The 142,754-nt window shown below is 42.3% G+C and overlaps 3 protein-coding genes, 1 long non-coding RNA gene and 1 pseudogene across 20 annotated transcripts; 3 read left to right on the top strand and 2 right to left on the bottom strand.

Moving 5' to 3' along the window:
• Window positions 1–24,995: 24,995 nt before the first annotated feature.
• On the top strand, window positions 24,996–64,163 carry TPD52 (tumor protein D52). 5 transcript variants are annotated; one of them, XM_090137745.1, is made up of 6 exons: window positions 24,996–25,092; window positions 52,958–53,073; window positions 54,664–54,812; window positions 55,595–55,696; window positions 62,179–62,227; window positions 63,223–64,163. In XM_090137745.1, the coding sequence occupies exons 2-6, from the start codon at window positions 53,017–53,019 to the stop codon at window positions 63,337–63,339; spliced, it is 474 nt and encodes a 157-aa protein (XP_089993871.1). In that variant the 5' UTR covers window positions 24,996–25,092; window positions 52,958–53,016; the 3' UTR covers window positions 63,340–64,163. The 5 variants fall into 5 exon arrangements, with proteins under 5 accessions (XP_089993871.1, XP_089993870.1, XP_031446785.1 ...); XM_090137744.1 differs by lacking the exon at window positions 24,996–25,092 and adding an exon at window positions 25,177–25,224; XM_031590925.2 differs by lacking the exon at window positions 24,996–25,092 and adding an exon at window positions 29,948–30,098.
• Window positions 64,164–64,797: 634 nt separating this feature from the next.
• On the top strand, window positions 64,798–135,737 carry MRPS28 (mitochondrial ribosomal protein S28). Its single transcript, XM_031590895.2, has 3 exons — window positions 64,798–64,995; window positions 78,457–78,638; window positions 135,446–135,737. Exons 1-3 carry the CDS (start codon window positions 64,813–64,815, stop codon window positions 135,597–135,599), a joined length of 519 nt encoding a protein of 172 aa, XP_031446755.2. The 5' UTR covers window positions 64,798–64,812; the 3' UTR covers window positions 135,600–135,737.
• Window positions 78,472–85,742, bottom strand: LOC149918652 (uncharacterized; annotated as a pseudogene). Its single transcript, XR_016465166.1, has 3 exons — window positions 85,698–85,742; window positions 79,814–84,804; window positions 78,472–78,523 (listed from the first exon to the last, which is right to left on the bottom strand). The product of XR_016465166.1 is annotated as an uncharacterized LOC149918652 (transcript).
• LOC116227561 (uncharacterized) lies at window positions 94,476–106,022 on the bottom strand. 6 transcript variants are annotated; one of them, XM_090137746.1, is made up of 5 exons: window positions 105,949–105,968; window positions 99,872–99,912; window positions 99,101–99,180; window positions 97,537–97,643; window positions 94,476–94,557 (listed from the first exon to the last, which is right to left on the bottom strand). In XM_090137746.1, the coding sequence occupies exons 1-5, from the start codon at window positions 105,961–105,963 to the stop codon at window positions 94,492–94,494; spliced, it is 309 nt and encodes a 102-aa protein (XP_089993872.1). In that variant the 5' UTR covers window positions 105,964–105,968; the 3' UTR covers window positions 94,476–94,491. The 6 variants fall into 6 exon arrangements, 2 of the variants coding, with proteins under 2 accessions (XP_089993872.1, XP_089993873.1); XR_004166599.2 differs by lacking the exon at window positions 99,872–99,912 and adding an exon at window positions 98,056–98,116 and having other exon boundaries at window positions 94,529–96,969; window positions 105,949–106,021; XM_090137747.1 differs by having other exon boundaries at window positions 94,529–96,969.
• LOC116227560 (uncharacterized) lies at window positions 105,512–135,439 on the top strand. 7 transcript variants are annotated; one of them, XR_016465225.1, is made up of 4 exons: window positions 106,086–106,176; window positions 106,620–106,756; window positions 122,440–122,550; window positions 130,387–130,747. It is a non-coding gene; the product is annotated as an uncharacterized LOC116227560 (long non-coding RNA). The 7 variants fall into 7 exon arrangements; XR_016465226.1 differs by lacking the exon at window positions 122,440–122,550 and having other exon boundaries at window positions 105,512–106,176; window positions 106,620–106,773; window positions 130,387–135,439; XR_016465228.1 differs by lacking the exons at window positions 122,440–122,550; window positions 130,387–130,747 and adding an exon at window positions 109,890–110,124 and having other exon boundaries at window positions 105,512–106,176; window positions 106,620–106,773.
• Window positions 135,738–142,754: the final 7,017 nt, after the last annotated feature.

Below are 142,754 nucleotides of genomic sequence, written 5' to 3'. Positions count from 1 at the left end.
GAGGAGGGAGAGGAATGCCTCTGTACAGAGCAGTTCCGTGGGTGTGAGGTGTGTGCAGAATCCTTGTCCAGGACAGGTAAGAAGGACTTGGTTTCCCAGATGTAGGCCCTTCAGCATTAGGTAGGTGCTGAGCTCATCTCCAATGCTGAGGCTGAGTTACACCACAGCATGCTTGGAAGTAGCACTTCAGCTGTCTGTGGCTGGATAAAATGGGCAAGATAGTGAAAGCTACCCTTGACATTAGGAACTCCTTGGCTTACGTGGAACTATGGAAGTAGAACAGGTTGCAATTAACACCATTTTAGACAAATGAAGTTCAAAATTGGGTAAATTTCTTTGAACTCACTGTTAGAAACAACAGAGGAGGAAGTACAGAATAATTAGTGTGTGGTAATGGATACTTCTGCCTATTCTCTCCTGACTTCCTCCAGAGTTCTGTTGGAGCTGGCTTTTTGTTACCATCCATGCAAGTGAATATAAGTGAGTCCTACTGCTCTGATAGAGAACATTTCAAGCTGACATCAATTAGCCTTCTACAGACAGTTGGCACAGACCTGTCGAAAAGCAGTGGGCAATCTGTGTATGGTTTCTCCAGTTTGGATGGAAAGCCTCTAAAGCTGTGATAGGATAGCTAAAAATGGTGGGAACTTACATAACACATGGCATAAAGGACAATCGAGCACTAAAACACAGCCTGATGGAATGAGTTGCAAATGCCGAGGAAAGCAGGTTGGCTGCTAGAAGTACATTAGAGGCTGCAAGCCAGGAAAAATAAGAAAAAAAAGTAGCAGAGAGCATTCCCTTTAGACAGATCTCCTGGAGACAGAAAATTTGGGCAAGCAGAGCTGAGAGAAAAAGCAGCCTTGGAAAGAGTGATCAGTGCAACCTTTCACTGTTTGTGTCCCACTCATTTTGGCGACGTAGGCATATATGCATTTCCCTGCAAACAAACAGGACCAAACAGCCAAGGATCACATTTTGCATAGAATTATTTTCTCCTCCTGCTAGGAACAAACCTGCAGTGCCATTAAATACAGCCTTATGAAAACAGACCAAATAATAGGAGTAAATTGGAAAGTTGGCTCCTGCTGCATCAGCCACAAGCTGTATCTGACCCTTACGCAGAGGGACCCAGGTAAAACAGTTCCTGTAGCAGACACACTGGGAAGTCACCAACACGCCTCTTTAGCAGCACGGTAGGTCTGGAACTGGCTTCTGGTAGCACATCTCAATTTGTCTTTGGTGAGCAGGAAGCAGCCAAGCAGCGATGTTTAAGACAACTGTACACCAGTAGGGTCAACAACTGAACACTGCCCATTGCGGCTCTGGAGCCTGCTACCTTGCAAGCCAAGCATGTGTTTCTATGGAGTGTGTTTGGTCTAAGTGGAGATTTTAGTCTTAAAAGCATGGAGCAAAGCCAAGAGGGTAATTTTCTGTCGCTCTTTGGATATGTCATATTTCTCTGGGGAAATGGATGGTGGAGGTGTTATCCTTCTAAGTGTTATGATCAGCAAACTGTGGGAGACGCACAGTGTTTCCTGCTGAAGGCTGAGTTCATCTGAGTTTGTCTGTTAGAGTGCATGACATGTAACATATTTTACAACAGCCTTTTACAACAGAAGGGTGGGACAAGAAATGTAGCTAATTTAAGAGTAAGCTTGCTGAATTTGTGCAATGTTTTACATGATGTACCTGTTATCATGGCAGGACTCAGCCTTTTTATTGCCCCCTGTGATCCTCTCATTGCAGTGCCTTTGTAGCTAAGTCCTCTGACAGTCTACACAGTCTCAACTTTTAAGACCACCTGAAGGTCCCTATTTTCAGGTACACAGTGCACCTATTGCTCTGCATGGCAAAACAGGAAGCTGGGCTCACATCCATGGAATTAACTTCATTGCCTCATTGGCAGCAGTGTACACTAACATCAGGATTCCTGTGCTCGCACAGGCTTACTGCCATTTTGTCCTTCTCTGTCCATCCAAGGGGCTTGGGCCTGCCCAGCCATTCCTCTAGTCTCCCTTCCCATTCCCTACCCAGCATGGGACACAGGCTTTCCCCTTTGCTTTATATCTTTTCCTGGCACAACCACTAACCAACATTCCCACGTACATGGTTCATAGGCAAAGGAAACCTCAGCAAAAGAACCTTTTAATTGCCTTCATTTGGTATGACGAGTAATTGCTCTGCAGAATTAGCAAGATCTTGGCAGTTAGAAAACACGGAGAAAAATAAAGCTTTGTTTAAAAATACAGGGCAAAGCACTACATGCTATATAGTCACACTGCTTGGGTTGTTTCAGGGGTGATGGTGCAAACCACGTGTTGGGCAATAGCTCTTGACAACCTCCAGCAAAACATGTGGATATTCCAGTTTCTGATTCAACAAACTCTTTTTTTAGACATAATATAATGTGTTCTAAGGGAACATCACTGCCATTCACTTTCAGTGTAATACCAAATATAATCCTTGTCATTTAGCCAAGAGTGGGTTACCTTGGGAAACTCCCAGCTGTTTCAAAGAAAATTAAAAGTCATGACCACTTGATATAGTACCTTTTAGTGAGATAAATCAGGTCTAACCTGGAGCTTTACCTGGGACTATCTAGTCCTTCTCCAGACCAGATGTTCGTTTTCCCATGGATGTCTGAAGTCAGGTCTTTGCAAACTTTTCTCTCCTGCCAACTCTATTCAGTTCTCTTTTGGTCAGACCTTGGATGGTCACTTCATGCTTTGTGCTCTGCCCACCACGCCAGCATTAGCCCAACAGGGAAGAGCAGTGAGCAGCAAACTCACATCTACCAGGCTCTTAATGCTCATGGCACAGCAGAGTCCTGGTCTTTCACCTCCTGAGGGAGGATGAGTGAAATGGGATCTTGGAGAAGGACAGAGGACACTCCCCTGTCCACACACACATCCGAGGAAGATATCTCTCTTTCACTGAAAGGGCTTTGAGGAAACAGAGTGGTTTGAGCACCACTAATGGAGATTCTGTTCCCTACAGAGTCCCCTGTAGAGACCCACTGACTCTTCAGATTGTTTCTGCAAGGATGATGATTGTGGTGTTCACTGCTCCATAAAGGTCTCTGGTACATGCAGCAATAAATCATCTGTTTATAACATGAATGAAGTTCATTTTGTAATATGCTTCCTAATGGTACATTTACAGCAAAATGAATGACTGTGATGAAGGATATAAAATGTTGTATGCAGTGACAGACCTGCCTGTCATTTGAAGGTCTTTGAGCAATAAAGCTGTCACCTTCAGGCTCTCATCCCTCCAGCGAAAGGATGTTTTAACAGACTTGCAGAAGAGAGGTGACACATCAGGCTCTTGGCAGGTGGGCTTGGTCTCCTTTCATCTTTGGCTTAGGAACAAGGGGAAGAGAAGGGGCATTCATCCCTTCTGGCCAGAAGGTGGTGTGACCATGGCTGTGACATCATTTTTTTTTCAAAACCTGATAGAAACCAAAGCCTCTGAGACTATGGATGCAATGTCCCAACATAGCTAGAGACTGTTAAATCAGTTTATCAGAGTGTTATGGGCTTAACTCGAAGTTCAGAAAAGACAAAAATTATGATTGGTTGCACTGTAGGAAAAACCCTTGAATGCAGTAGCTTGCAACTTGTGTATCTCATGTAGTAAGGAAAGATAGAAAAAGGAACAGTATATTGCAAGTAATGCTGAAATTTTCATTATTAATAACAATAGACAAGGAAGCATAAAATACACATTCAGTACCAAAGAAAAATCTTAATTCTTAGCATCACTGTTGGCCAGTCTGAGTGACAATGGCATGAGTGACATGTTGAATTTAACTGGAACAGAACCAGCAGCAACATAAGAAATGACTTAGAGAAATGAGAAAAGGAAGTACAGAAGGTCAAGCAAAAAAGCTCAGTAAGCTCCTGGTGATGCATCCCATATAAAACACGGTTTCGCCACAAAAAATGTCAAGCATGTAAGACTTCTACTGGCTTGTCAGTGAAAGCAAAGATGTCCTTTAGGCTGAAAGAACCTCTGCTAAGACAAATGACAACAGAGTAAAGCTCTAAGTATCTTTCTGGGCAACTTTAATGGCCACACATCCCCAGCAGAGACCAAGAGTCTGTGTATAGCATAGGAAAAACTGCATTCATTAGGGAGTGAAACAAAGCATCAATTTGGTGAACCTAACTACTATTCTGAAGGCATGACAGAGAAGAAGCCTTCTCCTGCTGTAACTTCAGAGGTAACCCACTGACTAAATAACCCAGCTGGCAGACCATCTGCCACGCCATCAACAGGGATGGTGAATGATCCTCAGTGCTCAGGTCACCCATAGACAATGTCACACATGCTTTGGTATCGATGGAGCGTGTCACCATACAGCGCCATTTGGACCAAGCTGGTGGAAACTCTGCCTCTGTCTGTTCTGAATCTTTATGTAGCTCAGCTCCGGATATTTCAGCTTTATTTGAAGGTGAAGAGGAGGAACTGCATCAGTGGTACTTAGAACAGTTGCTGCCACCTGCACCTCAATGAAAGGCCCTCTGCTAAACTCAGGGCATAGCACTGATCCTTGATACCTTGTCACAGGCAGGCTGGTCCTCTTCTCTGTTCACTCGAAGATTTTTCATACACACCAATGATATTTGAGGAAGGATATCACAAGAATTTTGAGCAGAAACCCCAAGCCAAGGGGCAGATTTGGGGCTGCCCTGCTTGCTCCCAGGGGTGTGTGGAACTGTGCTCACTCTTCCCTTTCCCCACCTGCAGCAGGACATGAAGGCTCTCAATGTACTTCCCAATGTACCTCCCAGCTGTAACCCTAACATGGGAAACAGAATGAAGATGCTTAAGCTAAAACAGAGTAGAAGGAAATGGGGGTCAGCCAGTACTATCTTGATCTGCTGTTCACAAGCTGTTGAATCTGACAACCTTTGATATCCAAGAAGCACAGAAAGTACAAGTACTGAATAATAAATTAAAATAAAATATTTACCAAACAGTCTGATACACATCCAGTCAGTGTCAGCTGTACATTTGTATTTGTAGCCAGTCTTGGAAGTGAAGTAAAACTTAATCACTGTTACCCCAGAAAGGGGAGCTACATTTACATTTCCCCTTTGACTTACCACAAGGATTGAAAAATGCAAAGATAAGGGAAGAGTGCCCAGGAAACTGTCCAGACACAATATAGGTGAAATATGTTCTTCAGGCATAGGTTTTCAGCCACTGTCAAAAATAAGATGTATAGCTGGGCACTGAAAGCCAAAGATCAAGAACCTTGGAACAAATAATGTGATGATAAATATGGTAGAAATTGACACAAATCAGAATGGGTTAACTGCAAGAATAATGCCTGGGGCCTCTAATGGTTACCAAAATGTGTAAAGTCATTTTCTATGAAGCTACTTCCGCAGTACTTCTGATTATTGAATGTGGTGAACTATATTGATTCAATACACATCTAATGTGGTGGGAGCTAAAAGAAATGTTTCCATGCTTTGGGAATGTGGATTCTGTTAATGCGTTACTAGCAAATATCACTGTGGCATATGGGACAAAGAAGTAAAAAACTGAAAAATGCCAGGGTCAGTGTTACAACACTGCTATATTGTACAATGATGCTGAGGAATATGGGGATTTTTTTTTTTTTTTTCCTGTTTTTGCGTTCTCTTTAATCTTATGTCTTTAGTTGAATGATTTTCACATGTTCTCTTTCAGGTAGAAATTTTAGAAGGGAATCTCTGCACTCCTGCATCTGTGAAACATTAATATGCTAAAAAGATGAGTGCCTTCCTGTAAAAAGTTGCAGTAAGCAATTGTTTGTCAAAAGGAAAAAGACTAGAATGAATTCAAAGTATGAAAAATTTCACAAGTTATGCTATTTCATGACAGAATTCACTAGCAACTCTCTGCAAAGCAAAGTGCCAATCAGCCATCAGATCAGGCTGCCCAGGGCCCCATCCAGCCTGGCCTTGAATTCCTCCACAGATGGGGCAACCATCTTTTCTGGGCAGCCTGTGCCAGTGCCTCACCATCCTCTCAGTGAAAAAGTTTCCCCCTCACATCTAACCTAAATCCCTCCTCTTATCTATTCCCTCTCGTCTATCACTATCACTATTTGATTATGTTGGCCGAATGTTAGTACTTTTAATGGTGAAACTCATTTCACAAGGAAAATTAGTGACAGCTATGCTAATGAGATAACTCTTATTAATTCCTTGCTTACATGGAAAGGGACTCACCCAGTCTAGATAAAATAATAATTTTAACTCAGCAAACTTTTTACATGTGAAAGCCAAAAAGAAAACCTGACTAAAACTGGATTCATGAGAGATCTCTTTGGAGCTGGGCCCATGAGGAAAGACTGGGGACAATTTGTCTTGAATCTCTTAAAAATTAACCACAGTAGCTAAAGTCACCTAGCACTGGGTTTCCCCATTCCTCAGCCCTATCTCTCTGGCAAGCAAGGCACAGCAGTATCATGCCAGCCTGGGGTTCTGATGAAGAAGAACAAAGAATAAGCAGCTTAAAGCTCTTTGGTATTTCTGTGTCATTTATATCAGGTCAGTTAGGGAACACTGTAGATCACTGCGTATTCTCTGGTCCAGCTCCAGCTTTGCTGGATAAGGCTGGAGAACTTTATACAGATGATAGAGAGGAGCTGAAGGGCTCACTGTACAGGGCCCTGCAAGCAAAGAGGTTGGCTGCAAAGCCTAGGTGCTCTCCCTATATGAGGTAGGATCACTAGTGGACATATGTCCTGACACGTTCTGACACTGGAGTTATGCTATTAGAGGGGCATTACTGGGGTTTTACACAGTCATTCAAAGTCATTGTTTGAACCCAAGAAGAAAGTAGCGATCCGTCCTTTTGTTCTGACCCATATTATGGAAAACTCACTGGATGTATCTTTCAGTTGCTGGGACCAAATAACAGCAGATGTAAAGGTCAGAAGTAGAAAGCAAGCTGGTCAGGCTTTCTAATAAAAATTGTTGTGCCCATCTGTTGCACTTTGGGCACCTGGAAGCCAAAGCCATTAAAATATTGCACAAACACAAAGAAGACAAATCTCACACTGGGAAATAAAGATAAAGCATTGTGTGAAGCCTAAAGCCTCTGCAAATATCGACTTCTGAGAGGATTTATTCAGCTTCAAAATGCTGGAAGTGGTGGGGAGGTTCTCATGGACTCCACTGAGCTCTGGTTGCTCGGAAGCCCTGGGGCCTGGCAAGTCAACCTCTCAGCTACATCTCACATCAAACCCCATCTTTTTAAAGCCTGAGTGCACTGTGGCTTAGCAAGGTATAGACTATAACTGACTTCTGCTTTATCCGCCGCCTCTGATTTCTGCAGGGAATCCACTGCTCTGAAAAAGATGACTTCTAAAGGATTTGCCAGCTTTGAAATGGATCACAGGGAGATGGGGATGGAAAAGCAGAGAGAAACACGACAAAGATGTAATCAGCAGTACACATGGGAATGGAGACTAACAGAGCTGACAGCAATAGAGTGGTGGTGAAACTGCAGCTGTGCTGAGATATTACCTGTGAAGTCAAACCACGTACAGCCACATTTCCAGGAAAGCTGGGCAGTGGGCACTGATTAACACCATATCCCTCTTACTGCAGGTATATGTGTGGAGATCTTCAGAGCTTGGGCACTAAAGGGAACAGGAATAGTATCTTGACTGTAGGCTAGGTCTACAAACAGACAATAAATTTAAGTTAGTCCTGTGGTCTGCTATGTGAGACCTTTCCTTTAAGCAGTGCAAAAGCTGTGCTTCAGTGCACTAGTGGTGCAGACAGGAAGACGATTCACTCCCCACACCACAGGGAAGGCTGCAGAGCCAGACCCTGCTGCTACTGGGAAACAGGAGATTAAAGTCCTCAGGAATGCGATAGGATGGCAGGGCCAGGCTGAATATCAAATATGAAATACAGAGAAACTGAAGCCTTTGTTTGCAAAGATCTAATAGTGTGGTTTTAGAAATAAATGCCCAAGGAAAGGATGTTGTTAAGAAGAAAAATAATTGGAGCTGAGATGCTGCTGGTGAAGAGGAAAATGTCAGACAAGGGAGAGGAGATAGAAAGGAGCAGCTTTTCCCATGAGTTCTTTCCTGAGACAGCCAGTCTCCTTTTTAAGTTTTGTGCCCATTCTGAGAGCCCTGCTACAGTGCAGCACCTCTTAACCTCTGAGGTGTGCTGTGCTGTGCTGGCTCTGACAGAATACAGGGGCCACAGCATCCCAGGTGGAAACAGGATTTCACTATGGCTGGATGTGCTTATTGGGCATTTGGAGTACAGGGGTGAAAGCCTGCTTATTCCTAGGGCGAGCACCATCACTAGAAATCTTTAACCTGCATTTAAGAATCCTGTAAACAAAGAAAATGTAGGTAGAATGGTTACGCTGTATGATTTTAGCACTTTTAGTTTAATAAAATCTCATATTATTTCCTTCAAGCTGCAAAGAATATTAAACCCCCCTTTGACATGGCCTTTAGGATGACTAAGCATAGAATCATAGAATCATAGAATCATAGAATCATAGAATCATAGAATGGCTTGGGTTGGAAAGGACCTCAAGAATCATGATGCTCCAACTCCCCTGCCACAGTCAGGGCTGCCAACCTCCATATCTAATACTAGGCCAGGGCCCCATCCAACCTGATTATAGGATTCTTTTGGCTTTCTAAGGAGGCAAAGGGTAAAAACAAAAACAAAACAAAAACCTAGGGCTCCACTGCTGTAGATAGAGTGCAACTCAATTTCTGCAGACCGAAAGGCAACAGAAAAGCACAGCTGGGAGCTCAGGGGCACCGGTGCCTTTTTAGCACATCTGTGAGGTGACAGAGCTGGAGAGCCCAGCCTCACGGAATGCTCCGCATACTTTTTCTTCCAGTTATTGCAAATGCTATAATAAAAATTATCACTTATTTTTCAAAAATCATGTAGGGAAATTATTGTCAGGTGGCAGATTGGGGATGAAAGGAAGCGCAGAAAGGACACGAGAAGGACAAGAGCTGGTTCGCACTGCACACATTCCTCCTCCTCCTCCCAGCTCCCCTCCATCTGTGGGTGCGTTTGACCTCGCCGCCCCCTCCCTGCAGCCGGCAGTGCTGGAGGAGGGCTCTGCAGCCCGGCCTGGAGCTCTGGCACTGCGCTGCTTTCCATGGGAAGGGCGAGTTAATTTGTTCACTAAACGCTCTCTTATCTCTGGCAGGCAAAATTAGGGAGTCGCCTTTACTGGAAGCCTTTCAAAGGAACAGAATATCAGCTCTGTTCTCTTCCTAATTTTCCTTTCATCTGCAGGCCAGCGTTGTAAAGCCGTGACTGTCTCAAGCAGTGGAGCAGCTCGTGTTACCTGTCAGTATAGCTGCTGCTTGATGGTACCAATTCTGCCTCAGCATTTTGAATGTAACAAAATCAGTTCCTTCTTTTCTCCTCTGCTGCTGCATGTGCCATGAAGAGTGCACAGTCATTTGTTTTGTTTTGTTTTGTTCCTTTTAGCTATTTTACAAAACAAATGGTCTTACCCGTGCAACACAACCAAATTAATCGGAACAATTAAACCAAGGCAAAGCCTTAAGTGAAGCCCACTGCCATCATTTTAAGACCTTTTATTCCAGGTAACCACGTGAGGAAAAGGATGGTGATCGCAGCCAGTGCTGAGTGGCTGCTTTTTTCCAACATGGGCAGAATGCTGCTGAGCCTGCTGTGTGCAGGGCTGAGCCAAAGCTGCTACAGAGACTTTCCAGACAATGTCTGGTTACAAAACTTAGAATATGGTCTCCTATCATGAGTTATTACTGCTCCTGAATGTCGTTCAGCACTTAGGAATACAAATCATAGTCTCTTCAGCACACATTTAAATGGTCTGTGTGTTTTCCTTTATCACACCGTGAAACGTGCTTCTTATTTTTATTATTTTGATTAGGCTCCTCTGTTGGAAAAGTGGAAAATCAATTTTCAGACAGAATCAATTAAGCTTTAAGTTCAAATACACTACAGGTGAATAGCCAGACCTGTAGGTTTTCTTCCCAAAATCAGTAAAGGAGATAATGGGTCCTTATCTGACTATGGAATTTTTTTCATAGAATCACAGAATCATGGAATCATAGAATCTTTAGAGTTAAAAGTAACCTTTGAAGGTCATCTAGTCTAACTCACCTGCAGTGAAAAGGGGCGTGCAAAGCTAGATCAGGAAATGTGGTTGAGACTTCACATTTTCAGGCTTTTTCATATGTGAAGGAGAACTTTCTTTAAAATTTTAATGTATAGCAAAATTTGGGATTCTTCATAACCAAATAATTCCTGGAGGCTGAGCTGTAAAGAAAACACTGGGTGTTGGAACACATTCTACAGAATTCTAAAAATGCAAAACAATTATTGTTGGCTTCAAAGAATTACTCAGAGTAAAAAATGCCTTTATCTACATCTGATCTTTGGGAAAAAAACAAAACAAAACATATGAGCCTGGAAACATCCCAGCCTCTCAGACAGCGCCGATATTCTCCTAATGCAACTACCAATCCAGATGTACTTCATTCTGAGGGCTGTGTGGTGGCCTTTCAGCAGTCTTTTGAAGCTGCTCTCCTGCTGCATTTTGGTTATAGGCAGTGATTTATGAGCGTACTATTGCTAACCACAGAGTATTCACACATTTAAGCTTCATCACCAAATCAGGCCATAGGTGTTTAAAGACAGCCTTCTGAGGAGCAACGTGGGTTTTATCTGCTCACTTGTTTGCTTGGGGGGCAGCCTTCAGCTGGTGCTGCCAAACCCTTTTCTGTGGTAATTAAATGGTACATTTGGAGCAAAAGGAAAATATGCAGCTGTTTGTTTATTCAGAAGGAAATGCTTGATATAATCTAACAGATTACATTCTTGGAAAGGAATGGGAGCAAAAATAGATCCCTGTGCCAAATTCTGCCTTTCGCTTCATCTCAGCATTCAGGTGCCTCCAGAGCCTTCAAAGTGCGGGGGCTGCACTGAGCTGAGATACAGTGCTGCTGTACTGTGGGCTGGGAGGTAGGCAGCACCCTGCAGGCCCCTGCTGCAGCCAGCCATGGGCTGCATCTGACACTGAGCCTGCAGCTGAGAACACTGCTCTGAGAAAATGCACAGGGCATCCTCACCTGGGGCTGAGCATGGGAAGGTCAGGCATGCCTTTCTTCAGCACTGGCTGGGATGCTTAAAGCCTAACGGTGCTCTTGGAGATGCCAGTGAGCTATGGATTGAAGTAACAGGCAGCCTGTTTCTTGGTAGTGTAGACTGTTAAACTCTCACAATCTGGGTTTGGTAGGCAAGGCCCTTTCTGGCTTGGCTGTGGGGTAGCTCTGCAGTGCAGATGCGAATACCTGAGCTCGCCCTGCAGTGAGGAGCACGGCTCTGCAATGCTAAACAAGCAAGGACAAGCCTCAGAAAGGGCATAAGGTTCATAAAACATAATAAAATTTTAAAGACATGCAGTCTGGGTGATTCTTTTTAAAGAAACAGACAGAATGTCCTGCAAGTATTACAACATCCCATCCCTTGCTCATCTCGGTTCTCAGCTCTGTGGCTCAGTGAAGGGGTGGTGGCAAGGAAGTGCTCTAAACAACAAATTCAGACTTTAAATGACTGTGGGACAGAGCTGCCTATTTCAGAAGTAAGGAAATAAAAAGGGGAATGGAAATCATAGAATTCCTGACATTTGTCATCTACGATACATTGCCATGATTCAGCTTTTCCTGTTTTTGGGATGGATGAGTAGACAGCCTTTCATTCTATTGAGGCTGGGCAACCTGAAAAGGGGGAGCAGATGGCAGTGGCTCCAACAGGAACTTCAGCAGCTCTCTGCACGCTGCCAGCCAGCAGTGGCTGCTGCCAAGTGTGCTTGTGTCTGTGCTCTGCACTTCAGTCATTGCCAAGGTTTCATCTTTTGACCTTCATCTCCATCTCTTCTTTACAAAAAGCAGAAATATACATAAAATGTTACTTTCAAGGCTTCTACTCAAAGAATCTATTTCAGGAAAGTATCTTTAATACTTGCAGCTGTTTTCTCCTTGTCGACTCTTCCTTCTTTAGCATCAGTTGTGCCGTATTCCCTACCAAGCCGCAGCTGCCCCTGGTTTCAGAGGGCTGCAGCTGTATTTACTTTGTGCAGGAATGTGGAGGTGTAGGAATTGCTGCTGCTGTTGTGCAATGGTTCTGCTGCTCCACCTGCAGGCCCGGGGCTTATCTTCACACACACTTCGTACCGGGTCAGGGACTCTCATATTTAGAGGTGTGTTCCAACATGTGCGTGCCCTCCTGTCTGTAGGATCCGACACTCGATGAGAGATTTTGTTGCTACTCTGGGAATAACTTTGTAGTGGAGAAAGTGAAAACATTTTGTTCAGCACCCATGAACCACAGTATTTTGAGTTTGAGCCCTTTCCTTCTGTTAGTTGGCAGTAAGGGACTGTTCTGGCTTTATCTGCAGGTACCTGGAGTGACTCAGGACGTGGCTCACAGGGGTGCTGCAAAGCTCCACCAGCACTGGCTGACCAGAAACAGGGTTTGGTGCAGGACAGCGGTGTGGAACTGAGCTCTATTACACATATAGGTGGGAGGTCACGGGCAGAGAGCAGGATGGGGCCAGCTGGGAAGAGTGGAACAGACCAGCCCCAACACCCACACCTCATTCTGCTCAAATGGCCTTGAGATGTGTTTGCAGACAAAAGAGCTGTGAACTGTGCTACTTGATGGTGCTGGGAACTGCCTCAGAAATCAGCGTAGGAAGTCAAGGTTAGTTCTCTATCTTCACAAAGCTAAGGAAGATATTTTGCTTTCTCTTGAAAACATACTCTGCTGAAAACAGCCTTTAGTTGCACTGGGAGAGGTATAGATTGGGCATTAGGAGGGTGGTGAGGCACTGGGGCAGGTTGCCCAGGGAAGTGCTGGAGTATGTAAGAGGCAATAGACGTGTGGATGTGGTGCTGCGGGACGTGGTTTAAAAGCTGAACTTGTTGAGTGATGGTTAGATCTGATAATCTCAAGGGTCTTTTCCAACCTAAGTAATTGGAAAGCTCTAAAGAAAAGTTCTCTCTAAAGTGCTCTCAGGATATTTAACACCTGCTTGCAGGCATTCCTTAGCAGCTCTCACCCAGATGTGTTCCAGGCCCCCTTTGCTCATCCTGCTTAATTCATCATCCCATCCCATTGCCTCAGAACCACCAAAGCTGCAGCTGGGCAGAAACGTTTTGCCAAGCCACAGGCAGCTTGCATGCAGCCCTGTTAGCAGTAGATGCTTGTGGCAGTGCCCTCTGCTTTACCAGGAAACCCAAGAGGGACACCTGAGAAGGGCTTCCTGATTTTAGGGTCATGCAGGTAGATCTGTGCAGTTTCCAGAACAGGATGTGACGTGAGTCTTAGCATTGTCAGCTCCTTTTACTCCTCAGACCTGTATTGTTATGGGCACAAGGTCCCTAAACAGTGGCAAAGAGAAAAAGCTGCTTGCAGCAGTTCTGAGACCTCTCCCAAACACCCACTATTTTGATGTAAATCATTTCTGTCCACAAATTTAAGTCTCTCTTTCCGTAGCTGTATGTGTTACCAGTGTTACCAGTTCTTGCACACTTACTGCTGTCTGCTCTTTTGATGGGTGAACTTCAGTGATATAGAAGTAGCATTTTTGTAAGCTCAGAGATTTTCAACTTTTTTTTTTTTTTTTTTTAACAGTTTGGGTTTCATATGTTTACAGAACAGCCTGTTATGAGGCATGAACTTACCTTGGCCTTGCACCCCAATGCTTAGTATTTCTAATCCTGTACATGGCCAAATGGCACACATCATCTGCAGTCCATGTCATGTGTTCTGTGTGGTCAATCTTTTTACAAGAGACATCAAAACTTCTAAAAAGTCACCAAGCCTCCCTGTCCCCACCAAGGCAGAGAAGCCACCTGAAAAGAAGACCATTTACTGCCATGACAGCAACTCAGCATGAAGACCTGCCTTGCCTGTAGCTGTCTGCTAGTGAATCATGGAATCGTTTGAGTTGAAAGGGACCTTTAAAGACCATCTGGTCCAACTCCCCTGCAATGAACAGGAACATCTACTTCTAGATCAGGTTGCTCAGAGCCCTGTCCAGCCTGACCTTGAATGCCTCCATGGACGGGGCATCCACCAGCTCTTTGGGAAACCTGTTCCTGTGCCTTGTTAGTGGTATGAAAATGCCACAGCCCCTGGTTGGAAGGGGAGGCTGGGTAGAAGAAAGGCTTCAGCTTGTTCCAGAAGCAGGTGTGCCTGTGCCATTCATCCAATGAACTCTCAAGTGAGCCCATGACACACAGGATTCAGCATATCCAGTGCCCACTGCAACAGTGCACACAAGAGGGGAAAATTCCTAGTGCGGTCCCCAGGAAGCAGCAAGAAGTTCCTTCCTGAATGGCTGTTGTTCATGGAGATGCCCCATTTCATGCCAGTTAGTAGGAACCTGAAGGAAACAATTTCAAAAGCTAAAAGGAATCTGAATCCGATGACTTCACGGTACTTTTGGGAGAAGGTAAAGATGAGAGGACAGATGTCAAAGGGCAGTTCCTCTCTCCAGCACTTGGGCCAAGCTCTGTGAGAGCTGTAAGACTCCTGTCCTCAACATCCCATCAGTTAAAAGAGGAGGAGAGAAAAGGAAGCACGGCAGCCCTTGCTGTGGGCCCCACTCCAACTCTGCTAATGTTTGCACGGGAGCACAGAGACATTAATGGGCTTTGGAGAACCATTAACTGCCCCTGCCAGGCTGGGTAACCTCGTGGTCATGGAGCAGATGTGCAGGGCCACAGCCGGGCAGCACGAGGCTGGTGGTGCCAGGGGACCCAGCTCCCCTGAACTTCACTGCAGTTCCAGGGAAAAATCCAGCCTTAAGTGTCCAATTGTAACTACCAGCTGCTAGATATTGAATGACGCAGTTCAGTTACCTTGAGCTGTGCCTGGGCTCAACCTTTAGGTCTGCAAATCCAAATCTAGCATAACAGGTTATTCTACTCACACTTGACACGAGCAGAAAAAAGCACACTAGCCTTTAAGCAAGGCTGATGTGTTAATCTTACCACTCACAAGTTTAATCTTGTGAGTATGATCCTCAGTTTTCAAAGCTTTCTCTCACCAGCTTTGTTACTGCAAGGAGCACGCAGTCAGAAGATGCTGCCAGCGTGCAAAGCCATGTAATTAACAGTCTGACCACTGGATGCTACTGTTGCTCCAAACATCTGCAAATGGAGGCAGGGGAACGCTGGGCAGTGCCAACTCCTCACTTTTCAGCCCAGCTGAGTCAGCGACTGCTGGGTCATCCACTTACTGTTTGCCACCAAGCAGGAGGAAGAGCTGGAAGTTATTCTGACGCAAGGCAATGTCTGCATCCAGCAACACACAAGCAAATTATTACATTACTGGCACTGGAGATTTTAGTAATGATGAAATAAGGGATTTTTAAAATATTAGACTTAGGAATTCTAGCACGTTGCACAGGACAGTCAAATTGTTGTGTATGTAGTACACGGAACCCAGAAATAAACCACAATTTCAACTACTTTTGACCAATATGCTGCAGTATCTACTCACTAATACACTCCCCTCCCCCCCCAGCAAAGAATGATTAGCCTGCAAGCAGTCTTTATCATCATCATCATTACCTTCAGATACAAACATTTATCTTTTCTCTTTTAAAACCAACAATTAACATCACAGTCTGACACCAGACAAACCTTGAATTCTGACTCACAACCAGATGACTGCACCTACCAATGGACAAAAGTGAGCCCAGACTTGGGTTGTTTTATTTTTCTCTTTCCAGCAGCCTCCCATTTTTCTTCTGAGATCCATTTCAGGGGATACCTAACAAGCCCACTTCTCTGTGTTTTCATTTTTGCCTAATCTCTGTCCCTCTCAAATTTTGTCTCCCTTTCTGGGCAGTGCCTAGATCTGTGATCACTTTTGCTCTCCACTATACACATTTCTCCCCATTCTCTTTTCTGTATGGATCCCATGCAGCTTTCTCTAAAGCAAAATCTTCCTATCAGAGCAGCATGGTTGTTATGACTGGGATGTGCCCAAAGCAATTCATCATTTATTGATTGGCATCACTGTGGAATATTTCCTTTGTGCATACAGTACAACTTGACATTTCTTTTTGATCTTCTCCAAGTCAGGCAGAGAGCCTTGTGGATATGCAGGGTGATGTCCCTATGGGTAGACAAAAGCATTGCTACACTCAGCTGAAGCTGGCAAATTCAGTAAATGGCTGCTCACCATGAGTCCATCAGGATGATTTTGCAGGTTTGGGCATTTCCTTTGGGTTCCTCACTCATTGTACTACTCATTTTATCTTTTTAGTGTAAATGATTAATGCTTTAATTTGTTTTGTTTGGCTTTAGACATCACCCAGTTCAATGATTTGATCATAAGCAGGTCATGATAGCTTTGTTTTGTCAGTGAGAAGAGACAAGTCCAAGTGAGTAAGCCAGCTCATCTGTAGCAGAAGCATAACTCAGGAAGATGTGAAACTCCTGATGGAGATGCTGACTTCTGCCTGTTTGTGTGTGAAATGGCCAAGGGAAAGCTTCATCACTGTGCATACCAATACAGAATGGAGATATTCCAAGAAAAAGAGAATAAATTTTTCTCTTTTTGACTCAAAGTTGTTGCTTAAAAGTGGCTGTCCCACTTATTTAATTAATTAATTTTGAACTACTTCTTTCTATCTCATCCTGAGAAACTCTGGGAGCCTTGATACTGAAAAAAGTTTCTTTATCCATATTTCCCTTGATTTTGTATGCAGAAGCATCTGCCTTGTCGATGAAAGACTGCTGGTGGGTTGATGGGATATCTTAACATAGAAAATGTGGGAATATTTTAAGTTGACTTATAAAGGCTTTTTGAACCTTCTATTGTAAGTCTGTTTCCTTGCTAGGGCAGAGCAGTCTACACCTTTTGCTATGTTCTTGCCTGATTTACAAGCAGGATTAATGTGAGGGCTAATAAATTAACCAAGTGGAGCTCCACAGTGCATAACTCTCAGAGCTTTAAATGAAAAATGGTGTGCCGTGGGCAGGAGAGAGTTCTGTGCAGAACTTTGCCCTGCAGGCATATTTTTCACCATCCTCTCTGTGGCCCCAGATGCTATAGATGAAAATGCCAATTTTACTCATTTTTGACAGCTTTTTTTCTTTGTGTTTTTCTGTCTTCTTTTCTTTTTAATTTTTCTTGAGACCGTAGGAAACCACATACAAAATTAAGCATTCAAACCAGGGCACAGAAGTGGAATGCATGCTACAAGCCAGAGCAGCATGAAATATTCAAAGAATGAATATACATGTATTTAGGTCAAGTAAAATGAGGGATCCCCACAGTCACTTCCTTTCTGTGTCTTGAAAACATTGCTACACATTAGTAATGCTTGGCATCTCTTCTTCTTTTAGGTCTCTTCAGCTGAAGAGCTGGTAGCCTGGCATTTGGACCCTGGAATATTCTCCTTGTGATCTACCTCCATCCCACTTCAGTTCTCTTTCTGGCAGCATGAGGAAGAAATCTTAGCTTACTGTTGCCTGATATAAGGTATTCACAATGCCCAAAGTGGAAAATGTCAAATTCAGACTCTTGGCCAGATTAGCTCTGAAAATTTTGGAGAAGTGAGTCAAGCAGCAGCACCTACAACAGCGTTACTTATAATAGCTTTGCTTTCTGCTGTTCCTCTATCCTCTCTTCAGAACCATTATTTCTTGCCATGGGCTGGAATAGCATCTTCTCTGGGAGAAGACAGAAAACCAGGATGCTCTGAGTGACCAACGTATGACAGTTGAGATAAGAAAAGCTCAAACTGTACCTTTCCACAGGAATTTTACTCAGTCATGGAATGAAAATAGTTGATGGTCATATTTTTTTTCTTAACTTCTCTCCCAGAAATACAGGTCTAATTCTGTGAATGCCTGAAAGCTATACAGCCAGACACTTTCTCATTGATCATGTCATGTTTCTTCCTATCTCACGTAAAAATCCAGTATGGACTAAATATCTGCCTCAACTTAAACAGACATGAGATCGCTGGAGGATTTGAATGTTGAACAGCGGAGTTCAGCCTTGAGCTTTTACCAGCTCAGGAATGAGGGGAATGAGAGAAAGAAAGCCACCCTTGGTTTTCCTTATCTCCCATTCCAGTTTGAACCACGTCCACCACTGCATCTTGAAAAGAGCCCTGAGCATTCAATCCTTTCAGGTTCAAAGGCTCTGACAGTGGTTGCTGGAACCTCTCCCTTGCATGCTCCACACCCTGCCCCCTGTGGCCTGTTGTCCTTTGCAGAAATGCCAAAGGATCTCCAGCACAACGTGGCTGAGAATCTGCTTGCCAGTAACTTCAGGTCTCCACAGGTGTCTCTTCCCACCCTCAAGGCAAATAAAGGATCACAGATTCCTTTTGATCTCTGATTGGAGTGGTTGGCCTCCATGGGTTCCCATTTCGGTGGTGTTCATTGGAAGGAGGAGGAAGCTCCTCTGCAGTGAGGAGCCCTGCAAAATGTCAGTGGTAAATTCTGGTGCAGGATTTTCCTGGCTGGTTCTGCACATTCGTTATGTTCTCCATTCTACAGACCTAACCAAGGCTCCATCTCATTTACAACATATAGCCTCTCCCTTGCAAATTGCCAGTATTCAAATAATAAGATTAGCACTGAAAAAAATAGTATATTTAATACTCCAACTGGGCCATCTGTCTGCTTTCTGTCCATTCATGTGCCTGTTGCCTTCTTGATTACTGTTTCTCATCCCCACTAGAATCCAACCTGGAAAAACAGGATTTTGGGCCACAGAGCATCACATTTATGCCAGCACATACTGTAAAACTAATAAAATGAAAGCAGCTGCATCAGTCAGAGGTTTCTGGCAATTTGTGTAGATGAACAGGATAGCAGAGCCTGATCGTTATGCATTCCCATCACAGCATGTACAAGGGCTGCTGGATCTGGCCCCACCACTGTCATGTGCAGCTATTCCTTCACTCCTCCACACATTCCAGACAAGATGACGCTGAGCTTAGTATGGGGAGCAACAGTAGTAGTAACATTTATTTTCTGATTCTTCTACTGAGCGTAACCAGCTTCTCTAAATGGACTTCTTTAATATACGGAGACAACCCCCTGGGTTTTCATGTTCCCTGCAAAGAGGAGTGAGCAGTTTATTAAAAGGCTCTTCTGAGTGACTTATCTAAACCTGCCTTCTCCTAATCCCTGTTTTAGTCTGGAAATTAAAATACTCTTTCTTTCTCCTTTTATCCCAAAGTCACTCAGCAATTACCCTGCTGAAGATTCAGAAAAATTCTCATTCATACTAATGAGATACAGTTCTCTTTGGACTACTAGCTATCCAAGGACATCAGGAGAAGGTGGCAGCAATAACACTGCTTTGTGGGGATGGAAAAATCAGGCTTACTTGCCTTGGCATAGGGCACTTTGCCCTGCAGAGCATGGCTGGCTGAGCTGAGGCCCACTACTGGGGGAGAGGCACTGCCATGAACTTGTGGTACCACGGTGCAGGACTCACCTGGCCCAGCTCCATCCCTGCCTCACCCCAGTCTGCCCCAGCACCAGGGGCTGGTGAGGTGACCTCCCGGCTGAGCAGGGCCATAGCACTGGAACTTTCCTTCAGAACTGCTGCCAGCCTTTGATAGCTTCCTGACAAGGACAAAGCATGTTCTGAACAACAGTCAGCAGGCTGAAGACAGAGTTATGTTTTTGTTAAAAGTATTATTCAGCTGTCCCACAGTGTCACGTAATGAGCCTTTGGTGAAGCAGTGGCACACATGTACACATCTGCCTTCACGGGAGCTGAGACAGCAGCGAGGTCCTGCACATCACACCCAGTCCTCTGGTTTGGGGGGACACTAAGCAAGGCTCAGAGCTTACAGGAATGGTGTTACCTTCTAGATGGGCACAGCAAGTACTAAACAAATATTAAAACTCCAATTTGCATGTGAGAAATGCTCTCATATTGACCTGTTGTGTTAAACCCAGTTGAGATTCATTAAGTGAAGATCACGTGGATATCTCCAACTATAGTGTGTACCTCATGAAAAACAATGAAATCTCTTTCTGTGTGAGGATATATAGGACATCAGAATCATTGCTCAAACCCAGTCTCAGGCGTAACCACATTGGTTCAGGGACTGGTGATGTGCAGCAGTGGGAGCAGGAGTCAAACTAAGTCTTACTTTTTCCTCATTTTTGCTCACAAATGATACTCAACTCTTTTTTTTGTTGGTTATTTTTTTTTTCCTTTTCTTTATGGGGTAGAGTCAATTAATCAGTTTTGGCTTTACTGCGTACAATCTAGATGATGATAGCACAGTGCTGCTTAAATTAGTCAGGAGGCAGAGTTGGGTCTAAGGAGATGGTCAGAGCGTTCCCTCAAGCTTCCACATCTGAAAAGAAAGTGAAAAGAATCAGAATGCTACCAAACACCATTTTCCAGCCATTTTTGTGATGTTGATTTTCTCTTGTCTTCAATGGTAGCAATAAGAAAGAGGCTGTTTAGGGTAAGCATGTGAGCTTGGCCCCTCTGCACTGTCCACTTCTCCAGCATACACAGTTATACTGAGGCTAAAGTAAGGTACATTCTTCCCAATTCCTTCAGTATTTTTAGTCCTGAAGAAGAAAAGACAAGTAAAGAAATGTAATGTTCACTGATTCATTATTTCCTCCTGCTCTGCTCTGCAATTAAATCCATGTGGTCTGCAGGTAAGGCAGGCTGCAAGCCAGGAATATGGAGCAGTGAGATGGGAACCTGCTGCCAGTGACCCTGTTAAGCATCCATTGCCCAGTGCCTGGATGTGCTCCTGGGGGAAGCTGAGAACACCGCCTGGGAGGTGCCAACATGCTCCTGAGTGCTGATGAATGTATGTGCGGCCCTTTCAAGGGCTGCCCAGTTCCCCTGTGATGCTGCATAAGCAGGGTGTCTGAAAAGCCAAGCAATTAGGCAAGTAAAAGATGAGGGAACTGTGCGTAAGTGATCTTCATAAGCATGTATACCTTCTCCCGTTGCATTCCCCATTACAGGCAGAAGGAGCAGGTAAATAGGTGGACTATTTATCAGCTGAGATGTTCTTTTATATGATTGTTCTTTAGGGGGAGTGGAGAAGAGAAATATACATTCTATTTAAATATAAAATAAATGACTACTTAAAGACAGAAGATGCTTTGCTAAAAGGTCTATCTTACCGACACCTTATTTATTATTTAGGGCTTTAGCTGACATATTTAATACTGCAAGGCACTTGGAGACTGTAGTTTGAAAGAAATATCTGTATGCAATCAATCTTCTTCACAGGAGCAGGAAACTCACCCTCAAAAGTGAATCGCTCTTTCACAATTAAATAAACCTCTTTATTACTGCTCTGTTTGGTAAGGTGAAACAATGCACAGCATGTCTTCAAGTTCTTCAAGGCACATTTCAAATGGGCAGTCTGATTCCTCTCCCATTTTCTGTATTGATAGCAGAAAAGCTTCACACCAGTCAGCTGACTCTGACTTTATCGTGGCATAGACAACAAGAGTTATTTGTGTTATCTGTGATATTTTCTCTTAATGCTGAAATTAGCAAGAGAGACAGCAACGCATTCCTAATTTGTTTTATAAACCTCAGAGGATGAAATATATAAGAGCTGAAAAGAAACCACTGACTTTGCTCTAGACTGTTTCAACTTTAGTAGATAATATATGAAGTGGAAAGCGCACTAGAGACATTAGCATGTGCTGTCACAATAAGGGAAATACAAACATAGATTTCATTGTTCAGAGAGAACAGCTGCAAATATCAGTTCTTCACCATGGTAGGAAAGTAATGGCTACAGCCTGAGCAACAGTACTGTTTAGATGTTTTCCTCCTCCAGAGAAAACCAAAATATTCTTTGTAAACCTGCAGCAAAGACCTTGATTAAATAAACAGAGATCCTATAACCAAACATCACAATCAAAGCCACTAGGACTTTGCAGAACAAATAAACATTGGCCCTCAGTTCATTCCACTCTGAGCCCACATATACTTACCTGGTCTAACCCAGCAGTGCTTGGTCCTGCTATAGACGTGCAGAAGAGGGGGCAAACAAGTGTGCACACAGAGACTAGATGTGAATATGAATGGCTGGATTACATAGGAAAGCAAAAGTTGAACAAACCCAGCATGTAGCTCCATCCCCTGCTGCACTAAGCTCCGGGAGCTTTGCAAGGAGCTCTGCATTATTTATCTTCCAGCATTTCCAACCAGCATCCTGTAGTGAGGTTACACTAACATCATGCAGTGCCTCTCTCTCAGAACTGCATAAGAAAGCCACCTTGTTGGCAGCATGCTAGGAATGCTCAGTGACTTTTCAGTCACAAAGGGAACAGGATCATCAGTGACATCAAGTCTAACTGTAACTGGATTTATACCAGAAACGCAGATTGTTTATTTAGTAAAGTAATGGAAATGAAAAACGTGAATTGTTAGAAATACAGTTCCAGGTGAGTAGGGGGAGATTTGAGACACGGGTTTCTCAGACATTTTTCCAGTTGGTGCTTATTTGTGGATCCAGAGAGCTGCTGCTGTGGAGAGGACTGATTTTATAGGGCTATCAAAGTGTGAAGCAATCACATCCGGAACTGAAAGGAATAACTAAGAGATGCAAATTTGGAATGGAGGTGTTAAACATCCATAGGTGGCCCAGCTGGCATTGCAGGGGGCAGAGTGCCATTCTAAGTGGAATTAAGCGCTGCTTTGGGCTGCCAGGCAGGTAACTGTGGGTATGCAGCCAGCAGTGTTACCACGCACGAAGCCTCCACAGTCACAAGAGCAGATAAGAACACCCTAATGTTTGCATTTAGTACATGGGCTGATGTACCACTCAGGCACAAAATACGCAGGCTCTTGCAAACAAAACAACTGCTGAGATTTTCTCTGATGAGGAAAAAAATGAAAGCTATTCAGGCAGGGGATGCCAGGTGGTTCACTTTGCATAATCACAGCTGTGTCTCGTTTGCTTTTGAACAGGGAAGTGGGTGACCCATTTTCTGAGATCTTCTCATACATGTTTGGATTTGTCGAGATATCAGGTGATCTCTAGATTGCTTTTGAACAAATAGATAACTGGTAGGAAAGGAAGGGAGGAGGTTTGCTTGTTGTGTTTTGTTCTTCCTGAAATCAGAAGTCTGTTTGTGATGGGGAAGTTTTGAGACTGGATTTTGCAAGGAATTTTAAAATAAGTTTTGTGAGAGCAGGTAGAAGCTATAAGATACTATCAGGAGATGTAGCAGAGCTGCTTTCCCAGCAACCTGTAGGAAAAACTGGATGAGACAAACCATAGCTATTTGTGTATCTCATGTTGGAAACATATTTCTAAGAGACACTGTGATGGAAGTGTCTCCTGCCTGGTGCTGGTGGCAGGAAGCAGCAGTGCTGCTGGTAAAACATTTATGAGTTAAATGAATCTTTAATCGTAGTGTTTACGGCCTGATTTGTTGCTTGTATTTTCACGTAGTGTTGGCTAGCATGGTGAGGTGCCTTAATAATGACAACAGCAAAGTGCTGTCAAAGTGAAAACTGTCTCTCTTAAAAAGACTAGATGCTATTTATTTACAAAATAAGGAAGGAAAAAACATTTACTGAAGGAGCATAAAGGATGAATTTCTATGACTTGCATTATGCCAGTGAGCAGGCTCCTGCTATAGTCTTTTTCTCCTTATAACATTCATAAATATTTTGCAGTAGTTCTTGTTAATTGGGCCATTACTTTTTTTTTTTTCCTGTCCTTGTAAGCTTTTACTTGAATTCCAATGTATTATTTTCTGTTTCTTGTCTGCTTTTAACAAATTACAAATAAGCTTTTTAGTTTTGATTTACTAGTAGTAAAGTAGACCTGGCAAAACCTGGCTATCTCATAGGAATATGCTGGACATTAACTACAGTTGGAAAACAACCCTAGATCCTCTTGCTTTTAATTACCACACAGTAAGTGTACAGCACTGCAACTTTAGAAATAGTCTAATAATGTGCTACTGAAGACATGACCTCCTTTTATTCCTTGTATCAGTTTTTAGAAAGAGAAAATGTTGCAGTTAGCTCCGGTTCTGCAATGTCATACTTATGACTGCCAGCAGTTAGCTGACAGAGATGTAGTTTAACAGAAGCTTTAGCTACAATATATTTACTACAGAAATAAAGGTGCTTGTGCAGATGGTTATACATGTGCAAAGAAAGTAGTGTTTCTACTAGCAAGATATTCATCACATCTGGAAATAGCTCAGAGGCAAATATTATTAAAGGAAGCTGTGATACCAAAGCAGTGTGAAGTTAGAGGTGCTTTCTTCTCTTCTCGAAAGGAGGTAAAGGGTGGGGATGGAAAGGAGAAGTACAGATGTTCCTAGATACACGTGAGTTTTGGTAACTGGCAAAGCAGATAAATAGTGATATTAGCATCAAATTAATTGGATTATATTATTCTTTTATGTGATAAAGGTCGTAGCATTCTTGTAACTGTGTGTATATCTATGCCAATCCGTTTTGCATGTGAAATAAGCCCTGTTAGTGGTTTTGGGCTGTTAAATAAATTAGGTGTGCCCGTACCATTCCTTAACCGTGAGACCACAAATCATCTGGTGCGTGAATTCCTGCACCCACAGAGGCTCAGGCGCTCCCTCTAGTGACACTGCAGCTCGTTTAACGCAAGCTTGCTTTATTTTTAATAGCATTTACTTATCTTTGCTCTTCCTCCCTTCGCTCGTGTCTATTTATCGTATGCTTGCTGGCAGCTGCGTACAGTGGATGTCAAATGCTATCACGGAGGGGAGGTTTGAGTTCTCAGCTAATGGTGTTTTGCATGCACCCGGTTGGATCAGTTACAGGAAATGGGTTTCAAGCAGGTGGGTATCATGAAGCACGGTCTATTGATGGAAGGTTGGGCTCCTGTAAGGATTTGTTCCAGAACTGTGCTACATCAAAGTAACTATTGCATAATACTGGGAGTGTAGTGCAGTGCTCTGCTCTGATTGGCTTTCAGAGTTGCCTCCAAAACAACAGGGAGGTCTTCAGCCCTGCCCTGGCTGTGCTGATAGCCAACGATCAGGACCACAGGGTAACTTTCTTCTTGAGTATCTAAGCAATTCAGTTTAACTCCTGTTTGCAAAAGTGACCTTGGAAGACGTTTGTTCTTTTAAAGAAATGGAAAGGCATCTGCAGCTATTTTCAGCAAGTTACAGCGCTTCTGGTGAGATGGAGCCTATGGCATTTGTAGAATTCCACCAGGAATTTATCTACCCCAGTATGTATAGAGGACCCTGAAGTTGACCTGTAGATGCTAAGAGGTTTGAGAGGTTTATTTTCCACCAAAGGCTTTTGGCAGGATGTAAATAAGATTTTTTTTTTTTAAAAAAAAGTATAGACTTTAAAAAGGCACTCACATATGAAGTGTTTGTTCTTGACAATAAAGTCAACTGGGGAGATGGAACTCTAACACTGCCTGAGATGGGACGTACTGCATAGGATTTCTGACTTGATCTATGCTCCTCTATCTGTGATGACTTTGATCTAATAAGTGCTTTTGGGGTGTGATTGGTGAGATAGCTGGGCAAGAATGTAGTAGGAGAGAAAGTGCGTGCTTATCTGGTTTTCTTCCCCTAATACCCAAATCACTTAGGATATGGCAAATACAGGTTCACTGAGTATCTGTAGCTTTTATTTGCCCATAATACTTACAGTTCAGTATGCACTCATCTTCCCTTTTAAAATTATGTTAACAAAATCCTTCTGTTTGGGTAATTAAATCCCTTTAGGCACTGCCTTACAAAGGAGCCAAGCTGACTGTGCTCTTTTGCAGCGTTTTGAAATAAAAACTTGGATGTGTTCCTTAAGACAGATTTCTTCCAGAAGATGACTCAAGGCTCTGAATGAAAGGAGGGCTTGTTTGGTGCCAAGCGAAGTACTAGAGCCTCAGAAAGGGAAGGCAGTCAGGACAGATTTCTTTAGCATTCTGTATTGCTTAGGTGAGGGGGCTCTGTGGGTCTCGTTCACTTGTACCTGACTCTTGATCTGGCAACTGAAGGGACCATGTGAATTCTGCAAGCTGCAGCACACAATTCTGTGCTGCATTGCCAAAGTATGTCTATAGATGCAGGTCTGAAATATGCTAGGACTCAGCCCTCTTGGTAGCTGTGGCTAGCTCAGTGCTTGGTTGCACAACCATGCTCGCTCATGGCAGTGCATCAGCATAACAGCTACCTCAAAATAGTGCAGCTCGTTGTTGGACTCAGCTCTTTGTACACAGGATGGCTTATTTGGAGGTAATCACATCTGTGATGGCAGCTGAAGAAACAAAAAAATACAGCAGCATCTTTGAAAAATAATTGGTTGCCTTAAATCTGGATTGAGTGAACTTGGATGTATGAATTCTCTGAAACCTTGGCTTTTTGGCACTTCTGTTTTTCTTGTTATACTTGCCCTAGATCAGATGTTACTCTGAATATTAAAACCAGGATCTGACTCTACAGCAGGAGATGCAGCCTGACTGCAGGCCCATGGCTGTGCAATGAAGCCTGGTGTACAGCTGCTCCAGGAGCTACCTCTGGCTTTGCTGCTGCTCATATGCTCCTGCACAAGTGGCACCTGCGTGAGATATAACTGTCTGGAGGAAACAAGAAGTCAAGGCACAAAGCATAGTAGCTCGGTGCACTGCTGGTCCCATTGCCCTTCACACTTCTCCTTTCTAAGGACAATAAGGCCTTCAGGGAAGGCTCAGACTTTTGAGTTTGTTTATTATCTGGGGTCATAATTGAAGCCTTTAGGCAATAGTCGTACTATTTTAATAGGCACTGGTTACAGATGCTTGTTAAAACAATTCCATCTCTATGTACACAGGACTGTGTAAAAAGGAACTGTTATCATATTTGGAGATGGGTTTGAGTGTCTTCTTGCATCTAAAGCCTTTCTGGAAAAGACAGCTGGGGATGTGAACTGACTGAGATCTGCAGGTAGCTGTTTCTGCCCTTTGAATGGGCTGCAGGCACTAAGGAAACCCAACTGCTGGGTGAATTGGAGAATTTCTAAACTTGTAATTCAGCAAAAATTGGTGCACTTGTAGGTTGCACCTAGGCTGAAGAGGACACTCCTAAGCGGGGCAGCTGTGGGTGAGGCACTGCTGTTTGCTCAGTGCCAGCGTTCTGTCAGCTGTGCCCAGCTCTCAGGATAGCATGTACGTCCTCACTGCTAGCTCATGCTTTTTGGGATATGTTGGCTAAGTATTCCTAGCCCCTCAAGCAGTGAAGAGATGCTGACAGCTTCCCTGCTATGCAGGTTGGCTCCTGGCAGGCATTTGGTGCTGCTAGGGTGAAGCAGCTGCAAAGTGAAGGGATGCAAATTATAATGCTCTTGATGGCTTCCTCTGTGAAATAGATCCTGTAGGAAATAGCAGCTGCTCAGTGGGGAAGCCTGAAGCTTCAAGTGGCATACCATGGGGAAAAAAATAGTTTAAGGAAAGATTACTTGTACAGATATTTGAAAAAATGTATTTTTTTAACAGTCGTAGCTGAAATACGCAGGATGAGTTTTCTCTGGTGAGAACAATGCTTAAATTACTTGCTGTGCTATGAGATAAGAGTATATCCCTGTGTATTTATACTTTGTTTTATCTACTTGCTATTTTTATGTCACCACTGGCCTCCTGCTGCAACTGTATGTGTGCTAGGACATAAGCAAATGTCCTTTTATTCTAACAAAATCTTAAGTCCTTAACTACCTTGTGCACTAAAAAATACCTGGATTTGATGCGGTTTGTTATCTGAAGCAAGAACATCCTGAATTGGCACCTCCTGGCTCTCCATTGTGCTCTGCTTCACCATGTGACTGCATGCTACATGTCAGGGACAATCTGGCTATTCACAAAGAGCCATGCCAGGCATGCCTTGCTGCTGGTTCTGTGTGCGCATCGACCTTTCAAACAAACACTGATAGATATCAAGGCCCAGGGATTTGAAAAGGATGGAGCAAAAGATATGTCTGGTAGCTTAATGTTCCTGATAGTCTCTTGCTTTTCAAACTACACAATGAAAAATTCTCTGTGGTTGGTGTTATTTTTGCAGGAAGAACACAGGCTGTTAGGTAGGACAGGCACTTTTCATGGCCTGTTTTCAGCTATGTGATTCTCCATCATGTAGGCATGGGGCTCAGGTTTGGCTGTTGTGCTAGCAAGCCCCACAGGGGAATGAATCTCAGAAACTAAAATAAAATCCTGGTTTAGTTTCAACAACTTGGTGCGATTTGTGAGCATGCCTATGCTTTGGCAGCAAATGCATAATAACTAGAATGTGGAACCTCTGAAGGCAGCTTGCAGCACAACGTGAAGGTTTGCTGCAGATGCTATACCTGTGTAACTGCTCACACTGTTAAGCAGAAGGAGCGTTTTCTGTCTCCTTACTCAGCCTGTGTGGGTTTTTCCAATAACCAGACAACCCAGTGCTGCATTATGTGCATACCACTTGAGGTGTGCAAGCACTGTACAGACACACAACACTGGAGAGAAAAACACTATATAAGGACTTGAAAGAAGAAAAAGAACCACAGCTGGAGAAGTTTGGCCTTGGGTTGACAAGCCAATAAATCCAGCCTTGGGACTCCTAATGCTGGATTGCCAGTACTGTGACCAAGTGATACGCAGAACTACAAGTTAATAATGCCACCTTTAGTATCTTTTTGAGATGGGATGGCTAGGTTGTGCCTTGTGTGAGCAGAAGCAGGGATATAATTTGGGTGAGGGGACTGAATACACTCACTGAGTCTGCAGATGTCACCAAGTGGAGAAAGAAATGTTGATCTGCTTGAGGGTAGGAGGACCCTACAGAGGTGTTGATGGACTGAAGCTAATTGTATGAACTTTAACAACAGTAAATGCTGGGTCACAACACTTTGGTCACAGCAACCTTATGCAATGCTACAGGCTTTGGGGCAGAGTGGCTGGAAGACTCTGTAGAGGAAATGGAATGTATTGTTTGATGCTTGGCTGAATGTGAACCAGCGGTGTGCCCAGGTGGTTGAGAAGGCCAACAGCGTTCTGGTTTGTTTCTATCAGACACAGCGTAGTCAGAAGAAGCAGGGAACTGATTGTCCCTCTGTACTGAGCACTGGTGAGGCTGCACCTCAAGTACTGTGTTCAGTTTTGGACCCCTCACTACAAGGAAGACATCAAGGCCCTGGAGCATTTCCAGAGAAAGGCAATGAACTGTGAAGGGTCTGGAGCACAGGCCTTATCAAGGGCAGCTGAAGGAGGTGGGGCTGTTTATTGTAGAGGAGGCTCAGAGGAGACATTATTGCTCTCTGCAACTCTGTAAAAGGATGCTGTAACGAGGTGAGGGTCAGCCTCTTCTCCCAGGTAACAGGCATAGGATGAGGGGTGATGCCCTTAAGTTGGGCTGGGGATGTTCAGGTTGGATGTTAGGAAAAATTTGCTCTTGGAAACTGAGGTCAGGTGCTGGAATGGGCTGCCCAGGGAGGTGGTGGAGTCATCGTCCCTGGAGATGTACAAGAAACATGGAGATACAGCATCACTAGTGGGTAAGGAGGGGATATCCCGGGCTGATGGCTGGACTTACTGATCTTAGCCCAACCTTGATGATTCCATGAGGCAGGGGCTGTGCTTCAGCTGCCCTAGAGTGGCCCATCAGACACGGGCACCTCAGGGCCGTGGCTCTTGGGGCAGTCGGTCAGCGAGCGGTCCCAAGCCGGGTGGACAGGCAGACGTCGGGCCTCCTCCGGCGCGGCCGAAAGCAGTTGGTGTTCAAATCTTATTTTTCAGCGTTTAAGCTTTAGCCTTGACATCCTATCCCCTGGCGGCGCTCACACTCCCCTCACAACCCTCCCGCGGGCGGCTGAGCGCTCTGAACCACCGCCGGGCCGCCCTCACCTGGCGGGACCGGGCCGGGCAGGAGGGCCGCCTGAGTGACGCGATCCCGCCCCGCCTCGCCAGGGCGGGCGGCGCCTCCGCCGGCAGCAGCGGCAGCCGAGGGGGAAGGCGGCGGCGGCGGGAGAGCGGTGCCCCGCGGCGGGGAGACGGCAGAAGAGCCGGGGCCGTCATGGAGCCCCACGGGGAGCCTGGTAGGGCTGCGCTGTCCGGCGGGGCGACGGGCTGCCGGAGCCGCCCGGCACGGCCCTCCCGGCGGTGGCTGCGCGCACGCCGCGCTTCGCCCGGCGCTGAGCTGGGTTGGGCTGCGGAGGGACCGCGGCTCCTCGCGGCCGTCGGTTGGGTCGGCGTGGCTGGGAGGTCCCGGGGTGTCTCGGGAAGCGGCCTCCCGGTGTGGAGATGCGGAACCGGGGCGGGGGTGCCGGGCCGTGGCCGCGTCCCGCGGGCGGAGGTCCGGCAGTGCGGGGCTCCCGAAGGAGCGGGGCGGCCGGGCGGGAGCGGGGGAGCGGGACGGGAACTTGCGCGGCGTGAGCGGGTGGCTCGCGTCCAGCCGGTGCCGCGAGCGGCGGCGCGGCTCCGGGCATCGCTATATATGTATATATATATGTATATATACAATTTGCTTTTGGGCTTATTTTTAAAAAGCAAAGCGAACTTGGCAGAGCTGCCCGAAGGGCCGGCTGGAGTCACGCCGGTCTGGGTGCGGGTAGAGCAGGAGCTGTCGGTCTAAGAGCTGCCCCGGAGCTGCGCACGGAGCCGCAGGACGCCTGCGCGGTGCCGAACCACGCGGCCGCTTTCCCTGGACGGGGGAGGAGGCGGCCTCGGCTGAGCGGTGTGTGTGCGTGCGTGCGCCGGGGCAGCGGCTCTGCCCTTGGGATGGTTGCGAGGCGGCGGCTCGTAGCGCGGGTCCTGCGAGCATCCGCGGCGCGTCCTGCCGGGTGCGCTGCTCCTACGGCAGCCGCGGTCGGTCTGTGTCTGCCGTAATGCTCCGAGCCTGCCGTTCTTCCAAACTCTTCACAAGTCTTGTGTCTGTCACAGTGTATGCTTAAACCTCGGCGCCGTGGGGACTGGCAAATGGGACTGTTCAGCCAGAAAACAGCCCAGCTGTTGGCTCGTTCTGAATTTGATCCCAACTGCAGTATGTTAATGCATGCCTTAGTGTGCGTCCTGAAGTTCTCACAGGATTGGTTATAGTAGTTTTAGGGTCTTGGCCAGCCTCCAGTGGAAAAAGGGTTAAATACTGGGCTCTCAAGATAATTTATTGATAATGCTGCCTCTTCCCAGAGGCATTTTGGTACTGAACTCATTTTTGGTGTAAATACGGCTCTGAATAAAGAGAGTGCTGCACCCCAGGCTGTACATCAAAGCAGTATATCTGCTGTGAAATAAAATTGCTATGGAGCAAACATAGAATAACACCCTCCTCCGCTGCTTTCATTATGGGGGAGTGCGTTAAACACGTTATTTTCTCATTCTGGTGAGGTGAAGATCTGTAGGTACATGGAGGGTAATCTAGAAAAAGACAACGTGCTTGTGCTCATTCAGTTAATGGCTTGTGCTCGGCTGGCCAGCCCTCAAAGGCTGCTCCCTGGCAAACTGGAGCTCTTGTACTGGAAATCCTGCCTGATGATACGGTATTACTCACCAATGACATGCACTTTGCAGAAACCCAGGCTGCCTAGTCCTGTCCCCGGGGCTGCTGTGAGCACCTTGGGTTGCTTTTAGTAGCCAGAAATGAGTTTAAAACCTAGAGTCAGAGATCGCATGTGACTTCTCGTTATTATTTGCATAGTATTACTATAGGACTGAGAATCATGAAATCATTTAGGTTGATATGAAGACAGCTTTCTTAGCTAGCAAGAGTTTGGAGATGAAAGTCTCCACGTTGGGAGTGTGGCTAAGAAAGCCTTAGCAAGGTTAATCCTCTAGGTGTGCAATGTATTCAAGTCTTCCACTTCTGTTGAGTGTAGTCAAGGCAGCAATGCTTAAACAGCTACTAATGTGTATACTTCTGAGGTGATATTCTGGGAATGTAGGATTGCTGATACAGTGAGGTTTAGGGCCAGCAGCAGCCTATGTGAAATCAAGTTTGCTGCACAGTTACATGTAGTAGAGTTCCAAAATGAGCTGGTGGCTGAGCTGGACACAACAGTTGCAGAATGCTTCAGTGGTTTCCTTACTCCTCCCACTCCTTTATGTGTGAAGAAACAGTCTCTGCTTGACTTATGCACAGAGTCCTCATGTCAGGGTGAGTGGAAGGGAAAGTACTAGCCTATGATCTTTGGCTTGGAGAGGCTTCATTTTCAGCAAAAGGATGTTTGGGCTGGCTGTGTTCCTTTAAGTGTTGCTTAGTGCATGTTCCTTTGCCAGCCCCTCTGGGAAACTGGGGCTCCAAGCACTTAAAGTCTCTTGATTTGTGATTACAAGCACTGAAACACTGCTGCTAGTTCAGGCTGAAGGGTTGTAGTATTCTCCTGAGATGAGGAGACCTGTCTTGTATTGCTGTTAAGACGCCATGATCAGAAATCCCATCTTTCTCTGCGTGGGCTAGTAAACTGAAGTTGCGTGATTTCTTCTGTCTTTAAAGTGAACATGGTTTTGTTTGCTGAAGAGCATCTCTGTGTACTATTTGTGCTGGTTCCATGTGCCACTGGAAAATGAGGATAAAGCAGCACTGACAGTACTGACACAACGTGCTGCTGTGCTCTGACTGATTAGACTGTACTGCTGGAAGTCTAACAAACACAGAGCGAAACTGCTGCCTGGTAGTGCGGAATCTCAGTTGGTGATAAGGTGGTTCCTCTTATATTTCTGTACTTTTTCAGTAATGTAAACTGATGTCTTTCAAAATCTCTTGTTCTCAGAGTTCCTAAACAGCACATGTGATTCCATAAGACAGCATATAAGCCTTTCCTTTTGCAAAGCCTTGTTTTATATGTTTGGGGCTGATAAAGTGTACTTTAATGTTCTTTTTATGCAGAAGGAACTGACTGCTGGCAGTAGGACAAAACTTCCCTCATTGTACTAATGAACAAAGGAACACCTTTTTCTTCTGCTTTATTTGTTTTCTTTATCACTAAGTATTTGTAGCCCTGGAGGAAAGAATTATTTTTGCTGTGCTGTTATAAAACCAAACACTTGAAAAGTAAATAAAAGAGAACAGAGGACAGTCTGAACTGTAAAGGAGGAATTATTTCACTGAACTGGGCATCTGCAGCAGTGAGTTGAAGAATGGAAGGCCCATTATATCAGTAGGTCCACTGAACAGTCAGGTCTGCTTGAAATCTTTGAGAGGGGGAACGTTTTTGTTCTGATCCATATTGAGGGTCCTGGCTCAACAGTGCTGATACAGGAGTTCCTTGATGAGGTGGCTGACCTTCCCTCCTCAGCTGGTGTGTTGATGAATGCAGTGGCTGAGCTGCTGGGATCAGCATGCTGTATTGGAGGGGAACTCCAGCAGCTGCCACGTGTGCCTGTGCTTTGGCACAGCGTGGGTGGCTGGAACAGCATCAGTTGTTCTTGCTAGGTCAAAGGCTTGGGAGTTGGAGGGTGACTGCAAGCTGTCACACCCTTTTCACGAGGAGGGGGAGCAGGTGGGGTGTTGACAAGGCCAGAAGGAGGCTTTTGCTTGTGGTGTGCACAGATCTTTTTCCCTGTTGCAAGTGCTGTGGCTTGCATGTATCCTGTCAGGAAAATCTTCCACCCAGCTAGAGTAAAGCCTGCTCTCAGACCATTTGGGGTAGTGGAACTTAGCTTAAGGACTGGCTTTCTCTGAGCTCTACAAGGCTAAGCTGTAACTGAGCTTTTAAAATCCCAGCAGTGTTAAATTAATGCAAGCCTTGTCTTCTGCAGTTTCTCATGCTTCAAAGCTCTGCAAAATGGCCTTTGGGTTCCCCTTTTTCCCTCTACAAATGCACACCTCTACAAATGCCAAGAGACCCAGGCTAGCCTTGTCAGTTCAAAACAAAAGCCTGCACCAGAACTGTAGCGGTGTGAATGAGATCAGTGCCTTGCTCTGCTTGATCTGGGTAAAATAGGCACAGCTAACTCTTACACAGTCGGGTGCCTCTTAAACACTATGGGAGGGAGCAGAAAGCCTTAGTCATGGTTGTCTTATTTCCCCTCACTTCTGCCCCCCCTCTCCTCTCCATTAGGTATGCACTTGCCAGATGATCTTGCTTCAGACCTTCATCAGGTGCCTCTTGAGCAAGTACATTGTCAGTGAGTTGAACAGGACTTCCTTGCACCTTCCCATGACTCTTGTACTTCATGAGCCAGATTTCAGCTCTGTGAACCCTTCCTTTACTAGCATTTGTTCCTTCAGCAGGAAGAGGTACAGATGACTTTCACAGAGAAGGTGCTCCCCATCTCATACAGAGAAATTTAGCCTGAAGACGAAGGGCTAATCATGCCACATACCATCAGTGTGTTGTTTGTAGATTGCTGATTTGTGATGGTGGTGGACGCTACTCCAGGTAAAGGAGGCTATCAGCTATAGTTCTTCAAAAAGTGATGTTTCCATGGCAGCAGAAACAGTGCAGGGAGTCTTATTGAAAGCCAACGTTTTGTTGACCAGCTTTCAAAAGGAAGGGAAAGAAGCTCCATTCGTTTTACAGGGAAAAACCGGAGGTGGTGGTTGTTGAGCCCATCACAACAAACAAGCATACATTTGGCAGCTTTATGGTTATTTTTTTGTGTTTTTAAGGGAATGTCACCTCCAGATAGACTGGTGATGATCCCTGTTACCTCTGCTGGAGTCCTTGTGGTGTGGGCTATATAGAGAATCTTACATTGGAGGAGAGGATGTGTTTACCCTTGTCCTTTTAATATCCTGCAGTGAGTAAGCAGAAAAATGTCAAACAAAGGGTGACTGAAAGGGAAAGCAAGCATTAAGTGAGATTAAGCACAAAACTGAAACACTGTTGTTCAGCCAAAATTATCACTGTGTCTGTCAGCTTCAATTTAAGACTCCAGAGGGACTATTTTCTATCCTGTTAAAGGTAGTGGGTGTCTTCAGAGCACCTCATGTCTGAATTTGTGTTAGCCAGAGAGGCTGGGAGCTTTTGTTCCAAAACCTTATGCTAGAGGCTAGACTTCCAAGCTCAGACCTTTTCATATGAAGGTCAGTTGTAGCATACAGGCTACCCATAGCTTTCTAATCTGGTTCTCTCCTAAAGGTTCAGTGTTGCTCCTGCCACTTCTTCCTCTCGTTCTTCCTTCCCCTTTCCCTGTGGTTAAGGGGGCTGAATGGGTGTGCAGCACCTTTGGCAGCAGAGGGTGACAGCACGAGCTGTCACAGGTGTTGAATGTGGTTGCCCTGCTATGAAAACGCAACCCTCTGCCAGAAGTGTAGGCAGCTGTGTGAATTTCTCAGCTGCACTGACAAATGGTGGCAATCAGAGTACGCAGTCTGTTGCCCTTTGGAGAGGGAAAATACAAGGGACAATACATTGGCTACCAGCAAATGCTGGTGTGTGGAAAAAGGTATGTTGTTCTATTTCTTATCCTAGCAGAAAGATGTAGGCTTATGCTGTCTCATGAGAAACCAGAGCTATTATGGTGTGAGTACTGTCACTGAAGGTTGCAGCTTTCCTGTTGCACAAGTTGACTTCTCTATTGCAGAGTCCGGGGGCAAGCAGGAAGTGTCCTGGTGTGCTGACTGGCTGGACTGAGCTGAGAGTGCACAGCTGAGGTCTTTTGCAGTCAGATGCTGTGCCACAGACAGTAGCAGAGTGAACTATCTATGTGTCTGGCCTGCCAGCAGCACAGGAAATGTGCATTGTGCTTAAAACCTTCCTAGTCAAAGAGGAAGCACACGTTGTGTGTGTACATTCTGTATGCGCCAATAATTAATTGTTACTGTAATTGAAACTGTAATTCAGGAATAATTATTGGTTTAGATCTGATTATTACTACAGAAAGACTACTTATGCAGATGAATTACTAGTAATAATAATGCTCTGTTACATCTAAATTTACAGGATGCAGTGCCTTTATATATGTTAGTTATAATTAGTTTAATTAGTTATAATTTCTTTGCTGCATTTGTTACCACTGAAATCTAGTTTGGTCCAGCTGCAGATCTCCAGTGATGATAGACTTTGAGACATGGAGTCTCCAGTCTCAAGCAATGGCAATGTTGTATTACAGGATTGCAAAGGTTGGGGAGCAGCTTGCTGTGAGTGGTGGGAGAGGTTAGAAGCATCAGAAAGGCAGAATTCTGTTTTGCTTTCCCTTCTGTAGCAGCTAGAGGGGGGTGGAGCTTTGTCAGAGACCCCTAAGCTTGGGATGTAGTTGAATGATGCACCAAGAGAAGTGACTTGGGCAGATGTTGGTGTTTTCAGTCAGGTGCCTCTGTCCTTGGCACTGATCCCAGGTAAAGAGAAAAAACCTTGAAGGATAATCTTTCTAGGTAATGCTTCGTTGTTGTAACTTAGCGTGACTAATCAGCGTGTTTTGCCTGTGTGCATGAGGGTTGTTGTTCACATCTAATTTGCTTATTTTTTTTCTAAAGTACTTTAAGCTAATAGGAGTCTGAAGCTGAGCAGAAAACAGTCCTACTCAACTCTCTCTTTGGCTGTTCTCAGACTACACACATTGCATCCTGGCATTTGAAAGGCTTGATAAATTTAATGTATTTCAGCACACTTCACACGTTTTGCGAGTGTTTTAAGGGCTCCTGAGTATTGAGAAGCAGCAGATCTCCTGCCTGAAACTAATCATTGCTGTTAGCCAACCCACTGATTCTTCCTAGCACTCTGATTATTGTTTACAAAGCTGAGCTTTATGTCTCAGCTTTGACAGGCTGCAGTGCGCAGGAGCAGATTGGGAACTGCTGCCTGCCATCTCCAGCACTGCTGGACCTGGCTGAGGTGGTCCCTGAAGATCAGCTCTGAGCAGCTGGAGCGCTGCCAGAGATGTGGAGCAAACCCAGCCTATTTCACAGCGCTGGGAAAGGAGACTCGATTAAATATTGACTTTCCTGCTGCCAGATGTCACCCTCTTGGCAGAAGACAGACAAGCTGTTTTACTGCAGTGTGCTTAGCTTTAAGCCTTGAGGTTTTAAAGCACCTGTCCTGCTGTCCTGCATCTTCTCAAAAGCCACTTGTGGTTTCGTGCTCTGTGCTCCACCGCTTTGTTTGAGAGAGGATTTGATGTCAAGGAAAAGGATAGATCCTTGATCTGAACTTTGAAAGCTTATTCTCAGATTGGAGACTGTCTCAAGCTTGCTATCTTATATGCAGTATGCAGTACAGATGCTTTTTGTATTTCCTGCAGGTTCTGTTGCATCCAGCTCTGCAATACTGGTCCCAAGATGGTCATGTGTGGGGAATGGATTGGCAAACAGCACTGCTGTGGCCAAGCTCCTTCTTATTTTAGCTCATTTTCTTCCCTGCCTCCCAGTGCAGTGGCAGCTTGATTTCTAGCTTGTGTAGATTGCTTTGGACAACACTGGGAGCCTTGAGCAAGGTGGTGAGGGTTCCAGCTAAGGCTGGAGTGTCAGGATGTCTCCTGTGAGCTGTGTGACAGTCTGGATGTTGTGCCCGCAGTGTCGCTGGCCCTGATGTGACCTGCAGTGAGTCCTTGTCTTCCTTTTCCCCTGGGACTGCCCCAGTGCCTGTCCAGCATGCATCTCTTCTGGGTTCTTATCATTCCGGAAGCTTTTCCACTGGGTATCAGTTATACCATCCCTGAAGCGTTAGGGTTGAAAAGTTTACTAGACTAATCCATTAAGCAGGAAATTGATCGCTCAGACTGTAGCACTCGAGTGAGTGAGAGTAGGTGTTGGTTTTTTGGTTTTTTGTTTTTTTTTTTGTTTTTAATTTACTGCTGTGAAATGGGGTATGAGATGGGTGAGCTTGTGTGGTAGGAAGTGACACTAAGCATCAGTTGTGAAAAGCTATATTTTAGGGTTTTTAGTGATGTTCAGGTCAAACTGAAATACTGTGATGCTTTTGTGCATCAGTAGAATCAATGATTTAGCTTGTCCTACTTAATGCTCTGTGGGAGTAGAAGTAAGGAACCTAGAGATCACCTTATCCAAGTACGCTGATATTTAGGAAAACTAAACAATGTACCTGGATTTTTTTTTTATGGAGTAGATGGGGACAGAATTGTGTCATGCATAAATACAAGAACACTGCTTGGAAATCTTGAGGCTTGAGATCAGTAATCTGAAGGTGTTTCCTATGTAGGTTGTGAAAAAGCAAATATAAATTGCCTGTAATGTCACCCAGAGGTGAAAAGTGGCATCTTCTGTCCAGAGCCAGGTGTCAGAAAAGGGATACTCAATCTCTTCTAGGACATAGAAATCCTTAAAAGCTTTCCTACTCAATGTGAAATCATCTCCAGACAAGCTTTCTTGACCCTTCTCTTTGTCATCTTCTACTGTTGGAGCAATCACTATTTTATGGCTGTCTGATTCGTGTGACAGTAATATCTGTCAGCTAGCCATTTCATTTAATTGATTGTCCGAGCCTGACTTGGAGTAAGAGCAAATGTCTCTTAACAGAATTTATTCAGCTCAAGCAGCATTAAAAGTCATTCAAGGAGGTATCAATCATAAAATCTCAGAGCACTTATTAATGTAATGGAAACTTCAGTGGTAATATTACTTTAAAGGTAGATGCATTAACTGCATTATGTTTAAAATAACATTGAACAAGCAAAGCCAAAGATAACCCTGCATAGACTTGCTGATTTTGTGACTGAATTCTTCATGACTTATTGTATGCACAATTATGGGATTCTTCCTGGTTTCCTTATACGATTAAGAGTAGTGCAGAAATATTTGAGTGCCATATTTTGGGCATAACCAATTTGCAGCACTGACAGAATCCATGAGAAGGACATGGGGTACTCTTGTCTACCTGACCTGGAAGTCTTGGATAGGGAGCTGAATAAATCCCCCACGATTCAAGTGGAAGCAGTTGGAGACCTGCTACTCTGCCTGGACTGCCACAAGTCCATGGTGTTGGATGGAATCCACCCAAGGGTGCTGAGGGAACTAGTGGAGGTGATTGCCAAGCCTCTTCCCATCTGTCCGTGTTCCTGGTTCTCAACTGGCGAGGTCCCAAAGGATTAGAGTCTTGCCAACGTGACTTCCATCTACAAGAAGGGTCATAAGGAGGATTTGGGGAACTACAGGCCTGGCAGTCTGACCTCGGTTCCAGTAAGGGTTGTGGGGCAGATCATCTGGAGGGAGATCACACAGCATGTGCGGGACAACCAGAGGATCAGGCCTAGCCAGCAAGGGTTTGTGAAAGTCTGGTCCTGTTTGACCACCCTGGTCTCCTTCTGTGATCTAGTGACCTGCCTGATGGATGAGGGAAGGGCTGTTGATGTGGTCTACCTAGATTTCAGCAAAGTCTTTGACACTGTCTCCTGCAGTTCTCTCCTGCAGAAGCTGGCAGCCCATGGCTTGGATGGCTACACTCTTGGCTGGGTAAGGAACTGGCTGGTGGGCCTGGCCCAGAGTGTGGTGGTCAATGGAGTTAAATCCAGCGGGTGATCGGTCATGAGTGGTGTTCCCAGGGGTTGGTATTGGGGCCTGTCTCTTGTCCAGTATCTATGTTGATGACCTGGATGACGGCATTGAGTGCACCCTCAGTAAGTTTGCAGATGACACCAAGTTGGCTGGAAGTGTTGGTCTGCCTGGGGATAGGAAGGCTCTACAGAAGGATCTGGACAGGCTGGATAGCTGGGCTGAGGCCAGTGAGATGAAGTTCAACAAGAACAAGTGTTGGATTCTGCACTTTGGCCACAACAACCCCAAGCAATGCTACAGGCTTGGGGCAGAGTTCTCTACAACTACCTGAAGGGAGATTGTGATGAGGTGAGGGGTCAGCCTCCCCATTCTTGGAAAGAGTGGTCAGATGCTGGAACAGGCTGCCAATGGAGGTCTGAGAGTCACTGACCCTAAAGGCATTCAAGAAACATTTCGTTGTTTTACTGAGGGACAGACATGATTTAGTGGGAAATATTGGTGATAGGTGGACAGATGGACTTGGGTTATCTTGGAGGTTTTTTCTAACCCTGGTGATTTTGTGACTCTTAGCCAGTAAAAACTGTTGCTCTGTTGCTCCAAAGCAGACTGGAAACACTACAGGAATTTGTGCTGCCTGGCTGGGTGTGCTGTGTAGTCTATGGGCAGGCAGCAGCCAAAGCCTTGCTGGAGTGGGGCACTTCAAGCAGTCCATGTTTGCATGGGTAGCTCATAAAATCCTATACTTGTTGTAGAGAGAACAGCACAAATTAGTGTTCTCTAATGAGGATTATCCAGTTATATCCATTGATAGTGAGTGGCTGTGCAAAAGTGCAGAGGCAGTGCAGGCAATCTTTTGGTGCAATGTCAGTGTTCCTGTGTTATCTCTTACATCTTGGTGGTGGGCTCACCAGTACTCTGTGCCAGGTGAGAAATGTAAATAAACAGTACAGGCTTCTTCAGGTCTTTGGGTATAGGCTCTTTGGGTTGACCATGCTATGTAACTGGCTCTGTGTCTGTTGCCTGCCCTTGTATACCTAGTGGAAAGGCTGGTTCCTGGTGGGTTTGTGGCAGAAAATATTACAGGGCTGGAGATGTGATTTAACTGTTTGGTGAAGAGGATCATTAGATCTGGTGTTTATTCTTATGTTCTGAGAGATTCTGGGGCATGTCTAAAACATATATGTATATGTGCTTCGGCTGCTGGCTAGGAGGGTTTTACTATTTCATGGGTACTTAACGCTATTGCCTCAGACAAAATGAGAGCAGAAATGTTAATAGAATTTCTATACAGCTTATTGCTTGTGGTTACTTGTGTTATGGACATTAAACTTGAAGCTTTATACAGTAAAAATAACTGGATTTCACTTGTTGGATCTAGAAGTTTAGGAGTTCAAATCTTAAGTTTGGCTAGGCAAACCTTCTGAAGGGAGTAGAAAACAGGTAAATATGTTAACTTAGTGATTGCCCTTATTTGTTTTGATTGTTTTATGTCAAGTACTGTCAGCTGTACTGTGATACATCATTGTCATCTGCTTTAAGCCAGCTCTGGAGGAAGGGAGGGTAATGCAATGAGGGGATTAGACAGACTAGATATTAGGTATCAGAAAAACCTGGCTCTGTCATGGTGCCACTGAGCTCTGTGTGTAACAGCAGCATTCAAGTGATGCTTTTATTAAGACCCATCAAACGTGTAGTGAGGTTGTAAGGGATGAGGATACCTAAACGTTTTCTATCATGTCTCCTACTGAATGTTCTCATAGCAGCTTTTGTCTGGACCAAGGATGTTTGCTAGGGGACTGTGACAGCAAGAACTGGGGGATGCTGCTGGAGAAATAAGGGAAGCTGCAGTGAGGCAGGTGGGGAATAAACTGAGGAGTCAACGTGGGAATTTGGAGTCAACTTCAGTCTAGTTTTCATAGGCACTATTAAATCAGTGGATTGAAGGAGGAGAGGCTTCTGTTTTAAACAGCACATGTAGTAGTTTTAGTGTAGTAACACTGACAGCAAATTTGTCATCTTCAAGTTTTTCTTTGGTGGGAAAAGTTCACTGATACAAAGAGTCATACATTCACTTGCTTTCTGGAGGGCAGGAGTCGGGGAGAAGTGAATGGCTTTGCAAGACTTTTAGCAAGAGTTAAAGGTTTGATGCCACATACCATATATTCATAAGAAGTTGCTCTTGCATTCATTCATCTTATAAACAAAATGTAAGTCAGGCCCTTTAGGTAAATACAGGCTGCTGCTTCCAGAACCTGGCTGAACTAGGCTGCTCAGGTACCTTTTGCCTACGGACTCCAAACTGAAATCGAAGCAGTCTGCTGTTGTACATGTCCCATACTTATCAGTCACATTGCTTTCCTGCACACTGGGGAAATGTGGAAGTCCCAGCTGTTCTCAGAAATTCCTGTCCGTGCCTCCGTTTAGAAAATACAGAAGAGAATTCCACTTTATTCTGTCAAGTGATGAGTGTTTGCAAATCCGTTTGACAAGATGGAGGCCTTCGCTTCACCCAGTGCATGGCACCAGGACCAGTGCTCCCATCTTTTCTCATAAGCTGTGACTTTGTACAGCCATCGTCTTCATCTGGATGATAACACCTCCCAGCACATAGCTGCCTGCCACAGCACAGCGTGCACTTGCAAATGCACTGAGCTGCCGGGCTGCTCGCACAGATCTCAAAGCTTGTTTGGTGTGTTCTCATAGATCTTCTAACAAAGCACCCCTCTGCTGCTTCCTGGGCCAGGTGTGTGAGGGAGCTGTGCTCACTGTGAGCATACTGAAATGATGCGCTAGAAGCTGTGGGATCCCACCAAGCCAGGTCTCCATGCCTGGGTCTGAGCTGTGGATGTGGATTGTCTCTGCTTCTAATAAAAGGCTCAGAACCAATATGCTCACTTGTTGCTATGCTTGCCAAAGTATGTTTGGTGGACTACTCCTAAGCCTTGTTGTTTGCATACACTTGTGCATTGCTTGGTTATACAGGTGCTTCAGGTACTGTCACCTGTTGTGCTTCTGTCCTTTTTAGTTTGGAGTTTACTCCTCTTCACTGTGCAAAATCCAGGTGCGAGCTTGGTAAATACATAGTGGGAGTTATCCAAGTACTGAAAAGGTGTTTGCTAGAGATACTAAAAGCAACACTGCAGATGGTGCTTCCCTGGTGATTTCAACTTAGTACATGATTCAGCTTAACTTGTAACTGTTCTGTGGTCAGACACGATACTGTAAGGTTGGCACTGAGCTGTTTTGGAGTTCTTTTTGGAGACAGAAGCGTTGGTGTGTAGCTGGAAGAGGGCTTAAGAGCCCAGGAGATCAGAGCTGTCTTCTGAGGGAACTGGGAATCATTCCAATCAAACTCACTTTAGTAAAGCTTTTAATTGGATTGAGAAATAACAGACTTAAACTTTGTTTAAAACAGTCCTGTTCTGCACCACGGCCTCTTTTCTTCCTGATCACTTAATTGTCATTTAGCTGCAGCTCGACAGTATCTTCCTGAAGCTTTTTCCTGTTTCAGTCTCTAAACAGGGATTGGAGTCTCTGGAGAATGGCCACAGAACTGGAATCACCAGCTAAAGTCAAATAACTAAATGCAAATTCCTCCTGGCAGTATTTTGACTTGATCTTGTTTCTCTCTGCTTTCAGTTTGGCTCCATGTTTCCAAAGGTGATGCAGTGCCCTACCTGATGGCTGATCTGGGGGTGCTGCTGCCATGGGCCTGGACTATTCCTGTAGATTGGAAATGCTTCTCACCTTCTATTGCTAGAGTGGGCAAGTGGGTTAGTTCTGACCTCTGCTTGAGATGTAGCCTTATAATGAGGCAGGGATTTCTCCCTAATAAAAACCTTACAGATCTTGGAGGAGGTGGCTTCAAAAGATCGTGGAGAAGCTTTGAGAATGCAAAGTCTTCTATCTGATACAAAAAGGCTATGAATCTTATTGTGGTATTTGATTGTCTGGCTGCAAAATATGCTGAAATGTGGATCTACTCATTCACAACATCTCCGGAAATTAGTCTGAGTTTGTAATTGGATTGGGAGGAAGAGAAATGAGAAGTGCTGCTGCTGCAAGACATGCCTCAGCTGTTGGAAATGCCATGGGCTGAAACTCTGCTTTAAGAAAAGAATACTACCAGCAACACAGTAATGCTGAACTCACCAGTGTCCGTGTTGCAGGATGGTATATCTTGGGACGATACTTATAATCCTAATGTGTTTTCTTTCTTTGTTTTTAATATGAGTGAATGAAGATAGTTTACTTACAGGAAAATGCTGGAGATGTTTCCTTAAGAAGGACCCCATTAGACAGTGCTACTGCATGAAGATCTGGTCCAGAGAAAGTCTTGGGGGCAGGGGTGAATTGGACAATTTGCTGGCCTCTACCAGTAGGGCTGTGAAAGCCTGGGCTGTTACTGTTCAACAGCTGCTAAAGCTCTGCAACCCCATCTGTGCCATGAACTGGCCTTTAAATGAAGGCAAGAGAGCAAAGTGTACAAATCAGGATCGTAGAATCACCAAGATTGGAAAAGACCTCCAAGAAGATCATCCTGTCCAACCATTCACCTGGCACCAGTATCTCACTGCTAAACCATGTACAACATCTAAATGTTTCTTGAATACCCCCAGGGATGGTAATGCCACCATGTCCCTGGGCAGCCCGTTCCAATGTCTGACCACTGTTTTGGAAAAGACATTTTTCCTAATGTCCAACCTGGGCATAAATATACTAACTAAATGCTTGCTTACTATTTGGCTTTGTCTTACTGCTTCACAGCATCTTTGTATCCTAGAGCAGTTTTAAAGCCTTGGATCAGGTGCTGTAAGGCTTTACTTGTCTATAAACTGGTAAGGCTTTGAAGATCAAATTTATATTTTAGAGCCTAGATTGGCTTAGAGTTCTTGAGCCGCTTTTTAGCTCTTAAAAATGGCTTAGGCCCTGCAAAACTCATCTAAAGTGGGGACAGAAGCCTTATTTGCTGCCTCATTGAGACCTACCTGGGAGAGATGGGAGCAAGGGAAGATCTTATTAAAAGTCTGCAGTTTTGCCTGTCTGCGCTGTGCAGGTGTGAATTCAAACCAGCTGCAAGCTGAATAGGCAGTCATCCTTGAAACAGGAGATAATCTCTCTTGCTCTGCTCCCCATAAAGTCAGCTCATCTTTCCTTCCTCTGGTGATGCTCTTTGCCCCTCTGCCCCTCCACCCCTCCCTCCTTTGCTTGCAGACCCAAGTGTTAAAGTCATTCTTGGCTTGCCCAAAATATGGGTTCTGGTGCATTTTTCACAGCTGTGCTTACAGAGTACACAAGGTAAGAAATTGGGATGCTGCAGGTGCCCACACGGTGCAGGATTTGTTTTTTTCAGGAAAAGGAAAATGTAACTTTTTTCCATATGTAAATCAATTATTTTCCTCCAAGGCTTTGACATGTGAAAGCAGTTTATCTGCAAGACTGCTATAACATCTTAGCCTTACTTAGTCATCACCAAGATAAAATGCTTTAACATTATTGGTTTACTTAACTTGTTGCTGGGTAGCCTTGGGCTGAGCCTTGGGAAGCTAGGCTGTAGAACTGGGTAGCCAGTGGTATCAGAAGGAACAGTGCCTGACAAAAAGCAGGTATACAGCCAGTTAGCAGTGTTTACTCAGTCTTAACAGCTCTTCTAGCTGTGTAGAAAGTTTCCTTCCCTCCCACATGATTAATGACTTGCACAATCTGCTAACTTGGTGCTCAGTAGTTACATGAGAAACCTTCATGTGCACTGGAACCTTGAAAGAGCAGATTACAATATGGTTAATGGTGGAAAGCCTGTTGTAATGCCTTGCTGAGCCTTTTCGAGCCACTTTGTAACATTCAGTTGAATTTGTCAGTAATTGATTCAAGTGTCCTTGACAGAAGTAATCTACTTTCGTGCCAGTCTTCTGAACATCAGCTTCTAATGTGGTATAGATGCCTGCTTCCTTATCCTGTCTTGTTAAGGACAAAGAAGTGTAAGTTCTGAAGCAGCAGAAGTACCCACAGCAAAATTTTCAGTTTTAATTTCTTGTGTAGTGAGCAAAACCCCACTGTTTCCTGTCTTTGGTGCAAGTCTCTTGCACTCCTCAGGTATGGGCTTGCAGCTGATAGTTGCGGTAATATCTAGGTACAGCTGTAAGAAGTGGATTTGATGTGCAAGGCAAACAGCAAAGATACTTGAGCATGCAGAATAACTGCTTTAAGCCTCATAACATGTCTATACTTAGCCTCTCACGGCTCTGAAATGTATATGATTGTACTAGGAGGTACATCTAATAGAGTATGGCTTTGTGGCCTCAATTTGTCTTGAGCTAGCTCAGTGTGCTGTCAATTACCTTGAGGAGTGAGGGGGAGGAAGGCCGTGCAATGGGATGTTGTGGTCATGGAAGGACACTTCAGAATGGCTGCAGAATGAGGGGAATCTGCCGCTGTCTAGCAGTGCTTAGAGTGTGGTGAGCTAGTAACCTTGTCCAAAAGCTTTATGCTGTATATCAAAGGGCACCCAAGATGAGAGCTAGTGGGGCCCAGCTCTGCAAGCAGTCCTGCTCTGCTCTGCATTCCTGGCTGTGCTGGGGAAGGAGTGAAGGAACAAGCAGACTCCTGTGGCTGAGGGGAGTATTTGCCTTCCCTGGAGTGGGGAGTTGGGAATGCAGTCCAGGATGGCCTTCTGGGCTGCAGGAGCATACTGCTGCCTTGAGTCCAACTTTTTATCCATCAGGACCCTCAACTACTTCTCAGCATGGCTGCTCTCAGTGAGTTCTGCTGCCAGTCTTCAGACCTGTTGGAGATTGCCTCGACTGAATGATAGAAGTGCATCACCTTGCACTTGTTAAATTGTTAATTGTTAAACCTCATTAGATTCTCATGTGCCCACTTTTTGAGCAAGTCCAGTGGGAGTCTGATGAGAAATATCTGTGTGGCTTGTTTGGGTGCTGCTGTAGGAACCTAGCTCTATGGCCACTGTAAACTAGCTTAATCTGAGCAAAGAGGCTGTACATAAATCAGGGTGGAAGAATTCAGTCTTTGACCTAGGAGCTTAGATATGTAACGTGTCAAACTTTCCCTGACACCTGAAGTGACAGTGGAGCGATGGGCAATGCCTTGGACTCATCTTGGTTTATGGTGCTGGTGAATGGCAGAGTTTGGCTCATACACACTTCTATCTGTGGTGTAACTGGTGCCCAGATCAGAGATCTCAGGCTGTTGATCTGGATGTCAGTAGGGATACAAAACCAACTTTGGTGCAGTGAAGATACAGGAAGAGTGCCAGATTGTTTATCCTCATACCGTTCAGTAAAAAGCAGTGCAGGGAGTTTCCTGTAAGTGACAAGAATGTAACTTACTAAATGCCCTTGGCCAGGAAATGGTATTCCTGGCTGTTAGTGTGCATGAATGAATCTCCATTAGAGGTTCTTTTTCCTGCAATAGCTATTTCTAACAGTCATAATGTGCTAGCATTGATTAGTTTACAATGAATGATTCTCTGGGGTGGTTAAATTGTAGGTAGTAAACTCACCTTCGTGCTTTCTGTGTCAGGAGAATGACAGCTGATAACATCCTGCTTTTCCACCTTGCCACATCTAATAACTTCTCATTTGTCTAATCCAGTTAGTGCAGCTCCTGTGTGAGCTTTTGTGCAGGATAGCATGAAGAAAGGCTGCAAAACAGTGTCGGTAGCACTTCATGTTGATGTGTTTGGTTAGCAGCCTATGACTGCTGCAGCTATGGTACTCTTCTCTACCTTTTCTGGACGCTTAAACCAGCATCTGTGACCAGAGGTTTGACCTTTGTCAGATGAATTTAGTGATAATTCTGCCTGGTGCTTAAGTCACATGTCAGCAATGCAGAGGGACATCATATTCTTTTCTTTTGAGTGGATTTGGGAAATAGCAGGGATCTGTATTTCAGGCTGCTGTATACTCTCATTGTTAGGAGCCTGCAGGTTGCCTGCTCCAGAAACCAGTGTAGGTCTGCAGCCAAAAGAACTGCTCTTTAATTAGCCCGGAGGTCTGCTCCTGCAGTGGAAAGGAGGAGTTAAAGCTAAAGTGGTGTGCTTTCTTCTTGTATCTCTTGGGATCACATTGACTTGAGAATGCAGCAGTGCTCCTTTGCTTTTATGGCTGTGCAGAGAGTGGTGGAATGGCTCTGGTCAGATCTGCCCCACAGTGTCACTTCAGGGGAGTGGAGGGGGGGAAGATTAGCTTACATCTGATGGTACTCCTGTGTGTTCAGGCTGCAGTTCAGAACCGAGGCACAAAACATGGAGCTGGGAGAGCTCAGAGAAGGAAACTGCTGAGCTATGAAGGTACTCTCTCTCGTGAAGCTGTGTTTGCAGTGGAAGGAGCTGACCTTAGGGGGAAAAAGTAGCAAAGAGCTGCAAAACTGGGCTAAGTGCCTCTTTTAAGTAAGAACTTCTGCTTCCCAAGGCTGGATCTTTTAATTTATAGCACGAAGTCAGATGGCTTGTGCACGCTGGTCTTTCTTCACAGTATATGTGTCAAAACAAATAGGTTTTGTCATGGCCATGTGTTCCGGTGTTACCAGTTCCTGGCATAAAGCTGGCTGCTACGAGTGACTGCAGCTCCAAGGGCACAGGGCAGTGTGCTTCTGTTTATTTTAAGAAAAGGAAAAAAAACAGGCCAAACACGTCTCATACCTCATACCTGGGTATGTTTAGCCTCTTGGGCAAATACCATAATGCACATCAGCACCTTCCTTAAAAAAAAAAAAAAAAAGCCAGGCAGATATCAGTGCAGCCATTGAAGGTGATTGCTGTTACCTTCAGACTCACCCTGCAGAGTGATGCTGGGCAGTGGGACTGGATTTGGCCTCTGGTTGCTGCACCGCTGGGGACTGCTGGGGAAGCAGAGCTATGCGGGCAGAATTTTCCATTAATCAGAGGAAAAAGTCCTACACAGATGGTACATAGGATAGATTACTGCTGGTAATCCTTTTGTGTCCTAGAAGATTAAGGAGATCCTGGTGTAGCCGCTGTCAGCTGACCTTTTTTTATTTAAATGACTGGAAATTCACGATGCAGTCCTGCAGGAAGGAGGAAGGCTTCTCCAGGAGCCTGGGAGCAGCGCACCGTGGGTGTTTGTTAAAGGCACGGTCTGTTTGAGTCCGGCTCTGGTTATAAATTGACAAGAACTCAGTTTTGTGCTGTGTAAACAGCAGAAGCTACGACATGGTTAAGAAACTTCTTGTTGGACGGCTGCATCGAATTTAAGAGAGGTGTTGGCTGAATTTGATGAGGTACAGTGAGAGCCGGCTGAAGAAACAGGGGGTGAAGAAAGCCCCGTGCTCTGGGGTGGCTGCCCAAAGAGAAGATGCCTCCTTCAGCAGAAGCAGAGGGTGGTGGTGCTCTCTGAGCTTCCTGGCATGGATCTGTACGAGGATTACAAGTCGCCCTTTGATTTCAATGCAGGAGTGGACAGAAACTACCTTTACCTGTCACCTGGCATAAACCTTACTCCACCTGGGTCACCTACGCTGACCAAGTCTGGTAACTTCTTTTTTAACAACTTCATGTGGGAAGCTCGGTGGCTGAGATCTGTAGAAAGGTGATTTGGCTGAAAGATAGATTAAATGAAGGTCGAAGTCCTGTTGGTAACTGTGGTGATCTGTTAGCTTTGGTATGTCATGTAGGTCATGTCTCATTTACCAGCTTCAGCTAATTTTTTCAGCTCTGTAGAAAGACAATTCTAGGGAAAACAAAGTAAGCAACAAAATTAGGAACAGAAGGGCAATATTTGCAAGATATTGTAGCCAGTGTAGTTTGACTGTTAGATTTATTTATTTATTTATTTATTTATTTATTTATTTATTTATTTATTTATTGAAGGGGAAAATGCAGGAATTGCATACTTAAGCTGGCTAGAGCTCTGAAGTTACTTTATTGCTGCCACCGTGGTACAAAAAAAATTCATGGACTGCCAGAAATACTTTCTAAAACGTGGGTTCTGTTCCACCTAGCATTTGAAATGCCATACATTTTACCCATGCATGCACTTGGTGTACTTGCCAGTGGCTGTTTCACGCTGTGCTGCAGGAGCGTGGTGCAAATTCCAGCCTGCTTCCAGCTGGTAACCTGGTGTGCACATAGCCAGCACCATGCCTCCTGGTGCAGCCTCGTCTGCTTTTTGCCATCTTTCTTTCATGCTGCTGCGCATTATTTTCCAGTTCCTGGCTCTGCAGGGTAATTACAAATACAGAAAGCTTAGCTTTTTTTTTTTTTTTTTTCCTTCCTTGTGGTCTTGCTCTTTAAAAGTTTAAAGTGTCCTCTGAGAAGGCACTGCTTGAATGAAACCAGACTTCTGCATGACCTAGATGAGCTACAGAGTGCTGAGGAGCAGCAGCCAGCTCTGCATCTCACCCCTCCTCTAGAGGGGCAGCAGCTGTCCTCTGTATGTACTGCTGATGTATTGCAGTAAGCACCAACCTGTGATGCTTTCTTATTCATTCCCTTTGATCTTTGCTTGGAAGAAGCCCAAGCTGGCGAAAGAAAATCTGACTGCCACTTTCACTGAGACGAATGGGTTGTACTTCAAATTTGATCTTACATATTTTGAAATAATTACACTCTGTAGTCACATTATTCAAGTCTTAGAAATTCAGGATAATTCCAATAGCTTGTTCTTCTGAGCTCTAACAAGTACCTTTTGTCAGCTGTGTAGCGATCATCAGGGACTCATCTTGAATATGTTAGCACAGCCTGTGTCTGCCTGAACATAGGCTTTGGAAAGACTAACCCTTCCCCACCCCAAAGGCTGCTGCTCATCTGAAGTGACCAGTGGTTCCTTAAATGGCTTGTGTTTACTGCTTATCTCCAAATTCAGGCCAAGAAGTGGTGGTACTTTAGGTCAGGATAAATAACAAACTTGCTGTGAAGATAAACAAAGCAAACCCCAGACCAGAACCTGAGTGTAAGCTGAATGTTTTGTATACTGTGGAAGAATGATGTGGGCTTAGATTCTGTTTTCCTGACTGCTCATGATTTGTATAAGACTTAACTAATTAAATTCTCAATGGCTCTATTTGATTAATTTAACTACATTTAGATTTTTGTGATTATATGTCAGTCTTAGAAATACAGACGCCTAAATACTGACGTTAAAACGATGTAAGTTTTCCCAATACAGGATAAGTATTTCCAACTACTGGGTCATCTCTACAGAATTTTCCCTTTGCTTAAGAGACAAGGAATGATCATGCTAAACTTGATTGTAGCAGAGTGTCAAATGCGTTGAATGTTTTTTCAACTCCAAAGTAAAGAACTGTCAAATAAAAATGAAAGTAAAGCACTGTCTTCCAGTAGTGCAGATGCACTGCGTCCTGCAAGTATTGAAGTGAGGAATGGGAATAAAACAAGTGTAGAGGTGATTGGTAATGAGAGCATAGGTGGCTGGATAGACACGTTAAATGGGAGGGGGGCAGAGAGCAAGAAAGGGAAGGTGTGATGAGATGAACTGGGTGAGATGTGGAGGAGACTCAGTAGCAGTGATTTCCTATCTTCCTAAAGAATCCATGAATATAGAGATCTCTTCCTGCTCCTTAACGTTTTCCTTCTCAGTGTTGAATCTCAAGTTCTGTGATGTGCTGCAACAAGCAGCATAAACTGCATTAATATACCAGTTTTCCAAAGGTAGGGTGTATTCCCAAAACAAGCTATTGATGCAGGAGATGATCCAGCACGTTTCGCTGCTGCTGAATTCATCTGATCTATTTTTGGTGAGCTAATCCAGATGACTCTTCATAATGAGATTGAACAACCTCTCAGCGGGATGTGCTAATGCTCCATACTCAGTGTGCTCTTTAGTGCCTGAAAAGCTTCTGCCGTTTGGTTTTGAAAGGGCGAGCTCTGTAGCCCCTGAAAGGACTGCAGGCTTAGAGTAAGCTGACAGTCAAAGGCCAACATAGGGGAAAAAGTGGGATTTAAATTTCTTTCTTCAGTTGAATGTATGTAATTAATAGCATAGATAACAATTAGATAAAAAGTGATGGCATTCTTAACAGCTTGATGTTAAGAAAAGTTCATGTCCCACAGCCAGATAATTTATTTGTGGAAGAGCTGTAATCATTTGTGTTCGGGGTTCTGGTGCTATGCTTTGATTCAGACATTGGACTTAAACCCTTTTTTTCCTCCCCTTAAGCTTATGCCAAAAAATAATTGGGAAACCTGTAGGCAGTTATGTTTGTGTAAGGCAGGTATAAATCTCTGGGAAAACATGATACTGATTTTGTGCTCCCCCACCAGTAACTGTGCAGCTGACTTGCCTCTTAGAAATGTCTGCCCATGTAGCAGAGAGCCGAGTTATTCTTTGTACAAATACAGGTTGAAAACATATGGGAAATAATCTGGGAAATGGAGCCCTACTGGAGTTTTACTAACTATCAAGAAAGCTTGTTATTTTATAGGCTTTACAGCTGCTATCTGCTGGGAGTATTTTGTAGATATACAACCTTGTAGAATCTTTTTTTTTTCTACAGACTTTTTGACTCGATTGTGATATATCTATTTGGTACCAAGTCTTACAAGGAAATCAGAGTAATGGTCTCATTGCTCGTTAATGAGTTGCTGGATTCCCAAGCCAAATAGCGTCCTGTAATGCCATCAAAAGCTGCTGAAATGAGAGTGGAATTGCATCTGGTTAATTACTGTAGTGATTAGTAAGGGAATGTTAAATAATGTGTCCTCAGCTTGTCTGAATGAATGTATGCTTTGAACTGCATGAAAGGATAGAGAAGGCAATTGTTCTCAGGTTACCCGTAGCACTGCAGTGCCAGGCTGCTGCGAGCGGAACGGCTGGCTGGGGGAGAGCCATGCCTAACTGCTCCACGCCTGATTTATTGCTCTCACACACACTCATGCACACCTCTCTATCCCTGCAAGCAAAATATTCCTCTTATTTGGGGAACTTGTTTAATTTGTTGTATTTTAAAACTTGAGTGGAGTGGTAGTTCTGGGCTGCCATCTCTCTGCAGATTGGTCTTTTGCAAATGAGCGGAGGATTATTTCTTGTGGTGAGCTGTGTGTTTAAGTATCGACTGCAAAGCTACAAAGTGGGAAATCTTCTGTTGTTCACTGCATTACTTGTGTAATCCTTTTCTCACTGCTGCTGAACTTGCTTTTGTCTATGACAGATCTTGTTTGAGTGAGAAGAGAGACTTTTTAGAAGGACCTGTAGCAACAGGACAAGGGGAAATGGTTTTAAACTGGAGGAGGGTAGATTTAGACTGGATATCAGGAAGAAATTCTTTACTGTGAAGGTGGTGAGACACTGGAACAGATTGCCTGGCAAGGTTATGGATGTCCCCTCCCTGGAAACGTTAAGACCAGGCTGGCTGGGGCTGTGAGCAACCTGGTCTGGAGGGAGGTGTTCCTGCCTATAGCAGGGGGTTGGAACTAGGTGATGATATGATGATAGTGCTTGGGAAATGTGACTCTGATGTCCCCTCATTAGTCTTTATTATGCACTGCCATAAAGGGGCTGTACATCAACTGCTGTACCATCTGGGTACAGCACGTTTTGATCTGGCTTTTAACAGTTTATTCACCACTAGGGCTGCTGAGAACTGACTCTATACCTGAGGTTGGAGAGGATGCTGCTGCTACAGTTGGCATGTCAGAAACTCTCTCTGAAGAAGAACAGAATGAGCTGAGAAAGGAGCTTGCCAAGGTAAATCTCTTGCAAGTAGTTCTTCAACTGGTTTTGAGAACGAAAATCTGCTGTAACAACGTCTGTGAATGCACAGTCAGTGCTCTTTGTATTCCTTCTGAATCTGGGAATGGGATTCTTCTGTATTGTAGCATGGAGAGTGATGAGAAAAGGAAGGTGTCAAAAAGAACATTTTGTTAAATCTATGGGGAATTAATCTAGAAGTGATTAGCATACAGTGCTTAAAACAGAATCTGTTAGTGTGTAACGTTTTTCCCCTTATGTGAGAAGCAAGTAAACAAGGCTGTCAAAGAGAAAATTATTTGAAGCCAAAACCAAGTATACTCTGAACTGATGTGGTATGATTTAAACCTGTTGTTTTCATGAAGGATGCTCTGTGTACACTTCCTTGATGATAGCGACTTTGATGTAACTATTTTTGTCCAGAATTTATAGTAGCAGAAAAATTCAAAGCAATAGAAATAGCACTTGTTGAGGGACAGCCAAATATTCAAGCCTGCTAATTACATTTAAAATGTTGTCAAAGTCAAGATTCATTGAGTGGCTGTTTTTTAAAAAAATTATTATTTTTTCCCCTTTGTAGCTCCTTGCAAACTTAAGCTTAAGTTTGCTGTGAAATAAATGTACAGCTGTATTCAGTACAGCCTTGTTTTTAGTAGTTCTGAGTACTATTCCATGCTGAAAGAATCAATTGAAGACTGTGGGGGAAATCCAGTCTTAGCGGGGTGTATCATGCTGATTTTCAGAGGTATCCAAAAGGAAGCTACATTGAGGTTATTAGCATTCCTTCAGGGGGACCTAAATGAGCGAGCAGCCTCATGTCCTGCAGTAGTGTGGTCCAGTCTGGTAGGGATGGATGCATGCCTTTGGCTTTTGTCACACCTGTACGCCTATGAATTAGCACTGTAAAACTGTAACGTGTCTAACCATGTTCTGGCCATGTTTCTGAGAGACTCATTTGGCAATTTGGTAGGAACCTGCTTTGGACTCGATGATCTCTGGAGGTCCCTGCCAACCCCTACGATTCTGTGATTCTGTGATTCTGTAATTTATGTAAATGAGAAAGTGCACACACACAACAGTTTCTTCTAGTTACCAAACAAGTTTTGGTGTGGTGTATGGGTTGCTTTTTTTTTTTTTTTTTTTTAATTGCTCAGTCTGCCACTGTTACCATTCCCTCCTCCCCCACTTCCTCCCCACGTTTTGTCAAGCAAGGAGACAAACTTGTGTGGAGCTGACAGTCTGAGCTTCCTGGAGCATATAGGCTTGGCAGCTGTCCCAGGTTTGACTAATCTTCATGCTCCACATAGGCCAATGCTGTCAGAAGGTACTGATTTCTAACTGTACAGTCTTTCAGAGCTACCTGCTTCCTTGTGTGCATTGAACTGATAGAGCTAGCTGCAAGTAGACTGCTTTCTGACCAACAAACTGCAGGATTTCCATTTTAGTAGTCAGAAACAATGATGAGGCAGTGCTAAAAACACACTATCCCTTCCATAACTGATGTCTAGTGAATGTTTTCATAAATACATAGTTTAATGGCTATGTAGATCACTTATTAACTCAATTCTCTTATCTCTGCTGCAATAGGTGGAAGAGGAAATCCAGACACTCTCACAAGTGCTAGCTGCCAAAGAGAAGCATCTAGCAGAAATCAAGAGAAAGCTGGGAATTAACTCATTACAGGAACTAAAGCAGAATATCACCAAAAGCTGGCAAGATGTTACATCAACTGCAGCGTATGTACTGCTTCCTGATGATAGTCTGTCTCAGCTGTTGAGGTGAAAACTATGCAACTCATACATCTAAATACTCGACTCTTCTGAAACAAGCTGAGTGTAGATAAAACAGTGTTAAGTTGTATTAAAGTGAATCTGCAGAAATTGTCATAGGTTTCTTCCAAGGAGGCCATAGCTAACCCTACTAGCTGTATCATCTCATGAAAAATTATCACCTGTCATATTGGCAGTTTTAATATATTTGACTAACAGAACTGAGATACAACTGCTGAGATATCTGTGTGTCCCAAGTCCAGTAGAATATTCTTCTTTTCTGACCTCAGAAAATGTTGTAAACATAGCTCATGTAGGAAGAGTACAATGTCACAATATTCCAGCGAAACAAAACCTTTACCTTGTAGTCCAGAGTACATCTTACTACAAGATCTTTTCTGGTGAAGATTTTTTTTTACAAAACCATTCAGTACAAATTTTAGACACTTGGCACCAAAAGTAACATCTGCTGTTCTTTGTGTTTGTGTTCCATTTTGGAAGTCCACACAATAGCAGAAAATCATGTGGGTGGGGTGGTAGATGTATCTTGGTGAACCTGATTGGAAATCTGAGGTTGCAGAGATGCCATAGCCAGAAGGGACTGCAGGAATTCAAAATAGCTTCTCAAGTGGCTTGTTTACTCCACCTAAAAGTTGAAAGATACTTCTGGATTTGAAACAGACTTAATGTATACTGGAAAGTTCCTTATGCCATATTAAAATTACAAACTTAATTTTCTTTGAACACAGGTACAAGAAAACATCAGAAACCCTGTCTCAGGCAGGTCAGAAGGCTTCTGCTGCATTTTCCTCTGTTGGTTCAGTCATAACCAAGAAGTTTGAAGATGTCAAGTATGTTTCTTTAATTTTTAACAAGCAGTTGCACTTCTTTATTTAAACAGATGACTGCTGAATGTTGTGCTGTTAACATACCTAGCACTTCAAAAAGTTAATCTATCATGAACCTTCAGCATGTCTTAGGAATGCTGATTGATTTGCTGCAAAGTCTGCTTATATGCCGATGAATATATTCGCTGATGCAGAAGAGTTATGTGGTGTGTATTTCATATATGTGAGAAAATCAACAAAAGCTGTTATCTACGCTGCTGCTCTAATTTTTCTGATGAGATTGCTGATGGCAGCAATTGCCTGTTTCTGTGTGCCCAGTGCACATAACAACATCATCACTTCTGTTCTCTGTTTTTTCTCAGCTTGTGGAATACCACATTTAAACAACAAATGTTTTTATCTGTCTTTTTTTGTTTTTTTGTTTTTGTCTTGTGTTGTCTTGGATGTGTGTGGATTCCTTTTAAGGTGTCTTCTTTGTAAGCTCTTCCACCTTACTGCAGTGGCTTGATTTTATTACCTTTTAATAGACTACTGGTACTTGTTAGTTCCTAAATATTGGTATACAACAGTATATTTTGACTGTGTCAAATGACACAGCCCTTTCATGCAAATTAGGTAAGTTTGGTGGTAATTTTTAGCATTAAATGTAGTGTTATGTGCATGGGGATTCTTCCTGGATGCAAACTAATCATATGCCTAACTTAGAATTTTTTGATTATATAATTTCTACTACAGGAACACATAATTACTCATCTCCATTTCTAATTTGCTGTGAATAGTGGATTAAACTTATTTTTCAATTACTGAGCAAATAACAAAATCACAATCTAACAGAATATTGCTGCATTGGTGGACAGCAGTGTAATAAAATCAGCCATTGGTTTTCAAGTGCTGCCATTAACCTCCTTCTTGCTTCTTGAAGTTTAGTGAGAAACTTTGAGGTGCAGCTACGAAGTTCAATATTTTGCTTCAGATTTATCAGAACTTCCTTTCTCTCTTTAATGCTTACTCTGGCATTGTGCAGACTACAGGCATTTTCACATTCCTTTAGGTAAGGTGGGACACGAGAATTTTTTCTGAAACTAAGCATGTAGTCAGACTGTCTCCATTAAAAGCTTTTAATGAGTTTTATCTGTAAAAGGTAACTTCTTTTTTTCTCCAGTGTTATTGTAAAACTGCAATTCATCTGATGTCAGGGGAGATATTTCTTCATGTTCGCCTGGTAACTGGCCCAGAACATGAAATAATGATGATACGTAATAATCAATTAGTCTCTATTTCTTACTAAAAAAAAAAAAGAAGAAGAAGAATCTGTTAAAATGCGTCTGAATTGTTATTCTTTTTAGAGATGAAATTTGTCCTTGAGGTCAATGGCGTGCAGAATTCCTCCTTTGTCTGTACAGTGTTTGTGCTCTGACAGTAGAAAATTTCCCCTTCTCGGTGTGTATCAAAGAGTTGTTTAGTTTTGTGGTTTTATTCAAATCAGTGGAGTCTAAGTCTAAAATAGTTGATGAATTCATTGGTCACAGTTTGTCTGATGAAACAGTCTTTATCTTTCAGCTGATTACTTTATCAGCTCCAGACACAGGATATTTTAATTACCTTGCCTGCAGTGTGTTTTATCTGCTTATTTGTAAGCAAATACTTAGTGTGAAGTTTTCAGTAGCTAACTTGGCTGTGTAGCAACTTCTTACCTTATATTCTATCCTTTGTGCACCTCTGTGTCTGACTTCATCTTTTTGACTCTCATTAAATGGCCACAGACAGTATTAAGAGATGTAAGTATCTGGCTCCTAGAATACTGGTGAGGAGTTCTGGCCCTGTCTGCAGTGCCTGGGGAGTTGAGTTTGTTCAAGCAGAAGAATAGCAGCCCATCTTAAATCTCATCTTTGTCATCAGTAAGACAGAGGGAGACTGGGAGGTTTCTGTCTCTCAGATGAAGGGCTTAGCTGCTCACTTGTCAGGGTTCAGCTTTCTTCCTTAAGGCTGTGGTGTTCCCAAGCTTGTATTGGTCTACTCATTTGATGAGGACAAGCGCAGACTCAGAGCTCTCTTCTGGCCTGAAGAATTTAATACCTCAATATGCAACCACCTGCTCAAGTTGGAGTACTCAATGCCAACATAGCTACTGTTAGAAACTGTGCCACTGGGAGGGAGTGTGATGGGACCGAAGAAGTAACACTTTTCTTGCATTTCTTGGGAGAAATCACAGCAGTGGAAATTCAAAATGTGAATATAAATTCAGAAGCAGGTGGATTTTAAATAAATAAAAATAGTGCTGTTCTAGGTCTTAGTTGCACTTAAACAAGAGATTAAAAACACTTATGGTGTTTTGCTTTCATAAGGACCAAATTCAACTGGGATTCGAACAGTGAATTCAGGTCCCATAGTAACGTGACTACTGAAGCAGTGCCTACTACAAAGATAGTACAACTCTGAACTTTAGAAGCTTTTAGATGTCAAAGTCTTGTCCTGGAACTGAGAAGTGATAGGCCTGATACTTGAATAAGTACTGAACATTCAGGTGCATTTTCTTAAATCATTTTCTTTCCTTGTGACTTTGTTTCTTGCGCTGTGTTAGCTTAGTGACTGCTCAGCTGTAATAGTGTGATTCCTTCCATGCTGGACTACTTCTACGTATTCCACGCAGCAACTCGTTCTTACACGTTGACTTTGGAAAGAGTTATAAAAGGAAGTAAGGGGGCTAGCTAATGGAGCTGTGGTGAACTTGAAAAATATGGAAATAGAGGGCTGGTAGTGTGAATTCAGGTCACTATTGCTTTCGTTATCTGTCTTCTGCTTTTAGTTGAATTGAAAACTCTGTACCTTCTTAAGTTTTTCTTAATAGCTTTATTCTTCTTGATATGAGTATCTTGATTAACTGGACATCCTTGTAAAGGCAGCATGAGCATTATAGGCAAAATAGCAGTACTACCAAGATTGCAGGTCCTAGCAAACTTCCTGAGCAGTCACGACTGCTGCATCCATACTGTGGAGCAGAAATACTCATCTTTACACTGTTTGCAGGTCTTAGAATAATTTCCTTTGCTTGTTTTGGGAACAGTATATGATCATGGACTTCTAAATGTCATAATTTATCAGCATATTAATTGGAAACCTAACTATTAACAAAGGAAATAACCAGTGCTTTTGTTTTCTAGAGAGGGACAGTGACACATCTTCCTGTGTGTTTTCAAAATGTGAAACAATGCAGTGACTGTAGAAATAATCATTTCTAAAATAAGAGAAATTTTTAAATGCAGTATGAAATATATGGAAAATTAGAGAGTAACTTACTACACCTTTTTTGTTTCTATAAGGACTTGATGATGGGTGTTGTAAAAAAGGGCTTCTAGTCTTCAAACCACCCTGCTTCTTGGACTAGTTGAGAGCTTTGTGGCATTCTGTCACTTATGAAAAGAAAAAATGACTTGTCTTTGTAAAGCTTTTCAATATTTTATCTTGCTTCTTTGCGCTTGTTGAATAAGTGATTTGATGTTAAAGATAAACTTCACTTATCTAATCCAGTTCTCTTGCAAATCAAATCATTCTGTGCCAAAAACATTTATTGTGGTGACACTTTACATATATTCAGGATGTTTTGTGAAATATATTAAATAACAAGTTAACTTTTCGGGATGTGAATAGTTCTTCCATTAAATCATCTCTGTGGGACTGAACTAAAGTTCTCTAGGCAGCAGTTAAAAGATACACAATATACGATAGTTTGCTGCTTTTCTGTGCAAGCAGATTGTAAATGTGGAGAAACAAAGGTAATTTTCACCCTCTTTAGTCTTTAACTTCTGAATTAGCAAGGCACTTCTTGCAGGCTAAGTAAAAGTGGCTCAGTGTGACTGCATGAAGATTTAGGTAATATCAACCTAGTTCTATGCTGAAACTTGGCAAGAGCAGCAAAACCAGAATGTCTGGTAATCTGTGTCAAAGAGCAAAGAGTGCAGATTGTGAAGATTGTCATCTTTGTGTGCTCTAAAAAAAACTTGGCTGAAGCCAAAACATCAGTGAAGATGAAAAACAGCAGAAAAGGGCTTTAGGGTAAAGGGATGAAACATGGCTGCACATTGCTGATGTGGCGGGACAGCATCCGGCTTCTGTGAATCTGATCCCCAGTACTCTGCACCCACAGCATCTGCCTTAAGGGGTCCCAGCCTTAAGTCAATTTGTTTGCATGTGTTTTTCTTTCTATCACTGTTCTTTCACTGAGTCTCTGATACCTTCCTGTGCAATGAACATGGAGCCCTTTGGTACCTGTGAATGTACTTCCCGTTGTACTGGGATACTAATTTGACTTCTCAAGATGCATCACGAGGATTTTTGTTGCTGCATCACACCCTGGCAATTGCTTGAAACAGATTCCCTTAAAAGATGCCATAAAGCCCAGCCAAGATTCAACATCCTGACTTGTTACGAAAAACAGGTTTTTCTAACTTGCTGTTGTGGTATTTGACAAACTTTTAATGTGCAAGGCTAATTTGTATGAAGAGTAAATACTGATTTTTCAGCGCATGAAACTGTTGGTCTTAGAAGTTATCTGGGAGCTTCTTAATATAACTCCAGTCATTTTATAGGAATAGGTACATGTTGTCAGTAGACAAACAGTTACAATGCAGGCAGGTTACAGAAATCTTCATGAATTTCAGAACAGCAGTGGAACTAGGACTTTCCCCTTGCCCCCACCCAGAACCTGATCTTGAATACAGATGGATGGAACTCCTGATAGTTGATTTTATATTGATGAGTATGAAACTTCTATGTTGCGTTGACGTGGGAACTCTCTGACTGTCAGACTAATCCTTGGAGTAGGAGGACTTGACTGATAACTCTCGAGTGTTTGCTTTCTGTTTAATATCATCAGAACTGTAAATGCAGCATGTCTCATTGCTTGGAAGACTTAACAGATAGACAGGCTGCAGCTAAAAACAAAACAAAAAACAAAAACCACATACTTACTAACAAGCATGGCACTTGAATATTTTTAGAAAGGAAAGAATTGTTGCAGCTTTTGCTCTTTTGTACTTGTGTGTGTGTGTGCACGCATGGCTAAGCAATTTAAAAAAGTAAAACCAAACAGTTTTTATATGCCTGACTGTTTACCAAAGGTGGTGTCCAGAAAGTCATCTTTCTAAACCAATTTTTCCTCTGTCATTTCAACTAACTTCTTGCTTTCTTTTTTTCTTAATGCTGGCAATTTAGTATACGCTCCATACAACATTCAATTAGCATGCCTATTATGAGGTAATGTATGCATAAACCAGCTGTTGGGTATATTTATTGTCAAGCATGGAATCAAAATGGAATTTAACTAACAGATAAAAAAAAAAAACTGGATTTTGTATACTAATGTGTAGGATGAAGTTTTTATTTCTGCTTAACAGTGATGGTATTACACACCTGGAATGTGACTAAGTGTGCTTTCGTGCTGTTTGGAGAGCTATAACAACTTTTACCTTCGTGTTAGACATGTAATATTTTTCAAGTTTAAAAGACAGTTGTTTAGAACTGTCTGTGAAAGTGAGTAGAAAATAATGTGGTTTCACAAAAAGTCTCTGGCTCACTTTAGTGCTTCCCTCTTTTTGCTTCACACTGTTCCTTCATCTCCTGAGAGAATCTATTTTTTTATATATATATATGTGCATACTTTCCCAAATGAAAGAGTACAGCCAGGCATGGCTGGCATATACAGCCACCAAGCAAAGGGGCTAAAGGGAAGCTTCTTTTGAAAGCTTTTTTCATTTTTAACTTTGTCTGCTGCCAGTCTTTAGTCTCGGTCCAGTGAAGGCAAGCATTTTCCACTCTGCGTGAGGCAGAAAGCTGTGCAAGCTATTGTACAAATTTGCAAGCAGCACTGACAGCTAATTGGAGTATTAAGGCACTCTTTTGATCCTAGAAATAACAATACACTGAACCCCTATATTGAACATCATAAGCTGTCCTGCTCTTCTTGTGCATTTAGAATCAAGCTGTCTCTAGCAATTAAAAGGCAAGTGGGAGTCTCCCATAAACTTATATTAGCAGAAAATGCTGTTGTGAACTGTTCTGTTAATTAAACACACACCTGTTAAATTATTTTCCTGTAACAAGCAAAACAAAATCTGACAGCCAATCTTTATTCAGGATGGCAAAGTTTTCTAACCCATAAGCCAGAAACCTGCTGAAATTCACTAGGAAAAATAAGCTAAATCTGAAAAATTGCTTGCTCTCCCTTCCATGTTGTGATAAAAGAACCTAGTGTTGAGACTGGCAATTGTTAATTGCAAAAGATATGAAGGAGCGCAGCTTGAGTGTTGTTGAATTTTAGTTTTGTAGTGTAAGTAGATATAAACTATTTTGGACTTTCCTTAAAAACAAGGAAAAAGCCCCAAACAAAATACATCTTGACATTGGAAAAAGCCACTGTTTGCTTGTTTTCTGATACTTACACGTTGACTAGATATGTTTTAATTCTGTGGTTCTTTTTTGTCCCCTAGAAATTCTTCTACTTTCAAATCTTTTGAGGAAAAAGTTGAAACCTTAAAGGTAAGCATTACTTGGTGATTGTGGAGCTGTGAATGTGGAGAAAAGACCTTTGTGAGCTCTGGATAACTTTTTTGTTCAAAATTTAAGGTTACTGGTAAATTGTCAAAGGTGCTTAGGTGATGTCTTTTTAAGTACAGTGGAAATAGTTTCTCTGCCTAATCATTTGAGGAAAAGAAAACAAACCAGGAAAATGCCTTGACTAGATTGTTTAACATGTATCTAACCTCCTCAAACAGTTAGTATAACATAGCTAGTATTATATATTGAAAATACATAGTACAGCTTGGGATGCTTGTCTTGTTTCTGACATAAAATGTGCAAGATGTTTGTACATTAAATTTGCAGACAGCGTTTGTAAAAATAAATTGACTTAGAAAAACTTTAAATGCCGGAAATAACTATTAGTAGCTTCTTCAAATTAAACAAAGAAACAAAAAAGCAATCTCAGCTTTTAAAAATAATTAGTACATGTAATTAGATTCAGATTTGGGGTTAGATGAGAAACATGCAAACAATAGCATGCGGATCTGATGACGGTCTAGCAAGCTGAGCGTTGCTAGTTCTCGCACAATAGCACACAATATATACTGCAGAGAGAAATGAAAAGGTAAGCGTGTTGTCTTGTGAAAGTATCGTAGCTGCCAGGTTTCACTGTGGAACTCAAGATGTGCTCTCAGCCTCAACTGAAAACCATCTGAGATTCTTACAGAGCATACAGCAACTAGTTTCATCTCTGAATCTTTTAAAACATAAACGGCCTGAAAGGCTGCATGCCTGGATTCCTTGGAATTAGGGCTGCTTCATGCTTTTTCTGTCTTGAAACATGCTTATGATTCTTGAGATCATGTCTAAATAATCTGAAGATTATTTGGATGTAGCTCAGTTCTGGAAAAGCTGAGCTGAAGAGGGTTATTAAGCTGCTTTGTGCAAAGGTGCAGCTAACTGGCATGCCAAATAATTGCAGTTTTACATTGAGGGTCTTTTTTATGGTTTAGTCTAAAGTTGGAGGAAGCAAACCTGCCAGCGGAGACTTTGGAGAAGTTCTGAACTCAGCTGCCAATGCCAGTGCCACAGAAACGATTGCAGAAGAGACACAGGAGGAGACCCACTGAGATTCCTGCCTCTATCCTGCTACCCACTGCCAGTTGCTGCAAGCAAGAACCAAGCACACTTGTAACATTCTTTGTGCTCTTTCCACCAGATGTGCTTTTATTTAGCACGTAGTTGTTTTACCAGATTAACTGATAACAGGCTTGTTGTGGGTTCAGATTATTTTTGAAACTAAAATATGCTGGTTGTTTGGGGTTTTGTGTGGGGAGGGGAATTTTTATGCCTTTCAAGCATTTAAAGGACTTATCCCTTATTTGAAGGCAACCTTAAAAATATAGCAATGAAAAACTCTTTGGAGAAGTTAATTATACTGTACATACATGTGGATACATAATTCTTTCTGAATCTGTAACTACTGTTCAACTTAACCATTTTGATCTACGCTGCTGCCAAACTGAACCTTGCTACTTCACTCCCTTGTCATTATTTCAGTTAAGAGTTGCCTGCATGGGACACCAGATTTAGGAGAGGCACTCCCAGCTTAAAGAAGGGCCTTCAGCAGGCTTAAGATTTGTCCGTGAGTTATTTAACTAGAAAGGCTCTGACTATTAGAAGCAAGATGCCTATTAGTGCTGATTTAGTTCAGTTATGATAATACTGTCAACATTGCATTTTGTACGAAATAACGGGGGAAGACATACTGTTCTGAACTTTTGATCAGTTGTGAATTATCTTAATTCACAGAGTGGTCTCACATTTACACCAACAAAAATGTGAGGATAAGCCTGGGCGTGAAAGTTGTTCTTCTGTTAGGCGTCAAATTGTTTTCAAGTGCTGATGTTGTTTTCCCTGTAGCCTGGCCATTGATAAAATGTTTTTTTCTGTAGCTCTGAAGGACCTGTAGCATCCTGCCCTTGTTAGCAGCTACCAGCAGTGCCCAGCTGTGCTGCAGCACAGCTCCTCCCAGGGCTGCTCTCCTGCCTGCTGCTTTATGCCGTTGTTCTCTTCAGATTCTGTTTTCTGTTTCTGACACCAGATGTGGGTAAGATCGTAATTCTTGGCAGAAGTTTTTATCACCACGCTTAGAACTGGAAACAAGCTTTAAAACAGTGCTGTGCGATCTGTGCTCCTTCGACTGCTGCAGATCTAGAAGAAAAAAGGTTCCCCGCGCCTTTATTAGCACGTCAGTTGCAGTGTATATATGCTCATTACACGTCCGAAATTCAATAAAACCAATATGTGAGTCATGCAGTGTCTGCGCAGTGTGCCGTTCTCAGGCTGTGTCGAAGCGCCGTCCGGCAGGGGCCGCTGGATCCCTCCTCGGCCAGTGCCGCGGTGCGCGCTGCGGAACAGCCCCAGGGGCCGCGCGCACCGCCCCGGACTGTCCTCGGCGGGCGCGAGCGCCGCGGCCGGCCGGGCCGCGCAGTCCCGTCTCCCCCTCCCTGCTAAGATGGCGGCCGGTCCGCCTCAGTCGGGTCCCGCGCGCGTGCGCCCGGCGGGGTCAGAGTTCGCGCCCGCCCACCACGCGGGACGACATGGCGGCGCCGGGCTGGGGCCGTGCCGCCGCGCGGACGGGCGCCCGATGGCGGCTGCTGACGGCGGCGAGGCGGTGCGGCGGTCTCCCGCCTAACGAGCCGTCGGCCGCCGCGTCGCTCCGGCAGCAGCCGCGGAAGCAGCCGGGCGGCGCTGGCGGCACCGCGGCGACGGAACCCCGACAGGTGAGGGCGCGGCGGGGCGGGGCTCGCGATGGCTGTGCCCGCCCGCTCCCCTTCCCTCGCGGCGCGCTGTGGAGGCCCGGCGCTCCCCGTTTGCTCCGCAGCCGTGCGGCTCTCTGCTTCCCTGCCGGCGTTTTCCCAGAACGGGGGTTACGCTGCCGAGCCGCAGAGTCACTGAGGTTGGGAAGAGCTCAGAGATCATCCGGTGCAACCGTTAACCCACCGTTAACCCGTCCCCACCGACCGCGCCCCTCCGTGCGTTTCTTAAACGCCCTCAGGGGCGGTGAGTGCAGCACCGCCACGCGGTGTCCGTCATTATCTACAGAAACGTCAAGGCAGCACAACGCAAACGCCAAACTGAGGATGGAAAACGAAGGGCTGGGCTGCGAGCCCGGATTTTTCTACGCTTGACTTGCAGCGTTATCTGTTGGCTCTTTCCGGGCTGCTTGAGATTTCCATGCGTCGGTTACGACTTCGCGCGGGTGGCGGTGCGGCCGGCAGGGGGGGGCCGCGCTGCGCGGAGCTGTGGGGCTGCCGCGGCGCCGACTGTGAGGGGAACGTGGCCTGGTTTTGCCGTTTGTTCTTTTTTTTTTCTTCTTTTTTTCACGCTCGCCTTGAAGGGACGGGCTTTGCTCAGAGGCTGCCCTGCCTTTCTGAAATTTCACCTCTCAGTGTTCAGTCTTTATTGTGGTGTTTTCTCCTCAGAACCGCAGCTCTCGTGCAGCAGCTTAGGACGTGCGTCGGGTCTTCTCTTTGTAGTTAAATTCTTACACGTTACGTGGGTATTAAAGAGAACCAGCTGTATCCTGGGTGTATGGAGAGTGGTGACACACTGGAACAGGTTGCCCAAGGAGGCTGTGGATGCCCCATCCCTGGAGGCATTCAGGGCCAGGCTGGATGTTGCTATGTGCAGCCTGGTCTGGTGGTTGGTGACCCTGCAGCAGGGGGCTGAAACTAGATGATCATTGTGGTCCTTTTCAACCCAGGCCATTCTGTGATCCTTGTTGTGGAGGTGTTATAATTTCACTTCAGTGATCATAATGCTCACTTTGCAGCCTTAGAGGCTATCGTATTTAATAATGTGCATGACTAAGAACTTGCAGCTGTGGTGTGAAAAATATGTAGCTTGGTCTGCCGACCGCAGTGTGAATTTCATAGTGATTTTCCAACTCTGCAAAAAAAAAAAAAGTAACAGAGATCTACAAAATAGTGACTTTTCAGTGGGTTGGTATCACTAAATAACCAGCTGATTTCCTGAATGGATCAGAAATTATTCCTTCAAAAATGTATATCTGCAGGTAGCTCTGAAAGTAATGCCTCCTCTTTACTTCCATTTAAACTACAATAGATACTAAGAGCATGATAACGCTATGTGATAGAGGAAATTCTCAGCTACATAACACTCTTTTTCAACACAGTCACCACCATTATAGAATCACAGAATGGCCAGGGTTGGAAGGGACCTGCAGGATCATGAAGCTCCAGCCCCCCTGCCACATGCAGGCCCACCAACCTCCCCATTTAATACCAGACCAGGCTGCCCAGGGCCCCAACCAATCTGGCCTTGAACACCTCCAGGGACGGGGCATCCACAACCTCTCTGGGCAGCCTGTTCCAGCACCTCACCACTCTCTCTGTAAAGAACCTTCCCCTGACATCCAACCTAAACCTTCCCTCCCTCAACTTAAAACCATTTCCTCTTATCCTGCTGTTATCTACTCTTTCAGAGAGTTGATTCCCCTCCTGTTTGTAGGCTCCCTTTTGGTTCTGAAAGGCTGCAATGAGGTCACCCCGCAGCCTTCTTTTCTCCAGGCTGAACAAGCCCAGTTCCTTCAGCCTGTCTTCATAGGGGAGGTGCTCCAGTCCCCTGATCATCTTCGTGGCCCTCCTCTGGACCCTCTCCATCAGCTTCCTGTCTTCTCGTACTGGGGGTTCCATACCTGAATGCAGTATTTCAGTACTCCAGTACATTAGCTGTGCATTTTCACCAGTGATGAAGAAGAACCTGCGTTCTGCACTCATAAAAATCTGCATCAGTGCTGAAACGCAGCACCCACCACCTCACTGTGCTCACAGCTACTGTTTGGTCTCCATAACCATTCAGCAAGCATCATGAATGTAAATGGATGCCATTTTTTTCCATGTGAAGGAGTTAAATGACAGCTCTTTGCTTCATACTCATTCCACATCAGACACTATCGTGTCAGAGTGCCCCTCTGCTGCCATCTATTGCACAGTAACAGCATGTGATGGAATACTGGTGGGAAGGTTCAACTTCTGCTGCCATACCACCAACATCCACCTCTGCAGTGTTGGGCCGACAGTGTTGGGCATTACTTTCAGAGCAGCCCTAGTAGTTTCATATTTGTTTTGCAAGACAGATGTTCAGGAATTTCAGGTACTTAAATTTTTGTTACTGTTTTCGGAAATGAAGTATCATTGGTCAGAAAGAGAAGAAAGATGATACAAAGTATTTTAGTAGGTGATAGAAAGGGCTGTCATAGCTGCTTGTATTTTAAGAGAGAGGTTAAAAACCAAGACACAAAAGCAGTAGTTTTGAAGGAGTGTATCACTCTGTTACAAAGGTACGTGTATATTCTTCATGAAGAATACATATCTGTGTTGCTTAAGCTGCATCTGGATTAAAACTAATGTGTAACACTGAATGTTTCGAATAATAATCCACATAATTTGTAGTGTAATTATCAATATGAAATGGTTCTCTTGATCTGTCTTTCCACCTGGGATATCAGTCAGAAGATGGTTCTACTGAGGTTGCAGTTACTTAAGAACAAGAATACGTAGTTTATTTTTCATTTAATTGTAGTGTTTCATGGGGCACCTATATCCTCTTTGTGGCTGGAGCTCTCTTTCAGTCTTAACAAATAGTTTTAGATAGCTTGAGGGTTAGACAGGAATTGAAATCCTTTCCAGCAATCAGCAGGGATGGTTCCCTTTTGGGGATCCATGGATCCATGGACTAGGCTCACCTTGGGCTAGAGATTGCCCTGGTGTAGAGATGAGATGATTTCTCTTCGGAACTAAACTGAAGAGCTGAATGTTTTAGGTGTTGTACCTGCTGTGACTCCTGTTGTGCTCAGCATGCAGGTGGGGGGGGGAATCCCAATTCTGAGAGCTGATCTTCTTTAGGAACTCTTTGCAACTCTTGGTTCTTTTTTTTTTTTTCATTTCTTTTCATGTATTACAAAAAGTAGTAAGAGTTGCATTTTAAAGAATTCTTATTTTCCAGTTTCTGCTAAGTGTATCTAATAAAGATTTGAAGATAACTGGAGAACCTTCATTTTATAAAAGTTGGTGTTGAGTCAGCCAGTGCAGCAGGTTGCAAATGTATAGGGTTTGGGGGAGTAACTCTTCATGGTTTTGTTAGTATTCAAATGTATTAGCAATGTTACCTCACCACTCTCAGCTTCAAATGGACAATGGATTTACATCACAAGAAGTTTCAGGAAGGGGCCAGAAGCAGCTACAGGTGCTTAATTCCTTGTGACACAGCTGAGTCAGAAGTTACCTGGGTTTAGATTTACTAAGGTAGTGCAGTGTGTGCTATAAGGCATACAGGGGCAGTCTGTAAATTCCGAAAGAAAAACAAATTGCATTTGTTGTACAGTGTTCCTACATTTGGTTTGATTTCCTACATTTGTTCTTACATTTGATTTTGATTTTGATTGTGGAGAAGAGAACGTTGCGGGGTGACCTCATTGCAGCCTTTCAGAATCAAAAGGGAACCTACAAACAGGAGGGGAATCAACTCTTTGAAAGAGTAGATAACAGCAGGACAAGGGGAAATGGTTTTAAGTTGAGGGAGGGAAGGTTTAGGTTGGATGTCAAGGGAAAGTTCTTTACAGTGAGAGTGGTGAGGTGCTGGAACAGGCTGCCCAGAGAGGTTGTGGATGCCCCATCCCTGGAGGTGTTCAAGGCCAGATTGGATGGGGCCCTGGGCAGCCTGGTCTGGTATTAAATATGGAGGTTGGTGGCCCTGCCTGTGGTAGGGGGGTTGGAGATTCATGATCCTGCAGGTCCCTTCCAACCCTGGCCATTCTGTGATTTAGCAGTGTGTAGTAAGACGTCGGTGACAAGTCATCTTCCAAAATGCATGCTCTTTTGTAAGTTTAAAGAAGTGTTCTCATCCTGCATCTAGATGATGAGTTGTAGAAATATCCATCATCAAACAGGTAGAAGAAGCTTTGGAAAGCCTCAGCAGTGCTGTGAAGAGCTTTCTGTACAGCTAAAAGGTTGTGATATTTAAAGTGCAATTCAGGAAAACCTGAATTCCGCACAGCTTACAAATAATATTCCTGTGATCTTTTTTATTTTAAGTTCTGCTTGATCCTACCTGAAAAATGTAATTAGAAGACATGGAAGGGTAGTTTCCACCATGATGCTGTACTGGTTAAGTGCTACATGTATTTGGTTAAGTGTTATTTGCATCTCTTCAGAACATGCTTACTTTACAGTATTATACTGTTCATTACTATGAAGACTATATATATGCAGTTGCAACATACAAATATAATGCCGTCTGCACAGCTGAAACAATTGTAATTAGAAGTTATTCTGCATGCAGAAATAAAATGATATTCTTCAGTCAGCATTGTAACCAGTGCCAAAATACGGAGCTTGGTGGAAAGTTAAGAGCAAGGCAAAAACTGAACTTTAAGTATGAACATCATTCGCTTTCAAATACTCTATGGTGAATTTTTCATTATTTTTAAAATACAAGACTAATCCTTTCTCAATTGCTAACCAATATATAATTTAAAAACACTTAAAAAAAAAAAAAAAGTTTAACCAGTATGGGAGTTGGCTTAGAAATTGTGTTAATAAGTTTCCAAGCATAATCTTTCAGTGCTGTATGGCAAGTATGACAGCAATCATACTCGTCTCTTAAAACATCTGTGACCTTTTTTAGTTCCTTTTGGATAATACTGCAAAATATGGTAGTCCTATTCTTAACATAACTGAAGTTTGGTTCTTACAAAATGGACACAAAATGAAGATTTTTCACTGAAAATCAGTTACAGCATGCAGTTCACATTAGCTTTGTAGATACTGTTACGTACTGGCCTCCTTCTTAGTACCAACTCTTCCCAGCTGGAAGTTGGTGAATTGGCTCAGATCTTACAGATCTTCTTTGGAGTTATGTGTCTGGAGATGTCACTGCTTGCATACAGCATAGGGAAAAATGGTATTTGTGTTATTGACATTGTAATGGATGCTCAGATAACTGAAGATTAAACAATTGAGTTATAGGCTGCAGAGGGTCGCTGTGGCTGTCTAGTCTGACCTTCACATAAAGTACTGCATTTTCACCCATACAATCTTAGACTTTTTTCCCCTCAAGTTGTCAACCACAATACATGCATGTAAGAAGGCAACATCAGAGATTTTGTTCTCGTGTTTCTTTTGGTGTTGGGTATCCACGTAAAGTAGATATCTATGTGGGATTTCCAACAGGTTTTTTAAAAGTATTAATTGAAAAAATAAGATATACTTCACTTTCCAGAGCCCATAGCTGAGCCAAATGCAAATGGATCAGTGAAAGCAGATTTGAGTCCCCTGGCTTACAACAGAGGTTTAAAACACTGCCCAGAAGTGTTACAGAGAGATGTTGCTTTCTCAGAATGTCCTCAGGGTGGGGGTCTTTTCCTCAGACACTTCAGTTCCTGTGCTGTGGGAGCGTTGGGACTTGTGGCGTATTGGGTGCAGCCAAGTCACTGCCAGAATTTACCTTCATGGTCCTGGAGGTTTATGCAGATACCTGGGCCATAGCTGTGCTGCTTGACACTCCATCTGCACTATTGAAAAAAATAAGGGGCCAAGATTTTAAGGAGAGTACCTTACAAATCATTAGACTTGCACAGTGAATTAGTTGCCAAAAATTCAAATATCTTCAGTGAAATGTAAATGATGCTGTGCCAGAACACTTAGTCACTGCTTCTCATGAGAGATGCTGAAGCATTTAATTTCAGTTTTACTTCCAGCCTTTTTGGCTGAAGAGGTTTGTTTATTTTGCTTTCTAAACTGAAACCACATTTCTGCTTCGTACTGGGGGAAATGTATGGATGTTCCTCTTTTGGTTGGAACAACTGAAAAAGTTTGTTTTGCTTTTTGGTGATTCTTTGGGGAAGCGTTTAATTTTAAGGTTGTGATGGGAGATACCTCTGGACAGTTAAAACCCTAAATATGTGAGTTTTTGAATGTTAATAAAGATTTAATAAAGATAAGAATGGAAGCATAGCAGTCAATTTCCTTTATCCTATTCTAGGCAAAAAAGCTGTTTGCCTTTTTCAGTCATCGATTCTGAGATTTATTTCTTCTAAATTGTGAGGTGTTGTGCTCTTCTGTGCTCTTCTTACATTAAAGATCCCTTCCAACCCAAACCACTCCATGGTTTTATTGCTGATATATGACCTTATGTTAATGAAAAGTATTTTCTTCTCCCTTCTCCTTTTTTTTTTTTCTTTTTCCCCCCCCGAATTTCCTTTAAAGATATGGCTGTAGACACTATTTATGTTGATTCTGGAGCTGGATGGTTTGTTCTTTTGGCTGTCACTGAGGTTGAAACTTGCATCGTTACTCAGGTTTGGATAGAACATTATGGATATGTTACTGCTGGAATTTCTCTGCTTTTGTTTGTTTGTGCCTTTAGAAATGCTGCTGTTCCCTTAATGTCCAAATCCCTTTGTCTTCAGAACATGATGTGCAGAAAAGCAAAGGAGACTTTAAAGCTGGGAAGATAAATGTTTGGCATCTGCTCCACTGTGATCCCAGATAGAGCTTTCTGTTATTTCTTGTGCTGGGCTGCAGATTTTAAATGATTAATGCTAGAATACATTGCATTCCCTGCAGCTAAAATGCTTCCCCTGAAGATTTCAGATCATCATGGCGTGAGATGGTGTGCAAGTCTTGTGTTTACAGAGTCTGGGCATAGAAAGTCTTTGCAAAGAAAGGAAATTGTATGAATCTATTTGTTAGTATCTTCTTGCTTTCTAGCAGGGAAGTTTCCAGTTTTCTCCTTGATTGCTTTTAGAGCTGTCCTTTGTGACTTTACAGTCATTAATCATAGATTTTTCCCTGAATCACTGCTTTTATTTCTGCTTTGAATCACGGGTCCTTCTTTTATGCTTTCTCTTTGGACCGTTTTCCTTCAGTAGCTTTATTAAATAACACAAATCTTGCTTTTGTTTCAGTTTTTCTATGGTACTTAATTTTCAAAACCCTTTATTAGCAAGAATGATATGCTAGCTTCTCACCATTATCTGTTTTCATGGAATAAAATTGGAAAGTCTCTCACTGTAGGGAAACTGAAGAGATCTTCCCTGTCTTTGTGGTGGTCCAATTTGGACTGTGAGTTCCATCTGTTGGCAAGCAGTCTGAACTTCAATTGTTTCATTTTTTTAAGTTTTGTTTTTTTTTAGATAGGACAAAACCTCTGGCCATTAATAAGGGAGAAAACAGCTATATTACAGTGGGAACATTGCAAAACACAGTGTGTTGCAAAACACAAAGAGTAAACTCTTGAGTTCATGCTGTCTTTGATTATAACTGTATGCTATCGATGGGATTTCATTGAGCTTTGAATCCCCTTCAGCTGCTTATGAACTTTATTAGTTGAATTTTGCTAGCAGTTGTATAAAATTACTTGCATGCTTACAGCTAACACTTGTGACCTAATTTGCTTTATGCAGAGCTGTGTGAAGAATATTTATATATGTATATATATTGTGCATAGTTTCATATCTGCTTTGTCCGTAAAGTTTTAAAAAATACTGGATAACATTGAAATATTTGCCTTATTAAATTTTTCAATTTTTCAATGAGTTTTTAGTTGTACCTTGCTTACAGTATAGAATTGATTTCAAAGGAATATTTTAGCAAAAAGTAGAATTAGATTTTAAAAATAGTAGAAGAACGCTAGGGAGGAATTCAAAAACAAAGTGTGAATCACTGGGAACCATTACCTTATCAAGGCCTACAATAACTTTTAAAAAATTCCTAGTATTTAGGCTTATATCCAATTAACAGTGCACACTCTTAGTAGTTACAGTGTATGGAAAAGCAAAGCCTGGTAGGCTACTAGAGAGCAATGAATCTTTTTAGGTGGCTGGTTGAAATAAGTGCCTTATTAATGTATATGTATGGTCAGGTGAAGGCTTAATGAATTTTAATATTCTTTATAGCACAATCTCAGTCTTCTCTATTAAATAAAAGAATACATGTTGAATGAGATCACAGGGTCTTTGGTTCAAACCCACAGCTCCAAATAACGCAACCTTGGGTCGGATCGCTCAGGACCTTTTCCAGTCAGGTTTGGGCATTTCCCAGCCGTTTTGCCTTTAGCTGTTTTGGCATCGTACCAACTTGTTATTCCATGTCAGCTTTCTCATTTTATTACTTTATGTAACTAAGCTGGGACAGAAAAACCTTTCTAGCTATGGGTGGCGGTGCTGAGCAGATAGATTTCACAGAGATAGATTTCACAGGGGATTGCAATCTTTGCATGCTGCTTGCTGCTTCTGTGTCTTCACCCCCCTCACTGTCGCCCTCTGATTACCAATCTCCCATCTCACTTCTCCATGTTTCATCCATATCTCTTGCATTCCAACATGCGGGCTGCTTGTCTTTGCAAGTAAACACAAAACATGTAGTTAGAGTTTGAAAGATGTCTTGTGCAGTGGGTGGGATAGGACCACCCTGCATGTATGGTCATAGGCTTTGCTCCAGAATCCTTATGCTACTTTCCTCCATTGGAGCAACTCCTTTCATTTGGACCTTATTGGGGTTTAAATCTATGACTTTTTAAGCTCTCCGGTTAGTATTTATAACCTTGCAGAATATTTTGTTATTAAAAGAGCTGCATTTCTATTATTATTATTAAACTGTATGCAGAGAGTGTGGAAGGCATCCAAATATTTATGAATAACTTTCAACCTTAGAAATTTAGAAGACAAACAGGCTAGGATTTTAAGGGGAAAAAAAAGTCTTTACACTTCAGGTTCTTGGAAAGAATGTTTTATTTGTGCTTCTGATTTTTTTGTGGTCTCCAACTTTTGTAACTGGATGAGTGATCAATTCATTGTATGTATCCCAGCTGTATGGGTAATGCTCAGTAAGAATCAGAGAAGAGCACTGTTTTACTGTCTTACTGTTTTTGTGTAGCCCCGTTGTGGGGATTTAGAAATCATGGAGGAAAGTACTCCTCAAAATGTCGTTAAATCTCTTTAAAAATTTGAGGTAAGTTCCTTCCTAATGAAAGCTCCTTTAGATTATTCAAAGAACTGGGAAAAAATACTGTATTTTAGCTTGTTCTCTGTCTCTAGGCTGTTCCCAGCCGTATTCTTGATGGGGTGATTCAATGGAGTCTTTCCATGATTCCTGTATACTTGGATTAGATCTTCATGCTCCTGAGAAGTTCCTTTCCAGGGAGCAGAATGAAGAAAACTATGGACTTGTAGATCAACAATACCATTGAAGTAGATTGCACTATTTTCTTGGAAAACTGTCCACAGTGAAGAATGACAACTGAATTCTTGGTACATGAGCTAAATCGGGTCTCGCTGACTTTATGTTCTAGGAAGGAGCAAGTACATCTATCAGTGTATAAAGATAGCACTTGTGTGTTGTGTACAGAGATTATTTCCCAGGCGAGTTTGTGTGGGGGAGGAGAGCTTTGGGTCTGTGTATTTTCCTGCCAACGAGATAGAACAATGTTATTAACTAGAATCTCCTCTGGAGATATTCAGAACTTGCTTGGGTGCTTTCTTGTGCAACCTAATATAGGGAACCTGCTTTAGCAGGGAGGTTGGACTGCGTGATCTCCAGAGGTCCCTTCCAAGCCCTGTGATTTTGTGACACTGCATACAGTGTGCCATTGTGTGAAAGGAGCAGGAATGATGTGAACGTGATTTACCAGTGACACAAGTCTAGTTGCAGGCCAGTATTTAGCGGTGTATCCCAGGTTCAGTGCTGGCAGAAAAAGTCCTGGGGGTCTTGGTGGACACCAAGTTGAACATGAGGCAGCTGTTTGGCATTGCTGTCAAGAAGGCATGCCATATCCTGGCTGCCTTAGGCAAAGTATTGCCAACAGGTAGGGGGATGTGATCCTTTCTGCAGCTCTGGTGAGGCTGCACCTGGAGTGCTGTATCCAGTTCTGGGCTCCTCAGTGCAGAGGAGACATGGATGTTCTCAAGAGAGCCTGAAACAGGAGCACCTCTCCCATGAGGAAAGGCTGAGAGAGTTGGAACTGCTCAGCTTGGAAAAGAGCTCTATTGTAAATTAATAAGACTTAAAGGAATTTCTGAAGGACCCTAGAGAGATTTTTGTAAAATGTTTAGTCTCAGTGCAGATGAAGTATGCGGAAGGATGATCTGTCTGAAAACACAGTCTTCTGAAGAGCTTACATCTCTACTAGTTGATGGTCCCGAGTTTGTGTCTCTGTCTTCAATATTATTGTATACTGCCATTCTGGATTTGAATTATATGTATTTTTGAGTCCCTACACACAGGATTCTCAGTAGTTGGACTTGATGATCTTTGTGGATCCCTTCCACCCCCATAATATTCTATGATTCTGTACATTACTTCTTGACTATGTTAATTTTTGCCTGGAAAAGTTCTTTTTCTGTGTGGCACTTAGCTGCTAATTCTGGATGTCCAGAAAAAGTCTTTTGCTGTGAGCATTTCTGGTATAATTTTCCCAGTGATTGTCTTCACTGTTATTTTCCTTGGAAAAGCTGAACTCAGGAGCACAGGATTGAGAAATGGAGTAGTACTGGTTGGGAAAGGAGGGATTAAAACAATCAGCAAAAGAGCCACAGGCAATGGACACAGCAGTTAACCAGGGAGTTTTGTTGTACTTGGCTGGCATTGCTTGGTGCTGAGTGACAAGCTACAACTAAGATGTGATTCATCATGTTTGAAAACAATATTTGTGATCCCAAATGATAATAGATGATAGAAAAGGGTTTATTACTGTATAACTTCAGAGGGGCAAGCAGTTGAATTCCAAGGCAAGTGAGTGATTTTTGAAACTCTAGTGATTTTATAATCAGAATATCAGGGAAAGACCTCTAAATTTTGCACTTTTTGGTTTTGCAGTTTCCCTCAAAGCAGATTTCCTAATTTCTGCATGAGGATTGATGTGTAACCTCTTGTCCAAATGCAGTCATTTTGAGGGGGCGGTCACTTTGAATGCAAGCCTATGGCTTCTGTATTGAGTTAATGATTATTACCACTGCTTCATCAATTTGTATGATGCATCTCATGTAAGTACTTTCTCTTGTCGATTCCTCTGTTTTGTTTTTTTTCTTGAAGCACTTACAAAATGCCTATACAGTTAATTTTTATGTATTTGAATTTAGACTACGTTGTAAATTCCTATGCTTGAAACCGTTTTTGATAGTAGCACTCCTGTATGAAATCCTACTTTTCCACTGGTGGTTTACTATCACCAGCAGTGATACTAAGCTTGCTTTTTTGTCTGTGTGCAGTCTGTGTTGGAAGGCTCATTGTTTGGTCCTTGTCCTCAGGATGCTACACTTAAGCTGTTCCATTTTCTGAAGCAGCAAACTGAGCAGCGTGTCAGATTTCTAGCTTTTAATTCCTGACGTTATATCATGTCTGTGCAGCCCACACTGTTTGTGCATTCCAGGAAAACTGGAATTCCAAACTGTTGCTTGTTTTGACTTCCTTGAGAGTAAAAGTTTCCAAATGTGCAAATTGAAAATGATGGCACTCTTCTCTGTTCATAGGAAACGTAGATGACTTTTCGTGTTTGCTTGAAGCAATGAGAGGAAAGTATCCCTGCTCCTCTCCCACCCCCTAGTTCTGTCATGTTTGGTAAATAACATGTTTGCAAATGCAAGATGTCTTCTGTCTGTGGTCCAGGAGGGCATGGTTTTAATTCTTCGATTTAAATAACTTGCAGCCTGATGTGGTGGTTGGTAACCCTGCCCATGGCAGAGGGTTGGAACTAGATGATCTTTAAGGTCCCTTCCAACCCAAACCATTCTGTGATTCTTTGATGAATGAAGAAAATTCCTGATGCACATTACCTTTGCTGTTGTGTTACACATTGCAATGTGATTCTTTCCCACTGCTCTATACTGCATTGCCATGGAAAGCCACGGAGAAACAGTCAGTGCTAGCCTCTGTTCTGAGGGCTTAGTAACTCTAAAGAGAGTTTATAATGTTTACAAATTCTAGATGTTACAAATTCTAGATTATTCTTGCTTTCTCACCGAACGAGGGGTGTGATTTAGTTAAACTTCATGCCCTGAATTCATAGAATCACTAAGGTTGGAAAAGACCTCTAAGATCATGTAGTCAGCCCATCACCACCATGCCCACTGACCACATCCCTCGATGCCACATCTCCACATGTTTCTTGAACACGTCTAGGATGGTGACCCCAGCACCCCCTGGGCAGCATGTTCCAATTCATTACCACTCTTTCAGAGAAGAAATTTTTTCTAGTATCCAACCTTTGAGTGGCCACAAATTCTGAATATGCCCATATATCCCTGTCACTTTCATAAGCTGTTCTGAACATCTTTAGTCACTGTAGTATCTTACTGGAAATAGTAATTCACTATTGGAATGTTTAGCAGTATTTCTTCTCTGCAATAAAATGATTCCCTTTGATTCACCTGTTGGATTTCAGTTACAGATTGCTTCCAAAATGAGTATTCCCTTTCAGTGGTAGTAATCTTAAAAAGTGGTCATGTTTAGTACATCAGATGAATAATATATGAGAATAAGTCTCACTCCAATGTAGCTGGGTATGTTTGCCTACCATGACATGGGAAGCACATGACCATCAGTCTTAGACTGCAGAACAGAAGTGTAGAAGAGCAGGAGGGTATATGTTCTCACATTTTCCTAAAGCTCTATGGGAGATAACTGGCGTTATATTTATTTAGCTATTGAATCAAAATATTATTTGGTATTGTAGAATAAAAAATGAGAAAAGTGATGGTTCATTTTTTTCTTAACATCTTTGATCAGTCCTGTGTATGCTTTCTACTTTTGCTGCTTTGTCAAAATAGTTTTGTTCTTTAAAGTGAAGATTTAAGTACTATTCATTAAAAAATAGTTGTGTGAATGATTGCAGGGTACTAACTCTGCTTTGGTTTTCACAAAGGAAGTAACAAAGATGTGGGCTATGTTCTTTTCAGGGCTAATTTGGGGAATACATTTTAGAGTTAACTTGCCCAACCAGTATTAGAATATGTCGTAGTCTTAGACTTAGTCTTCAATATGTGAAATATTTTGGTTGGAGAAATGTAAGAGATGTCTCCAGAGAAGTCTTAATAAAAATGCACCAGAGGCATGAAATCTTTACTTGTAATTTAGTGAATGAAGCCTTTTTGTATTCTATGAGTTTGATTTATTTCCTCCTCGAGGTGATATCTTTTGTGAAATGATACTTTTCTTTATCTGTAGGTTCCTTCAGAGAAATCAGAATCCTTTGCAGCCATGTTGAGACGCTCACCTTTGATTCAGATGGGACCTGCCAAAGATAAAATCGCCATTGGTCAAATATTCCATGTTGTAGAAGATGACCTTTATATAGATTTTGGTGGCAAGTTTCACTGTGTCTGCAAAAGACCAGAAGTAGATGGAAAGTAAGTAATAAATTATGGTAAGCGATTAAAATAGGTGAATAACGAACTGATAGGTAATTAGACTTGATGATCTTAGACTTTTGTGGTTTGTATGAATTATGTGGTTTAAACTAGGCAAGTTAAATCCTTGTGCAGAATTAATATCTGTTTAGCTCAGGAGTCATTCTGTTGTATTCATATTTTTTTGTAAATTTGCTTTATTGATATCTACATTGTTTATGAAGACCAAAGGAAGTTGGTTTTCTTTAAGGTGTAGGTTGTTTGCACAACACTAGTTACAGTTCTAGAGTAATTTGTTAACATTTCCGTTAACATTTTGTAACCTCTGAAGGCCATCTAGTCCAACTCCCCTGCAGTGAACAATTCTGTGTCACTTTGCAGCAGCTACAGTTGAGAAACTCCTTTTTTTTGTTGTTTCAAATCTCCCTAAAGGGAGACTCCTCATCGTCTCATTTCCACTCATGCAGTTGGCTTCACCTTTTGGCCAGTGGGGCTTTGGTCACTGAGAAACAGGGAAATGGTTACTGTCTGAGTTCTTAAAATAATCATTATTTATGGAAATAATTCTCCATTTAGTGAATATGGAATTTTCATGCTGTATCAAGTGAAAGCCACCGTGGGCAGGAACTATCTTTTCTGAATATATGTATGTGAGATGATACAGTGGGGAGCTTGTACGTTATTTACTTGTGATATTACAGTTCTTAATAGATTATCAGAGTCAACGTGCTGTCCTGAACTATAACAAGTACACTGTGGAAGGCAGTAGTTATATAGAGAAAAGGTAGGTGAGCAACAGATTCTGGTGAAAGTCGCATTTATAAGTTTTCTCAACACCTTACGATTATGTATTATTTAAAGATATCTTGCCTGTTTGTTTCCAGGATGCTTTATCACTTTGATTTTAGTATGGAGGCAAAATACCATTTTTTTAAATTTATAACATTAAAATATTTAGGTCCATCTCTTTTCCTCATTTTTTTCCTTGAGAGAGAAGCATCTCTATTAATCAGCAAATGTGTCTAAAACATTAAGTATGTTTCCTGTGACAAACAGCTCTAAAATGATTTGATTTTTTTTTTTTTTTTTAGAAAAACTTATTAGAAATAATGACATCCTTGTGCACAAGTTTGTGAGAGTAAACTTTACTCTTGTATCGACTTTAAGTCACTAACCAGTGTTCTTTCACCTGGTGAGTGCTGAGCCCTCCACCCTCTGCTTCCTCGTGTGTTGTTAGCATCTTGTTTTGTAGTGGTGCTCTGTAATATTGAGATGACAAGACAGAGTGTGGATAAAAAATGTATTTCAGTAAGATACATCTTCCTAAAAAATCTCACAGGTGGGCAAGGGTTTGGTCTGATGCTTCTCTTCTTACTCCTTTCATCTTGCTCTTGATGTTGGATTTCTTTCCTGTTGGCGCATGCTGGTACTCAGCACTAGGAGTGTAAACCTGGCACTGAGAGGATCTAGGCTAATAATAATTTTGCCTGTCCTAGTGATAGAAGCAGGTAGACCTACATACTGTTGTGCCTCCCCCTGCCTTGTAGTGGCAGTAGAGTCTGCGCGTTTTGGAACTGAAGGCAGTACTTCAGTTCAGTACCTAATGATACAGGCAGCATCCCCAGCACCAAGAATGTGGTGTCAGTGGAGTAGCAGTGTTAATCCAAATACACCCATACGTCCCCAGCTTTCATTTGAGATGTAGGAGGCCTATTCACATCCCTTTCAGTCCTAGAATCTGAATTTGTTGATGCTTTCATAAGCGTTTAAATGCTGTATGGACCAAATCCTCTAAATAGAAATATTTGCATCAGAAAAGAAATAATTTAAATAAATCTCACCACCTTTGTGAAGTTGATCATATTTCTGTAATTGGAACTTAAAAAAAAAAATTATTGAGGTTTATCAAAGAACTCAATTGCAGGCAGTCTTCTGTAGTTTGTCGTTAACTTGTCATAAGGTGCTGTGTCACATAACATAGTTGTTCCAGTCTATTTCTGAGTGGGTTTGTAATATGAAATTTGCAAAGGTACTTTGGAATGAGAAATAAACCCAGCAAATTGCTCTCTTAGTTAACTATGTGTACGATCAATACTATTGAGATTTTGCTGAGTTTGGATCTTATTGCTTATTAAAATGCAGTAGAAAAAATATGCAAACAAATATCTTGTACTATTGCTTTCATCTGTGTAATTAGTAAAGACAGCAGCTCGTTGATTTACTGTGTAAAGTTTACCTTAACAAAACAGTACAATTTTTTCATACACTGGCCTCTAAGTAAGTGCAAATGCTTAATGTCTTTCGCTGCTTATGCACCTTAAAATAAGAAGTTTTTCCCTTCGGAAGGGAATAACTGTTTTTGATCACCAGAAAAAGGGTCAAAACAGTACTACGGTACCTTCTTCCACAAGTTGAAGGGAACTCAGTAGAATTTGAGGTTTATATTTAGTGATATGATTATTTACCTCAGTGGCTGCCTTAAGGCTTTGTTGCTGTTATTTCTGTTAATTCCTTTGCTGATGAAAATGAATTTCTCTCAGTATCTTCTGAGCATGTTATCAGTAAGAATATTTACTGATTTGTTGCCAAAATGTTTACTGTTTGTGCCAAGGAGAAGGAAGTACATACTAATCTACAGATAGATAATTTCTTGAAGGCCAGCTATTTAACACAAGAGAATTAAACTTAGTATTCAAATGTGGAATTTCATAATCCTAGTTTTATGACGTCTGTTTTGTGAGCGTGGCTCTTCTAGTACTTCTGTTCTTTGATATTAATGTATTGGCTTTTCAGTATTTAGCAGCTCCTCCAAATGTTACTTTAGAATTTTTATGGGGGAAACCCCTTTCTCTTGCCATTTATGTAAGGAGATGTCTTAGTGAGGACATGCTTTCGATGAGTTCTTGGTTGTTTCATTCTTTTTGAGAAATCAACTGTTTTCTTTGATACTATGTACTTATTTATGCAATGCCTTTGATTTTTGAAAGTGCTAGAAGTTACTGAGAAACAGAAATTCCGTGTGAAATTCTCCTCATTCTGATTCATGATCTCAGTGGGCTGTTCTAACATCATGGTTCTCTGATTCTCTGAAAAACTACTGCTCTTAACCTGCTCAGTCCTGAGCCTTACAGTTAGGATTTCTAGGGATGTGCAAGTGAAAAACTGTAGTTCTATTGCTGCATGGCAAAGGATTTCATCCTCAAGACTGTCCTGGGTGAAGGGAAAAAATGATGTCCTTAGCTTGGCAAATTTGAAGTAGCAACCTGAATATATTTTTCTGTCAGTTCTTCTAATGTAATTTTTCATCCTTAAAGAACAAAAACAATCCCCCCCCCACACAAGGCAAAACAAAAAGAAACAAAACCAACAACAGAATACTCCATCCCATAATAAACTATTAAGTAAAGATTAGTAATACAAAATCTAAATTGAATTGAGCCTATTTGAATTTTCTTTTTCATTGGCTGTTTTCCCTCTTTCCATCTTCTTTGGAAAAGTTCTTTCTTGGGTTTGAAAAAGTATATTTTATCAGTCTTGGTTGTTTTGAGATTGGAAGCATATATCAACTTGGAGACCAAAGGTATTGCTGGTGGAATGTCACTAGGGTCAGGCAAGGATGCATTTGGTTATAAATACCAATGGTGGGTTGCTACGTGGGATTTACTTCACGTAACAGGAATACTTATTGCTGTTATGATTGCAAGATCTTATTTAATATGTGCTTTACTTATTTAATATACACTGTAATTAATAAATACATATTTTCCTGGTATGCATTGATGTAAATGCTGCATTGAATTTTACTTTTATGCCAGCAATATAGGAATGCAGTAAAGAATGCAGAGACTTTACAAGTGGCCAAAAGGGTCTGTAGGAAAGCCTGTGTAAAATAACTTTTCAGCTATAGGAAGAACTTGATATTTCTTTGCTTCTTTCTTTTAACACGCAGAGGAAATGAAGTCCTAAAGAGGAACGTGTCTCTATTATGTCTTCAAATGAGCAGCTCTTTAATCCATGGCAAAAAAGTTGCTGTTACAACCTGCTTCTGCCATTATCAGATGGAATTCTTAAGAACCAGAGAATGTGGGAAGGTGTTATGCTGACACTGCCTGTTGCATGATCTGCACCTGTGCTGTTAATGACCAATTCCCACTGAAATCACAATGGCTTTCAGCAATTTTCTGAAATGCAGGCTTGTAGGATCAGCTTCCAAAGAGGATTAAATGCGCCTTTCCATGCAGGTGTAATGAAGCTTTATTTTCAAAGATTGCTGTAGCCCTCCAGCAACTCCAGAATTATCGGGCTATAGAATCAAAAGACACTTCCTTTCTGTTGGAGTATGCAGCTGGTTCAGGGATTTCCAGTATATCCTGTGGCAATTTTACTTGACACCTTTCATATACAGTGCATATTTGCCAGACTTAAATAGTACAGGAGTGGAAGAAATCACTTGATGTTGGCTGTGATTTAGAACATGACAGCTTAATGAGCATCATAAAACATTACCTAATGTTGTTTCTGTAAGTTGTATCAAAATGTTTATGCTGTTTGAATGGTTGCCAGAGTGAATTTTATTTGGGAAACATTTCAGATTCTTCTCTTTTTGTTCTATTTTTAAAATATTTTATAGATAGGGATGGCGTGAAATCCACTTAGAAATAGCATGTCTTTTTAGGCTGGGTGGTGTTAACAATGTTGACTGTTTTCTAGCCAATTAATTTATTAAAGCTGTCTTAAGTTGAAGTTAATTGTGATAGGTGACACTTTAAATAATCTCACAAAATGAAAAAAAAAAAAATCAGTGTCCCCAAAAAAGTCCATGAAAAAGGTGGAAGGATTTCAGTATGACAGCATTTGATTTAGTTCCAGTTTGAGATGGTGTATTTAGCAGTTACTGTGTGTTGAGCTAGGGGTGAGTTTGGAGTCACCTACTCCAAAGTCATTCCATGGGAATGCGCTTCTTGAGCAAGTAATGCTTCTTTCAGCCAGAACCAACAATCTTTTGTACAGCAGAGCACAAAGCAGTCTGCCTCACAGTCAGTGTTTGACAGCTAACTGCACAAGGAAAGGTGCTGCTGTACGGCAGATTTCAACCTTTGCTTGCTGAAGCCTTGTTTCCCTTGCTGTTGAGTGTATTGTGGTCCAGGTTGTCTTGAGCAAGGTTTAGAGCGACAGTGGTAAACATATAACCTCTCCAGATCTTTTCTTTAAAACTCAAAAAGACCAGACCACTGGCAGGACTAAGCCTTTTCAAAGCTAAGAGTTCTAATTAATTATAGAATTATAAAATCCTTAGAGTTGGAAGGGACCTTTAAAGGTCATCTAGTCCAACCTCCCTGCAGTGAACAGGCACATGGACAGCTAAAATAGGTTGCTCAGGGTTTGATCCACCTTGCCTTGAAAGTCTCCAGGGACAGGGCATCAACCATGTCACTGGGCATTCCAGTGCCTCACCACCCTCACTGTAAAGGAGATTTTCCTTAAGTCCAACTTAAATTTCCCCTCTTTGAATTTGAAATGATTTTCCCTTGTTCTGTCGCCACAGACCCTGCTAATAAGTCTGTCCCCTTCTTTCCTGTAGCTCTCCTGTAGATAGATACTCAAAGGCCACTGTCAGGTCACCTCACAGCCTTCTCTTCCCCAGGCTGAACAGCCCCAACTCTCTCAGCCTGTCCTCGTAGGACAGGTGCTCCATTCCACAGATCATTCTTGTGGCCCTTCTTCATATGCCCTCCAGCAGGTCCACAACTCTCCTATACTGAGGACTCCACATCTTGATGCAGTACTCCAAATGAGGCCGCAGAGCAGAGGGGCAGGACCTGCTGGCCATGCTACTTTTGATGCAGCCTGAGATACGGTTGGCTTTCTGGGCTGTGAGGGCACACTGCTGGCTCATGTCCAGCTTCCCATCCACCAGTACCCCCAGGTCTTTTTCAGCAGGGCTGTGCTCAGACCTTTCATCCCCCAGCTTGTATTGGTAATGAGGGTTGCATTGACCCAGGTGCAAGATCTTGCATTTGGATTTGTTGAACCTTATGAGGTTCACCTGGGCCCACTGCTCAAGTTTGTCTAGGTCCCTCTGGATGGCATCCCGTCTCTCTGATGTGTTGACTGCGCCCCACAGCTTGGTGTCATCAGCAAATTTGCTGAGGGTGCACTCAACCTCCTGTCAATGTCATTGATGAAGATACTGAAGGAGTATCATTCTTAGCAGAGACCCCTATGGGACACCTCTCATCACTGATCTCCATTACACATGGAGCAATTGATCTGCCCCACTCTCTGGACTCGATCCTGCAGCCTGTTCTTTATCCATCAAACACTCCACCCATCAAATCCATATATTTCCAATTGAGACAGAAGGATGTTGTGGGGTACTTAGTCAGAAGCCTTACTGAAGTCCAGACAGATGACATCAATGGCTCTTCCATAGATACTCCTGTGGAAATAATTCCAGTAATCCATGTGATGCTTTATGGCTTTTCTTTTTTTTGGTGGCTTTTTTTTTTTTTTTATTAAAAAAATTGCTTCTGATCAGTGCTAGCTGCTCAATTCATTGGTTTCCTTATAAAAATAAGCCAGCATGCATTTAGGCCGAGAAGCAAAGAGATTTTTAGAAAAATAAAGGTTTGTTTCAGTTGTCTGGATTACTGTGTTAAACATTAAATAAAGCATTTTGATGATGTCTGTCCTTTTTAAGTGCCACAGTCTTTTACTGTAAGTGTTCATTTTAATTCTTAAAGTGCTGTGCGCATGAAATGCTTTACAGTTTTTGTACTAGCTGATGCTGTCAAGCAGATTTTGTCTTTTGGGCCAGTTAGGCAGGAGGAGCATAGGGGGAGTCAGCAGAGTCCTCCAGCACTTAACTGCTGTCCCTGTGTTCCATGTACAAGAACAGAGGTCATTGAAGTTCATCAATTAGCTCTTTGTTGTTGTGTTTTGAAACCTCAAAACTAAGCGACATCTGCCACTGAAAACCTGTTCTCCAGTAGGGCGTATCTAGAAGCATACTGTGGAAACCTCTCACAGGTAACAGCAATAGAAGGAACAGTTAGTTGCCTTTTTCCAGTGATGAGAAGCCTTTCGCTCAGTCATCATGGCCATCTGGATAGAAGGTTTTGCAGTGATATTAACCAGCTCCCTTGGATGCGCTCCTGCTAGTTCCATAGACTTATCTGAATTTAGTTGGTTTTAATGATTTCTGGCTCTGTCCTCCACTGCAAATGCTATTTTGCTCCTCCACGTTCTGCACATGGCCGAGAGGCTTGAGAGCAGACCTTTGCGTGAAAACCTTGACAAAATAAAGTGTTGAATGCCTGAGCCTTTTCTGTGCCCTTTGTGATGAAGTTCCCACTTCACAGAATGTGCATGATGATGTGTGTTTATTCTTTAAAACAGTGCTGTTAGACTTCCCTGTTTTCTGTCTGAGAGGCACAAATCCTAAGGAAAGATGAAAGGAGAAAGGTTGTACTTCAGACCTTTGCAGTGGGGATAGAGAGGAGACGAGGTAGCCTTCAACATGAGAGGAGGACTAAACTTGGTGGGAATCATAAGATCATGGTCATGATGGTGCTCGGTGGATTGGGCGGAGAGAAGCTAAAAATGTCCTGGAAAAAGAAATGGAAAGCAGGAAGAAAAGTGTGAGTTGGGAGGTCTGCAGTGAAACCCTTGCTTAGGTAGCTATGAAGATGATGCACAGAGGTGTGCTCTGGAGGAAAAAGGAGGCAGAGTCTGATCGTAGTCAGTGAAGGAAACGCAGGACAGTTGCAATGCTCTGGTAGCCTAGAACGTCGTATAGCTTTCATGTCAAACTCCTAATGTTGATGGAGCTACTACTACTGCTTTAAAAAAGAAAGTAATGTGATGCATAAAGGAAACATTTTTTGCTGCGACAGTGCTGATTTTAGCTTTACACATTTGTTTTTATGGGAGTCTATTTCCTTTTTACTATCTGTTGGCAGCAAAATAGCATCTATGCTTGGTGTGTAATCCTCGAGGGGAAAGAAGGAAATTGCTAATAAGCTGTATGAGAGTTACTATACGAGTGATGGATTTGCAGGTACCATTATTGAATTCCTGCAGATGCCAAGAAGCAGGGACTGAAAACCCATAGAAATGTAGTGTTGGGATTTTTTTTCATTATTACTGCATGCCATCAGAGGCAGATGTTGGTGGGATGGCAGCAGAGGTTGAACCTTCCCACTAATTTTCCATTCCATGTTGTTGCTGCGTGACAGATGGCAGCAGAGGGGCACTCTGACACAATGGTGGCTGACATGGAAGTGTGTGTAAAGCAGAGGTATGGCATCAAATTCCTCCGTGCAGAAAAGTTTGCACCCACTGACATTCATCAACACTTGTGAAATGTTTATGGAGATCAGACAGTGCATGTGAGCACAGTGAGGTGTTGGGTGGTACATTTCAGCCATGGTGACAGTGATGTCAAAAAGAAGCCACGTTCCAGATGACCATGCACATTTTTAAGAGCATAGCTCTTGTTCATCTCTGTAGAAAAACAATAATAAAATGAAGTAAATGTGCAGCCACTCTGTTGCATGGAATGAATTGTTGTTCTTCCTTCCTTAATCTGTCAATGTCATTGCCTTGCTCACATGATCTTGCTTCTATTTGTGCTGTTCTGTATTCTTTTTTTTTTCCCCAATTATTATTTCTAATATATTAAAATATACAGTGTAACTACATTTATAATTATTTCAATATTATTATATCTATTCAGTGCCATAGAAGCTAGTAAACTTTTTTAGTTTACATATTACTGCTCACTTCTTAATCAGTGAGTTTTCCAAGTAAACTGGTAGAGTTTGTAGTTTTACTGTGTGATTTTAAGCAGCTAGCATGTCTTAAAGGTGGCTGTACTGTAGGAGTATGTACCAATAATATGAGATATCCATCTTTCCCCCTTGATAAATAACGGAAGCAGAAATTGCATAATTTGCTAACATAGATGTTAACATCATCTTATGTAATCAGCAAGAGCTGGCTCAATTAGAGTTTTCTCTATTCTTCTGTCATCAAATCTTTTTTTTTGTTTTGTTTTTTGTTTTAAGAATTTTTGTCTATTTAAAAAGAAAAACAAAACAAAAGCAAAACAACCCAAACCAGAACAACAAATATGTGTTGTGACATAAGTAAACAGCCTGGGACAATTTGGTAACCTTGTGTAACAGTGATCTCTCTTGTGCCTATATAACTTTAAGTGGTTTAAGTTCATCAGTCCATCAGTGCCGTGTTGCTGATAAAATTGCAGTACCAAATACCTCCCTGTAATTAGAGCAGTCTTCAGACTTGTCTACCTGCCCCTTTTCAGCTTGAAAGTTGTCCTACCCATCAAAGTAAGCACTTACTTATTGGAGGCCCAAATTCCTCTGCATTTTAAGGGGTGAACGTAGACCAGCTTATTCTTGACTTGCTGAATAATCATGACCCGGTCAAACTTGCTGAAGTATAAAACGAAGTTCACACATGCTTTCCTGAAACTTTTCCAAGTTGTATCTTTTACAAAAAACATCATCAGACAGCCAGTCTCCACTCTGTGAAAACCAGTTTCTTGCTGTGATTAAAAGTACCAAAATGCCATGTTGAAATCCTCTGAGGACCAAGGTGGTTGGCACTACTCATCAGCAAAATTAGCTTTTGGCACTCTTGCCAGCCCTCGGTCACAAACTCTGCCCAAATTCCAGGGAGAAATGGTAAGCAGGACTGATCTTGTTGTCCTGTTCCCACATACCAATACTTCAACTTGAAAAGGAAGCCTTATTGTTTATATTTAAGACAGCTAAACTCAAGGAGGTGGCATGAACTCCCTTTTCTACAAAGCTACCATATAGCAATGCACCGTTGCTACTAGCCCAAACAATGCGTGCGGTGCCACTGTGTCTGCTGTCGAACAATTTCAGCTTTCTTTTCAAAAGCATGCACACAGAATAGCCATGTGATTGCAAACCTAGTCTGTGTGCTTCAGTAAATAACCTCTCACTTATTTATGGCAGCGTGCAATTCTGAAATTATAGCATTTCTATCCCCTATGGACAAGCTTATTATTTGCTTGGTTACTTTACAATTGTGACTGCTTTTGCCACCCACTGCAGATCCTTCTTTGGTGGTTGTACTCAACCCCAAATTGAGGTGCTGGCTTTGTGTGATTCTGTAATACACAAGACTGTGCTGCCAGAGTTCCTGGAGCCCACTGTCTGTAAACTTCTTTTTGGACTGCAAATTTTTTCATCACGGATAGATACTTTTGGCTTTGGTTAATGTAATAATAGCATGAGACAGGTGTTGCTTACGAAAAGAACAGTTCAGCATGGACCCAGGATTACTTCCACAGCAGTGCATGCTGTCTTGCAAATCACTTTCTGTCTTTGTTTTCTGACAGTAATTCTTACATTAGTTTAAAGTAGCAGAGAGTTATGAGATTTGATGGTCTCTGGAGGAACAAACCAAAAACAAAGCAAGCAAACAGGCAAACAAAAAGCCCCAAAACCCAAACCCAAAAAAACTCCAGCATTCACTGGTGAAAGCGTGCCAGTTCTGTCTTCCCAGGGCACCGTGATAAATGGGAGATGGAATATGCTGTATAAAATGTCTTGGGAGAACAAAGCAGTTCATAGGAGGCCTGGGGCTTTTCTGGCTGTGTCAAAGCTGTAAATACTCATTAAGCCACACATTTTCTCATATGTGGACGTGCACACACACACACGATAGAAAATAGAGCTTGGGAAATGGACTTCTGCATTGGAACGCCTGAATATTGTCTGTAGGAGGTGAGGTAGGTTAACTCTCTTTTGCTCCAATTCAGAGATTGGACGTCAGAAACTATAGAAACCAGAATTACAAACTCATCATTTGGCAGAAGAATTAAAATTGTTTCTAGTATTTCGTTCTGAGATTAAGTGGCTTAAATCTCTTTATGGAACCCATTTGGAAATTATTGTCTTTCAGTGCTCTGAGAAAGCCTTGCATTTGGAGAGTGAGTCTCTTCCTGAAATACCTTAAGTGAAGTACAATTAATTTCCTCAATAGCCTGGTAAGGCTGTAGGAATCTCGACTGCTCCAGATGCAGAAGGTTGTGGTTCCTGCTGAAAACCCCATCCCCCCCAGCATGAGGGACTCTGGCAGTGCTGGTAGGTGCTGTGTACTCCTGGAGCACAAAGGGCTATGCTTTACTCAGCACACAACAGATCAATGTTCATGTGTCCCTGGCTTAAGTCCTGATCAGTCTCTTCCATTCCTGTAGTGCAGGTGAAGGAGAAGCTCCAGCTTACAGGAGCAGCCTACCTGCTGTACTAGGCTGTGTGTGCTTGTGCTCTCAGCCCTCGTGTTAGCACAGCAGGCTCAGCTGCAGTGCTGTGCTTCTGTGGCCTTTCCTTTGCAGTTTGGCAGCCAGTTTTACCTCATCTGGCTCATGATCTCTGCATTGCAACCCGTGGAGAGGTGTAGGCTTGCCCAGAGACACAAGCTATTTAGTTTATAGGTTGAGAAATTGAATTAATTACTTCTAGGACCAAATGTGAATTATAAGTCTTCATATAATGTAAATCCTACTCAGGAAAATTAATGCTATCATATAACACTAAGCCGAGGAGTGGTCATTATTCATCCCTCTAGAATAGATACAGTCAGAGAGTCTGAGAAGGGGATTAACACAGCCAGGGGAGTGTTCTGAAGGTGATAGATCAACGTCACGTTCAGAAACCATGAGTCGAGCCTCCCACAAATCATAATAATAAAGTTGGGCTTTTTTGTTGTTTTGTTTGTGATTTTATTCCAGTTTCTTTTTGAATTCTTTAGTTTTTTTGGCTTCATACTGTGTTTTTCAAGAGAAATGTGGAGCTACTGGAGGAGAGAGTCCAGAGAAAAGCCATGAAAATGATGAAGAGCCTGGAGCACCTCTAATGTGAGATGAGGCTGAGTGAGCCGGCACTGTTCAGCCTGGAGAAGAGGAGGCTCAGGAATCTCATCAGTATCCATCAATAATGGAAAGCAGAGTACTGAGAGGATGGGGCCAGGCTTTGTTCAGTGGTGCTCAGTGCCAGGACGAGAGGCACAGATCGTGGGCACACACTGGCACACAGTGGCTCACTCTGAACACAGGGATCAATTCTGTGCTGTGTGGCTGCTAGAACGCTGGTTACCCAGAGAGGAGTCTCCTTGGAGATCCAGAAAACACCTGGACATGGTCCTGGGCAGCATGGTCTGGATGAGCAGGGTTTGGGCCAGACTATTTTCAGAGATGTCTTCCAACATGAGCTGTTCTGCAATTCTAAGATAACAACTTGATAGAAATCTGTCTGTATGACTGAGCAGGCATGCCACTGATGCTTCAGTCGTGCATTTGTATTTGCAGTCAGCTGTACGGAGGGGGCTGTTTCATCAGCAAGAGCTGTGGGTGTTGACTGCCATTTGGAATAAGCCAGAAAGACTGATAAAATTAACTCTGTCAGTTACTCCTACACACAGAATCCCTGAAAGGTGCTTTTCTTCCACTGTCACTTTCTGTAACTCCTTGTCAGCCTATTCACCTGCCGTTATCCAACGTGGGCACAAAGGCAGGTAAATTCCAGTAGGAGGGGTGAATCTTGTAATGCTGAGTGTTTCCAAGCTGTGTAAGGGTTTCGGCTTCTTTGCTAATATTAGACAGTTCTGCAGATCTGAATTTAAAAATGTTATTTATAGATAAAAATGGCATTCTATTACATGCCTGTTATTTGAGTCATTTTCTTTCCTTTTCTGTTCACTAATATGCAAACAAAGTAACACAGTTGTTGCTGCCTTTGTTTTTACGTGCGTTTGTGTGGGACTAGAGTGGGAATAGAAATTGAATATAATTTTTGTATCAAATGTTCTTGTGGAAGAAGCAGAGATAATAGAAGCACTGTAGCAACACCTAGGTTGTAAGCAATTACCCATACTGTGTAAAGAGCTGCTGACAGCACAGCCCCTGCTGTTGTTTTTCCTTGCCTGTGTTTCCCAAATAGTCAAAATTAAATTAAAAATCTTTGGCAGGTATTGCTGCTGTGCTGGAGGAAATGCAGAATACATAAAGTATTCATATTCAAAATACTCATTTATTAAAAAGAAAAGAGTACTGCTATTCTGAGAGTACTTGGTAGCTGTTAAAACTTGCCCTAATAAATTGTGGAGTCTGTGTGGTCACTGCTGCTGGGGCTGTGTCAGCAGGTTGGGAATGGCAGCAGCCAGGCAGTGCTGCAAGTTTCTGTGCTTTGTGGACACTGACATATCGAGTATGGTGATAGTCAATCATGGGACTCCTTTTCTAGCAAAACAAAGGTTTTCACTTCTCGCTTTTGTGCTGATTGTCAGGAGGCAATTTTTGTGTTTTCCTTTTTTTAGCATTTCAAAACAATTTATTATTTTTATCTTAAGAACTGCATATCCAGCCACCCAGCATGGGTGAAAAATAATGCCCCACCTCCCAGGTCCTCCAAATCCTGAAGGAATTGTTCTGAAAAATAGCAGAGATTTTTTTTTTTTTTACTGAACTGCTTTGAGACTTGGCAGCCTCCGATGACACAGGGATGTGCACATAATTTGGTCACAGTGCATGAACACATAGCCACTGAACTGAGAAATTGGAGTACGACTCTAAAGGTAGAGAAGTAACCATTGGGTACAGTGAAGCTTGTATCTCACTTATCAGTGTTGGTGACTGCACAGTGGTAGTTTAAGTGGAAAAGTGCTTACGCAATTTTACTTCTATTAATGATTTTATAAGAAGGAAGGAAGGATTGTTTATTAGTTTTCTCTGAAACCTCTTGTTCTAGTCTTTATTTTCATATTAGCTCGTGGGCTCTTCCGAAGATAATGGGATCTCATGAACCAGTTTCACAACTGGTATGGGTCTACATGAAACACGGCTGTATTGAAACGCACAGTGTACTTGTTTAACAGTTCTGAAACCCCCTGGAACTAATTAAGTATTGATTTTAAAAATTAAAGCATTGAAACTGTAGCCCTCTACAGCATGAAATCCCAACCAAACATTTAGGACTTTTCCATATATCATACAGAAATAGAGCATACTAGTTTAATTTATTTGTCATTTATTGTGTCAAATATTTGTGTAGAGATCATAATCTGAAAGGTAATTATGTGTTGATTGCTAATCTGTCCTTCACTTTGAATTCATGGACATTTTCCTATGACTTTGACATTTGAAAGTCTGTGAAAACATTTTAACCCTTTGAATAGAGTAGTGCTTACTGCCTCTCACTCCTCTTCAGAGTGCCCAGCACCACACCAGTCTCTTCAGTGAATAAAATACTGGAGTTTGCTCTCTCTCTGAAGCCTTTCGAGAGTGTTCTTGGCAGCTGCCTTGAAAGGTCTGCTGGAGATGGGAATGAAATGCTCCCTGCTTCCTCCAGACAGAGCTCTGTAAACAAGTGGTGAGCCTCTGCTTGGCAGTGCATCGCTGCCCATGGCTGCCAGCGTTGTGGGGACACAAAGCAGCAGTGATGCGTGGCAGAACACACAATATCCCCTTTTCGGTCTTTCCCTTACTTGAATTACACATTGCTATAAGATGAAGGTTCTTGAAATATTCCTTTGCTTCTGCAAGATGTATTAAGAGTATGCTAGGCTTTGGTCTGATGTGCATGTCAATTATCAGTGGTGCATTTCACTAAACCTGTGGGTTACGGTAAGCCAGTGGGAAGGACTAATGTATGGCTGGAGTAGGTTAGTCTACATCTAACATGCTTTGCTGTCATTTAAGCTAAAGAACAAAAACATTTTGCAGCAGTTTAGAATCACTCTTTTAAAAGAATCAATGCAGCAGGTTCTCTCTCCATTTTTTTCTTTTCTCACCATGGGACAAACTTGGATTTGAAGGTCTGTCTTTGCTTAGAGTTTTGAGTTCATTATAAAAATGGTGCTAAATATTCCTGTTTATCAGCCTTTAGATCTACGAGTTCTTCTGTGCTGGGGCATGCAGTAACCCTGATAGTAGTTGAAAGGTGAGGATTCTTCTCCTTGAACTAAAAATGGGCCATTCAGGATTGTGATCAATCAGGTTCTCAGTAGGATCACGACATGCTTTGACACTTGTACAAACATTTGCCTGCTTTACATACTCAGTGCCTGTATGCTCTGTGCAGCCATATGTCTCACAGCTAGTGTTCAAAGCAGTCATGTCTGCTTTATTTAAATAAAGCCACACATAAATATAAAATGTATTACTTCTTGTGCTCTTTTAAAATAGAATATTTTAAAATACAGTGATTGTCTTCACATATCTTTCAGGTTACTCACTCAAACTCGTTTGCCAAGAGTGAAAGTCATGGCTTCAGACTGCAAAAAACCTTTTTGACTAGCTCACACATAATGAAAATTTCAATTTGTGGCATTTAATTTTTTTTTCCAGCTTTAAAGAAATCATGTTTTTAATATTTTAGGGCTTTCTTCTGTAACTAACTGTTTAATTTTTTCTTACTGGGTACTAACAAGATTACAGTCTTACGAGCTTAAAAACGAAGTTGGAAGAACAGTAGTGTCTTCTTGGCTGTTAATGCTAAATGAGCAAAGTTCTTGGTGTTCCATTCATGGAAGCCCAAGGATTTGCTTAACTTAAAACACTTAAAAAAAAGAGTTATTTTTCTCTGCTAGTAGATAGTTAATACAGAGTAGCACATACAACAACGGTGTTGTGATTTTGTTTGTTGAGGAGCTGAAGTGCTGCTGGGCGGTGGGAGGCCTCACCGTGGTGCCATACAGCCGTGGTGCTGAGTGAGCTGTGCCTGGCAGCTTGCACCTCCCACCCCACTGGGCTGCCGTGTTGTTGGCTGAGGTGCTTCCCCAGTCACAGCTGCAGCTGCTAGCATTGGGGTGCTGCCTTGGAGGAACGTGCTGTGTGCTCCCCAGTGCTGAGCTTCGGTATTACCTGGAAACAGGGTGGTTTAACAAAAGTGGCAGAGCAGCGAGGTGGATATTTACTCATGTAGGCCAACAGAAGGCCAGTCACTGTTGCTAGTGTGTTTCTGCTGCCTTCCACCTGTGGTTGTCCACATAGCATAGCTGGGCTCCCCATGCAGATATTATCAAGTTGTTTCACACCAGAAGAGTATAAAATTTTCTGTAGTCATGTCTTCCAGAATGCCTGTGTGGTACAGCTCTGCAAACACAGTAACTAATGATTTCTTCTTATCAAGTTGCTCACAATAGCTGTGGTCCTTAGAGGCCATGTTGCCAGAATTTGCAGTTAACAAGCTTTATCATCACTGGCCAACATCTCAAAAGTGTACAAAGGCAATAAGACATTGCTGGGCATATATTATTTTTGGACAACTGTGCTTTTAAAGTGCTTTGGAGCGGAGGCGCAGGATTTGCATGTAAATTGGTCTGACACATCCTCTCCTCCCCCTGTCCTCCTTCTGCTGGAAGAAAAGGAAAAGCTCCCAGCACGACATACATAATTATTAGAACACCATGCAACTTTCTGTGGTGGGATAGACAACAACCACTATGGAAAATATGGGAGAGGGAAATGCTCCCCATGTAGGTGTCCTCTGTGACACATCAGAGCTGCGAGCTGCAGTGCCCTGACAGCAGGGCAGTCAGTAAACCCCCATTTCCAGCCCTCTCTTGCAGGAATCACTGGTTTGCTTCTGTTTGTGATTGTGTCTAGTGCTGGTCCTTAGCATCTAATTATTTAGAAGAGCTGTTGCAACCTGGAATGTAATGCAACAGGGAGAGCAGATACTTCAAATCAGCATTATGGCAAAAGTATATAGTCCTTCATCACTGTAGGAAGACTGCAATCACTCAGAGTGTGAAACTTGCTCCTGCAAAAGTGAATTTGCTGGTCCTGAGTGGCAGATTGGCTCTTCATTCACAGGGAAGAAGCAATGGTGAAAAAGCCAAAATGCATCCAAAATAGTTTAGGCTTAGCATCTTAGAACAAGGAAAGAGCAAATCCATCTACCAGCAAGAGATATTGCTGGTTATTCTTGAATCATCACAATTATATTACTCTAAGGTGTTCATTACTCATTCCTGTAGAAAGGAATAAGACTATAGACTTCCCTGTAGACTTTTCTAGGATGTACCTGGTCTATTTATATTCTCTTTTTTTCTTGTTTTTATTTATGCGTTCTCACATAGGTTTATAATGTTATAAAAATACTAGACAGTAAGTTGTTTTTCCCCACTTTTGTAGCTGTCTCCTAAACCACTCACTCATTTCTTTAGTTAAAGAAAGAAAATATTCAAAATAGAGGATTTCTTTTTCATCATCTACTGTTTTTTTTTCTTTTTTTTTTTTTCCTGCTGTGAGGAGAGACCAAAGAATATTTATGTAATGGACTCAGTGTGTCTAAAACAGTATTCTTCTCAACTCTATAGAGGACATATATGATACTGAGGATTAATCCTAAATATGTAAATGTCTTCCGCTCTTTAAAATACTTCATGTCTAAAAAAACCCACCTGTTTCACTCCAAACGTAAAATGCCAAGACGAATTTGAAAATTCTCAACAAAGAGTAAGAGCTTTGTGATTAGTTTTGGTTTGTTTGTATGTTTCCCTTATTTGCCTTTTATGCAAAATGTCAGCAGAGTTTTAACTTAGGTGCTCAAATTTGGATGCCATGTGCATCCTGCAAAATCTCAGGTATTCTGACTCTTCAGGTAATTTAAAAGAAGTTACAAACTGTATTTTTCAAAAAGGTGAAGACGATTTCTTGTTTTCAGATGTATCCTTGGACTCACCAAAATTCATGTTAATCACAGTGGGATTCTTGTACCTTTGAAAGGTTCATATAGTGAAAGAAGGGTCGAAAAAGGAGTGTAGAAATAACTGTGCTCAATGGTTTGGAGCACTGAGGCAGTAATATGTAAGTAATCATGGTAGTGTAGTTTCCTGCTTCAACAAACAAGGCATTATAGACAAAATTCTTACAGTTTTAGACAGCAGAGAATGCAGACTTCTCACATACTCGCTGAAGACTGATTGCTTGGTTGAGAATCAGAAACAAACAGGTTTCCTGATGACATGCAATGTGCTAATTTAACCTCCTGCCCCCATATCTTAGACAACAACCTCAGTATGGGCTCTTAGGTTTTCCCCAGATGAAAAATCCTTAGTAACTTCATTGATCTAATTCATTTTCTTGGAGCAGTGGTAGCTTACAGAATTAAAAACAGACAAATAGACATAACAAATTTCAGTTGGAATTAGTTATGCTTCTTTTTTTCTTGGAGATGATAATGCTTGAAGTATTTACTGTTAAATAGGAAACAGTATTTCTCCGATCATCACTTGGCAGCGTTTCCTTTACATTTCATGGTAGTAGCATCTATCAGATGAAAAGCCAATAAAAATTTAATGTGCCTTGTATGAAGAATTCTGCTTGTTTTGTTTTGTTTTAAGTTGTTAGTATAGTGGATTAGATAATAATTAAATTTTAATATATATTTTTTTCGATTTTATTTTGAGTTTGCCTGTGTGAGCCTTCAATCATGATGCTACATGGCAGTCTGTCTATCAGTATCTCTTTGCACACTGGAAGTGAAAATGAATGATATTCTTTCTGAAACTAGTGTACCTTCTGTTAAAGTCAACCCAAAATATGATGCGTATGCATGTACCATTTATATATGATGCATACGTAGCCAGAAACTAAATGGGCATGATTTGTCTGTCTTTCTTAGAAAGAAAATAAAGTGTGAATCAAAGCAGGAAAAAAGGGGGAAAAAAATGTTTCTAACATAAATTAGTTGGCTTGTTTCTACAAAGGGCCCCAGGATATTGTAAGCTGTGTGTAAAAACAGCAGTATACTTGGCACACGCATTGCACCTGTGAGTTCAGAATAACTTTATGGAAACTGAAATAACCATTCTAAAAATATATTAGAGGTCATACCTTTTGAGTTCTGGAAATAGCGTACAGTGTGGGACAGCTCTTTTCCAGTGGATCACAGCTTCTGTGGATCACAGCGGTAAAGGTATGGTAGCAAGAATGGAAAATACCTGTAGATTAAGGCCAATCTGTTGTCAGTGCTCTTTCTAGGAGTTGTCTTTGTACAGCCTATAGAAAATGATTTGTGGTGCTGTGAACTCAAAGTGCAGATGAATCCGCTAGGTAGTTTATTTTAGTTAATGGAACTAACAATGTAATGTAATGTAATGATGAGAAAAGCTATGAGCACATTGATGTAACGTGTCCTTTTCTGGATATGTTGAATTGAAGAGCTCAGATGTTTGATTTACAGTAAAACAGATAGAGGGAGGATCAGGCATTTTTGTTGTTAACGTACTGTCTAAGGCAGAGAATTTTACTTCGAAAAAGGGAAACTTTGATCAGATGAGTATGGTTTGTTTTTCCTAACCTGGGAGCTAATGCATAGTAAGAGCAAAGAAGTGGAGTTGGATTACAAACTACCTCATTTAGACCGTATAAAATCCAAAGTGATTAAAGCCAGCTTCAGATGTCTTGTGATACTCTGTAAAATGAAGGTAGTTGGCTAGTTAACTAACTTTTCTATGTTTTTATAAGTCTAAAAACATTCAAACAGTTCGCTTGTCAGTATTGGTTTTACTGCATGCAGACATTTCTCACATTCAGGTTAAGCTATTTTTTCCCAGTTATTAGAATGAACTTATTTCATCACTTAGTCACATTGTGATTTGCACTGCTTTTCATTAGGGGAGGTTTCTGTATATAGGCAGGATGCAGTGGCTAAACAGGCTTTTGGAACATGAAAATGTAGATTACAATCGGTGTAAGTCAGCCTTGACATGAGCTTCCTTTAACCCCCTCTGACTATTGTCACAGCTTCCCCCTATTCAGCTTAGAAGTTGTTGTTCTTTGCATGCAACCAATAGATGATATTGATAGATCAGCAAATACCGTTTTTCTGTTTCATCTCTGGTAATACAGAAATACCACTCAATTCTGTAATGAAAAGATTGCTGTTGTACGGCCTTCAGAAATGCAACAAATTACCACTTGGGGGTAAAGTTCCAGCAACCTCTTCTTTCTTTAATTTGTTAAAGAAATTACAACTTTTTGAAAATTTGATACTCTTAGAAAGAGAATAAACACTGCATACCAAACTTACGCAGGAGGAATGCTCATTCAGTTTTAGAAATGCTGTTAAAAACAATGCTGCCAACTATCTGGTTAATTCCTCTTCACTTATAGAATTGCCAGTGTAAAAGTGTGGAAGTTTGGAGCCCTCACAGTATAGGCATTGTGAAAGCTCCTCTGCTGTTTCTAGGAAGATGTTTATGTCCTCTTTTCTTCTAGAGAAGAAGTAGGTGCACTAGAGGGTTAACACTCTGACACGCTGAAGTGTCTTAATTAAGGCTTGGCAAAGAGCCACGGGCAGTAGAAAATGCTTGTGCCTGAGACAGCAGCAGTCACTGGTAGCTGGAGCCTCTGGCAAGGTCTCATGCATTCAGGAGCACTCTGTGCTTGTGCCTACCTGTTGTGGGAAAGCCAGATGCCGTCCAGACCTGAAACAAAGCCGACGAGCACTTTCCCATCCAGCTTTGCCATTGTATCCTTAAAAAGAAGGGATGCAGGGTTGCAGAGAGCAGTGGAGATACCTGTCAGTAATAGCTGTTCTTTTGCTGTACATAGCTGCCTGCAGTTAAAGGAGGAGCTAGTTAAAACTGCAGAGCAAATCTCTTCTTGCAAACTGTCAAGAATGAGAAGAATATTTGCGTGAAAATGGGAAAATGGGAGAACTTGGGAGTTTGAGAAGATTTTAAAACACAGGAACTGTGATGATACTTTCAAGATTGGGAATTACTGCATTTTTTAAAGAAAATTGATGATTTATTTATATGAATTATTAATTCATACTGGTTTCTCAAGATTGTCATCTACTTATAGTCTAACAATAACAATCGGAAGGAAAAGTAGTGTCAGCTGGTCCAGTTAAGCATATATTGTCACAAGATTCGCAGCTGGATGATACTGGTTAAATAAACCAGTATCATAACCAAACTTGTTATTTAAAAACCAAACAATAAAACTGCTTATAATTTCAGAACTTGCTTGTTGAATCTTACAGTGAGAAGTACAGAGATGGAGACTTGTGATAGGAGTTAGCCAATTAACACTGAGCATGTATAGGCACATACTCAGAGAGGCAGCAGAAGTACTACACCTCAAGTTGGTATGTTTGTAGAATGCACAGTAAGGCACATATTTCACCTTTTTTTAGCAAACTGATATTGTAGGACTGTACCTTTCGGTCTGTGTCAGTGTCAGTCGACTTCCCTTATGCCTCTATTTGAAAAGAGGAGAAATGTGTTGAGAGAGTTTCCAAAGTTGCAAACAGTAGTGAAGCTTTTCCACCTCTCACTGAATTTCAGTGGAAATTCAGTGCCTGTACCAGTCTGTGAAGGCCTGAACGTCATCTCCTCTGGAGGTATGACAGCATTAATCACACGTTGTAGTCTGACTCTACTGAACCTTAGAGCTAAAAATAATCCTTACTAGTTAATGCTTAATAATAAGTAACAAGATTGAATAAAAAACATGCTTGTGTGTATCTTTAAGTCTCCATGTGGAGCATCATCACCTTAGGGACTCTAGCATGTGGTAGATTGTGTCAGTAGCTGCTGCAAGTCACAGCAATAGAAGCCCGTCTAATTAGTTAGGTGTTGAACTGTCATTTAATCCCTGCCACCAGTAACCTGCTCCAGTCACATCTCATTGGAGTGTTTCTCAGGTTTTCAAATGTGCAGTTCCCCATTGAGGAACTGCAGAGAAATGCCTTGCCTGTATCAGTCTGGTGGGTGCCCTGTAGGCCTGTTCTGCACTATTCAAGTAGGTTCTGGTTGTATGAAGGGAAATCTTAAAAAGTCAGAGGTGAATTACAGTCTGTGGTATGCTCTGGTGAAAACTCTTGGAAGTTGGTAATGACCCTAGAAAGACTATTTCCTGTTGTGTGTGTCTTATGTATCCTCCTCACGAGTTTGTCTCTTCACCTGCATTGATTCATAGGAACCCAGTGGCACCTTCCAAAGTTCACACTGTAGAGCAAAAAAAGGCCTGTTCCTATGGCACTTACAGTGCCTACACAATGTGTTTTATTTCCAGTTTAGCTGAACAGAGGAGAGTGACAGTCAAACTGTTGCCAACTACAAATCAGTTAGACTATTAAATTGTAATGAATGTTGCACGTTTTCATATTTCTTGTTTTGTGGAGCAGTAGTCATATGGGTTTGTAAAAGTTAATGGTGAGTGAGAAACACATCTTACTACCAACTCCTCATACACGAACAGGTAAAACATGGCACAACAAGTTGCAACAGTGAAGTAGGAATCAAAATCCTGTGTGCAGTGTGGATGTTCAGAATCAGCATGTGTTGTGGGGAAAGGGCCGGCATATTTTCTGCAATGTGCTTTTGTATTTTATGACCAAAGACCAGTGTGGTGGTTCCTGTGTGTGTAATGTTGTGTTATATGTGGCTCAGTACAAAGTGAATATGTATGTCTAGAGGATTGAATGAGTGTGGTGCCATTTTAGACCAACTCAAGTACTTGAAACACTAATTACGGACACTATCTATCTTTGTACTATGATGTAAATGTTGTAGTGCCATTTTAACTTCAGTGAGGCTTCATAGCATATAAAGCTTGGCAAATTTGGCCCTCACACAGATCTGTGCTTTGTGTAGCAGTATTATATTCGGGTGACTTCCCCTTCAGTTAAGGGGAAGTGAATTCAAAGGTGGAAAATACAACACTTGATCTTTGGCATTGTTGTATAATTGCTGGTATTTTATATAGCACTTTTGCTGCAGGCTTCTATCCACAAAGAAAGCAAATTCCTCCCTGTTCAGGGCATTTTCTCTTTAAAATCAGACATTGAAGCAAGGAAAACAAAATTACAAGGACCAAAGTTTGAAAAGACAAATAAATCCATCTATATTTAATCTAATTCATTTTTAAATAGAGCAGAAAATCAGCCAGGCAGTCATTGGTTACAGTGGAGTTCTGGAGCTATAATATTCTTGGGAACAAGCTGGCTGGGCTGGTTAGCAGGGCTTTAAACTAGATATGATGGGGGAAGGAGGTGTACTAGGTGACAGAGAAGAGTGTGGGAACACCGTCACCTTGGGAGGTGGTAAAGGAAAACCCCAGACTTGTCCTGGAGGTACCAGGGCGGGCTACTGGCAATGAGGCCAGTAACTAAGCTGAAATGCCTCTATACCAATGCATGCAGCATGGGAAATAAACAGGAGGAGTTAGAAACCGTGGCACAATTGGGAAAGTATGACCTAATTGCTATCATGGAAACATGGTGGGATGAATCTCATGACTGGAATACCCTGATTGAGGACTGCAGACTTTTCAGAAGGGATAGACAGGGTAGGAGGGGTGGCGGAGTTGCCCTCTATGTTAGGAAGTGGATAGATTGTGAAGAGCTGTGTCTGAGGAACAGCCACAATCAGGTCAAGAGCTTGTGGCTAAAAATCAAGAATCGGTCCAGCAAAGGGCATCTAGTGGTTGGGGTCTGCTACAGGCCACCTGATCAGGAGGAGGCTGTTGATGAGACCTTCTTGCTTCAGCTGCAGGAAGTGTCATTCTCGTGGGCTCTTGTCCTGATGGGGGATTTCAACCACCCGCATATCTGCTGGGATAGTGGCATGGTGGGTGGCAGACAATCCAGGAGATTCCTGGAGTCTGTCAAGGACAACTTCCTTGTCCAAGTAATAGATAGACCAACCCGAGGTGAAGCCTTACTGGACCTGCGCTCACTAATGCAGAGGAGAGCATTAGAGAGGTTAAGATTGGAGGCAGCCTGGGCTGTAGTGACCATGCCTTGGTGAGTTTGTGATCTTCAAGAATGCGGGCCTGGCAAAAAGCAGAGCTAGGACCCCGTGCTTCAGGAGAGCAAACTTCCAGCTGTTCAAGGAACTGCTGAGTGGGATCCCCTGGGAAATTTAAGGGCATGTCCTTAAGGGCATGGGTACAAAGCTGGCAGCTCTTTAAGGACATCCTTCTGAGAGCGCAACAGCTTTCCAGCCCTCAGCAGAAGTCGAGCAGGGGAGGCAGGCAACCGTAATGTCTGTGTAAGGACCTGCAGCTTAAACTGAGAGAAAAGAGGGAAATGTACAGAAAGTGGAAGCAGGGTTGTGTATTCTGGGAGGAATACAGGGCTTTTGTCTGTGTGTGTTGAGATAAGATTAGAAAAGCCAAGGCACAGATGGAGCTGAACTTGGTGAGGGATGTGAAAGATAGCAGGAGGGGTTCTACAAGTACATAGGCAGAAAGAGACAGGCCAAGGAGAGTGTTCCCTCTCTGATGAAAGGTAGCAGGGAGCTGGCTTCCTCAGACATAGAAAAAGCTGAGGTACTCAGTGAGTGCTTTAGCCTCAGTCTTTACGGGTGGTCAGGCTTCCCGTGTCTGACAGAACTGTGAGCCTTTAGGTGAGGGCGTGGGGAGTGGTGTCTGTCCCACTGTAACAGTGGAACAAGTCTGAGTCCTCCTCAAGAAATTGAATGTGTGTAAGTCAATGGGGCCAGATGATATCCATCCTAGGGTTCTGAAAGAGATGGCTTATATGGTTGCTGAGCTGCTCTCCGTCATATTTGAAAAATCATGGATGTCTGGTGAAGTCCCTGGTAACTGGGAGAAGGGAAACGTTACTCCCATTTTTAAGAAAGGGAGAAAGGAAGACCCGGGGAACTACAGGCCGGTGAGCCTCATGTCTGTGCCTGGGAAGATCATGGAGCAGATCCTCCTATAAGCTATGTTAAGGCACATATGAGATAAAGAGGTGATTCAAGACAGTCAGCATGGCTTCATCACATCTTGCCTGACCAGTCTGGTGGCCTTCTATGATGAAGTGACAGCTTTGGCAGACAGGGGAAGGGCGGTGGACATCATCTACCTGGACTTCTGCAAGGCCTCTGACATGGTCCCTCACCACATCCTTCTTTCTAAATTGGGGAGGTGTGGATTTGAAGGATGGACTGTTTGTTGGATTAGGAATTGGCTGGCTGGTTGCAGCCAAAGGGTTCTGATCAATGGTTCTGTGACAGGTTGGAGGCTGGTCACAAGCGGTGTCCCTCAGGGGTCAGTCTTTGGACTGGTGCTCTTCAACGTCCTCATCAGTGACATAGGTGTTGGCATCTCAGCATGCATCTCAGTGCATTCTCAGCAGGTTTGCAGATGACACTGATGAGCTGAGCGATGCAGTCGATACAATGGAAGGAAGGGAAGCCATCCAGGGGGACCTGAACAGGCTGGAGAAGTGGGGCCATGAAAACCTGATGAGTTTCAATAAGGCCAACTGCAGGGTGCTGTACTTGGGTCAGGGCAATCCCTCTTCTTATGTCAGATTTTCCAGATTAGCTCTGGAAAAACTCTTTCCTACAGCTATCTGGTGACAGAAAATGCATTTTTATTGTGGAATCTTAACTTGTGCCTATATTCCATCGCTCACACAGCACAGAAGTGCTTCCTGATGGTCAGAGGCAACCTCCTGTGTTCTAGTTTGTGTCTGTTGCATCTTGTCCTGTCAATTTAAGCTTGTGATAGTTTGCCGAGTGCCAAAGAGATGGACTTTGTTCCAGTGTCGAACTGGAGTTGTTTAGCATAGGATATTCCCTTGCAAAATCATAGAATCATAGAATGGTCAGGGTGGTAAGGAACATTAAGATTGTCTAGTTCCAACCCCTCTGCTATAGGCAGGGACACATCCTCTAGACCAGGCTGCTCAAAGCCCCATCCAACCAGACTTTGAATGCTTCTAGTCTGAATTTATCCTCTACCAGTTTAAAGCCATTTCACCTTGTCCTGTCACTACCTGCCCTCCCTCCCCAGCTTTCCTCCCTCCCCAGCTTTCCTGTAGGCTCTCTTCAGGTATTGGAAGACTGCGATAAGGTCCCCCTGGAACCTTTTCTTCTCCATGCCGAAGAGCCTCAACTCTCTCAGCCTGTCCTTGTAGGGAAGGTGCTCCAGCCCTCAGATCTTCTTCATGGCCCTCCTCTGGACCTGGTTCAACTCCATGTCATTCTTGTGTTAAGGGCTCCAAAACTGGATGCAGTACTTCAGGTAGGGTCTCATAAGAGCAGAGTAGAGGGGCAGAATCAGCTCCCTCACCCTGCTGGTCACACTTCTCTTGATGCAACCCAGGATATGGTTGGTCTTCTGGGCTGCAAGTGCACACTGCTGGCTCGTGTTGAATCTTTCATCAATCCACACTCCAAATCCTTCTCCTCAGGGCTGCTCTCAAGCCACTCTCTGCCCAACCTTTATCTGTGCTTGAGATTGCCCCAACCCGGATGCAGGACCTTGCACTTGGCCTTGTTGAACTTCATCAGGTTGGTATAGGCCCACCTCTCAAGCCTGTCCAAGTCCTTCTGGATCGCATTCCTTCCCTCTAGCATGTCAGTTGCACCACTCAGCTTGGTGTCATCTGCAAACTTGCTGAGGGTGCACTCAATCCCACTGCCCATGTCGCCTGCAAAGATGTTAAATAGTACCAGTCCCAGCACTCATCTGAGGAACACCACTCATCACCAATCTTCACTTGAACCACAGCTCTCTGAGTGCGAACATCCAGCCAATTCCTTGTCCAGTGAGTTGTCCAACCATTAAATCCATTTTTCCCCAATTTGGTGACTTGGATGTCACGCAGGACAGTGTCAAACACTTTGCACAAATCCAGGTAGATGACATCAGCTGCTCCTCCTTTATCCAGTGATGCTGTAACTCCATCATAAAGGCCACCAAGTTTCTCAGGCACAGTTTGCCCTTGGTGAAGCCATGTTGGTTACCACCAACCACCTCATCTTTATTTTCCATGTGCCTTAGTAGGGCCTTCAGGAGGATCTGCTCTATGGTCTTGCCAGGCACAGAGGTGAGACTGATAGCCCTGCAGTTCCCTGGGTCTCCTTTTCTTTCCCTTCTTGAAAAATGGGGGTTATGTTTCCTCTTTTCCATAATGTGTTGTTTGTGTCTGGAACAGAGATGTATGTCTTGCCATTCATGCTGAGACATCCTTATGCACATCTTTAATACCCTAGTGTGAAATTTTACCTACAGCCAACACAAGAAGCATTTTTCTTTCAGAACTTAGCATTCAAGCCCACATTTCTCAGCATCGCGCAGCAACACAAGGCAACACAATTGGGAAGTGAATAGGACTTGCTTCTTTTAAATTTCATTTAACCTTTTCTAAGCTGCCGTTCTTAAATTGCTGCTACAGTTACTTAATTTCCTTCCCTATTTACTTATTTCATTATGTAATTATTTCTTCTTGCTCAAATGATGAGATATAATAGCTGTGTCACAGTGATGCCTTACCCCTGGTGATGCCATGGCTGTGTCACTGCAGGCAGCCACCAGCTCCTGGCACCACTCTGGGGATGCAGTGTCCATGTCACAGTGGGTAGAACGTTGGTGGTGGCTCCTATCACAATAGGGTGGGTGGCCTGGTTGGCACATGAGAGGCAGCCATTGGGCAGCCATCAGGCAGCTGTACAGCAGCCACATATGGAGAGGGGAAAATGACCAGACCATGATGTTCAGCAAGTGAGTGTTACAGGGTTATGCAAGATGTTGAGCCCCAAATCCTCCTGTGCTGCTGTTCATAACAAATGCTGAAAAACTCATTTTCATGGCACTCTCTAAAGCCACGTTGTCCCACCTTTGTACCAGCTTTGTCCCAGCCAGAGGTCTGTAGTTTTGTGCCTTTCAGCCTCTCAGCAAGCCATCTGATCCCAGTTAGATTATCTCTCTTAGCTTTCTTGCTGCGAAGAGAGGCTGGAGGGGATGTCAGTGCACTGTCTGGAACAGGCTGCGTCTCTCTCCTCCTGTATGCAGAACCTTGGGAAAGGGGAAAGGAAACCAAGATTTGGGTTAAATCCAGTGAGTGTGGAATGAGATACATGAAGACTCTGAAGGATGGTGGCAGTCACTATTAATGTTCTTTAAAAGCAACCTTTTTTCTTGCCAACTCGGTTATCCTTTTCCAGAGTTTGAGCAATAATTGTGTGACAGAGTACTGTGGCGGGAAGCTGGAGGAGATCTTTGGATTTGGCCCTTTGACTCCACTGGAAGTTTAATCATGCTGGACATTCTAGATCACCAACAAGTGAAGCAGCTCTTTCAGGTGCTGGACATGCAGGGGTACAGAACACATCTATAACTTTTAATTTGGGATTTGATTTTAAAACTAATTTAATTTTCCTGTACGTGTTGTTAGAAACTGCTTAGATACCCACTCTAGTCTGTGTGGGGGACTAATTTGAAGTTAAATTAAAACTTGGGTCAAATAGAAGGACTGCAGGATATGACACAATATAAGTTATGAGATCAGTAATGTGATATCAATGATATAAGTCAAAAGTGCTCAAAGTAATGATGTAATAAATAAAAATCAATAGCATTGCTAACAGATTTCCATTCTGAAGTAAATTTACTGAGAAGAAGTATGATTAAACCAGCAAATTCATTGCTGTTGTAAAGCCCAGGTCATCACCTTCATATTTTGTCTGATTAGTTTTGGGATTATTTCTGGTTCTATTATGTCTGCTTTCACTTCATTACAGACACAACTTCATCAAATATTAATAGTAATGGCTGTAGGATAAAACCTTTATGTCTATTTTCTTGTTCTTCTTGCTGCCTTATCAGCATTGTGAGTATTGTGGAAATCATCGTCAGCTGCTGCTGCAGTGCCAGCAGATGGAGAACAAGAACACTACTCTGCCTCTGTGTGAACATGAAATAAAAAGTCTCTATTGTTTGTCAAGGAAGGGAGACAAAAATGTAATTAGCCAGTCAGTACAATGAATAGAAAGTCAGGTTTTGGAATGTTAAACTCTGTAAAGAAAAGCATGCAGATACCTCTCCAAAGCCCGCTCCCAGAAAAATCACTTGTTCTCCCCTTAAAATATTAAATATACACAAAGATTTCTGACTGAGCAAATGGGCAGTTAATGCACGTGACATGCAATCTAACATTGTGGCTAGCATCTGCCTGAATACTTTATTTCAACTTTTTGCACTCTGAAGCTGAAAGAACAATTTCTGGTAAGAAACAGGTAAGAATACTTTAGTTTTTATGGGGCTTGGAATTGACATGTTAGCTACAAATTGACAAATGGTTGTATTCATCTGAACAGTGATATGGCCTCTTATTGAAGACAGATACCTGGGCCAGTTGGCAGTATAGCACACATAATGTTATCAGTCTACCATTATTTCCCTAACAGAGTATCTCTCATTATAGTATTCTTTCTTTTTCAAGCTGGAGGTACAACTTCTGTTTGTTTCTAAACTAAATTTAATCACAGAAGAAAGTATTAATTATAATTCTATAGTGAACTAAATAGCATGTACTGCAAAAGTATTAAACTTTTCCCTGATATTCATGTCAGTAAATCAAGTAACTTCTAGGATAAGAAGAAACAAAATAGAGACAACATTTTGATACATAAGGAAAAAAGTATCTTGTAATTTTTTTAATAACGGGCTGTTAAAGATCTCTGGATGGAAACAAATAGTTTGCATGTTTAATTCAGGATTCTCATTTATGGCAAGAATAATTCTTCATTTAACAGAGCTCATCTGTGCTTGCTCTTGTTCCCAAGCCAAAAACTTTTTACACAGAGTTATGATCAATATTTTATGGTCTGTTCATAGCAGTGAGCCTCATGTTGTATGGCCACTGTATTCAGGCTCAGCTTCATATAGTTCACAAACCTATTCTGCTGAGGTTTGAGTCATTCTGAATATTGGCTAAGTAAGATGGCATAATGATCCAAACTGCAATCTGAATATTAAAAGCAAAGTTTTCTGTTTGCTCCTATAGGTTAGGGACAGTGGAATTTGTTCCTGTTAGATCCCATCTCTTGCACCCATCACCGCATACTCATGCACATTCCAGCAATACAGTAAGAGGCATGACTAACATCTGTCACATGCAATTCTTCCTTTGTCTCTCTTTCCTTTTCCCAGGGGTAATATTTCATATAAAAATTGTTTTTTTTACAGATTTAAATTTATATCTCACTTGTGAAGTTTGCTTCAGAGAGGGAGCCCTGGTTGGGCTAGCTGGTTTTATTTCCAGATAGTACTGGAAATAAAAGAGTGCCTCAGTGATTCTTGCTTGAGGAGGGTCTCTTGTCATGTGTATGGAACAGCCTCAGGAAGCAATCTGTGTCTCCAAGCCTTAGATTTTGGTTTGTGAGTAAATAACTCCATGTGTTTCAGCTGCAAAAATACCTTTAGATAATATAAATTTGTTCCCTCGGTCTTTTGCATATGCAAGTCTTGTATTTGAAATACCTCTTAAGTTGTAGGGACAAAGATTGTGGAGTACAGTGCCATGCTTTTTAAATTAGTGTGCTGTTTGAAAGGTTATGTGGCTGTTGTTTCCCCAAGAATAGCCTGTTAGCCAGAGAAGAGATGACAGTGTTGTCCAAGAGCCTGAAGCCTACCTCTGTCCTATTACTCTGAAAGATGGAACTTGAGTCTTTGGCTGGTTGGATGCAGTCCCAGAAATGAGATGGAAAAGGCTGTTCCTGGGAGAGAGAAGGTGGAATTCATGTATTATCCTCAATTCCCACCCCTTAGAGGAAATTTAGCCTTTTGTCATCTAAATAGTACCTTTGACAAACAGTAAGAAAGCTGTGGGTCTGAAAATGACTCAGAAATCTGTAATCCCATTGTCTAATTAATTGAAGATGTGGTTATGTATCAGTCATGCCTTTTTTTTTTTTAAATAGTCAGTCCTAGGTATCAATGTGTATTCTTTTAAATGTTGCATGAGACCTTAGTGCAGATGTGACTTTTGTACCTGTAATGAAGACTTTTTTCTTCACTGAAACAAATACCAGCTCTTCCAATTGGGAAGTGCCCCACTCGTACAAAATCAGGGAAAAATCTGGGTCAAATCAACGAAGTTGGACTGAAATCTCTTCAGGACTATGTATTTCCTTGCATATTCAAGTATTGAACAGATGGAAACTTGACAACATGTTTAAATGGTGGCAGAAGGTGGGATCTTATTATGAAAGGCAGTTTTAGGGTATGCTGAGCGTAGGTCTTTGTAGAGTGTGGTGTTAGGTCCTGCTCTGGGTGATAAGCAAGGCTGAGAAAGCAGTTTTGTATGCTGAGCAATTCTTTAAACTCAGTAACCCAAGCAAAAAAAAAAACACAAACTAAAACATATTTTTCCTTCAGAATTAGCCTTCCACAAACAGTAATCACATTTGTGTTCCTTGTTATTCCTCTCTTAGAAAATCAGGCTACTCTGAGATGCTGTGAGGAGGTCACTGGGAACCAATGTGGTGACCAGAGGGTGATAGACCACAGCCACTGTTGGTCTGCAGGCAGAATATTGCTGTCCTTCAGTATTTCTAGAAAGCTGTGGACAAGCCATGCCTACCTGAGGTGCTGAGATTGGTTTGTCTGAATGAATGCCAAATGCAAAGGCAAGTTTCAGGATTTCCTGCTCTGATGGATCACTTTTGCTGTGAGTTACTATTATATTTAGGTATGCATTACGTTGCAGTTAAAATATCTAAAAAAAAAAACCCAGTCACTCTGTTACAGATGGCTTAAATGCTCTTCTACAGTTATGTTCTAATGGCTCATTTAGCACTAGTAAATAAGCACTTTCCTGCTTTCTTTCATTACCGGTGTACTTTGCCGATTTTGTTTTCAAGAAAAAGAAGCTTAATGATTTTGTTAATTAAATAAAAGAATGAACAGTATCAAATACCTACATATAATTCGGTTTGGAAATATCTTTAAATACTGCCCTTGATTCTTAGGCCCCATGCAGGGAGGATGCAAACATTCTGCCTGTGCTCAGAGTGGAGGCACATGGTTTTCCCTTATGAAGACAGGCTGAGGGAGCTGGGCTTGTTCAGCCTGAAGAAAAGAAGGCTGCAGGTTGACCTCATTGCAGCCTTTCAGTACCTAAAGGAGCCTATAAACAGGAGAGGAATCAACTCTGAAAGGGTTGGTAATTGCAGGACAAGGGGAAATGGTTTTAAGTTGAGGGAGGGCAGAATGAGGTTGGACGTCAGGGGGAAGTTCTTTACAGAGGGAGTGGTGAGGTGCTGGAACAGGCTGCCCAGAGAGGTTGTGGATGCCCCGTCCCTGGAGGTGTTCAAGGCCAGACTGGATGGGGCCCTGGGCAGCCTGGTCTAGTATTAGATATGGAGATTGGTGGCCCTGCCTGTAGCAGAGGGATTGGAGCATCATGATCCTTGAGGTCCCTTCCAACCCAAGCCATTCTGTGATTCTGTGATTCTTTCATCTGAGCAGCTGTAGTGCTGGTGAAGAGCTATTGGCAGCTCCCACTCAACAGAAGCAAGGATGTGCAGGCATGAGCATCATGCCGCATGAGCACCGAGTGACAGTTTAGGAAAGAAAAAGGAGAAAAAGGGCTAAAAAAAAAAAAGGAAAAAAACGATTGTGGCTGCAGCCTGCTGAGCACTCGCAGCTGCTGCTCGCTGTCTGTGCTGTGAGAGCACCTTTCTGACAGGTTCTCATGCTCAGCTCTGAGGTCAGGGTGGGATTAGGATGGGAACCCTCTCCTGACAGCTGCAGCACTGAGTCACTGCATGCTGACTTCAGCTCTGTGGCTTCTGAGGAATGTTTAATTAGTTCGCTCGCTATCAGAAATTATCTCAGGCAGAGACGCAGACATATGTTGGAACTGGAGAAGGTGCATTAGGGGGGCGGTGAAGGGTGGCATCCGAAATATGAATAATTTCTTACATGTGACGATGTGCTTTGATTCTGGTCTCGTGATTGCCTGTTTTAGTACTTCTTGTCTTTTTTTTAAATCTCAGCTAATTAAAGTCTGCGGTTTAATTTTGATGTTTTGAATGGTGTTCCGGGCAGTGTATGTGGTGTTATCCCATTGTGCGTGGTTTGGGCATATGGAAGAATAATTTAAAGTTTTCATAGGTAGTAATCCCAAACTAAAGAGATGCTTTTGTTTCCTATAATCATTTCGGAGACAGCCACCCAAATCAAAATTTCTTCTTTAATGAAGAAGTATGCTTAAGCGAACAAACGCGCCCTTGTTCCCTGCTGCAGAACAGGGCTGGTAGGAGCTCAAGGAGCCTCAGAGACACAAGTGCCGTTGTGTGCGGGAGGGCAGCCTGCCCCATCCCACTGCTCGCCCCGCCAAGTCCGGCGACTGCATTGCAGATAAAGGCATTAGCTCTCCCTCTCTTCCTCTGGGATTGGCAGCATCTCACTGAACATCGTGACTCGCTGCGCCCTGAAATAGTTCCTGAAAACCCCGTTACTTTCTGAATAGCTTTCAAAGCTGCACAAATGTATAGACATCCCCTCCTTTGTGTGTGAGCTTGCTGGAAGAAAACAAACTGCGTTTGAAGCATAAAAACCTTTTCACCCGCTTAAACACAGGGCTGCGTGGTGTGTGGTGGGAGCAGGGCTGGGTGGGTGGGTTGCAGGGACTGCGTCCCATGTGTGATTACCTGTGGCCTCTTGCAGACCCTGCTGCTCCTTGCCAAAGGCATTTCCCTGCAGGAGGCTGGACGAGGAGGCTGAGGAGTGCTGGCTGGCCTGCTGCTGGGGTTGCTGGGTATTTAGGTCACATTGGCTGTCAGAGTTTGCAGGGTGCAGTATAGGAGTGTGTGATGCTGTATGCACAGTCATAGGAACCCTACAGGCATATGCCCTGCAATCCTGGCTGTGCACACATTGTCTCGGTGTTTCTATCCTTGTCTCTCTGATCTTTTTTCTACCTTTCTTTTTCTGGCTGTGCTTCAGAGCAGTGTTTGTGGGTTTTTTATTCCATTTTGATTGCAACCTCTCCATGGTATGCATAATTCCTACAGTGAACTGTGCTCTATATTTTGTTTAAAATAGTTCTGACTGATCAAGATCTGTATTTTTTCACATTTTGTTCTTAGTGACATTATACACTTTCATAGCGTTTCATAGAATTGTATAATTTAGGTTGTAAAAGACCACTAAGGCCATCAGGCCCAACTTCAGCCCATCACCACTATGTCCACTAACCATGTCCTTCAGTGCCACATCTCCACATTTCTTGAACACCTCCAGGGACGGGATCTCCACTGCTGGTAACAATATAAGGAAAACAGTCTGTTAAACGTACATACTCCAGTTTGTATGGATAGCCATCAGTAAGACATATTTCTGTGTATAAGTTGTAGTAACAAATCATTCATTTCTGTTTCCGAGTTGGAAACCCTCAAGAGGAATGTTGTATATATTAATGAAACGTTTCTCAACATCACAGAATCATAGAATGGCTCAGGTTGGAAGGGACCTCAAAGATCATACTGGTGACAAGCGGTGTCCCCCCTAGGGGTCCATCTTGGTATTCTTTAACATTACAGAATTAATGAGTAGCTCGGGTTGGAAGGGACCTCAAGATCATCTAGTTCCAACCCTCCTGCCATGAGCAGGGTTGCCTACTGCTAAATCAGGCATTAGGTCAGGTTGCCCAGTGCCCCATCCAGCCTGGCCTTGAACACCTCCAGGAATAGTGCATCCACAAGTTCTCTGGGCCACGTGTTACAGCACCTCACCAAGTGGTGAAGTGTTCCTAAGGTTTCCAGGCCTGGTTTCTGGCAGTCAGATAAGAGTGACGTTGAGCCACTGCAGCTTCCTCCCTGCTTTTTTGGTTTTGCAGAGCTGTGCATTATAATGATGTGGGCAGGGTTCTTCTCGTCACCTTAACGCTTGACATATTCATTAGTATTTAAATTTGTATTTTGCTTACTTGAGATTTGTGAGAATAAGTTCTAGTAAGTTCGTACAAACAACAGTTGTTTAAAAGTGATTGCCTTGTCATGCCTCAGTCACATGTTCACTGCTTCTTTGCCTATATGAAAAGCATTGCTGAATGCTAAGATAGCAGTGCTGTATAAAGTCCAGAAAACTGACGGTTTTCTATATTTTGGATAAAGTGGGGAGAATTGCATGTTTTTAAAAGCTACAGACTTTGCTAAATTCACAGTATTTATTGTCCATTGTCTGACTGCAATTGTTCAGTGGTATTTTTCTATTTAAGACTTGCTCATAGGGAAGATTCCTGTTAAAAACTTAATTGCTTTCATTTTAGAAAAGTAAAAGCAATATAACAATACTGAACTCCTTAGAGATGAGTAATAACACACAGTGCTGGGGAAACAAAATGGAGAACGTCATGTTGTTCTCCAAACATGTGTAAAGATTCTACAGTCTTTCGAATTACTGCTTCTGGAATAGAATGGAAACAACCTGTAGGAAGCAATTGTGCTATGAATAAAGGAGCAACAGCTTAAGGCTTACTTTCTGCATAGTGTGTACATTGCTTAAAGATACTGTTGTGAATGAGGCCCTTCTTTGAGTGTATATGGGAGCATTTCTTTTGTGATGTTACCACGTGAGACCATGTGTTCGTAGAATCATAGGCTTGGGTTGGAAGGGACCTTAAAGACCATCTGGATCCAAACTGCTGCCACGGGCAGGGTTACCACCCAGTAGGTCAGGTTGCCCAGGACCCCATCCAGTCTGGGCCTGAACACCTCCAGAGATGGGAGGTACCTTTTTCCAAAACTGGAATGAAGAACTGCCTACAAGTTTTTATGTAATTCAGGGAAGTATGGAATACTGCATATGCCCACTGAGCCACAAAAAGAGAAACCAAGGTACATTTCTCTGGTATGTGTTTGCTGCGTATATGTGCACTCCTTTCTCATGCACAAGTATGTTCCTGAAATCAACCATAGGGGAAAGATCCCTGTCATTTGTTATAACTGTTTTCAAAATCTACCTAGCACTCAGAAGTTGAAGAGTGCTTAGGTTACCTATCCATGCTCTATTTTCATCTTAAATTTATTAAGTCTTTAATGTTGTTTAGTGCATAGAGTGAATAGTATTTTAGTAATGAACAGCTATGCTGTAACATTTATCCCCTAATTGCTCATTATATTTTCCTGTTCTTTGGATGGTTTGCGAAGATAGAAATCCCTGTTTCTTCTTGGTATCGGTATGATATCATTATCCTGATATGCTTCACAGTCACAAATGAATTCATTTTTTAGGATAGGCATATTTATCCCCAGTTCACAAATAGGCAGCCAAGGATCACAGATTAAGGATGCAAGCATCTCTTATAAATTCTGGGAATTAGGATTACATAGCTTCAGCCATTCCATCTTACATTTCTCCTCTCACTTTGATACCTAGCTCTCTTCCTGCAGCTGTATGAATCAAGCAGCTGCCTTTGCAATTAGTGCCAGCATTAGACACTGGCTTGTGCCTCCAGCACTCCTCCTTCAGCTGCATGGGCAGGCAGGCAGCTGCTTTTATGTATGAATATGTAGAGTTGGCATTGGTTGTGAAGGCAGCTGCTCGACTGTCCTTACAGCTGGAGGAAGGGTGTTTCCTATGAGCAGCAGCTAATAAGAGCAGAGGGACTTCGAAGCAAGGAGGGTACAGCCTGCTTTTTCATCTCTCAGCTAAATTGCTCCAGGCTGCAAAACTGTTTGATTTCATTAGGAAGTATAAACAATTAATGGAAGTAATTGAGTACATTGAAGTTCTCTACCTCTGCACTTTATGAGTTTGCATTGTTGATAAAGTGACTGTGTGACTTGATTTTTTTTTAATAAGCAGAAATGGTTTTGTTGCTTAATTTTAACCAATTGAATTGAATATTTCTGGTGAATTTAAGACTTGTAACATTATTTTTTCACTTTACAACTAGAATCTGTTCACGAAAGGTTTAACTTCTTTTGGAGTTTGCATACACGTAGACATGAAATGGAAAGTAGATCATTGCCACCTGTGTGTGTAACTTGGCTGTTTGTTAACATGTCTGCAGGCTTTAATGACCTAAATGGATTTGAACTTGGAGCTTTCTCTTCTGCCTTTATTTACAGAAAAAGAATGAAAGCTTGCATTATGCTTTGTGCATTCTTCTGTATTTGCTCTGGTTACTACTCGCACATAGTTTTTGGAAGGTCTTGCCCATATAGAACTTTACCCTGTCAAATTCTCAAGTTGCACAATGCTCAGAAGAATGGGGATTAGGAGAAAGCCTAGAAGTGCTGTGACATAAAGCCATGCCATCGTCAGTAAATTACATAAATTACACAGGGCCCACCAGTAAGCTACTTCAGAACTTGTGGTCAGTGCTGAATGAAGTAGAAGAATTCAAGAGAGAAACACCACTGTTGCTCTTGAAAGAGGAAAGCAGCAGGGGAAAGGCGAGCAAGAAGTTAGTTAGTAGTCTGTTGTGAGCAGGCAGATCAGACAGCAGTGGTACAATAATGTGGACATCGTGAGTCTACCACAAGCGTCAACATAAGGCTTGTGGAATAGAGAAGATATTTGAGGAGTACATAGGAGAGCCTGAGAGAATCTCAGTGTTGATGGCAGTGCGTCTCTCTGTGAGCCCAGGAGGCCTGCGCACCATAAGCTGCTCCAGGAACGTAAGCAAACACCTCTTGGAAAATGTGGCATGCCTTCCTTTGATCTTGCTGAGAAGCTTTGGAGTATGTATAAGAAGGAGTTGTCTTTTTCACGCCCACCTCCTCACACTGCATGGTTAAAATTAGTTTCCCCTCTTTCTGATGGTATTTGTAATATGCGGAGTGAAAGTGTGTTCTTTCATTTCTTTGACTGTAATGAAGATTTATTCTCCTTTCAAAAGTCTTCAGGCCAAAAGTTAAGTTTGTCCTAGGCTCTTTTTAGGTGGCAATTCAAAGAAACATCATCTGGCATTATGATTGAACATAATTTCTACTTTGATGTACAAATTAGGTTCTTTTGATGTGGGGCAGTTGTTCCCATAGCAAAGCAATTCTTCAGTGAAGTTCATTATTAGCAAGCAATTATTAAATAAATACATCTGTGTATAGTATGTAGGCAAAACTGATGGTGATGTTGCCTAAGTAAGCCTGCCTTATGCTTTATGTTATACCCGCTGTTTCTGGTCTGTCAAAGTTCTGTCAGATTTTGAATGCTTGGAATTGAATTATCCATCATTGTTTTTCCTTGGGTCTGCTACTTATTTGTTCTACTTTCTGTACTGTAGAAATAGTTCAAATGTTTCCAGAAATACATTGCTTTGAGTATTTTGGGGGGAGTTGTTATCCTGCCCTGCTTCAGGGCAAAACCTTGAAATCTGAAAAGGTAGGGAGGTGTCTGGTACCAATCCTTGATAAGCCCTTTAGGCTGGGCTGAAATGGTGATTGGACACACATAGGGATTTGTTGGGTCCTTCATGCCAGGATCTTTAAATGCGTCAGCTTTTCTTAGCACTGCTCATCCCCAAGAATGCCCAGCACTTTCAGTGCCCCTTGGTCTCTGCAGTTGTTCTCCCAGACTAAATGTGAGCTGAGCAGAAATGCTTGTTCTACAGCCCAGAGCAGGAGGATGGATAGCAAATCAGGAAGAAACAGTGATTTCTAGATTTTTTTTTTTTGTTTTATTTCTCCTAGACTGAATAAGAATGATTTGCATTTCAAAGTCTCTTTATCAGTGTGTCAGTCATCGATCTTAGTTTTGAGGGAAACGAATATAATTTCTGTGTTGGATAACAGAGTTTGCACAGGGTGGTTTCTACTAGAGCCAGGAGTACCAGCTAGTAATATTGCTGCTTTCCTCAAGGGAAGAAGATTAGAAACTGAATTGGGATTAAGAAAAGTTTGTTTTCTGCTCAGATATGGTTCCTGTAGCAGTAAAACCAGCAATGTTAGGTCCAACTCCTGGGTAATTCAAAGGAACGGAATTAGCAATGTTGGAGAATCTTAAATTTCATCTTTAGTTTTTGAAAGTTTGTTATTGCCACCTTAGCTTTTGTACAGCTTTCCTTCATGTCATAAATATCAGAATTAATCAAATATTAAAGGAAGTGTTGATATCTAAGATATTTGTATTTATCAAAACGATTTCAAGACAGAAATATTTAATGCAAGTATTAGAAATGTTCCCAGTATATAGAAGGTTTGTCATATCTGTTGATCTTCGTTCGAGGAAGAAGTAAAAAAAGTTGGCTTGGTTTAGACAATTTGCTTAGACAATTATCTTAGATGTTAAGTAAACAAACTCAACTGTTACGATGGTGAAACTCTGAGAGGGCTTACCTTGGGGCTGTTTAAAAAATCCTTTCCTCCATCGAAGTTTCTTAAAAACAAGGTAGGTAAATATTTGTCCGGGGTGACCTTCTTTAGTGTGAAAGTTGGACTGGAGATCTCCTTCATTTTGAGACACTTTAAAGAAAGCAGAAAATCCAGCTTTCCAGTAGAATAGGTGCCAGTAATCACTTCAAAATTCCCCAAACAAATAGTTGTACGGGATAAATAGTATTTACAGGATATAACATACCATCATTTTTCCCAAGAATTTGTGTTTCCTTCGAAGTGACCCAGAGCTGAGCTGAGAAGTGTTCATTAGCTCAGTTTCAAAATAATCTGCTCAACTTCTTTTGTAAATGACTGCAAAATAATTAGGAGCAAGATGGGAAGCATTTGAGTGAAATATTGATATAACCCAGAATTGATTCTTTCCCCTTAGTTTCATTTGTGTTTTCTTGGCTCTCATTGCTTTCCATTTGCTAGGTAATCACTGGAAAAAGCTGAGGCAATCAATCATATCACCTTATCTCCAAAACAAGTTAGTAACAAGCTTTGCTAAGCTGTAGCTTGAGAAAATTCACATTTTCTGGCTCACCATGCTCTTGCTCTATTTAACAACAAATAACCTCATGATATGTCTTCTAAGCTTCTCTCCTCCTAATTTCTTGATTCCCTCACACGTGCTCTGAGGAAAAGAGTTTGTTCATTGCAGAATGAATATAGAAGTTAGAGCTTTGTAGTTGCCCAGTGAGGTTGTGGAGTCTCCTTCTCTGGAGATATTCAAGACCCATCTGGATGCCTACCTGTGCAACCTATTGTAGGGAACCTCCTGTAGCAGGGGGGTTGGACTTGATGATCTCTTGAGGTGCCTTCCAGCCTCTGATTCTGTGATTCTGTTGTCCTCAAATGTTGCTTTTGTTTGAGCAAGCCTAAGGCACAGACGGTCTGAGTCCCCTGCTAGGGATTTCCAAATTATATCTAGTACTAATTGTCGTTCTAGCTGAACTGCTGTCTGACAGTGTAGTCAATAAAGCAAAGTTATCATTCTTGCAGTTTTTTGCTGAGTTAGTGGTAAATATGGTATGTTGATAAACTCCTGTAAGCTAAATAAATAGCTTGACTTTTCATGTATTAAAATGATTCCTGAGCAAAAAAGTGAAATTGTAAGGCTTAGTTAATTACACCTAACTCGTTACATTGTATTGTCGGGGTGATTTGTCTTGACCAGTTATTTAAACAACATAACTGCTCTTCCTGTAGGTGAAAAGCTAAACAAATTGATCACATGTTGTGCAAGGAACATTAATTAAATATATATATGTATGTCCATTGAAGACTAGCAGAGCAGAATAAGGAGCAGAATAAGTACTGGCTTTTGAACTGAAATAACTTTCTTTATGTGTTAGTTGTACACATCCATCAGTACTGGGGTTAAATAACTTCCATTCGAGCAACCTGCTTTCATCTGGGTTTCTTCTCATGCTTGGTTTAACTCCCCAGGTATGGGCAGTGGTAGAGTGGAGCGATGTGAGGGGTGTTTAAGGCAGAATGCACAGGGGGATGAGTCCAGTGGGCTTAAAGAAGCTATTGGATTGACAACATTCAGGTTCTACAGGTGCTGAAATGCTAGGCAGATACTGAACATCTGTCTTGTAACAATATCAGCCTGTTCCTGTTTTCCTGCTGGTAAACCATGCTCTGGTCTAGGTGGGTGTATTATCACCTGGGTAATCTGAGTTTATTCCCAAGCATAAGTGAAAATTAATTTGACCTCTGTGAATATGGATAGGTGACTGAATGCCTACTTTTGTCTGTGCGTGCATTATTTCTTCTTGTTATAAATAACACCACGAGCTTCAGAAACGTTTTTACTGCAAGCACAATTAAAACGAGTATGTAGATGCTTTTATTTGGAGTTACTAAAGTATTGCAATAGGTTTGACTCGTTAATAGACAAAATCTCTTATGGGTGGTTTTTTTCTTTTCTCAGTGTGAGAAAATTTCTAGCGCGATTCTTTCCACCCTAGAGTATTACAGACTGCTAGTACGGTCAATACTTCCCTTAAATCTTTTGTTGAGCACAATGAGCCTCCCTGTCCTTTTTATGCAGAGAGTGGTAGAGTTTCACCCCCCACTTAAAATGTAGATAATACATTGTTTGGAGAAGTTTGTTTGAAAAAGTGGTTTAGGTTGGAATGAGTTGTCACCTAGGCACTCTGTGTGGGTGTGCTTATACTGAGAACTCGATACTGTGGGAAAGCTGCAAGGCACCTTATAAGATGATAGAAAAGAAATACTGTACCACAATTAGTTTTACTCACAAATTAGATAGGATTTTGTTATCGTGATTAATTGTGTCTTACCATATTCCAGGAGAATGTAAGCAATAGTAGGAGCTGAAATTCTTGAAGGAGAACGAAAAGATTAAGAAGTAAAAGGTACAGCAGCAATCTTGAGATCTTTGCTACTTTTGCTAGCAAATACAAGCACAAGCTCTGAATTCTTGGATAGGTCAAAGCGATAAGCAGCTCCCTTTTCAATGACCAAGTTCATTTGATCATCGATTGAGACAAAACAATTCTTTGTTTTGTTAGTATTACTGAATCTTTAGGAAAAAGTTGGCATTTAAACCAAAAGCTACCTTTACTGCAAGGCTAGTTTCTAACATTTCAGGTATCCTTTTTTTTCTAGGCTTCTAAATCGTGAATTCTCTATTGATTTCATTTGCTTTAAAGAATCCTGCTAATATGATAGACCAGCGCAGCGTGTTGTCCTTTCCCCTATTCTCCACCTGATTCTTCTTGATTTCGTTCAGTAGCGGAAAGGGAGGCAGAGGAGTCTCAAGCCCTTTTATGGCGCTGTCTCCAGTTGTGAGCAGAAGCAGGTAGGATGCTGCTGGCATCATCCTCAGCTACTGGCACTTCTGCCTCCCTTGTGCAGCTGCATTCAGAGCCGTGTCAGGGAGCTGGTACAGAAGGAAAGTGACCTTTTTTTTTTTGCTTCGGTTAGTTTTCACATGGATCCAGTTCTCTGACCCGGTTGACAGTCAGAGAGCTTGTACTGTCATGGGGATGGCCTCAGGAGCAGCTGGGAGAAGGGTCAGATCTGGCAGCTCAGATTTATGCTGGATAAGTATACCAAGGCAGTCCTGGCTTCATAGGCTTCAAGATCCCCATTTCTTCCAGGGTAGAACAAAAATAAAACTACAGGTGTATGCAACTCTCTCCTTCAGTGCGGTTGGGTAATGCCCCGCTGCAAAGCCAGAGCGCAGCCTCCACGGCAGCTCACTGCAGAGCAACACCTGGGAGTGCCGGGGTGATAAGCAGGTTTTCAGGGCAAGTTGTATACAGAAAGAGACTGGAAGATTAGATTGGAAAACAAAGGGTTGTGTGACCTAGAGGAGTGTATGGAAGGGTAACAGGTGAACGTGCTTGAGCCTCTTTGCAAATATTTCCAATATTCTGCTCTGTTCACGTGTGCCTCTAAATCTGCAGTAACTTGCAGGCAGGATTTTCTAGCTCTCTATTCCTGAAAAGCTTCAAAGCCGACTGAAAGACAAAACTCGTTTGTTGTAAACTTAAGATGAAAATACAAAATGAAACATTCAGTTTCTGTTTGCTGCAGAATGTTTTCTTTTTTAGGAAAGAAAATGAAATTATTGAAGTATCTTTTAGATATCTTTGAGAAATGTGGATGTTTGATAGAGAAAAGAGAAATTAGTGAGGGGCTTTAAGTCTATTCCTGTGATTTCGTACATAATCTGGGGAAAGCTTTCAGAGCTGCAGTGAAAATAATTTCTGATGGACCAAGTGCAGACCTTGCAGAACTGCAGCATACAAAGACGTGGACTTTCACTTTGTTAAATAGCAAACAGTTTGACATTAGGGCTGACGGTCAGGAATTGAGGGCACTACAAAGGGACTGCAGCGATGAATTAAGATAGTGATACAGGGTTTGAATATTTGTTGTGTATTATCAAGGATTGGCTGCAAAATTTACAGAGAGAGAAATGAGACAGCATTTAGCAGCATTCTTTTTCCACTCCAGGTCGGGATATGGGCTGGGGGGGCTGCTAGGGGGAAATACTGCAGGATTTGGTGTTTTTATGTGCATACTTGCTCAAAACTCAGCAACAGTGAGTTGGAGGTATGGCAATAACAATGAGAAAAAGTGGGAAATTCCCTAGAAAGGGTGTGTATTCCTCATATTTGACTAACTTCAACCACTTTTACCTTGTTCTCGTGACTATTTGAATCAATTAGTTTCACTCAAAACTGCAAAATGGGAATTAAAATCCATTGTATATCTGCAGAGATCATACTAATTTATTTGTATTCTTCTCTGGCAATACGTATGCATGCATAGAAGAGGTCAAACATTTTTCTTCTGCACAGTAGTGGGAAAAAGTGAATGCTCTGACTTTATCATAGAATCATAGAATCATAGAATGGCCTGGATTGAAAAGGACCACAATGATCATGTAGTTCCAACCCCCCTGCTATGTGCAGGGTCGCCAGCCACTAGTCCAGGCTGCCCAGAGCCACATCCAGCCTGGCCTTGAATGCCTCCAGGGATGGGGCATCCACAACATGGATGGGGCATTCACATGTTTAATTGTGTTTATCTAAACAAGCTCTAGTTTGCACTTCCTTCTTTGCCCTCACCTCTTTTGCAGTGGAAATATGCATTTTATTCCAACCCACAGGATCTCACAACTGCTGGAGACTGTGCAGAGGGAACACCTGAATGGTTCCACACTGTCACTGGGCCCCATCACACATGCACTGGTTTCATGCCTGAGCACATTCCCAGCCAGGTGAGCCACTTTGGGGGCTGACTGAAAGGCTGAACACCGCTCCAGATCTACATCTCCTGTCTCCGTTTTCCCCAAAGGGAGCGATGTAATTTCAGACCCTTGGTTAAAGAGTTACAAATATTTAGGGAAACAGATAAGTCACTGCTAATTGATTCCCTGGGCCACTTGCTCCCGGTTTTGGAGACAATGCTGGCATTAAAGGTGAGGCATGAAACAGGCAGAGTTACTGATATCTGTTGAGCTCTGGGATTGCGCCATACAGGCAGGAAGCAGAGGAGGATATGGCATTAATAACCGTAACTCCAGAGAAACTTTGAGTTCCTTCTGGTTTTCATATGTAGCCTGGAACTTGAACATATTTAAATATCACTGCTTCAAAAGTGCACACCACCAGGGGATGCTTTTAAAGTGAGGAACAAAACAGTATATTTCAGTCCGTCAGCGAATAATTGTTAGGTTATTTAAATGGCTGATGAAGTAGATCTGTACTGAAACAAACTACAGATGCTCTCTTGTAAGCAATGGTCTTTGCACTGGGCTTTTCATTGCTTTACAACTTTAATTTCTCGATAGAGTCATTTCCTAGCTCACATTCTCTAGCACTGCTCCCCAAATAACTGACCCCCACCATTCAGAAAGGCAACACTATTTATATGTTTTGTTGTCTTTGATTATTTCTTCTTTCTAAATTTCACTGTTTATATTCATGATCAAAGCCATCAAAGGCATCCATATTACTGAATCACAGAAATGTATGGATTGGAAGTCTGGAGTTCATCTAGTTCAGCTCCTCTGCTAAAGCAGGTTCCCTACAGTAGAAGCACAGCAGAGCATGCAGGTGAGTTTTGGTTATCTCCAGAGGAGGAGACTCCATAACCTCTCTGAACAGCTTTTTCCCATGCTCTCTCACCCTTACAGTAAAGAAGTTTTTCTTCAAGTTTGTATGGAACTTTGTGTGTTCCATTTTGTGCCCATTGCTCCTTGTTCTGTTAATGGGCACCACTGTAGAGCCTAGCCCCATCCACTTGACTCCCACCTATTAGATATTCATAAGCACTGATAAGGATCCTCCCTCCGTCTTCTCTAGGCTGAGCAGTCCCAGGTCTCTCAGCTTTTCCTCATAAGGGAAATGCTCCATGCCCCTAGTCATCTTTGTCACTTTCTGGTGGACCCCTTTGAATTTCCCTTTTTTGAACTGAACTTGACACAGTACTCCAGACATGCCCTCACCAGGGAAGAGTAGAGGGACAGAATCACCTTCCTCAACCTGCTGGTCATGCTGTTTTTATTGCACTGCAGCATATCATTGGGCTTCTTGGCCACAAGGGCACACTGCTGGCTCATGGCCAACCTGTTGTCCACCAGGACACCCAGGTCCTTCTCTGCAGAGCTCCTCTCCAGTAGGTCATCCCCTAACATGTACTGATGCATGTGGTTATTCCTCCCCAGATGTAGGACTCTGCACTTGCCCTTGTTGTACCTCATTAACTTAATCTCTGCCCAGCTCTCCAGCCTGACCAGGTGTTGCTGAATATCAGACATTCCTGCCAGCTTCGTATCCTTAGCAAACTTTCTGAGGGTGGACTCTATCCCTCCATCCATGTCATTGATGAAGATGTTGAACAAGACTGGATCTGGTACCACCCCCTGGTGAGCACTGCTAGTTACAGGCCTCCAACCGGACCTGTGCCCTGATCACAGCCCTCTGAATTTTGCCGGTCAGCCAGTTCTCAGTCCACCTCACTTTCTACTCATTTATCCCAGACTTCTTTCTAAGCTTACCTACAAGGATGTTATGGGAGACAGAGATATCGTGGGAGACATTTTACTGTCTGTACTTCAGCATTTAATAAATACAGCTGTAATAATTAGTGCTAAATGGAAAATTAGACCCAGAATCCTCAGATTATATGCTTAGCATTTAAAGAAATCCTTTATGGTGAAAGTACATCCAAGCTAAAACCAGTAATGTGGGAAAAACTTAACCCTTTTCCTTAGGCTTGGAGAGGTAGTTGATAGCTGCAGTGGCTGTTTGACTCCCTTGTTCAGATTAAAAAATAAATTAAAGGAGGGAGGAAGGGAATGAAAGAGCATTTCCTTACCAGGCAGTCACACGAGCTATTGTCTGCGCGCTCCCACCCCCGGCTCTTTCACACGGGCACACGCACACAAAAAGCCAGTTTTGTGTAGTTCTGAGCACACAGATGTTCCTCTTGGCATCCCTACAGTATGGATAGGTTTTTTTGCAGACGCAGAATGTGAGGCTTCTTTGTTGGAGACAAAGTGTTGCCTGTGGTGGGAACTGCTGCAGTGATGGGAAAGTATCGTAATGTATTGTTGGATTACTGTGTTTTTTTTTCCCAGTAGAGACAGTACATTAAAGTAGCTTTGTGGGCAGTGAATTGTTTGAGCCAAGCCCGGCTAATAACACTCTCTCCTTGGCAAGCAGGCTCACAAGGTATGGTTGGCATGGTTTGGATGGTCACGAGTTTGTCCCAAGCGTGTGCAGCAATGCTGGTGCATTGAGTAGTTGTTTTAACAGCCTAATCTGATGAACTGACATCTGCAGGTATAGCTGATGTACTTTCAGATCTTAATTGTTTAATTGTACAGAGAGCTGAAACTATATGTGCCTTCTCTGCAGTTGTTCTTAGGACATCTATTCAGGGTCTTCCATGTAATAGTTCTGAGAAAATGTCTTAAAATAAGAAACAAATAGCATTAAATGTTTGCCTTAGTTTTCATAGAAAAGGAAATAAACATTTCAAATTGTTTCTTTTGCTACAGCCTGTCGGAGAACCCCGTTCCTTGGGAGCTGCTGAAATACATACAGTCATTGTCATGACTTTTTTCTGTTCTGGCTGGCAGTTCTAAATACAGTAAATATGTTTTGGTTTGAAATGTAGGCTTACGCAGCTCCAGTTGAAAGATCACACAGATGAGGTGGGTGGAGAAAATTACATTTGTCTCCACTTCAAAACTGTTCAAAATCCTTGAGGAAGCTGCTTCCCAAGAGAGTTTGGAGACAAGACTATGGCAGATAAGGTTATCTGAATCTCTGAAGACCATTACTGATTTTGCTTCTCAATTTGTTCCCCTAATGACAGAAGCTATTTTTTTTCCTTTTCACCCAGATATTTTTAACTATCTATCATTGGTTTCTTCACTGTCGAAAAAGATGAAATGATTTATTTTTTCTTTGGAGCTTTAATTGTTCCACGGCTATTAAAAAACAAAAACAACAACAAAAATCCAAAACCTCGTTAGTTACTTGTTTTCTCAGTTTGTGTTTGTTTATTGTCTTCATGAGAATTTATCAGTGTTTCTTTGTTGATCAGAAGACATATAAAGTATCATAGTATCAAAGTATCATAGAGTCATAGAATCATAAATTGGCATGGGTTGAAGTGACACTAAAGACCATCGAGTTCTAGCCCCCCCTTCATGGACAGGGTTGCTAACTGCTAGATCAGGGTGCCCAGGGCCCCATCTAACCTGGTCTTGAATACCTCCAAGGTGGGACATCCACAGCTTCTGTGAGCAGCCCATTCCTGTGCCTCACCGCCCTCAGTAAAAAATATCTTCCTAATATCTCAGCTGAATCTCCCCTCTCAGTTTAAAGCCATTCTTCCTTGCCCTGTCACTATCAGAACGTGTAAAAGTCAGTCTCCATCTTGTTTATAAGCTCCTTTTAAGCACTGAAAGGCTGCAATGAAGTCTCCCCAGAGTCAGGATGAATAAGCCCAGTCCCCTTAGTCTTTCGTGGGGCCTCCTCTGGACTTGCTCCAACACCTTTGTGTCTTTCTTGTACTGGGAGCCCCAGGCCTGAATGCATTCTTCCAGGTGGGAGCTCACGAGGCAGAGACAATCACCTCCCTCGCCTTCCTGGCCACCCATCTTTTGATGCACTCCAGGATACAGTTGGCTTCTGGGCTGCATGTGCACACTGCTGGCTTATGTTCAACTTTTCATCCGTCAGGACCCCCAAGTCCTTATTTGCAGGTCTGCTCTCAATGAATTCTTCTCCCAGTCTGTACTTGACCACAACCCTCTAGCTTATCCACTGAATAGTCCACCCTCCAAATCCATATTTTTCCAATTTGATAATGATTTTTCCAATGAGATAATGAAATCATAAGAGACCACATTAAATGCTCTGCTCCATTCCTTTGTCCCTAAGGACAGCTTCCCAGGGGATAGCATCCAATAATTCCTTAAACAGCGGGAAGTTCATGCTCCTAACTGCTTTTTACTAAGTCATATTCTTTGAGATCACACAGATCAGGTAGATATGGAAGATATTTTTTCTTCCCCTTAGCATTGTTCTGCTCCTTTCTGTTTCAGGAACTCAACACACACCTTGATGCTGGACCCAGTGACACAGTTTCTTTACTGGAAGTTTCTCCTTGTGTGCTTCCAGCTTGCAACTTCCAATTGTCCCTCCATGTCTCTTTTGATGTTACTTTTGACATATCCAGCTGTCCACTTCTTCTTCATTGCCTCCAAAACTAACTTTCTGCTGTACCTTCTAAGTTTCTTTTGATAGTTACACTCAGTGATGTGATCTGTATGTCCTTAACCTCAAGCATCATAGCTTTATGATGATCTTTGTTATTTCTAATGTCGTAATTATGTCTACTCATACCTTGTTTCCCACTGTTTCTTAAAGTTTTCCCTTTTAGTATTTCTGGAAGCTGCCCTAACAGTCTGTGCTCACTCTTGCCAACATCATACTAGCCCTGTTTGGACCACAGCACTCTTCACAGATATTTTTATGTTTGCTTGTTCTGTCCTTGATAAAATACATTTTTTTTTTTAAATCTGAAACATACCTTTTGCAAAACTGTCCCTCTCTGGCTCTATTTCTCTAATACTAGTTATTTTTAGCAAAAAGAGAAACCATCAAATACTGGGTTTTCTCAGACAGCTGCATGGCATTCTGCTGGGTTTTTTTTTAAGTATTTTTACCCCATGCTTCGCGCTCTTCCTTGCCAGTTCTTGAAAATTGAACTGACAGTGTCAAAGCATTCGTATTTATAAGGTGCCGCTCCCCAGTAAGATTTTCATGTTGTCTTTGAATAGGCTTTTATTAACTCTGAAAGCATTTGAATGAATAATGCAAGTGTTAGCATGCAAAGAAATGTTCCTGACGGAATCTGAAAATGTCCCTTTTACAGGAGCATCATGACCTTTTTTTCATCAGAAAATCTGTTCTGTATTTGTATTGTTTATTCATAATATAAGTAGCCGAGATTGTTCGTGAGACATTCGGATTAAAGGGACACTAACAAGTAATTGAAACTTTAAAAAGTGTTACTTAGCATGTTTAAATGTGAGTACTGTTCTCTCGTATTTAAATGCAGGTATGCATTCAAGATCTGCACGCTCCGTGATGCTTCAGGATAATTTGTGTGCAGTGAAAATTGTGAGGCTTACAGTCTGTTGTTAGAGCAGTACTTTCTCCCCTCATGATCCCATTTTCCTATTGTCAGTTTTCTCAGACTTTTACCATGACATTAATGCTGTCAGATATTCATACATAAATCTTCTGTTCCTTCTTTGAGTGACTTGTGTATGTCTGTGCAGTCTGCATCTTACAGACCAACTGTTGTGTAAGTGTGACTTGCCTTTTGCCGTAAATGAACGGTAAAAGTGACTGAGCAAGCCTATGGGTAGTTGTTATGGATGGTGCTATTATGTAGGTGACGACAGCCAAAAAGAGAGCTGGGCAAGACATGGGAATAGGGAGCTTCATGGAGAGGCTGGTACTTTCCAGCAGTCCTTTGGCAAAGAGCAGTCCTCAGCACGTGGCTACAGCCGCTTGATTACGGAGAACCAAATGGGAGCTCCATCCGTTCTTCTCTGTTTTCTTTCAGACACAGCAATTCTTTCTAACCCAGTGTTCCCCTAAGGCATCACTCTCATTCTCCAAAGTTGTATTCCTCAGCTTGCACCTCCTCCAGACACCACCAGTATTTCTCTGAGTATTTTCCCTTCATAGAGGCCCCAAAATCATTAGTGCCCAAACTTCCCCCTTCTTTAGCCCCTTTCCCATCTATAAAGTTGGATTCACATGCACCTGGAGATTCAGCCATCTCTTTCAACTGTTCAGTAACTCCATTTTCTATGTCTGAGCGCTCTGCCACCAGTAAGCCATTCTTCCATAGCTTCGTCACCCATCTTTTGCATCAAGCCTCTCCCAGGAGAAAGGAGATCAGGTTTATAGCGACAGTGGGCTTTAAAGACAAAGAAGGGGTGTGGGAATTACTTACTATCAACTCAGGTGGGAGCAGGGTTGGAAGATATGTCTGCAAAAACCTGCTGACAGTACGAGAATTATCCTGGCTTGCTGATGTTTTTCCTGTGTGTCAACTTTTCCAAGCTGTACAAACCTTGAGGGTTGAGCACCAAGGTTGAGCAAGTTTTTAAATGCAGTGCCATTGTTCCCGTAGCTTGTGTCATTACCCAGAAAGTAAGGGGGAAAAACAGCCTGATTTGAATTTTCAGAAAACAGTGTCTGTCTGGTTCATCAAAACCTACTGTTTTTAATCCCTTATGAGAGACCTGTCAGGATTGCTGGTGCAATGGGACTGGAATTGGCTGAGAAAACTGAGAAGCTTTGTAAGAAAAAGAAGAAGAGGATGCAAAGTAAGAGAAGACCGGAGAAAATACCTCATAGTTCTTCCCAGGACAGAAGAAACATGGGAACAATTGGTCAGAGATCCTGGGGAGACAGGGATCAGATGAGGATGTGATTAGGGAAACAGTGAGTGTAGGAAAAGAGAAAGATCAAGACTGCATATATTAAGAGGAACATGAAAATCAGACCTGTGTATACTGGTTACGATTTGGAGGGCTGAAGACTTAGAACATGAAGAGTAGGTCCCAGCATGGGGAAGGAAAGGGACAGAAACTGTGACAGGGATCAGTTGCAGAAAGATGGAGAAAAGTGTCTGCTCAAGTGTGCTTCATGGAATCTTTTTCCTGGATTCCTTTTTCTTTCATCTTCTAAGCAGTTTGCTGAACATCTGGTGACTATAAGCATGAAGAGCTATGCTTTTTAATATCTTGTAGACTAAATTAGTATATTTATTACAGCAAAGCATATAATAATCTTTATTTTTTAGCATTTTATAAGTTATAATATATATATATTTTTTTAAATCAAAATAGTTCATTACATAGTTTAAACAGGAGAAAAAATGTAACAATCTGAAAGACTCAGATTTCTTTAATTCTATTCCTTTGGAGTGATTTTTTCCTCTCAAGTTAAAAGATACATTTTATATTATAGACTGACAAAGTAACTGGCATAAATTATTTCATGAAACCGAAACTGTGCCTGATACACATTCTGAGATGACAGCAGCCACCTTTTGCAAGTTTCTTTTGTCAAAAGTTACCTCACTTGCCATAGAGAAAAGGTTGTGGCATTCATCTCTGATGTGATATGAAGTGCATTTTAAAATACGTTTTACAAGGAAGGTAATCCAGGGATTCCTTTGATTTCACTTTTGGAAAGCTAGAATGTGTCGAGAGATGCTAAAAACAATCAAAAACCAAATTCTCTGAATCAATACCCTCAGTATAGGAGTGTCAAACCAGGTTTAGTAGCTGTTTTCTTGTTCCCTTCAGACAGGCAGGCTTATGGAAGTGGGATGGGTGGTGTGGAAGAATGGATAGTGGGTGAAAATGGTTGTAGTGCACCCTAAATATTTCATTTAGCTTTGAATTTCACCACTTATCGTTCCAAAAGAAAGCAGTGGAAATTGAAAAACAGCAGTAAAATAGAAGGAATGTAGTCTAAAATCCTCTGTTTGTGTTTCAAAATTGCAGCCCTGCATTTTGATGACATGGAACAGAGGATACCTGTGAGTGAATTTTTAAAATGAGAAATAGGGAAGACCCCGTGGGACTCAGCCATTTCTGCAACTGTATTCTTTTTGAAACACCTTTCTCCAGAATAAAATGTTTGTTGCTTTGAACTTTAAAATAATAACTTGAGTAGTTTTAATGGAAAAAAGACTGCTTGCTAATTTGAGATCACACGCAATATTAAATATTGGATAGTTTAACAAAACGCTTTAATGTTTGCACCTATAATTTAGTGTTTGAATAAAATTCTTGATGCTGTTTAGTAAGCTGAAAATGCTTCCTCAACATGTGAAATTGCATGCCTGCAAAGCTGCTCTCCTTTTTTCCTGGTAGCAAATGGTGTAATTATGATCAAAAAATATTTTTCAGTTACAGTCTCCTTATTTTCACATGCTTATTGCTTTCTAAGTTAACTCCTTTGCTGTAGCCTGAAATGACTTTGATATTAAAAAATAACATTTCCTTCCCCAGCCTTCTTGAAAGTTAGCAAGAGCTGAAATATGCCATGCCATACCCTCCCCCTTCAATCTCATGGTGTAAAGATATATCTTTTTATTTCTTGTCATGGTAGTTTATAAATATGTTTTAAGGGGACGTATTAAAATGACTTACTTTGTGAAAATTATAAGCTGAAAGTCTTGACTGAAGAGTTCTGGGGTTTATTTCCTTTAATTTATTAAGATTTTAAGAGATGTAAAGCTTCAGTGGAAAGGGGAAAGGATTAAGATAAGGACCAGGTGGCCATAAAAGAGCTGTAGTTAGTCACAAGGAAGCTGCCATGTTGCTTGGGTTTGCAAACATACACTGTGCTACTTCTGTACTGTCAGAGAAAAAAAAAACCACGCTACTTTTAATGGAATAAAAGGACATAAATGTTTATTTTTTAATTTGCTTTTAAAGTGTCTTTAAGGAGTGTAAGCAGTGCTATCAAAGCTCCACTGTGAGTTTTGTCAGTGCTCCTACATATTTAATACGTCGGTGATGTATGGTTGCATAGACTTAATGTTCAAAGAAGATTTTTCTACTCGGTTCTCAAATTTCTTCTCCATGACAGTCTGAAGAAAAAGCATTGAAACAATTATTTGAGTTACCTCCAACTTAAGTCATACTCTGTAAATGGACACTTGAGGAGAGGTGTGCCTTTATTCCCAGCATTTTGCCCACTCCAGAACAAATGGAGAGAAGCCTGCGAGTTCTTGTTCAAACTACAGAAAGCTTTTTGGAACGCTTTGATCCATGGCTTAATTTCAGGTGAAGGTTTCTGGTGAGTACTTCAAATGGGTGCCCACATCACTTCCAGTGCTGGCCTGGGTCGGGATCGTGGCTTGGTACCAGCCATGGTGAGTTCCTACCTCAGGCAGGGTGCTTGTTGGAGTATCTCCAGCCACAACTGACGTTCTCAAAGAGTTAAAGATGATAGTTCTTGTGAGGAAAGGGTTATTAGTGGAAAAGAATAGTTTGGCTTTAAGCTCTCAGTGTCTGTTTATATTTTGGAGTATGTCTGAGCAAGAAAATTGGGTATTGTTTTTAAAAAGAAGCTGCTCCTAGGTGGTTAGGATGTTGATAAAGTATGATTGATAGCAAGGGGATTCAGAGAACAGCTGTGCTCTGGGATAGTGCCATTTAGGAGGAAGCAGAGAAAATAAATGCTTTCTCATGTGGATGTGTGTTATGTGTAGAAGTGTTGTAGGATATAGGGATCTGAGTGAAATACCTGTCCCATGTGCTTTATCTCCATGAATTCAGTTCTGTCATTCTCTTCTGATGACATTTTATTAAAAAGTCATATAGAAGTAGGGAAAGATTTGACTACTTGCAAAAGAATTTTTTAGCATATTACCATACCTTGTATATACATATACATGCAAGCAAATTTTCTTTGCTTCAAAGTGAATTTAATACTTTCACCTGCCACTAAGAAGTAGTAGAGTAAAAACGTGTGCATCCTTGACAAGCTCCTCATGTGGGGGTTGGGTGATGGTTAGTCGTTCCTGCCGATGGTCATGAGATAGGATGGTCTTGAATACCAGTATTTTTACTCAAAAAATACAGCAAGTCCTTTTGCAGAATGGAGTAGACAGCTTCTTTCCTTTTACACTGGTGTTCTGGGTGTACTGGGACACAGTTTCTGAAAATAATGAAATGCCTGCTTTGTTTCTGGGTCCTGCTTAAAGCATCTGCTTTAAATGTAGTCTAGTTTTATCTGTTTTAGGATAAATACCTTCATGGATAGAATATGATTACTCTGCATAGAGCAGCCTATCATTTCATCTTGACCTAAATGTGGTGGATGGACCACCACTGCAAGTTGTATTGCTCTTTCTATTTTATCTACAACTTCTTGTTTATTCTAATGTTGCTTTAGTTGTAGGGGACATCTGTCATAAACCTAAATGTTTATATTCACACAAATTGGCAGTTGTGTCAGCTTCTTAAAGTGATGTTCTTCAGGATCTCTGTAATCAGATGTTCTGTGACTGGAAAATGTTCTTTAATAGATGGGGTTAGCATGGTTAAAGTTATCTGGATTGTAGTGTTTTTTACAAAAGTAGAGTCGCTTGGATTTTCCTTACAGATGTATGCAAAAGTCATGACTGAAAACTTGAGGAGAGTCCTGTATAAACTGTACAGCAAAGTTTTTGTAATACTAAAGTGGGGGTGTTGAGCTTAATATGTTTTATTAAATCTAATTTATTTATGAATTCTGAGAAGTAGTTTCTGCTCAGCTTTCCCTCATTGGCTTTTCTGATTCCGAATAGCACTTTTAAAGTTTTGATAAGAATAAAATAATTCCATCTATGCTGTGAAACACTCCTATAGATTAGCAAACAGACCAAAAGGAGCTGTTGAATGATGAAAGTAATATTTTGTATTCCAGTTAGAGATATGTAACTCAGTATCTTCCTTGCTTTACACTGCCAAATATAGTGAGGACGTCCAATTCCATTCTAAGCCTCATTCAGTTCAATATTGCTTAGAAAAGCATTGGACTCTGAACAGTTTCAGAACTCCATCTACTTTACACTGTTGGTGAGCTGCTTTTCCTGTAGAAGGGAGAAAGGGATTACTGGCCTCTTAACATTTGTCACGAGCCCACTACTTCTAGTATTAAGTTTCAGTAGGTTGGAAACATATCCTTCATCTTCCAAAAACAGCGCAGAATGCAGTAGTTCATGGCTCTGAATGTAGTGTCACTCAAGCTTTAATAATTTCATGTATCATCTTCTTTTCAGTGAATCTTGTATGGCGCTACTCTATACACAGTTTCCTTCATTTCTAGACTGTTTGCCTTCTCTTGTGCTTCATCCACTACTCACACTCATCAATAAAGGCAGACAGGTGTGGTTATCTATGCCAAGGATAGTATTAGGGATCAGGGTAGCTTGATGTATGAATGTTAAGGGACCCCATCTAGCCAGCAGCTGTCAAAGAAGGTAGAGTTTGGATTAATACCAGAGAATTTCCTACAGATTTTGCACATTTTCCCAAATAGTAAAAATCACTAGCCAGCAGGTATCTTCATTTAAGGCTCTTCAGACATTGGCTGTGGGAAGTATTGAGAATCTTTCCTCTTTCTTCACCTTATCTCAAAACCTCCTGACATCTTTGGGGAACACTCTCTTTTAAATGAGCCAAGCAAATCTTGGCAGATACTTTCCATCCTTAGGGGTCTTATGCATTGTCTTTTCATTTTGTTTTGCCTTTATATTATGATTCTTAAATGTCACATGTTAGCTTTCATGGATTATTACTATCACTTATGAAACTGTTCTCTTTTGAAATGCAAACAGACAAAGGGATAGAATTGATCATTCCCCTCATAAAATGTTCTCTGGCTTTGGTAGCTATGCCATACTCTTCACCACAGCAGTTGTTACTCACATTTTGCAAATGTGGGCAAATAAATGTCTTCAATTTTATGGTTTTTTTTTTTAAAGAAAGTAGGTGGTGTTTCAAGTGTGTTGAGCGGAATGCAGGGGCAGCGCTGAGCTCTGCTCTGTGTGACAGCGACAGGGCCCGAGGGAACGGCATGGAGCTGCGTCAGGGGAGGGGCGGCTGGGGGTCAGGGACAGGGGCTGCACCACAGGGCGGTGGGCACGGAACGGGCTGCACAGGGCAGTGGGCACAGCATGAGTGCCTGAGTTCAGGGTGCTCTCAGACATAGGGTTTGGATTTTGGGTGCTGCTGTGTGGAGCCAGGAGTTGGTTTCTGTGATCCTTGTGGGTCCCTTCCAGCTCCAGTGTATTCTATAATTCTGTGACTTAAAGGGCAAACAAAAGGAGAAAAAAAAAAAAGAGTAAATAAGACACAACTCTGTAGGCAGGGCAATAGTTGTAGCTTTAGAAGAGAGACTGTGACGAGAAATTTTCTTGCCTGAGGTCCAAAGTTAGAAATATTAGCAGTTATCTGGCTTTACACTTCCTTGATAACAGCAGTGTCACCACTGACCTAATGATGGCTTGTTCTCCCTTCAATGATGTGTTGCCCTGCATGATACCATATAGTAAAATACCACGATAGAAAACACAATTTCCTCTGTAATAACTGCTCTTCAGTGGGAGTTGGTAGTGTCTTCTCTTCCATGGGCAGGATTGCATCAAGGAAGAGAGGCTCTGCAGTATTACGTAAGTCCCAGCAGATTCCTGCATAGAATTATTAATGTGTATCAACTTAATTTCTCAGTCACTGAGAATGTAAAGCTTTTCCATCTGGTATTTGTCTTTCCTCTTGGTGAAAACAGTTTCAGTGGCAGGTGAGGCTTGAAGAAGACTGTATGCAAAAAGAGACATACAAGTAAACACTGATGTTTTTGAGAAACTCGGTGTTTAGTTTTTTTTACACCAGAAGTTCACTCGTTTAAGTGCTGATGCATTTTGGGTCAGACTTAAGTTCCATTTCAACATACTGTTTGCTATGGGGCTGCTACTTCTGTCTGTGGGTAGGAGAACAGCTGTAAGGAGATGCAAGACCATTGCTTAACAAAACTTACCTTTTTCCTCTTTTCCCCTTTTCTTTGCAGCAAGTATCAGAAAGGAACCCGAGTGCGCCTGAGACTGCTGGATCTTGAACTCACATCTCGGTTCCTGGGAGCAACGACTGATACGACTTTGTTAGAAGCTGATGCGGTGCTGTTAGGGCTCGTGGAAAGCAAGCAAACAAAGCAAAAGGAGTAAATTTCATGTAAATAAATCTACTTTCTGCTTTAGAGCAAATTATACAAATGGAATGTTCACTCGGGAGAGAAACAAAAAGTTTCTTTCCGGTTGGTTATGTAAATAGTGAGATCAATAAAAGACAGTGAGCACATTGTACCCAATTCTTGCTCATTTTTTATTCACTCATCTTTCTAGCTATTTGCCTTTGCATTTAAATGTGGAAGATTAACTAAACTTCTTCAGGTAATATTAGTTGAACATTAGTCTTCTCATCCCAAATGGATGTTGGTTTGAGGCACTGTGTTTCCTGTTGCTGTGCTCCTTCTTCATGCTTCATGCAGAACAGTGTGAAGGGTTCCTCATTTCCAAGTTACAGTGCAAGGTATTTACTGCAGATATAGTCTTTGTCTCTGTTATATTACATCATTATTTTATCTTCATTTGCATTAAGGAATAGAGGTTATTCATTGCTTTAATTTGTTTTCTCATTTCCAAAGCATGTTAGTAAATTTTCTCTGGTTGTTAATGTAAACAATAAAAAAAAAAAGGCCAAACAACATGTTTCAACATAGTAGGCCAAATGCCTTAGATTTCTGCAAGTATAGTTAAGGTAAATATATAACGAGTACTTGAATGCACAAACAAAGAACCATACTATGTTTTTGATATCAAAGACCATTTTTGATTTCTGGTGTATTCGGGTCCGAATTCTGCACAGTCATTTGCAGTCTGTCCAGATGTATATAGATGTGTACAGATCTGTATAGATCCTAGCAGATGTGCTGAGGGCAGGTCAGTTTTACAACTTAACCACTGAATGATATTTCAGTCACATCAGGAAAGAGAAGGGGTCCCCAAACAGGCAGGATAGCAGAAAGCCAGCTGCAGGCTGCTGCAACTCAGGTACCTCTTTCATTGTCAAGATCTGTGGGAAACTTGGACGAGATGGCATCAGAAAGCAGAAGCTGGGGGTCATTCAGTTAAATTGTAGCTGGCCTGGTGGTCAGCTTCGCCTCCCAAACTCCAGAAGTGTTCTCCTGGTCCAAGAAATTTCAGGACACAAAGGTTGTAATCTGTTTAGAAATCTTTTCCGAAAGCATTGTCATTTTCTTTAAAGGTTGTCTTTGTTTCTTTTTTCATTTAATAGCATATGAAAGGAAAAGGGAAAGCAAAGCTTTTTGTATCTAGTTCCACAGCTTCAGTTGCCAAGTAGTTTGGTTCTTCCTGATTCCTCTACCCAGACGAAAAATTTTACGGAAGAAACAAAATTCCTTTCCTACCTGTGCCTATTTGTAATGAGAAAAGAGTTTTAAGTGCAGGCTACTGAAAGTCTCTAAGGCACTTCTCATGCATGATCTGTCAAGAAGAATGCTGTAATATAGGGTATTTATTTGCTCAAATTACTGTGAGAAATCACATGGAAAATGCGTGATAGTTCTGAAGGGAATGGATTTGTTTTCATTTTTATAGTTTTGCAAACTGAAGTTGTATTTCTGAAATAAGCAGGGATCCAAGTAAAAGAGGAAGCAAGCAGTATGAGCTGCTTTTGTTGCATTAATTTGCTCACTCATCTCAATGAACCTACAGAAGGGAGTTTGAACATGAATCATTGTATGATTCTATGATTCTGTGGTTGGGTGTTAGCCTCTAGACACCACTGAAGTAGGGAAAGAAGGCCTTTTTAAGAGCCAGAAAGGGTTTAAAATATCAAAGAGAAATCTTTTCAAGTAACTCACCCTTACGCACTTAATCAACTTTCAACAAGGAAATTTAGAAGATATGTGTGTTAACTTTCTGGGGACATCCTATGAAGTTAAAGCTGGCTTTACAACAGGATATCAAAAAGGATGACTTTTAAACACTGTAGTTGTTGCTAAATGTATAATTTGCTTTTTCAAAAAGAGCTTTTTAGATGAATCTCTGTTTGGGGTAGCCTATGCCCATTACACATTGCCTCCGTTTTGCACAGCTCCCACGTAAACAATTACAGTGATAGAGCAGGGAATCCTGAAGTGTCTTTGTTGTGGGCTGTTTGTTTTGTTCTGGAATACCTACATACACCAAGAACATGCATAGACTGCATGCCCTTAGTGCAAACTAAGGTATCACCAATGTTGGTCATTACAGAACAACCATGATATTCTCAGTTTTTACTCAGCTCTTGTAGCAGAGCAGAAATGGACAACACAATCAGATATTTGTAGTGCCATCCCCACAGAATGACATCAAATGCAGCCCCCTTTTCTGCTAGTTGCCACCTGCCCCCAGGAGTTCCCTCTTTTCGCACAATCCTTTTGCTCCTTTTCTTTTACTTTTTCTGCTTCTGAATGCACACAAGTATTCATACAACCCATTCCCATAGAACAATGCACAGTCATGTCTCCTTATCCACATATTATGGATTCCTGAATGGCTTTGCATAGACCTCTTGCATGTATCAGTTTTATTTGGAGGTCATTATTTCATACGTGAGAATACTCATTTCTACCAACAGAAAGGAAGGGTAGGAGCTATCCCACCAGGTGCTGTGACATCGTGCCTGGATCCCAGCACTGCTTAGAATACTCTCCTCGAGTATACTAAGCATGTTATCAGCATGAACCCAGTAAATGCTGCTGATTCAATGTACTGAGAAATTGGGACATAAGAACATGCACTTAGTTGTAATAGAAGCACATAATTCTGCTGAGAATTCTTAGGTCAGCATAAGTGAAGGTCTTATCACATCTGACTATGTTCATAGGACTGTGAAATCAGGAATTTCTCTACAGAGCATTTTGTGTTTCTTCTACATTTTTTCATTTTGACTTACTCTGAAGCACTGATCAGATGGGTGTCGAAAGGTAGCTACTAAAATTCATCTTTTGGATTCTGCAGCTGAGAAGACATTTGATGTTAGCTCTTCAATGTGTTTTTCAGAGGCTTCTTTCCTGGAAGAGTCTTGACTTTTGGAAGTGTTTAAGGTTTGTTTCTCCTTGGAAAATTCTTGGGTAGCAACACAGACCCCACTTCAGTAAAATAATCTGTCCTCCATTCCGCTCCCATCGAGTACTGCTTTGTGTCACACCCGCATCTCTAAAATGACAAATGTGGATAGGTCCAGTTCAAGTATTGTAATTCATCCTTGGTGCAGTGTAAAAGTTACACTCTGATGTAATACTGAATGATGAGAGAACAGCACGGAACTCATCCTCAGCAGAGGAGAGACGGCCGCCTCCTCAGCCTTTATGTCCCACTCCCACCCAGTGCCCTACATTCATTCATACGGGCATTGGTGTGCAGTGTGGTTCAGCAGCAAGCAGCTGCATTAGGTACCAAGCTTCACTGGTATGCAGCTCCAGATGTTCCCATGCATTTTGCTATGAGGTCACTTTCTAGGCCTACAACTGAAGTGCCCATGAACTTCCCTCTATCCCACGTTCACTTCTTGTTTCACAGAGGTACAACACCTGAGCACTTGCAGCACTCTTACAGATGTATGTATGAGCAGTGTTAGCTTCCATAAAAATGGAACCACAGCCACTCTGGATTTTAGCTGAAGCAATATTGTGTTATTTGGAAGAACATAGTAATTTTTTTCTGATTTTTTTTTCCTTTTATTTTAGGAATTGAACATCAAAACATCTTATATGCACTTGGAAAACAATAGCTTTCTTATGGTGTAGATTTGGAAGAAAAAATGAAAATAGTGAAATGCTCTTTTGATGACTGATGTGCCATGACAGGACCTGGTAAATCCTCTGGGCCTATCTGCCCTTTCATATTTGAGGCCTTAAGGTGATGAGATGGGGAAAAAGGGAAATGCTGAAAAAATCAGGCCTGCTACCAAGAGCAAATTAGCATCTTCCCACCAAAGCTTTGCCACTGAACTTGTTTCTGAAGAAAAGAATACTTAACGTTTTCTTTGGGGTATTCTGTAAAGCTGGGGCTCCTCCTCATTTCTTATTACTGTCCCATTTCTAACTGAGGCAAATCATTGTTCAACATTTTCTCTGGCATCATTATTCCCTTATGCTAGGAAGGCTTTCCAGTCTGTGCTGTGTCTAGAGAGCATTTTGCTGGGTGCAAGCATGCACTCTACATGTGCCTTTTAGTAAATTATGCATTCTGGGGAAGTGTTTATCACATATGAAGGGTCTAGACTTCCCAGATGAGACCATTACATCCTCATCTGGCCATAACCCAAAACAAATATTATGCCTCCCGTGACTGCATTAGACTAACATCAGTAAGTCCTTAAATACTCCCAAGTGTTCTTGTTTCCTCCTGGCTTGTGTCCTGTTCGATCAGAATGAAGCAGGCTTGTGCACTATGCTGCAGCTCTGATGAGGAAATGGGCCATTTGGTGGCATTTCGGCCCATTTGCTACACGCAGGTGAGACATGCAGCTGAGAGCTGCTTTCCTATGGGCAAGTGGATCCAAGCCATCCTCAGCCTTTTGGGTAGTTGCTGTAGCAGCCTGGCAACTTTGGGCAAACTTCTGAAAATCACAAGATATTTAAATTACTTTGGACATCTTTTTGCTTCCTTAGAAGTTAGAAGAAATGACTATTTTGCTGATGAGATACAGTGATAAAGTGTTAAGATGCCAAATAAGAAACGTTAAGGATTTGATTTACAAAGCAAGTTTGTTATGGATTTTTTTTTAAGTGTAAGAAATCATTTTTTGTTACAGAATTTAGCTAATATTATAAATCTCATTTGATACTGTTGGTGGTTGGTATCTTTGCTTTTCTCCTCAACCTTAGACATGCTTTAAGACATGGCACACACAGGAACTTGTGTTGTTTCAAGGTCTCTGTGCAGCAGCATAGAAAACAGAATTAAGGGCTCTAAGACTTTTATTACCAGGCAGAGGAGCGGTCATCTTCTCTTCATAATGATTCAACTGAATACAAATAAGTTTTAATACTAACTGAAGTTGAAGGCCAAAATCTAATGTGCCAATTATCAAAATATACAACCAGGAATGTCAGAGAATAGAGTTCAGGATGCAGCCTGACCTACCTTGCAAATGACTACGTGGACATTGTGTGGAACATCTTTGAATAACTGTGGCAACCTGAAGTTCCTGAGGACTGGAGGAAAGAAAATGTCACTCCTGTCTTCAGAAAGGGCCCAAAAGAACCTGTGCACCTGTACATGCTGTAGGCCAACTGGCTGGAAAACAGCTTTGTGGAAAAGGACCTTGGGGCTCTGCTGGATGCTATGTTGAACATGAGCCAGCAGTGTGCCCTTTGCTGCTGAGAAGGCTGATGGCACCCTTGGGCTACATTAGGTCAAGTTTTAAAAGCTGACTGAGGGAGATGATCTTTTCATCTCCTCAGCACTGATGAGCCTGGAGTGCAGTGTTCATTTCTGGGCTCCCCAGGAGAGACATGGACATGCTGGAGAGAGAGAGTCCAGCAAAGGACCATTAAGATGATGAAGGGACTGGAGCATCTCCTATGAGGAGAGGCTGAGAGAGCTGGGGCAGCTCAACCTGGAAAACAGGAGGCTCAAGGGGATCTCATCAATATCCATAAATCTCTGAGCAGGTTGCAAAGAAGACGGGGCCAGGCTCAATTCAGTGGTGTCTATGCCAGGACAAGGGACAGTGGGCACAAACTGGAACAAAGGAGGTTCCCCCAGATGACCTCCAAAGGTCCCTGCCAACCTCAGCCATCCTGTGATGAGTTGGCATTCTATTTCTTTCGCCACTCTTTCTGAACACTGCTGCTTTTTCTTTGTTGAAGTTTTTAAAACTTAGAGCTTCTACTTTTACTGATGTGGAGATGTTCAGCTCCTGAACTGGGTACGTATAGTTGTCTCTTTGGGGTTTGGTTGCTAAGGGGCTGCAGGGAATCAGGGTTTTCTGGTGGCTAATGTGGAAATTGGTACCTCCTGTGTATGCTGGAGGCTGACTTGCTCTTTGTTCAGCGTGGCCTTCACTTGTTCTGCAGTGACAGTGCAAATATGGCTACTGCTATCCTCCTCTTTCACTACAGTTATTGTTCCTCCAGGTTTAATCCTGTTATATATCTGTGCAAGCTGAGAACAGGTTTACCCAAACACACTTCCTCTGATTTGGACTCTCACATGCTGTGGTGAGGGTGTGCATCAACTTGGAGTTTGATTTAGTCGCACCGTGTCGAAGTGCAGTTGTGTCAGTGTTTTGCCACTAGCTTCTGGCAGCTGGCACAGCTGTGCTGCAGAGGTGTTCTGTTAGAGCAACAGCAGCCCAAGGGCTCATATTTCAGGTGTCCTCTCCTGTTGCTCCCTGCTACCTCCTGCCTTCACCCCGCGTGAGCTCCCATGACTTGTTGCAAGCCAGCACTGACCTAGCAGTTAAATGGCTTCACGTGACCCCCCCAAAAAACATTTAATTGGGCCTGGTGTGATTTGTTGAGAGTCACAGAAATGCCTAGCAGGTGTTGGTGTGTGATGTCATTGTGTGGCAAGTTAGATGCCACTGCCTGTGACTGAGGGGCTCGCTGGTGATAGGACAAGGGGAATTATTTTTAACTAAGACAGGGGAGCTTTACGTTGGGTATTAGAAGGAAGTTTTTCACACAGAGGGTGGTGACACACTGAAACAGGTTGCCCAAGGAGGTTGTGGATGCCCCATCCCTGGAGGCATTCAAGGCCAGGCTGGATGTGGCTCTGGGCAGCCTGGTCTGGTGGTTGGCGACCCTGCACATAACAGGGGGATTGAAACTAGATGATCTTTGTGGTCCTTTTCAACCCAGGCCATTCTGTGAATCTATGATTCCACAGTTCTATGATTCTATGACATCACTTTGTTATGACAGGCCCCTCTGCTGCGTTCAACCCGGTGTTCAGGGACAGCCAGGCAGGGCCATGCTGCCTGAGGCCCATCATGGGGCATGGCGAGGGCTGGACGTTCCCTCGGCCAGGCGAGCAGCCAGGAGGCAAGTGCGGGAGCTGTGAAAGAGCAGCGCGGCCCCAAGCCCTCCCTCCCCGCCCTTTGCACCTCGGGCCACGGCCCTCTGTGTGCTGCACCTCCGGGGAGCTGGAGCTTCATTCACAGCCTAAACGGCTCTGAAAAAGGTCCCTGTTCCCAATTAGCCCCGCCGGTCACCCAGCAGAGCGGTGGGTTAAAGCAAGCTGGAGCGGTGGGCGCGGAAGGCCGGGAGGCCGGGAGCCCCTCTTTCATGGCCGCTGGCCTCTTTC

Source organism: Phasianus colchicus, chromosome 3 (genome assembly GCF_987193195.1).
Source record: "Phasianus colchicus chromosome 3, bPhaCol1.hap1.1, whole genome shotgun sequence".
Taxonomy (NCBI): Eukaryota; Metazoa; Chordata; class Aves; order Galliformes; family Phasianidae; genus Phasianus; species Phasianus colchicus.
This window is presented reverse-complemented; position numbering and strand designations above follow the sequence as displayed.

What these genes read in the sequence shown, in the direction of transcription:
- TPD52 (XM_031590926.2), top strand. Translation starts at nt 48,776, where the DNA reads ATGGATCTGTACGAGGATTACAAGTCGCCCTTTGATTTCAATGCAGGA. An exon ending in ACCTACGCTGACCAAGTCTG is followed by an intron (nt 48,900 to 52,957) that starts GTAACTTCTTTT and finishes ATTCACCACTAG; the next exon opens with GGCTGCTGAGAACTGACTCT. An exon ending in AAAAAGTTGAAACCTTAAAG is followed by an intron (nt 62,228 to 63,222) that starts GTAAGCATTACT and finishes TTTATGGTTTAG; the next exon opens with TCTAAAGTTGGAGGAAGCAA.
- MRPS28 (XM_031590895.2), top strand. Translation starts at nt 64,813, where the DNA reads ATGGCGGCGCCGGGCTGGGGCCGTGCCGCCGCGCGGACGGGCGCCCGA. An exon ending in CGGCGACGGAACCCCGACAG is followed by an intron (nt 64,996 to 78,456) that starts GTGAGGGCGCGG and finishes CTTTATCTGTAG; the next exon opens with GTTCCTTCAGAGAAATCAGA. An exon ending in AGACCAGAAGTAGATGGAAA is followed by an intron (nt 78,639 to 135,445) that starts GTAAGTAATAAA and finishes TTTTCTTTGCAG; the next exon opens with CAAGTATCAGAAAGGAACCC.
- LOC116227561 (XM_090137746.1), bottom strand. An exon ending in ATCTGGCTTTCCCACAACAG is followed by an intron (nt 97,644 to 99,100) that starts GTAGGCACAAGC and finishes CTTAATCTACAG; the next exon opens with GTATTTTCCATTCTTGCTAC. An exon ending in CTATTTCCAGAACTCAAAAG is followed by an intron (nt 94,558 to 97,536) that starts GTATGACCTCTA and finishes CCCTGTTTCCAG; the next exon opens with GTAATACCGAAGCTCAGCAC.